Source organism: Aotus nancymaae, unplaced genomic scaffold (genome assembly GCF_030222135.1).
Source record: "Aotus nancymaae isolate 86718 unplaced genomic scaffold, 86718_ANA_hifiasm-v0.15.2.pri h1tg000097l, whole genome shotgun sequence".
Lineage (NCBI taxonomy): Eukaryota > Metazoa > Chordata > Mammalia > Primates > Aotidae > Aotus > Aotus nancymaae.
Window position 1 is genome coordinate 1,089,441 of NW_026988512.1, and position 144,179 is coordinate 1,233,619.

The window sequence follows — 144,179 nt, forward strand, 5'->3', positions numbered from 1 at the left end:
GGATGGGATCATAGAGGCTGGGTTGGTCGATGCAGTGGCCCATTCTCACAAACCCCCATGCAATACTGGGGCTGGCACCTGGGATGCTGGTGTTTCTGGAAGCCTTGTGCACCAATTGTGGGTAGGGACGGAGGAGCAAGAGACGTTAGAAGGGGGCTCCACAGTGTGACACCTGGGGCCGGGTCCTGGCATCAGGGCTCAAGCCTTGGCTGGGACATCACAGAGCACCAGACTCAGGTCTTTAGGAAAACCCTGCCCCTCGGGGAAGCCTAGGGAAGTGAAAGTGAAGTGGCACATGCTTCAGTGACCTGAAACCCATAAATCTGCCTGGCTGGCTGCGGGGAGGGCAGTGGCCCAGCGCCGGGACACATTCCCCAAGGAGCCGTATGCTTATTTACCTAACCCTTCGCAGCAGTCGGGCCAGACGGTGCATTGCCTTCCTCGGGGTTTGAGCCAGGAACAAGTCGGATATAAATGAGGTGCTGGCGAGAGGAATGGGGGAGTGCCCATCATCACACTCCTGTCTCGAAGGAAAGCCTTCCCTGCTCCCAAAGTCTGGTGACCTCAGCTGGGGAAGCCTCGCCTCCAAGTCTCCATGCTGGGAAGCCTCCTCCCACAGTGTCTCTCAGCCTGAATAACGCATCTGCCATCTGCTGTGTAAGGGGCATTACTCACCTGGGCGAAGGGAGAGTCCCCTGTCTCCTAGTAAGATGCCTTGCTGCAGTCTTTTCCGATTTACTCTCCACATGCATCATTCCATTTGGGCCTCACCAAAAGCCTCTGAGCTGGCTGAGTTCATTACTTTCATTTGACAGAAGAAGATACAGAAGCTCAGAGGAGTGGGACCCTGGCTAGCAGTCCAGCCACCAAAGCACTGCAGTGGGGGCCAGTCGCAGGTCAGGAAGCACAGATCCTTGGACTCCAAATCCTTCTGGCTTTGCACTAGACCTGGCTTTGCTGAAAGCCAGTCCCCAGGGAGGGAAACGTGGAGAGCCTTTGCAGCCAGCAACATCTGACTGTCCATTCATGTACCAGGTTCTCTGCCCCGACCTCCATCGGAGGCTGTGCAAGGTGCACAAAAACGTGAACCGCGCATGTCAGACCTGTGACCACTACAAGAAGATGGCCTGAGACTGGCCCAGGAATTGAAGGAAGACACTTTCAGTTTTGAGAGAGAGAGATCCTATTCTAAGAGAAAATGGCCTGGGAAGGCTGGACGGCCACTGAGCCTGCTGAGAGAGGGCTGCAGGAGTTCCGGAAAGAAAATGACAACAGGCAGAAGCCGGCTGACTGCGAGGCCAAGTGCCAGCCTTTCCCGAGTGGCCCTTTGGCACCTAGGGCCCTACCCACAGCCCACAGGGGCCTGGAAGTGCCAGGAGGACTGTGGGCCTTCAGGGTTCCCAGGAGGAAGGCGGGTCACAATGCCAGGGCTTGGGTTCAGAGCACCTGCCGGTTTGATTCTGTTTTCCGATAACCAGGTCCTGAACGCCCAGGATGCAGCACATCAGCCAGTGCTGCTCCCTTTAAAGCACTTCCGATGGGTCTCCTGTGAGGTTAGCTCATCCTGTTCATTAGCTCATGCTGAAATTGCTGTCACTGATGTTTGATAGATAGCATTAGGACTGTAAGGTACTATTTTCCAAATAAAGATTGTTTAATATAATATAATATATATATATATAGAGAGAGAGAGAGAGAGAGAGAGAGAGAGAACCCAAACCCACAATATGGCATGGCACAAACCCATCAGATTGCATGCAGACAGAAAAACCTCCTTTGTAGCCTGACGGGCGCATGCCCACAGGGCCGCAGTGTGGGGGAATTCTCAGCCCCTAGCCTCTGTGCAGAGCTCACGCTGCCCCCAGAAGCTGGGCTGTCTTCCCAGCACACATCCCAGGTTCAGCTAACGGGCTTCATCCGCCTGGTCTCTCCTCAGTCTCCCTGTACATCATGGCTGTCAGAGCACTGCTCTTCAAACATTCTTTGCTTGTTTGCATGTCAGGAGTCCTGGAATCTTCCTGAAGACAGAATCTGTATCTTTTTTGTATTTGTATCTCCAGTGGCTGCCACATGGTAGGTGTGCATTAGACCCGTGATTGTTGCACAAACCACCGTCTCAAGATTCGTCTTTTTCATTTGATTGTCTGAATGCTTTGTACTTAGGGCATCTGAGGAACCTCTCCATGACTCAGTCTCCTCTTCTAAAAAGTAGGAGTTCGGCAGGACATGGTGGCTCACGCCTGAAATCCCAGCACTTTGGGAGGCCAAGGTAGGTGGATCACCTGAGGTCAGGAGTTCGAGACCAGCCTGACCAACATGGTGAAACCCCATCTCTACTAGAAATACAAAAATTAGCCAGGTGTGGTGGTGGGTGCCTGTAATTTCAGCTACTCAGGAGGCTGAGGCAGGAGAATCACTTGAACCTGGAGGCAGAGGTTGCAGTGAGCTGAGATTGTGCCACTGCACTCCAACCTGTATGACAGAGCAAGACTCCCTCTCAAAAGATAGATAAATAAATAAAAAGAAAAGAAAAAGTGGGGGTTCATAGGACCCTTCCAGTGGGAGTCTAAACAGAGGGATACAGAACAATGTGGGTGCCTGGGTGAGACAAATAGGGGACTCCTGGAAAAGGGGTGTTTCACAGCCACAGGAACTAAAACAGGAGGAAGGTATGCCAGCTTCCAGGTGCTTGGAAGAGTTTCTTGTCTCCTCCATCAAGATGGGGTTTCTCAGTCTTAAATAGGTGTAGGATTCACCTAGCAATCTTGTTAAAATGCAAATTATGATTGGGTATGTCTGAGGGGGGCAACTAAAAATTAGAACCTCCATGGCAGACAATTCTAATTTTTACTGTCTCCTATGACTTTGCTACTCCAAGTGTGGTCCGCAGACCAGCAGCACCAGCATCTTCTGGAAACTTGTTAGAAATGCGAATCTCAGGCTAGCTCTGGCCAGTGAGAAGTAGGTGGAAGTTGGTAGGTGGGGCGCCCTGGAGCGCATCATAAGACGGATAGCCTTGGAAATTTTGCCTCTTCCCTCTGCTTCCCGCCTGAAATTCAGCTGTGATGCCTGAGGTACAGCAGCTGTCTGGCAACCATGAGGATGAATGCCAGCAAACCAGGATGATGGAGAAGAAGGAAAGAGCCTGGGTATCAGGGAGTCCCTGCACTCACTCTGCACTGCCCACCCTGGGATTCTCACTGGGAAGACCTACAATCTCTCCCCTCACTCACTTAAATCCAATGTCATTTTGATTTTCTCTTTCATAGCTAAAACCAAACCTCAGGCACAGGTCTGTAATTCTTAGCTCGCAGGAAGCTCAAAGACTGCAGGTTCCAATTTTTACCATCTCTTAAAACTTTGCTACTCAAAGTGTGTTCCCCAGACCAGCAGCAGCAGCATCACGTAGGACCTTGACAGAAATGCAGACACTCAGCCTGCCCCCCATCCCTGTGCCCCAGACGTAACAGTCAGTGACAGAAATGCAGACACTCAGCCTGCCCCCCATCCCTGTGCCCGAGACATAACAATCAGTGTTTGCATTTTAACAACATTCCTCGGTGAATCCTGTGCCTATCTAAGACTGAGAAACCCCGTCTTCAGAAACTCCTCCATGAGCCTGGAAGTTTGCACATCTTCCTCTTGTTCTGATGCCTGTGGCTGCGGAACACGCCTTTTCCGTTGTCCCAATTTGTGATCTGTCTCACTCCTCTGTATCCCTCTATTCAGCCTCCCTCTGGAAGGGTCCTATGAGCCCCCAGTTTTCAGAAGGGGAGACGGAGTCACAGAGGTTTCTCAGATGCCCCAAGGACAGAGCATTGAGACAATCAAATGAAATCAAGTTCTCAGGCAGAAAGAGTGGACAAAGCCACTCTCTTAAGGACCCAGGCGCCAGGAGGGTGAGGGCGGGTCACAAAGTGAAAGTGCAGGCAGTGAGGAAGCGCTACCCCTCGGCCCCTCGGAGGCTGACGGCAGCAGCAAAACGGACGTTGCTTTCTTCCCCACACATGGTGGCACCAGCAGCTGTATATCTGGAGGCTTCTGTAATCTTCCAGCAGTTTCTCACTCAATCATATTTAATATCTGTCACTATAAAAACATTGCCTGTTATCAAATTCTTCTAACACTTGCAGCGTTACAAGACAGCCATGGCTCCCCCACGCAGAAAAGCACAATATGTCCATTGAACTCATTGGTTCTTTATTTTTTAACAGCAGTCTAGCCACTGAATTGCTTAATACACAGTAGAAAGGTCCATAAATAACAACTTCCCAGGGAGAGCCACTCAGCCTGGGAGTGCTTTCCAAGTTCTGCATTAAGTCCTCGGCTGGGAAGGGTTTTCCAGCCATTTAGGTCCATAAATATATATAACCAGCTGCTTCCCAAATTGCTGCATAATCCTTACCACCATCACTTAGGTTTTCTTTTATTGCCGTTATCACTGGCCTCTTGACAAGAGAATAAAATATTCTTTCTGGAAGATGAAATGCTCTACAACCTGCATGAATTTAACTCATCCAGATTCTTTTTGGCCTTATTTCTGTCCCCTCCCTAAGGAAACTGACTCTTCACAATTAATGGGGATTTCGGATCGGAGTTTCACTGCATCCTCTCTCTGCTGGCTGGCAGCGGGTTCTGAGCTGTGTTCTCCCAATTCCAGAAGCCAATGAAGCCACAGGTGTGTCTCAATCAATTGCTGTGTGCAGGTCCTGTGCTGGGTCACATGGGGAAGAGAGGACAGAAGACAGAGATTCCGACCCCAGGAAGCACAAAGGTGGGGAGGAGAGAGAACATTAAGGCATCATCTGGGGAGAGTGGAGAGGCTGTCACAGCCAGTCAGGACGGCGTGCTTCTTCTTAGCAGATTTATCTGCCCACCATTTGTCTGGCAACCCAGAGAAGCCAACAGACATATTAGGGACATGGCCCCAGAACCAGCCAACCAGGACCCCACCTCAATCCCTCTGCGTCATTAGACACACTGAGGTGCCCATTCTCCGCAGGACAGAGTGGGTGACAGTGCTCCCTCTCCCTCCCTCTCCCTTTCTCTCCCTCCCTCTCTCTCTTCTCTCCCTCTCTCTCTCTCTTCCCTCCCTCTCTTCCCTCCCTCTCTCTCTTCCCTCCCTCTCTCTCTTCCCTCCCTCTCTCTCTTCCCTCCTTCTCTCTTCCCTCCCTCTCTCTCTTCCCTCCCTTTCTCTCTTCCCTCTCTCTTCCCTCCCTCTCTTCCCTCCCTCTCTCTTCCCTCCCTTTCTCTCTTCCCTCTCTCTTCCCTCCCTCTCTTCCCTCCCTCTCTCTTCCCTCCCTCTCTCTCTTCCCTCCCTCTCTCTCTTCCCTCTCTCTCTTCCCTCTCTCTCTTCCCTCCCTCTTTTCCCTCCCTCTCTTCCCTCCCTCTCTCTCTTCCCTCCCTCTCTCTTCCCTCCCTCTCTCTCTTCCCTCCCTCTCTCTTTTCCCTCCCTCTCTTCCCTCCCTCTCTTCCCTCCCTCTCTCTTCCCTCCCTCTCTCTCTTCCCTCTCTCTCTTCCCTCCCTCTCTCTCTTCCCTCCCTCTCTCTCTTCCCTCTCTCTCTTCCCTCCCTCTCTTCCCTCCCTCTCTTCCCTCCCTCTCTTCCCTCCCTCTCTCTTCCCTCCCTCTCTCTCTTCCCTCTCTCTCTTCCCTCCCTCTCTCTCTTCCCTCCCTCTCTCTCCCCTCCCTCTCTCTCTTCCCTCTCTCTTTTCCCTCCCTCTCTCTTCCCTCCCTCTCTCTCTCCCCTCCCTCTCTCTCTTCCCTCTCTCTTTTCCCTTCCTCTCTCTTCCCTCCCTCTCTCCCTTCCCTCCCTCTCTCTCTTCCCTCCCTCTCTCTCTTCCCTCCCTCTCTCTCTTCCCTCCCTCTCTCTCCCCTCCCTCTCTCTCTTCCCTCCCTCTCTCTCCCCTCCCTCTCTCTCTTCCCTCCCTCTCTCTCTTCCCTCTCTCTTTTCCCTCCCTCTCTCTCTTCCTCCCTCTCTCTCTTCCCTCCCTCTCTTCCCCCACCTCTCCCTCTTTCTCTTCCTCTTCCTCTTCCTATTTATTCTCTCTCTCCCTTTCTCCCCATCCCTCCTCCTCTCCCCCACCACCCTCTCTTCCTCTCTCCCCCACCTCTTTCTCTTCTTCTTTCTCTCTCCCTGATCTCCTTCTCTCCCCCTCCCTCTTAACCTCCTTCTCTCTTCCTCTCTCCTTCTCTCTCTTCCTTCTCTCTCCCCTCTCCCACCCCTCTCATTTTATTCGTGCCCCCCAGACTATTCTGAACAAGCAGGCTTTGAGCCTTCTGATGTTTCTCCCCAAGTCTGGGTGGGGGTTGTTAATGAGAGGAAGCACACTTGTAATCGATGAATGATGAGCAGTGGAGCCAGGCAGCCCCGACACCCGTAAAAGGAGAGAGCGCTCTGAAGAAGGAGCTCGCACAGCCCTGGGACCAGGGCAGTCACACTTGCAAACCTCTGTCTTGTAAGAAAAGACACCTGGGCCGGGCGCGGTGGCTCACGCCTGTAATCCCAGCATTTTGGGAGGCCGAGGCGGGTGGATCACGAGGTCAAGAGATCGAGACCATCCTGGTCAACATGGTGAAACCCCGTCTCTACTAAAAATACAAAAAATTAGCTGGGCATGGTGGTGTGTGCTGTAATCCCAGCTACTCAGGAGGCTGAGGCAGGAGAATTGCCTGAACCCAGGAGGTGGAGGTTGTGGTGAGCCGAGATCGAGCCATTGCACTCCAGCCTGGGTAACAAGAGCGAAACTCCGTCTCAAAAAAAAAAAAAAGAAAGAAAAGAAAAGACACCTGAGCCAGGACGGCTGTTTCCTGCCTTCCCTCCTTCCTCTCCTTCAGCCTCTCTATGGCGAAGGGCAGTCCTGGATGGAGCCCTAGCTTTGCAAAACACAGGAACCAGAAGTAAGGACCCAGAGACTCACAGAAACCGCTGCTCCCGACTTAAAAGGGCACTGATGATGGATGCCTGCGTGCAGCCTCTCTGTCTGCAAGCCTCTCTCCCACTTGTCTCTCACACATCATATTTCTCAAGGTTCGGGCATCTCTGGCCCCAGAGTGAGAAATCTACAGGCTGCTCAAAACAAGTCCCATGACCCCACGTCCTCTGGAGGAGACGATTCCTGCCGGGAAGGGGTTGCAGAGGAGAAGGAGCTGCAGGCACACAAGGCACAATCACTGTGGGAGGCAGGGGCAGCGGTCCCTGTCACAGAGAAGCCACTGACCACCTCTGGCCTTCCTCTAGCATCCAGGCTGCCCCTCGTCGCCAGGGTCCCCATGCCTCCTTTCCACTACTGGCCCTCTCTCCAGTCTCCCAGTCACCCTCAACTCCTCTCCCACCCACACCAGGTGCCAGATGGGGTGCCTTCCCATGACTGGTTTCAGGGGCTCTTCTCCCACCTGGGGTGGGGGCCTGCGGGGCTGGAGAGCAGAGGGCTTGGTGGGATGGGGGTGGGAGGAGCGGTGGTCTGTGGAATGCAGACCTCTGCCCACACTCAGGGGCCAGCCCAAGGGGCATAATAGAATACATTAGTTCCCTGGCCCATTCAGCCCTGCCTCTTTAAGAACAATGGTGGCAACTGAGCTAATTTTTGCCAAATGACTGGCTTCTGTCCATTGGGAGCAGAGTGGAGCCCGCCAGACAAAGTCCATATTCAGGTTTCAAGAGGGGCTGGCTAGTCAGCATGGGGGCACCGGGCTACTTCCCAGGACCAGCAACCAGAGCATCCCAGTGCCCCGGAAAGGGCCTGAAGCTGACACCAGCCACCAGGGCATCTGTCCCGGGACAGGGGGTGAAGCTGCCACTGAAAACAGGAAGCACAGGCTTCATTTTCAATACAAGCGCGCCCTGGTGCAGTGGTTGACTACAGAACAGTCTTTATTACTTGGAGTTTTACTTAGCAAAAACCAGCGTGGCTGCTGGAAAGATGCTCAGGTCAACCTGCGTGAGGCACCTGCGATCAGGGAAAGAGCACTGGGCCAGGAGTCCGGTTTTCCAGCCTCAGAGGCTTCCACAATCTCTTCCCCGCTCCGAGTCCCAAGTCCTAAACATGTGAAGGGATTGGGCTAGATAGGCTGGGGTCCTTTGAAACTTTGATATTTTATGTAAAAAGAAAACTCGGACCATGCTTCCTCTGCTGTCCCATAGGACATCGCTAAGCACTCAAGAAATAAAGGCTTTAGGAAAGAAGGGAGGGAGGGAGGGATTGAGGGAGGGAGGGAGGGAGGGAGGGAGGGAGGGAATACTTATCGAGAATATGGGATAGAAATATATCATATGAATCCAATTTTCATATATCATATGAATCCAAAGAAAAGAAGGATGAGACAGAGAAAGGAGAAAGGAAGGGAAGGAAGGAAAGAAGAAAAAAAGCTAAAACTCCTGAAAACAGGTACCCTGAAATGTGAGCCACCTCTGGGTGCTGAGATCACAGTTGATTCACACCGTCTTCCCTGAAATGTGAGCTACCTCTGGGTGCTGAGATCACAGTTGATTCACACCGTCTTCCTTCTGCTTTTCTTCATTTTCTAAAATTTCCACAATGACCGTATATCACCTTTGCAAAGAAGTAAAGATTATTAATTTTAAAGAAAAGGAGATGGATACACAGAGCAGCATCAGTCTTCTCTCGGGGGGAAGAAACAATGTGGGTCTCTGGTATCGACCTCTGTGACGTAGGTTCTTAAAAATCCTACTTCGTCGAACACGTCAGGAAATGATTGCAAAAGGCTCGGGGGGGGGGGGATGCACGATGGCTCACGGTTTCTGGATAATTGCCCCCATTGTCCAGCTTGTGATGCATGTGGAGTCATATTCTCTACCTTTCTTCCAGACCACACAGACGCCAACGAGGGAGCAAGAACTTTCAGGCCAACAATCAGTCAACAAATGTTTAATGAGCTCCTACTGTGTGCAAGGTTCTGTGCTCAAAGCATGTCCTCTCGTGCTCGCCCTCACCTGCTGGCTCATGCACACGCCCTCCTCGACGCTCCGTCTTCCCCTCAAACGGCAGGCTGCTTTCTCTGGGCTCCTGCCACCTCCCTGGGCATCTAATCATTGAACCACGCGCCCCACCTAAGAGAAGAGATTCAGAGCCTTTTCCACCTGCCACCTGCCCTAACGCAGGACAGGGTGCATAGGAGGACTGAAACTGGCTTAGAGAGATTCAACAGCCCACCCCAGGTCTCACAGTAAGTCACGGGTGGACTCTAGGACTCCGGACTTCCTCCCAGTTGGCTCTCTGGGCTCCTCCACCCTCCTGGCCCTCCTCAGCATGGAACACGCACTGCCTGAGGCAGCCGGGCTAGGAGGAGAGCTTGGAAGGTCATATACCTGTCATCCCCGGAGAGCGCTTGGCAGCTGTGCCTTCCGGGCTGCAGGAATCCGTTCTGCAATAACTTGCCACACAAAGCACACCTTTCCCGTTTGGACTGGACGCTGTCCCGGGACAGGAGGGAGGTGGAAGGCTGCTGTGGGTGCTGCAGAGAGCACCCGAGCTCCTCCCTGCAGAGGCCTAGAGGTGTTCATTCTCAGGAAATGCTGGTCAAGCTTTCTGTCACCCGATAAGAGAGGAGAGGCAGGGAGCTGGGTGGCTCAGACATCAAGGAGTGTGTGGGGATGCGAGGCAGGATCCAGCAGGGCTGGATTTCCTGCAAAGCCGACAGGGCTCAGGGCAGAAGCACAGAAACTGTGAGCAGGAGTCCTGGCTCCAAGTTGGATCCAGCCTCAGCTCACCAGGAGGGCATCAGCCTGTGAGTGCTGAGCCTAGTTCCACAGAGCCTTCGCCCCATCTCAGGCCCTGTGGGTCTGCTCATAACTGCTCTTCCTTCCTCTTCCCCTGTGTCAAAATCCTTCTGATGTCCTCACCAGCACCACCCCTGGAAACCTCAGCCTAAGCAGAGATGGCCAGAAGAGACCAGTGTCTTTCCTTCTCTGCAGCCCCACCTGTGTGCTTCAGGTCTTTGCACCAGTGAATCCCTGTACAGCGCATCTCTTGGGGTTCTGATGAGGAGCGCTGCAACCATGCGCAGTGCTTCCCATGTCTCTCCCTCCACATCCATGCAGCAGGAGAAGAGTAACCAGAAGCACAGTAGCATGGCCCCGAGCTCCCAGCTGAGCCCAGCAGCAGGGGAACCCACTGTCGGGGGAAGGGTGCAACATTCCCCAAAAGGAAGGACAACGCCCCACCTTCCAGGGATCGCCAGCCCTGGCAGAGCATGCTGCCAGCCTTTTAGCCACTCGTTCAGCTCCTCAGTGTCGGGCCCCAGGGAATCACAGCAGACAGAGACAGATCCCTTCTCAAGACAGCCCCGGCTCCTGCTGGAGACCTCACTGGGCCGTCCTCGAACTGAAGCAAGATCTGATTCGATTCTTCAGATTTGCTGAATGCCTGCTTTGTGTCAGATGCCCCGATCACAGTTTATTCATACACTGGCACAACGTGATCTTCTCAGCAAGTCTGCCAGGGAAGTCAGTTCCAAAGAAACAAGGTGAGACATTAAGCAATTTGCCCGAAGGCTAAGAAGTAGAGGGACCGGGTGCCAGGACTCAGAAGACCTTGGATGGGACGTGGTAGCAGTGGCAGGGTGTGTGGAGGAGGGGAGATGCTGGGTGACAGGGTTGTTTGAGCCCCGTGTAAGGTACCGGGTCCTGCGTCACTAGGCTGGAGCTCTTCGCAGTCCCACGGGGCCACTCCACGCCCAGGAAACAAAAGCTCTTGTTAGGATGGGTGCCGCTCCACCCCTCTTTGCCAGGGAAGTCGCCCCACCCCACCCCATCCCACCCCCTGGCCCAGCAAAGGACCATGGTGCCCTCTGCATTTTTCAAAGAGCTGTGGCCACACAGCAGGCTGACTGCATGAGGGGCACAGAGGCTCACGTTCGGGAATTGCTTTCCGTACTGCAAGTCCGGCGTTTCTAGCTTTTCTCAATCAGCCCCTCTCTGTCTGTCTTTCTTTCCCCCGTGTTGAAAGGAAAGCAAGGTCTCTATTGTAGCCTATTGTGCACGCATCGCCTGGCCACTGGTTTTTTCCGCCCTGTCTCATTAAGATGGATGGGGTTGCTGCCTTATTAATAATTGGAAAGGTTCCCCTTTGTTCCTCTTTCCTCTCCTCGCTAACGATCCTGCCCCAGCAGCACCATAGAGAGCCCTGCAGCCCCGGGCTAAGCAGAGCACCTCCACACTGCTCAGGCACCACTGCAGCCCCGGGCTAAGCAGAGCACCTCCACACTGCTCAGCCACCACCGCAGCCTGGGCTAAGCAGAGCGACTCCACACTGCTCAGCCACCACTGCAGCCTGGGCTAAACAGAGCACCTCCACACTGCTCAGCCACCACCGCAGCCCCGGGCTAAGCAGAGCGCCTCCACACTGCTCAGGCACCACTGCAGCCTGGGCTAAGCAGAGCGCCTACACACTGCTCAGGCACCACTGCAGCCCCGGGCTAAGCAGAGCGCCTACACACTGCTCAGGCACCACTGCAACCCCAGGCTAGGCAGAGCGCCTCCACACTGCGCAGGCACCACTGCAGCGCCAGTCTAAGCAGAGCGACTCCACATTGCTCAGGCACCACTGCAGCCCCGGGCTAAGCAGAGCACCTCCACACTGCTCAGCCACCACTGCAGCCTGGGCTAAACAGAGCACCTCCACACTGCTCAGCCACCACCGCAGCCCCGGGCTAAGCAGAGCGCCTCCACACTGCTCAGGCACCACTGCAGCCTGGGCTAAGCAGAGCGCCTACACACTGCTCAGGCACCACCGCAGCCCCGGGCTAAGCAGAGCGCCTACACACTGCTCAGGCACCACTGCAACCCCAGGCTAGGCAGAGCGCCTCCACACTGCGCAGGCACCACTGCAGCGCCAGTCTAAGCAGAGCGACTCCACATTGCTCAGGCACCACTGCAGCCTGGGCTAAGCAGAGCATCTCCACACTGCTCAGCCACCACTGCAGCCTGGGTTAAGCAAAGCGCCTCCTCACTGCTCAGCCACCACTGCAGCCCCGATCTAAGCAAAGCGCCTCCACACTGCTCAGGCACCACTGCAGCCCCGGGCTAAGCAGAGCAACTCCACACTGCTCAGCCACCACTGCAGCCCCGGGCTAAGCACAGCACCTCCACACTGCTCAGGCACCACTGCAGCCCTGGGCTAAACAGAGCACCTCCACACTGCTCAGCCACCACTGCAGCCCCGGGCTAAGCAGAGCGCCTCCACACTGCTCAGCCACCACTGCCAAGGCAGGCCCGGCCCAGCCAGAGCACCCTGTCCAGGGAGAGGGTCTAGGCGCTCTCACCTGCAGACCTGGAGAGCTGCAGAAGGAGGGGCTAGAGGTGACCAGAGATGGTGTCATCCAACCAGAAGGAGACTGATGCACCTGCCCAAGGTCACCCAGAGAGTGGAGTCAAGAAATCCAAGTCCTGGACCTGGGTCTCCCCCCAGCCCCTCTCTCTGGTGCACCATCCTTCGCCCTTCTCACTATGCTGCCTGTGACTATTTAGCCAACCCATTCGCTCATATGCATTGGTTTTCATGCTAGAGCAAAAGAGGATTCATTCATTCATTTGCTTTATTCAACACATACATTTTTGAGGGTCTGCCACGTGCCAAGTGCCGCTTCAGGCACTGGGGCGGCAACAGAGAGCAAGGCGGGCAGCTGTGCCCTCTCTCTTGCCATTCACTTTCCAACAGAGTCAGACAAGAAGAAACACGCAAACTCAGAAACAAGAATGTCTAAGAAATCGTGAAAGAAGTCAAACAGGATGATTACGTCTAGAGGGCTTACATCAAAATTAGCTGGGCGTGGTGGCACGTGCCTGTAATCCAGCTATGGCCTCCCTGAAGATGTGACATTTAGCTTGAGACCTCAAGGACGAGTGTAAGTCAATTCCAACCCCTCAAGGAGAGTTTAAAGTCCTTGAGAGCTGGGATATCTTGAGTGGAACGATTGGGGAAATAGTAGGCATTAAGTTGTGTGGGTCCGACCCATAGCTGGAGGTGGCTGGAAGTTTCAGAAAGAGGTGGGACCTAGGATGGGTCACATCTGGCTCGAGAAAAAAAAGGCCGCAGAGTGTTTCCTAAGGAGCGATGGCTGGAGCCCGGGCAAGAGTCCCAGCGCAGTATGGGACAACTGCTTGCCTCTTTTCTTCTTTCTTTTTTTTTTAGAGACAGGATCTTCTCTGCCACCCAGGCTGGAGTGCAGTGGAACGATCATAGCTTTCTGCAGCCTCGACCTCCTGGGACTCCTGGGCTCAAGGGGTTCTCCCACCTCAGCCTCCCGAGTAGCGAGGACTATGGGTGCACACCACCACGATCAGCTACTTTTTAAGTTTTTTTATAGGGACGAGGTCTCACTATGTTGCCTAGGCTGGTCTCCAACTCTTAGACTCAAACAATGCTCCTACCTTGGCCTCCCGAAGCACTGAGATTACAGTTTGAACCACCATGCCCGGCAACTGCCTCTTTGTCCTGAGTCCTTAACTGATGCATCTGGGCACTCTAGTAACTCTTCTCACCCAATCCTGCAGTTGTTATTCCAGATAAGTGCGACCTAATCTGGGGGCGTGGCGGAAGTCAGCGAAGACTTCTCAAATGAGGGCACCCTGCAGGTCTATCTGGCCTCTGGATCCTAGCTTTTCTCCATCAGCCCCAGCCTGTAACCACAGAGCACAGGTTAACAGAGAGAAGTAACATAAGTAGTAACATCAGATGAAAGAGGACTTCCTAAGAGACAGGTGGAGGCCCCAACAGCTTGCCAGTAGTTTGTGAAAGCTTTTGGCTGTATAAATCATGTTCTCTTTGCGAGTTTAGACTTCTCCAGGCCTGCCCTCTCTCCAGAATGGGCTCCCACACCCTCGCACTCCGCCACCTCCTTCAGAGAAGATGGGTGCCTGTTCCCAGAATACACTCCCAAGTTCTTCTGTGGGCACAGAGTCCCATCCACCTCTGCCCGTCCCACTTACCCAAAAATGAACATAATGAAAAGAGAGAGGCGATATTTGCTTTCTATAATGCTACTTGGTCTTCTTGAAGCCAACCTGACTTCATGCTCTCGGTTTGTAAACTAAAGCTTATTCATACAGCCAGATGAGACAAGGACCTCTCTGCTCATGGGATGCCCCCGTTTGAGGGATTTCCACCCCAGATACCCCCTCCCCTACTGCTGCCATGTCAAGAAGATTAATGCCTTGCTCCAAACTGTGAAGGGGAGGCTGGGCCGTCACAGACCTTGCAAGGAAAGCCAGCTGTTTGCATGGGAGTGGGAGAGCTTGGCCGAGCCCAAGCGTGCATGTGCACACATGCACACACACGCACAAACATGCAAGCACACACACAAATGCATGCACATATGGACACGTGCACACGCATGAACACATGTGCACACATGAATGCACACACACACGAATGCACACATACATGCAGGCAGGCAGGCACACACACGCACACACGTGCACACATACATGCATGCAATACACATGCACACAAATGCACACAGGCATGCACATGATGCACACATACGCACACACTCGCACACATACATGCACACACATGCACACATGTATGCCTATACACGTGCACACACTCATGCCCACACATGCATGCACACACGTGCACACATGCATGCACATACACACAGACACATGCCCTCCTACGACCCACCAGAGGAGGCTTGTATTCTCAACTCAGTTTTAGGGCCACGGAAACATTTACTGTGGCACTTGAGTGGAGAAATTAGGTGGATCCTCTGTTATACCTGGGAGGGGGCAGATCCCATCTTGAGGGGATCTGGGCACTATCTGACTGAGTGAACCCTACAAAAATAGTTGCCCTCCATAGTGCTCCCTTTGATTCTAGTCCCTAAATCCACGGATGAGAAAGAAGAATGAGTTTGACAGCCCTGTACAGAGTGCCTGACTTGTACCAGCACCACGCTGGGCATGGATACAGTGGTGGATGGGGCACTGTTCCTCCTACAGGCCCCACCCTGGCCTGTGCTCACAGCCTTTCCTGGTGCCATTCCACTTTGCTTTCATGCTTCCGTGTCTGATTGGCTTTTTTGCTCCAATCCCACCACTAGGGTAGCATTTTAAATGGCATTTCCAGCCACCTGTGGTGGCTCACACCTGTAACCCCAGAACTTTGGGAGGCCGAGGCAGGCGGGTCACCTGAGATCAGGAGTTCGAGACCAGCCTGGCCAACATGGTGAAACCCCATCTCTACTAAAAATATAAAAACTAGTCAGGTGTGGTGGTGCACATCTATAGTCCCAGCTACTTGGGAGGCTAAGGCAGGAGAATCGCTTGAACCCAGGAGGCAGAGGTTGGAGTGAGACAAGATCATGCCACTGCACTTGAGTCTGGGCGAAAGAGCAAGATTCAGTCTGAAAAAAAGAAATGAAGTAATTTTTTTAATGGCATATCTACCTTGCAACCTTGTCATAATCACAACAGGGAAGGTGAAGGCTGGCTGAGTCTGCACTCAACCCCTCTCCAATTCCTACCCATCTCCCTAAATCCGCCTTCATTTGGTTTTTTTTTTTTTTTTTTTTGAGATGGAGTTTCGCTCTTGTTACCCAGGCTGGAGTGCGATGGCATGATCTCGGCTCACCGCAACCTCCGCCTCCTGGATTCAGGCAATTCTCCTGCCTCAGCCTCCCGAGTAGCTGGGACTACAGGCGTGCGCCACCATGCCCAGCTAATTTTTGTATTTTTAGTAGAGACGGGGTTTCACCATGTTGACCAGGATGGTCTCGATCTCTTGACCTCGTGATCCACCCATCTCAGCCTCCCAAAGTGCTGGGATTACAGGTGTGAGCCACCGCGCCCGGCCCATTTGGTTCTTAATACTATTTACATATGTTTCAGATCATGCTTCCACAGTCTAAAATGGCGATAATCCTAGTAACATATAAGTAGGTTTTAATACATTTAAATGATGACAATAGCCCTCAGCAAAATGGTAGCTGTGTTTGTTCTTCTTGCTGGATTGCAGTAACTGAGGTGTGTTTACCTTTATTCCTGCAGCCCCAGCCCCAGCTTGGACCTTTGCACACAGATGCTTGATAATTGTTTGTTAAAAGTCTTCCATATCCATTCAGTTCTGGATGCTAATCTCTCAAAATTATAAAAGGTAGGATCAGGTATAAAAGGTAGGATCAGGATTTGCTAACCTAAGGAATGCATTTGCACTGAGTTACTGGAGTCTCCATGGTTCTCAACGTCAATACATTTGCATGCTAGGGCTTTTGTCACCAAAACAAGGTTTAGTAGTGGCCATTTAAGGCATTGGGGTAGTGGGGGTGGGGGAGAATAATTATTGTGGGAAAAATACCTATTTGTACTTATGAAAGTACCCTTAGAAGTAAGCTAGTCCAGGGTCCCACACGACAGCCGTGACTGGGACATTTACATTTGCCACGCTGTGCCGCTCACTGTCACTGGCAAAGTTTAATTACCCCTTGCTTAAAACCCAGTGTCCCTGAGTCACCTGGCCACGCCAGGTGCTGCAAGCATTGGATTTGCACCTTGACGCATGTGGTGATGGGAGGCCATGCTGTCAAAAGGGCATGGTGGGAAGGGGAGGGTGCCACCAGGAAAAAGAGTGACAGGCTGGCCCTAGGTCAGGGGCAAGAGTGGGTGTGTATTCCACATGGGGCATCTGAGAAGACCATAAAGGTCGGCTAGCATAGCCGTCCCAAAGCTCAGCTCTGGGCATGCCGTACACTTACCCAGAAGCCTCGAATGGGTCCTGATGCCTCCTGCACCACGTCCTGACTTCGGAGGCCACTGCAGCTTGGCTCCAACAATCCCTCCAGCTTCCTCTCCCACTCATTCCTGCTCCATGGCCAAATCAAACAACTCACCTTGCCCTAAACAGCCACAGGACTTCCCCACTTCCAACCTTTCCCCCTGCTCTTTCTCTTTCTTGGAAAGTGAACCCTGTCACCTCCATCATTTGAAATCTCCTCACTTATCCCTCCAGGTTCAAGTCAACAGCCCCCTCTGCCTGATCTACGTCGGCAGGACCCCTTCTCTGTACCCATAACCGTGTGTGCTCTGTTGTGTGGCCTGCTGGTTTTCCACTTTGTTTTATTCATGCATTTGTCTTCTTTCCCTTCCTGGATTGGAAACTCTGAAAGAGCGAGGAGCTGTTCTTGTATATTTTCCCCACAGCACTTGCACAATGTCCTGGTTGGAGAGATGGATGGATGGATTGATGCCTGGATGGATGGATGGATGGATGGATGGATGGATGGATGGATGGATGAATGGATGGATGTGTGACATGGTAAAAGCCCCATAAAACTGCAGACCTCAACCATACCTCGGCTTTCTATTGAAACTGCTCTCTGTAACCCAGATGTGACAGGCAAGCAGTCCAAACCCATGCCATCTTGGCCCCTGCGACTTGTAACAAGTAATTAAGGACTGTAATTTCCACCCTACCCAGACAATGTGTAAACAAACGCTCATCTTGACTTTTGTGAACCACTTAAGTAACAATCAGAATGTCCAAAGTCCCCTGGTCCTCAGAATGTCCAGAGCCCCTCACCTTCATCTTCGCCCAGGAATCCACTGGAATGTCCGGAGCCCCTCACCCTCATCTCCTCCCAGGAGGTGATTTACAGAATACACTAGCCCTCAGAATGTCTGAAGCCCCTCATCCCCACCCCTGTCCCTCACCCTCACTCCTGAGATGGTTTTACGGGTATAAAAGGTCTTGACACCCTCCTTTCAGGGCCACAGGGTGGAGAGACGCAAGTCCTCCGTGGCCACCGGCAATAAACACCCTGCAATTTGGCATACTTTTGTCTTGGTGTTGACTTTCTATGCTCGTGCCAATACAACAGATGGATGGTTGGATGGTTGGATGGATGGATGGATGGATGGACGGATGAACGGATGGATGGATGGACAGATGGATGGATGGACAAAAGGGTGAATGAAAGAAGGGAGAAAGGGAAAAGAGGAAGGAGGAATGAAAGAACAAACAAAGAATGAACAAATAAACTAAAGGCCCCTGCGTGTGGGGCTCTGCTAGCTCCTGGTGAGTAGTCAGAGAGGCCTGGCTCCCTGGAGACAGGGTGGTAAAAGCACAGGCCATCTCTGAATGGCTTCCTCCTCCCCTGCTCCCCTCCCTGGGGCCTGCCTTCAGCAGCATTCGTCACACAGGCCTGTGCTCATTGAGGAAAAAACATGCACAGGCAGAGCAGGGGTGGCCCTGCCCCGTGAAATCCTCTTGTTCAAGGGCCACTGCCCCCACAGGAAGTCAGCAAGGGACAAACCAACCTGCTGGGTCCCTTTATCCCCTGGCCCTGACACCCCGGAAGCTAACTGCGACCACACACAGCAGAAGACACACACAATCCCCTCCGCCAGGGAGTCTCTGGTTAGCACCAGCGGCAACAAATCCTCCACGCTGCACAGACACACAAGCGCTCAGCCTCAAGCCCATGCCAGGAACTAGAAGAAAAGCCACATTCAACAAGGAGGCTTCAGTTAACCAGAACACCACCTGATGGAATCTCCACTTCATCCAAATTTTTTTTTTTTTTTGAGACGGAGTTTCGCTCTTGTTACCCAGGCTGGAGTGCAATGGCGCGATCTCGGCTCACCGCAACCTCCGCCTCCTGGGTTCAGGCAATTCTCCTGCCTCAGCCTCCTGAGTAGCTGGGATTACAGGCACGTGCCACCATGCCCAGCTAATTTTTTGTATTTTTAGTAGAGACGGGGTTTCACCATGTTGACCAGGATGGTCTCGATCTCTTGACCTCGTAATCCACCCGCCTCGGCCTCCCAAAGTGCTGGGATTACAGGCGTGACCCACCGCGCCCAGCCCTCATCCACATTTTTGTATGCGTTTTTGTTTGTTCTGTGTTCCATCTCAGTGCCCTCTCTGGAAGAAAAAGAGAAACGATCCAAGAAAACAAGCTGACATTGAAATGCAGTTGAGAAGAGTTCCAGAAAAAAAAAAACTGGGGGAGTCTTTAGTATCTGGAGTTTCAGTGACTATTTTAGCAAAAGCAGCACAATTATCTCCCAAATTAGCAAACACAGCTATTCACACGTCCAAACTGCCCTAAGCCTGTGTCTACAAGTTGGAGGATGCCTGCATTTGCTATTGATTGACCCAGTTCCCAAACCCCACACCAGATGATCCCAGGTAGTCAGTCTTCTGTCACTTACTTTCCTTTCCCTGGTTACTGAAACATGCAGAGAGCATAATCATCTTTCATGACGGTCATCGCCTGGCTGCTGTGGCACGCTGGGCATGAGCTCTGGTGTCCAGCGGACAGGCATTTCCTCTCTTGTGACTGTCGCAAGTCCCTGAACGACACAGCCTCAGGGTCCCCTCCGTGAAGTGGAGATGATAATACTACCCCCCTGTGAGGTTGCTTGAGGACTCACAGAGGGCACTTCACACCAGCCCCGTCAGGGACTCACGGTGGTTATGTTCTTCCTTCTGTTTAATTTTTCAGAGATAGTGTGTCGCCCAGGCTGGAGTGAAGTGGTGGGATCATAGCTCATTGCAGCCACCAACTCCTCGTCTCAAGCGATCCTCCTGCCTCAGTCTCCAAGTAGCTGGGGCCACAGGTGCAAGCCACCATGCCCAGCCCATTATATTCTTTCTAATCTCATATTGAGCCTGCATGATGGGTATAGTTTTCCCATTTTTGCACATCAGAAATACCAGGGTCCCAAGACATTAAGTAAAACTCTTTTATCACCACATTTATAAGAGGCAAATTCAGATTCATCTGATCTTGAAGCCTGAGACTTTTCCATTCTACTGCCCAGTCTGAATGCCTAGCTCCTAGTGGTTGGCATCAGGCACACCTAGGAGAGTGGCACAGCCACCTTCATGATGGTTTTGAGAGGACAGAACCCCCATCTGTCCAAGCACTCCTCCATGACTCCCAAGGCACAAACCAAATTCCAGCCTGATGGTTACCGCTCAAGGACCTTCTTCAAGAGGCCTGCAAAGTATCCGTAGTAATGAGTTATGTTATCTGCCACAGGAACACATGAGCTAACAAACAGATTAGCTGCCTTTATCTGGGCTTAACTGTCTGTTGCAAAGAACAGAGCCCAAATGGATTATGATAGAGGTTGAGGACAGTTTGGGGGGTGAGGAGTGGATGTTCAGGAAGCCATCAGGGTGACAGGGTGAGGGAAGCCTGGAGGATGGAGGTGGGAGAGCCCAGAGAGGGGGCAGCTGAATGTGCATGCTGTGCTTTCCTGTGCAGACCCAGGTTTGCGTTGTCTCGAGCTCTGTCACTTGTGCTGCAGAGCTGTTAGTGCCCTGTTCTAGCTGCAGCACTTAGGGCTGTTGCCCGTGCAGGACACTTATGATTCTCGCCAAGAAGGCAAGCACCGGGAGCAGGGAACACGAGCAGAAACATATGTGGAGTGTTTACCATGCAGTGACTGCAAAGCAGCTGGAGCTCAATAAACCAGAGCTGCCATTAGCATCGTATTAGGATAATTATATGTTATCAATCGATTGATTGATTGATCAACATCACTCATTTATCTTCTCTGCACACTCCATGGTACCCAGCGCAATTTGGTACCTCCCTACCCCTCCAGGTAGGAGGTGGGACTCAACTCTGGAGGCGGGGCTTGGACACTGGACCAAATTGAGGACTAGCTAAAACAGGGATAGGGTGGAAGCACCTTTCCATAAGACACGCCCACCAGTGTGCCATGTCAGCTTATCATTGCCATGGCAACACTCAGATATTATTGCCCCTTTGCATGACAACAACCTGGCATTCTGGAAGTTACCAGCCTTTTCTAGAAATTTTGGCATAATTTGCCCTTTAATTTGCATGTAATGAAAAGTGAGTATAAATCTGACCGCAGCAGTGCCCTGGGCTGCTACTCTCAGCATGCGCCTGTGGGGCACCCTGCTCAGCAGGAGCAGGCACAGAGCTACAACACTGCCGCCTCCATAAAGCCATTTTCTTCTACCACGAGCTCACCCTTGAATTCTTCCCTGGACAAAGCCAAGCACCCTCTCAGGCTAAGCCCCAATTTGGGCTCACACACCTTACCTCACTCTAACTCTCTCCTTCACTAAGGCAGCAACCACTGAGTCACAGTGCACACTGCATACTCCAGCCTGATGGCATACACAGAGCACAGCCTCCTGGGCTGAACATTCCTGCCCTGGAATCTGAGACCCTAACCTTACCAGCAAGATAGATCCCTGGAGGCCAAACAGAGATGTTGCTTGGGGACCTGCAGCAGGAGAGCCACCTCTGGCTCATTAAAGACAGGTAATCCTCCAGGGTTGGGGACGACTAGAGAGCCCTGAGCTGGCCAGCATAGGTGGCTGCATCCTCACTCTTGTGCTCCTTGGGTGCATGTGTTGGGGGGGATGTAGATGCTTCTGGAAGTGCTTACCTCAGATACTCACTTACGCCTCTGCGTAAGTATCTTATGCAGGTGTTTCTGCCTGACCCACTCCTATGCTCCTATCAGACCTGGAAACCTGGTGACTGCCCACACCCTACAGACAGTCTTATCTGCAAATGGGAATCCAATAAGTATTTATTGTTGATTTGACGTCCAGATTATAAGAGAGCATGTGGCTCCCAGGAAAGTGTGTACGTGATATACAGGATCTGCAGCTGGTCCCTGCAGAAGTATTTTTGAGCTTTCACTAAGATGCATCTTGGTACAAGGGAGATTTTTGGTTGGAAAGACATTAGAGTCTCGCTTATCATAGCCTCTCAAGAACAACAAGTGGTATTATGTCAGTCAGCTACTGCTGTAAAACAAACAACTCCAAAATGTAATGGCTTCACTCGCATGTCCATGAGTGGCAGGTTGTTGGCTGGGATGACAGAGGCCACTCATCACCAGAAGCAGCCCAGGCTGCTGCACGTGATGGCAGTCGCAGTGTTCCCAATGCAGTAACAGTGGGCAGGCCCCACAGCACTGGTGCTTCTCAGCCTCTGCCTGCGTCACAGCAGCCTGAGCAAGTCTCCTGACAAAGCCCCATCTCAAAGTATGAGAGCAGTCAGTTACAGCAAGAGGATGTGAAGCTGAGGAGGGACAAATCGTGGCTGTCTTGGAGGTCTGTCCCAAGGTGGAATGAACCAGCAGGTGGGCTGACAATTACTCATGCACTCCTCTTGCCAGAACATCAAGGCCATCTCTTCTCCGCTGTGCCTGACTTATCAAAATAGATCTCAACAGAGATTTCAATGGCTTCATAAATGAATAAACACACAATGCATGAAAGACAGGAATGAGTGAATTAACGAGAGGTAAATAAGAGTAAGTGAGTGCTGTTCTAACACTCAGGGTGTCTTTTTGTAGGTCCTCAGGCCTGGAGGAAGATTCCAGAATTTGGAGAAGAAATGTAAGAAACACACAACTCTTTAAGATATAGAAGCATTAAAGACGATGTCCGGAGAGAACAGGCTGTGGGCACATGAGAGAAAAAATGAACTGAGAATCAAAAGCCCTGGTCGGGTGCAATGGCTCATGCCTGTAATTCCAGCACTTTGGGAGGCCAAGGTAGGCAGATCACTTGACGTCGGGAGTTCAAGACCATCTTGGCCAACATGGCAAAACCCCGTCCCTACTAAAAATACAAAAACTATCCAGGCGTGGTGGTGCATGCTTGTAGTCCCAGCTACTTGGAAGGCTAAGGCAAGAGAATCACTTGAACCCAGGAGGCAGAGGTTGCAATGAGCCCAGATCATGCCACTGCACTCCAACTTGGGTGACAGAGGGAGACTGTCTCAAAATAAATAATCAAAAGCCCTAAGTCCTTAAACTTTGTTCTTTCTCTAATCCTAACATGATTCATTTTTCCATTTCAACAAGTATTTATTATCTACTTTACGCCAGGCACTGGCCCCTAAACCCACGACATCGCCAGTCAGAAGCTGTTCTAAACGAATGGGTCCCAGGCCTCCTTTGAGGCGTGCTTCCCACCTGCATTGGTGAGGAGAAGAAGCCCTCTCACATTGCCACTGCCACATCCCCTCCCTAAACCTCGAGGGCCTCTCAGGCTGGGAGCGATGGGAGACTGGGGCCACAGCTGGTTTTCTGGATTGACAAGTTAGGGCATCCCAGGCCAATAGGACCTCTGAGATCCCTTTGAGCTCTAATGCTTTAGGTAGAAAAGCCCCTGAGTGATGCCTCGTCCCAATCAGTAATCCTGTGCTGTGGGGAAAGCAGACATCCACTGACAGCCACACAGGAAAGCCCCTAAGAACAACAGAACAGCAAGACAGGATCCTCAGAGTATCCCCCAAACCAAGCTCCTTGACCACGCACAAGCTCGGCCTCCCGGATATATTATCCAGCCTGCCTGCCATCACGAAATTCAGCTTCCCGAGTAAAGGCAAACAACTCAGTCACCTAACTCAGAGCTCCATATATATATACTTTAGGGAGCAAATGTCCAGTGCAGCCCCCAGCAGAGCCTTTGGGTCCTCATTGCAGAATAAAAACACATGCAAAACATCAGGCACTCCTGAGATCTCGGCGGGCCCCTTGCAGCCCACTGACTTCATTAGGATGAGGACAGGCGCTGTCTCAACTTCCCTCTCTCCCTCCCAAATCTTTCTGGGCACCCGCTCACCCTTACCTCCTTCCTTCCTCCCACAGGCTTGAATATCGCCTTTTACTACACTTCAGCCAAGTGGGTGGTTGTCTTACCTTATCTTCAGACTCTCTCCCTGCTGGCCTACACACATTCCATGTCCCCATGGTTGGGATGTCCACAGCATCTCAACCATGAGATGCTGTTGATGCTCCTTCCTGATACTCTCTCCCAAGTGGGCACTTCTTCCTAACTTCCCTGCTCTTTACAACTCCCAGCCAGGCAGGCTCAGACTTTGCGGTTCATCTTTAATAGCATCACGTGCCATGATAGGAAATGCTTTTAGCATCATTGCTTGAGGATTCCTTTGTCTCTCTTCCCCATCCCCAAACACCCACACAATCGGGTGCCAGCTTCTTCTTTTTTTTTTTTTTTTTTTAAGAGATTGGGTCTCACTCTGTTGCCCAGGCTGGAGTGCAACGGCCATACCTGCATCATCACTGCAGCCTTGACCTCCTGGGCTCAAGCAATCCTCCTACCTCAGCCTCCCAAGTAGCTAGGTCACAGGCATGTGCTGCCGCCATGCCTGGCTATTTTTATTTTTAGAGACAGGGTCTCAGGTCTCATTATGTTGCCCAGATTGATCTCAAAGTCTTGGATTCAAGCAGTCCTCCTGCCTCAGCCTCCCAAAGTGCTGGGATTACAGGTGTGAGCCACTGTACCAGCCCCACACACCAGCTTCTATCTATCACCTTCCATGGTAGCCTGTTGACTATTCCTTCTCTTCATGCCCATAAGCACCTTTCCTTTCACCTTCTCAGGACTACAGTCAGAGTCTTCGGGCCCTAGTTTCTCCACCATTTCCTCTCCCTTTTTAAATAAATAGCCTATTTGGGGCCAAGTCTCATACATCTCTCCATTTGATCCTCCCACCCTTCCTTCAGCCTGGAAGGATTCACCTCTGCCCTGCCACAGCCATCCCAGCCTCCAAGATTCCACTCAGTGCAGCCCCTCTAGGAATCCTCTCATCTCCTACCTTCCCCACTCCCAGCAGCCCTCCCCTGGGAGCTGGGCGTCATCTCACTGTCCTCTGCATCCCTATAGCTCTGTCCCTGTACTCACCTAAGCTGTGTGTCCCTTTCTATATCGTGTCCTAGGAATCCGCGTGTTTTCCTGTCTCCCTGCCAATGAAGATTCCTTGAGAGATGTACTACACCCTTTATATCATTATACCTTCCACAGAACTAGGACGAAGACTTTTGATGGATTTGTTGAATGAATGAATGAATGAATGAGTGAGTGAGTGAATGAAGCCCCCAGTTTTCACAGAAGGCAGTCACAGAGCATGTGTAGCTCTCTGAGCAGACACCCTGGGACGCTTGCCCAGAAGCAATTTTGCGTAAAGTATCACTCAAATTATTTACAGAGCTATGTCTCTTGACAGCAATCTACAGCCACCTCTTCATAGAATCAATGAAATCAAAATCTGTTGCATTAAGCCTAACTCCTTGAGCAGCCCCATCTTCACCCCATCCCCCATCCCCCTCCACATACGTAAGGATGGAGCCCAGAAGCTTCTCCCTATTCCCAGTCTCTCCCTTATTCCTGCCTGAAACTGAGCAAACTCCCCCAGCCTTGGCCACCCGCCTCTGCCCCAGCTCAGCCACTGAGTTCATGTCTTTTAACCTAATTCATTTTCTAGATAGATGGAGCAAATACCTAGCAAATATTATTTATGGCTTTGTGATAAATAAGCCTTTTACAGAAGTTACTCAAGGAGTTCTGGGGAATTTCAAGGATAACTTTCAGCAAGTTTCAAAGGTCGGGTCAGGCTGGGATACTGAGCCCATAGTATTTGCCGGGCCGTTCATCTGTTTTGAATTATTGGCCTTACCCAGCTTCCGCGGGCTCTCAATGGAGGGGCTGTGCTGTGGCTCTCTGGCTGTATTTTATTTCCATCGTGGCCAAGGGTCTTTAATGATTATTTGTGCTAGACTGACAGTGGAGAGGGAGAAAAAAGAAGTCTTCATGAAATTCAGGCTCCTGCAGATGTGCTGGGAAAGATGGTCCTACCTGCCCAGCCACCCCTGCCCGTGTGCCCCCAACCCTGCACACAGGGCGGTAGCATCCCCCTACGTCCAGCCGAGAGAACCTACCGGCACAGAGTGGAGGTCAGAAAGGGCAGGGCTTTCCCATGGGGCCGGGAAGCATGGGCCCTTTTCTGATGTATGAACAAACACACATCTGATTCTGTGCAGACTTGCAAATGTAGATTCTTAGGAGAAGAGATTGTGATTTGCTCAACTCCACATCCTCAGAGCCTAACACTCTGTCCACACATAGTAGGTGCTCAATAAATATTGCTTGGATTGGATTGGTTTGAATCAAGTTAAATCGGTCTCCTATTCCCTCCACTCTAACTGCGGTTTCCTTCCACAGAGGTTTGCGGGTTTTCAAACATTTTTCTTCTTTTTCCTTTTGCTTTTGTTGTTGTCGGGTTTTTGTTACTGGTTTTTCTTTTTTTCTCTCATTCGTTTGTTTATTTTGGTTGTGTGGATTTGATTTTGACTTACCCTCAGAACGGATTTGCTCGAGGCAGAAGTTTGGCCTAGAATGTAAAGGTCTTTCAAGATCTAGACATTTCTCCCAAGATGATCTGGCAAAATTTTCCATTCCTGAGACCTAAGACTATCTGCCCAGCACTCCAGAAATGATGTGGAACCAAGAATTAAAGATGCTCTCTCATCGTACATTCTTTTATGTTGGTATCACTCCCTCACAGCTATTCTACTCATCTGAAACCCTTTATCGACAGTTCCACTAAGCACACATGGGTTCTCAAAAAAGACTTGGTGAAGTGAACTGAATGCAGAAAGTCTGGATTTGTTCACCTCTTTTGCTGTTTGTTTTCAACTTCAGAAGGTAGAAAAATGTCTCCTCCTGTGAGAAATCAACCAAGGGCTCTCTGTCTTTAGACCAAGGCGTGCTGTGCTAGACCCCCTTCATATAAACATCTCTCCCTCTCACTTTATATGATAAATATGGCCCGAAGAAGTGCTACTTCAGTTATTTTTTAAAAATCAAATTATATTTAAATGCACTCATGGACATTTAAAGAAATATCTTCTCAATATGAATAACTCACTAATTTACCTACCTGTTCAATCTGAGTCTTTCCCATTGGGTTTGCTGAAGGAAACTTTATCTCCTCTCTGTTCTTCTTTCAAAAACGACAATTACCAGTGGGTGGGGTGTACGGAATCTCCCTCTTCCAACACAGAGACCAGCACTGGGGCCCCAGGAGGGCAGGTCTGTTAGCCAGAATTGTATCTGGGCCCAGACAGAAGGCCAGCTCCAAAAAAACAGGTTTAGTAAATGAGAAAAAGCTGAGATCACTACTCCCCAAAGAGGCCGTTAAATCAGGGAGGACCCAGGCCGGAGGATGTGATGGGATGGAGTGGCAGGGAAAAGAAAACAGAAAATAGTAAGCCCACTGGGCCAGAGAAATTGACACCCCACGACAAGGGCCTTTGATGATGTTGGCTTTCACTTGCTCTTTCATCCAGCTCTCTGCCAGGCCAGGTACAAAAGCCAGAGGACAGAGTCAGCCAGGTTCCCAGTTTGTCTTTCTGGTGACGTTGGATTTCTACTAGCCCTTCCAGCTTCTGGACGTGAACCTTCCAGCAGAGCCCACTGTTCAAAAAGACATCCTCAGCCTCCACTGTCCTCACCCTGAGCATTCTACCAGCGACCCTTCCTGCCCTTCAAATCTGGTAATACTCAAATCCACAAATGAAGGAGGGGCGATGGGTGCCTGCCATGGTGAATGCTTCGGATCTATTTCATAAGGAGAAGCATCCTTCAGTAAAAAGGAGAGGAGAGTGAAGCATTTTCCCCAGTACTTCAAAGCACACGGGTCCCAGCGGCACTTCCTGCACCAGGGCTCTCTACACCATCTTCTCCTGGGTCTTCTCCTGCTTCTCCATCTTCTCCTGCTTTGTCTGCTGTGAGTAGATTGCATGCCAATTTCTCCTTCCTTTCCTGGAGGAGCCCTTTTCTCTTCAGCACCATCCCAGGGACAGGGCTCCAGAGATAAAGTCCTACTTAACTACTGCTGCGTAACAAACCTCCAAAACTTAAGTCATTAAAGACAACAATATACTGTGGTTCACGTATCTGTTGACTGGGTCAGCCGGGCAGTTCTGTTTAGGGTGTCTGATGGCTATAATCAGATAAATGGAGCCTGAGCTTGGGTCATTTAGAGGCTGGACTACAGTGAACCTCCAAGATGGATCACACACATGGCTGATGGTTGACGTCGACTGTCAGCAGCTCAGCTGTGCTATCATCCAAAGCGCCTCCGTGTGGCTTCTCCAGATGGCCTGGACTTCCCACATGATGGTGGCCAAGTCCCAAGAGGGGGTGTCTCAAGAAACTGCAAAGGTGCTCCTGACACAGGGGTAGTCTGGCTAGGCACAGTGGCTCATGCCTGTAATCCCAGCATTTTGAGAGGCCAAGGTGGGTGGATCGCTTGAGCCCAGCAGCCTGGGCAACACAGTGAAACCCCATCTCTACAAAACATACAAAAATTAGCTGGGTGTGGTGGTGCACCCTATGGTCCTAACTACTTGGGAGGCTGGGACAGGAGGATCGCTTAAGCCCAAGAGGTTGAGGCTGCAATGAGCCTTGATCATACCAGTGCACTCCAGCCTGGATGACACAGTGAGGCCTTGTCTTTAAAAAGAAGAAGAAAAGAGGAGTCCCTGAAATGACTGCCACCACATCCTGGTGTTCAGGCAAGGCATTAAGGCCAGCCCAGACTCAAAGCTGGGCCGGGAGGCCTGCAGGTGAGGGAGGAAGCCATGACACAGCAGCCGTTTCTGGAGACGCTCTATCATTATCGTACCATATTCTTCTCTCACTGCAGGACACTAAAACCATCCCACCCATTTCTGACCCTACGCTGCCTCTATTCCCCTCCCTTCATAGTCCCCCATGATCAATGCCAAAGATGGCTGTCTTAGCAGGCCCAGTCTTGAAGAGAGCACAGTAGGTTTTGGCCCCAAGAATGATTGCCTTAAAAATCGCCGGAGAGCTATTTTTTTATTGTTATTACTGCATTTTTAAAACACAGAAAGTCAGCCAGGCACAGTGGCTTATGCCTGGAATCCCAGTACTTTGGGAGGCCAAGGCAGGAGGATGACCTGAGGTCAGGAGCCTGAGACTAGCCTGACCAAATTGGTGCAACCCCTTCTCTATTTAAAAAAAAAAAAAATAGCCGGGCGTAGTGGCGGGAGCCTGTAATCCCAGCTACTCGGGAGGCTGAAGGAGAATCACTTGAACCCAGGAGGGGGAGGTTGCAGTGAGCCGAGATCGCCAAGAGCACACCACTGCACTCCAGCCTGAGTGACAAGAGCAAGACTGTCTCCAAAAAAACCATAGAGAACATCCATGGAACTCGGCTGTGTCACACACTCAGAAATGTCCAGAATGTCCAGGTGCTCCCCCAACTTGTGCTTCATTTTATTTTTTGAGATAACAGAATTGGAAACTAAACATCAAACTGCTTCTGGGTTCTTCTCTGGACTTATAATTAAGAATAAAAAGTAACCAAAAGAAAGGAGAAAAAGGCAGGGAGGGAAAAATGAAAACACAACTTAAAAAAGAAAAAATGAACCTTGAGAGTCTGAATAATTCCAAAACCTTTCTGTTTGAAAGCAAAGTAAATCTTCCAGAGCATCAAAGCTCTGCAGAGAGCAAACAGGGTTTGTACTGAAGATCCTGAACCCTCAGTCTGAAGACTGCCCCTCCCTCACCGGTGCTAAGAGCAGAGGCACCAGGCTCTTCCCTGATCCCTGCAGGAGTAAGGAGGCTTTCCTCCAGCCCGTCCAGGGTCCTTCCACTCTGAGGATCTCTCTCCCCTAAAGAATCCCTGTCCACCTCTCTAGGGGCATCTGGGAGAAGCGGGAGGACACAGCAGGGCTGCTACCGGCCCCTTCCTTGCTGTGGCACAGGGAAACCCGCCCCCACCCGCAGCCCAGGCCGCCACACAGGAGGCTCAAGGCCATGCGTGTGAAGCTGCTTCCAGCTTGTTATAGGATTATACAGCTGTAAAGAGGGCCAGGAAGAGAGAGGAGGAGATTGTGATTTGTATTTTACATTCATGTGATCTTAAAAAATTTATACGCCAGCAGGTTTTGGGGAAAAGAGCCCTGGATGGGGAGTTTCACAAGCTGGGGACTGATCTATTTCGCCACTCGAAAACTGTGGGTCTTCCCTGGCCCATCTCAGCTAAGAAATGAGATGGTTCTACTGCTTAATCATCTTTAGGGTCTTTTCTGGCCCCAGATTTTCCCGCCTCACCAGGCCAAGCAGCTCTGCTCCCTTCCCTTTGAGGGATGGGGGGACACCCTCACTCCTCAACCCTTTAAAGCCACTCATCCCCCCGCCCCCGCCCCCGACCCCGCCCTTCAGGCCACTGTGGGCATCAGATAAGAAGATTTTGCAAACTGGCTACCATGGAGAAAATTCACAAGTTGTTTTCCTAAAAAGCGAGGAATTGGAGTGGGGGTGGGCAGGGTGGGGGAAGGGCCCGTTCCTAGGATCTGGAGGTCTCTATATTCTTTAGCTCTTAATCATTAGATCGGAAAAGGGGGGAGGGGCAGGCAGTGGAGGCGGAGGGGAGGGAAAGGGGAAGAAAAAACTCAGCAACAAAAAGCCAGCCTCACACTCGGGTCCTCGGGACCCAGAACTCCATTCAGAGTTGTCAGAAAATAGGGTCAGGCATGTCTTGTGACCTGAGACCCCAGAGCTCCTCTGTTCCCCATAATTATCTAATACAGCACTCTCTCTGCCAAATACAATGAAACAATTTGTCACTTCAATTATCTGTCAGTCAACACTGAGGCCTTTTCAGCAGGCCAGCACATGTGTTTGGAGAGCTTGTCAGAGAGGGCTGTCTAGCCAGACCCATAACCATGGAAAATGGAACCTTTGTTAATTCTGGTTCTTAGAAAAGTAAATCCATTCAATTTCTCTCCTCTCGCTCTCTCTTCTTTTCTAAACGCCTTCAGCTTGGAATTCGCAGAAGGAACTGAATTGGTCCTGCTCTGAACCTCGGAGGACTGGCCGAAGGATTTGCATGAGGAAGCAGAAATTAATTATTCTTTTCGGGGCTTTTCCCCCCTCGTTTTCTGTAATTCTATGTTAGAAGCGAGATTACACCCTGCGTTACCAGCGGATGGGGGTGGAGAGGGATGGGGAAGTGGGGGTCGGGCCGGGAAAGGCTTGCACGAGTCGAGGGGAGCGGTTCCGAGTTCAGCCCTGCCTGCCTTTTCCTTCCCTGCTCTCATGCGGGAAGAAGGGAAGGCGGGACGCGGGGCACCCTCCGGAGGGGCGTTCCCCTTTGGGGGCCTGGAGTTTCTCCACTTGGAGAAATAAAGGAAAGGAAATGGGTCATCCCTTGGGCAGACCCCGACTTCCACTCCTAGATACAAACCCAGGGGTATTTCCTGCCAGGACACAGGGGCCTCCTCCCCGTGAGGGCAAAGCGGGTCCCTGGTGGAATCACTGAGGCCTGGCTGGGAAGTCTGTACATCAGTGATTTCCCGAAATGGTCTAACTTTAAATACTCCAGGCCACCCTCAGACCACGTGCGAAGCTGCATGTCTCCATTTGGTGTTGAGAATTTGAAGCTGCTGTAAGACCGGGTGCCGGCAGCAAAGCCAGAGGACCCCTCCTGGCTCACAAGGGTCCTCCCACGGAGAGGGGCTGGTGCGCTTTGAAGGTGGGAGCTGGGGATAGGCACTGGTTTGGCACTTCGTATCTCAATTGTTTCCATCGTAATTGGGTTTTTTTAGAGACAGAGTCTTGCTCTGTCCCCCAGGCTGGAATGCACTGCAGCCATCACAGCTCACTACAGCCTCAAACTCCTGGGCTGAATCCTCCCACCTCAGCCTCCAAGTAGCTGGGACTACAGGTGTGCACCACCATACCCTGCCCAATTTTTTTAATTTTTAACTTACTTATGTATTCCTTTATTTTGTAGAGACAGAGTCTCTACAAATGTTATGTTTGTAACACGTTGCCCAGACTGGTCTTGAACTCCCAGCCTCAAGCTGGGATTCTCCTACCTCAGCCTCCTAAAGTGCTGGCATTACAGGTGTGAGTCACTACACTCAGACGCCATACTGATTTTTTTTTTAATACATTGGCCTATAACAAATAAAATTATGTTTTAAAATTTACATCCATGACTTCATATATGCTAAATGTTTTATCCCACTTTAGACATTTACAAATCCCTCTATGAGGACCTGTTCCCTCCCCATCCAACACAAAACCAAAGCTGGGATCCAGTAATGCCTGCTTCTGGGAGGGTTTCCTTTCCCTCCTTCCAGCCCCCAGACCCAGCACCACCGAACAACACACACTGGTGTTTTCCAAGGCATTAGATTTGTGTCCCCAGGACATCTGAGAACACAGGTCCCTGAAAATGTTCAAATCAAAATCTCTCTCATCCACAGATGCACTGGAGAGCGCCCAGTCTACCATGGCCTCTGAGTCACTGGGATCGTTCTTGCCTCTGCCCTTTCTGTCTGCCTTCTTCCTGCCTCACTTTCTTCCTCTCTTCTTCTCCTTTCTTTCTTTCTTTCCCTCTGCTTCCATCTGCTTCCTTTCCTGCCCTATCGCTGCCAGACTTTTCTCTATGCTGTTCCTTCTCGTATCCTTCCTTAGGATTTTGGTGTCTTTGTTCCTTTTTGAGTCCAAAGAATTTCACAGCCATCCCTACAGTGTTGGGTTACAAAGAGAGAAACCACCCTCTTTTTTCCTTTTTTTTTTTTGAGACAGAGTTTCGCTCTTGTCACCCAGGCTGGAGTGCAGTGGCGTGATCTCAGCTCACTGCAACCTCTGCCTCCCGGGTCCAAGCAATTCTTCTGCCTCAGCCTCCCAAGTAGCTGGGATTACAGATGCCCGCCACCATGTCCAGCTAATTTCTGTATCTTTATTAGAGACAGAGTTTGGCCATGTTGCCAGGCTGGTCTCAAACTCCTGACCTCAGGTTATCCACCCACCTCAGCCTCCCAAAGTGCTGGGATTATAGGCATAAGCCACCATGCCCAGTTTCCTTTATCCTATTTTATCCATGAGAAAATATAAGCCAGAGTGTGGACTCTTAAATTCAGTCATTGCCCAATAAATAAAGAAATCTGCGACCACCAGGTAGACTCAGCCCCAGCCAGGTCCGTAATGAGTGTTCCTGCCTCCATCTCACCCCCAGAACAGAGTGCACTTTCCCCCACCTGACTTAGGTGGCAGAAGTCCTCTAACACACCATCCTGACAGCCAACATGAACGTGGTCCAAGTGGGAACTGGGTATTTTTCTCCTGAGCTGTGAGTGGAACCTCTTTTTTTTGTTTGTTTGAGATGGAGTCTTGCTCAGTCGCCCAGACTGGAGTGCAATGAGCACTCTTTTCACCTCTCAAGGAAGACTCCATCTTGGGGCTGTGGCAATTGGAAAAGAAAATTGCCTTTCTTTCTAAAGGATCTTGAAGTTAGCCTGGCCCTACACAATGACCACTCACTTCGAGAAGCCACACACTTACCCCAAATGTATTGACAGTCAGCAAAATTCATTTGAAATGTTTTCAAAAACATATGTATATAGAAGAGCAGCACAAAAACATCAGACCTATTACTTTCTCAGAACCCTATGTTTTCAAGAGGGGGTTCACATTTCATGAGCCCAGCATCATTCTCTGCCTTTTTCAGATTATATGCTGATTGACTTGGGGATTTTTCCAAAAACCAAGCCTGCCCTTAACGTAGGAAAATTAGTATAGAAAAAAAAAGTAGCATGTCCTTGGTTTAGGAAACTTAGCAACATGAACAACTACACTGCAATACTGAAAACAATTCCAAAAGCAGAATGTGCCCGGCGGAGCCAGCATCTAGGCAGGACCAGATAACTGAACCATCTTCTGGGAAGGCAGCCGTGGTGTTGACACGGAGGCCAAGCGCCGCAGCTGAAAGACGCCAAAGACCCCATCGAAACCACCGATGCACAAATATCAGGCCTAAAGTTGGGGAGGAGGGTCAGTCTGTTTTCTCTCAACTCTGGGACTGGCACACTATGGCTCTCACCCCACCCACCCTTCCCCAACCTCCATGCTGACCTACTCCCCCTCCCCCAAAATTCCATTCATTGAGTTGACATCAGTGTTTAACCTTTCACCTCCGGCGACCTCTGGTGTTTGCTCCTTGGGAAACACAGTGACAGGGTTGCCCTGTCTCCCGGTCACTCCCCAGAGAAAAGGGGCAGAAAGAAAACTGGGCTGAATGAGCGACACAGGCCGGGAGCTGTTTTTAATCCCATCTCTGGCCCTGCACAGTTTAGAAGCCTTTCCCAAGCAGCCCTTGAGAACATAGCTGATTCTTCCTCTCTCAGGAACGCTGTGTTTCCAGCAGACTTTGATTCTCTCATCCTACCCTTACTTAGATAGTGGACTTTCCTCCACACAGATGATCTCTCTCTAAGTCTAGGAAAGAAGAAAATATAGGCCAGGTGCGGTGGCTCACACCTGTAATCCCAGCACTTCGGGAGGCTGAGGTGGGCAGATCACAAGGTCAGGAGTTCGAGACCAGCCCGTCCAACATTGTGAAACCCTGTCTCTACTAAAAATACAAAAAATTAGCCAGGCATGATGGTGGGCGCCTGTAATCCCAGCTACTTGGGAGGCTGAGGCAGGAAAATTGCTTGAGCCTGGGACGGGAATGCTGCAACAAGCTGAGATCGCGCCACTACACACCAGCATGGGTGACTGCGAGACTCCATCTCAAAAAAAAAAAAAGAAAGAAAATACATTTGGGGAGTGTTGTAACTTCCTACTGTGGTGAATTCAAGGAACACAGCCAGACTGCCAAGAAAATCCTTCCAGGAAAAGAAGAGGGGAACCCAGAGGAACAAAGGTCAAGCTCCAAGCAAGTGTCCCATGACTCCTCTGGTCATCCTGGTGTCTGAGACACCCAGGGACTTGGGGATGAGCCCGAAATGCCTTGGTGCTACATTCATTTGAGGAATTGAGGCTTTAATTCTTTCCTTAGACTCCGCTCCACTTAGCTCTCTCTGGCTTTAATCACAAAATGTCCAAAAATTGGAATGTGTACCGTTTCTCTTGGGTGACTCCACAGAGTAAATATTTTTTATATAACTTATCCAGAAACTCAGAGATGTTGGCTGAAACCAGGCCAAATACAGTTGTGCCACCACCCTCCTGAGAAACAGTGAATAAAGTTCCTTGGGTTGTGAAGCAAAATTGCTTCACAGACAACAGTGCAAAATTTTTAAACACACGTTTCATTGAACAGACAGTATAAACCATTTTAAACTATTTTTACATGTAGGGTAGTAAGCACTGTGAAAAAAAAATCCAGTGACACTTGTTAAAACACAGTGAGACAGACTTTCTTCAGGACCACCACCATAGCAGTTGGGGAGGTAGATGGGGCTCAACTCCCAATATAATCTGGGTGAGTGGGAACTGATAGCCAGGCAGCAGTGTGGGGCTCAGGGGATGAAAAATTACTCACAGGAAACTCAAGTGAGAGGGACCTTGGTACACTGACCTAATAGGATTCTTGCCGAAGACAGGCTGGGGCGTTCAGGCATCACCTGCGGATGGTGGAGGGTGAGAAATCTGATCATATATTGAGGGTGTGGGGTTTTGGCTAACCTAACTCAGCAGGGCTTTTCGGCTAATGCTGGATTTTATAAGGAAGTGCACAGATAGGCCTAGGAGGAGGTTCAGAAGCTGGACTAAAGTTTGGCCAAGCAAAAGAAACTTTGTCAGTCCCCACTCTTGTTCAAAGAAAAAAGAGACATTCTTCTTTCCATTGAATAATATATATATATTTATATATATATATATATAAATATATATATATATATATTTTTTTTTTTTCTTGAGACGGAGTTTCGCTCTTGTTAGCCAGGCTGGAGTGCAATGGCACAATTAGGCTCACAGCAACCTCTGCCTCCTGGGTTCAAGCAATTCTCCTGCCTCAGCCTCCCGAGTAGTTGGGACTACAGGCGCGCGCCACCATGCCCAGCTAATTTTTATATTTTTAGTAGAGATGAGGTTTCACCATGTTGACCAGGATGGTCTCGATTTCTTGACCTCATGATTCACCCGCCTCGGCCTCCCTAAATGCTGGGATTATAGGCGTGAGCCACCTCGCCCAGCCTCATTGAATAATATTAAAGCAGCCTCCTTGTCTGGAATAACACCTGAGATTCGTTGCTCGAGGCCACGGAGAACAAAGAGCAGACACGAAAAGAGAGAGGTCGAGAGTGGAAGTTGAATGGGCGAAAGAAAGAGGGGCGCTCTCTGCTGCAGAGTGGGGCCCTGGAAAAATGGGTTGCTGCATCTGTGGTGAAATGCAGGGGGTCTCATAGATAAGCTGGGAGGGAAGCGGTGTCTGATTTACATTTGGTGTGAAAAACTGGTGGGACCCGGTATGCCATTTGCATAGGGTGTGAATCTCTGGCTCCCCGCATCCCAATCTTTTATTATGCAGGTTCTCTGACTGAGCTGTGCTCTGTTGCCCATTTCTTTATTACTGTACACCTGGTAACAAAAAAAGGGAAGATGGAGCCTGATGGTGGACAGGCCTGGCCCCCATGTATCCCTTTTCTATTGGCGCAGCTGCTGGCATTCCGCCGTGCAAGCTTCCAGCTTATTTATCTATGCCTGCAGCTCGATTTTTCAAGGTGCTCTTTTTTGGAAAAGAAATGACTTTGGGGGATGCTTTTTGCTAGAGGGGAAGAAGTTCTGTCAAGGAGTCTTTTGCCCTCATTATCTGCCTAAATAACCTCTTCCTACCTCCTCTGTCAACATGAGGCTGTCTTCCTGCTTTGTTGCCTTTTGTTCACACAGGACCAGCTGACCCTTTTGTTAGGATCTGGTAGTAAGGAAAATCTCCTGGATAGTGTGAGCCTTTCAGCAGGGGAGCTTAATTTCTATGAAAGTAAAAGAAAAACGAAGATTACTACTTGGAACAAACTCCTCGACAGAACTTCTTCCCCTCTAGCAAAAAGCATCCCCCAAAGTCATTTCTTTTCCAAAAAAAAGCACCTTGAAAAATCGAGCTGCAGGCATAGATAAATAAGCTGGAACTCACTCAGAGAGCAGCCAGTCAAGAGAATTTCTAGGTGCTGGGCTTGAAGTGTCTGCAGTTGGAGTAAGGCAGAGGCAGAAAGTGGCAAATGACAGGTTTTCCTGGTTTACAGTTTTGAATGTCACAAAGGTTGTCCGTACACACACGGTTGTGGTGATCTCTTCGAAGTTTATACGAGACCTCCAGCTTTAGCTTGCAGGGCTAAAAAAAAAGAACGGTTTTACTTTCAGTGACTTCAAGTCAGAAGGGTGAGAGAAAATTAGAAATGGTAATTTGGAGAATTGTAGCTAGATATTGGAGGAAACTAGAATTTAGGATGTGGTCCAGATCACAGGTAGATAATACAATCTCAAAGAAAACAAACACGGCTAGACTCTAATATTGGGTACACGATAGTTTTCTTCTGAAAGATAATTTTTCTTTCAACGGTCACCCCCATTTCTAACAAAGATGATCAAAATAAGATGGATTTGTTTGCAAAATGTTTGGTCTCATTGAATTTGGCTTGATTATTTACAGAAGGGCATCACTATTCTTACGCTTATTTGTGTGAATCAGCGTAAAAATAGTGATTGATTATATCAGCTCCTATAAATTTTGATGGAACTTTTGATGAGGAATCTCAGACTGGACTTGTAAAAGCCTCTCAAGGACAGGAAACCAAACCAAGGACTTGCCATAAGGCTATGTCTGTAACGCCAACAGTTTTGAATGAATTCCTCTCTTCTCAAGGTCCCCAAAATATCCTGTTTCTTACCCCAGCCAGGAAGTGACATTCCTGACTCACCTGTAAGGCCAGGAACCCTCAGGCCAGTTTTCAAAAAAGAGCTTTATTGGCTCCATAAAGTCAGGCTTAATTTCTTAAAGGTCTTTGGTGATAGCTGAAACTTGACATTCCAGTCAAAGCCCTGGTAATATAACCAGTGCTTCCAACTGTGGCCTGTTACAAGAATGATAGACTTACATTGAACTGATGCAAGTTACTACATTGCCATAAAAATAAGAATACTCACAAATAGTTTCCTAATTCTAGAGGGATTAGGTATGGAGAAAAAAATAAATGTTTCAACTTTTGGTCACGAAAGTTTGCCAAATTGCTGTAAGCTATCAATAGCTTTTAAAAGTTTCCTTAAATCTGAAAAACCAAACTTTTGAAGAATCAACAATATTTCAAACAAGAAGTCACTTAAAATTTATCCTCATCAGTTCATTCAATCCCATGTAATTAATTCTTGTTCTGCTTGATCTTGGGACAGCAGTTTCATGAACCCACTGGTTTCATTACAGTTGTGGAAATTCTTACCCAGTTCAATGGTATGATCTTAAAGTTGTCAGAAACCTATATTTATCAGAGTTCTTTTTATAAATCTCCTTGAAGATACTACACTTTAGGATTATAGTTGCTTACAAAGAAAAATAAGTTTTCAGAATAAAGCAATTAACTGTGGACAACAAGCCTTCAAATGGCCATGAATAAGATTCTGATGTGAGTTCATTGTAATAATGGCACAACTCACAATGGAATTTGATTATTTCTGTCACATATAACATTTAATGGAATAACCAGAATTATGACTGATAACACACTAGATTTGTAGGAATCTCATACAATTTTTGGAACAATCATATCAATTACATATCCATAAATATAACTTAAAGAACATTTAGTATCACTTATTATTTGACAATGCTTCCTGTATAATTTAATATATCAAATAAGCCTCATTAGTTTAATAGCTCTACCTTCCTTTCTAGCACTAACAAGCATCAGACAACTCATTTGTACTGTGTATTCTGTGTTTATGTTGGATTTATACTGCTACGATTTTAAACGTCTAAGCAGAGATAACACAAGCCTATCTGACCAGCACAGGCATGCAAGAATGTATGTATTACATTTAATGCTGACGATTCTGAAAACAGTCTTATTTTAATTAATTAATTTATTTAACTAATATTTTAGAGATGGAGGTTTCTCTAGTAGGCCCAGGCTGGAGTGCAGTGGCTGTTCACAGACATGACCATGGTTCACTACAGCCTTAAACTTCTGGGCTCAAGCAGTCCCCCTGCCTTAGCCTCACAAGTAACTGGACCCCTGTACCAGGCTTCCTATTTTGATTTTGCCAATAATTTTAAAGCTAGCATTTCTTTAGCAAAAATTATCTCAGATCACATGAACTGTAAAAATTGGGGTCAGTTTCCATTTTTTCTGAGACTTTTATGAATACTTAATTTATTTGAGCACTGTTTATCCCTAAGCCAACTATTTATCCCTAAGCATTTTAGTTGATAAGACTATTGGTGGTAGAAAAATACTATGTATATATAACATAGAAACATAAATACATACATGTACACAAATATAAACACACAGAGAGATACAACCAGATCCTGTAGCTTTTCATTTAAAAATTCTTATCACGAGGCAGTAAAACAGAGTAAAACAAACTCACTGGTTTATCTCCACTTAATATTTTAACCAAATTGCGTTTGTAATGAAAACAGAACAAGTTGAGGTTACCTAGTCAATAAGCGCTAAAGTTTTAACCAATACTAGTGGAGAAGGCTCTTAAGATTCTTCACTCCTTGCCCAATTTCCAAATAATTCCCTTTTTTTTTTTTAGGTGTTTGCTTTGGGGCCCTCCAAGTCCCTTGAGAGCCCCCAGTGGAGGGTAGAGGGGCCTGAAGTTCAAGTGACTGAGGGGCTGGAGTGGGGAGGGAAAGGATCTGTCGGAGTGTGACAGAGATGGCAGAGCATACAGGCAGCAAGGGTTCAAGCAGAGGGTTTTCAGGTGACAGAGAAGTTTCCACGGGAGAAGCAGGAACCAATATAGAGAACAGAGACAACAGAGATGCCTCACAGAGAGTCAGGGAATAATCCTTCCTCAGAACAAGGAGCCAGGAAGATGACCTTCCAGTCCAGGAGGAACCTATCAAAAGAAGCCTGAGGACCTGGCGCAGTGGCTCATGCTTGGAATCCCAACACCTTAGGAGGCCAAGGCAGGAGAATCATTTGTGATCAAAAGTTCAAATGATTCAAAGTTTTGTAGAGTGAGACCCCATCTCTACAAAAAAATATAAAAATTAGTCAGGCATGGTGGTACATGCCTGTACTCCCAGCTACACGGGAGGCTGAGGCAGGAGGATCTCTTGAGCCCAGGAGTTTGAGATTACAGTGAGCTATGATTGCACCACTGCACTCCAACCTGTGCAACATAGTGAAACCCTGACTCAAAAAGAAAAGCAGCAGTCTGGGACTCTCACTCAGCTTTAGAGAGTACACTCATACCTTCAGAATTGAAAGCTGTCCTTACCTGGTCCAGCAGACATTTGTCTGAAGCAGTGGTTCGGGAGTTGGCCTCTTCGATCAGTGAGTCAGGAGTGAAGATAAAGGTTTCAAAGATACACACTTAGTGTTCTGAGTGAGAGATCCAAGCATCCAATGATGAATCTAATCTTATCTAAACCTAAGGAAGAAATTTTTCAATGATGCCTATTAAAGTACGGTAAGGAACACTTTATTCCAGACCATGGTGATAGGTATAAGGACCACTGACTTAGGATCTTGCAGTGAGTCGGGGACAGAGATGGAGCTCAAGTCCCAATACAGCATGGGCAAGTGGGAATTCATAGACAAGGAGCAGCGTGGGAGTCAGTGGATGGAAAATTACTAAGAGGAAAAACACAGAGAGAAACCAGATTCTGGGTTACCAACCTAGCAGGATTCCTGCTGAAGACAAGCCAGGGTGATCAGATATCACCTGGGGGATGGTGGAGGATCAGGAACATAATCCTATATTGTGGGTGGGGGCTTCTGGCTAACCTGATTTAGCGGGGTTCTTTTGCTAAACCTGAATTTTACAAGGAGGTGCATAGATGGGCCCACAAGAAGGTTCAGAAGCCAGACTAAAGTTTGGCCAACCAAAGAATCTTTGTCAGCATTACCTGAGTTCAATGAATCTTAAAACTCATGTTATAATTAATTATCTGCTTTTTCTTATCAATATTCCAACTCAATAAAAATGATCTGTGATCATATAAAGTGAGTGTTGCTTTAGGGGAGGTTGTTACCCAGCCGGGAGCAGAGAGAAAAAGACAGCTGGGTATAAAAGCCAGAGGTCACAAAGCCTGGTTTCTTGTCCTAGGTCTGCTTCCAAGTAGTTAAGTGTCTTTAGGCAAGTTATTAATGATAACAAGTTATTAAAGATAATAATTTTTTTTGAGACAGAGTCTTGTCCAGTCTGGAGTGCAGTGGCATGATCTCAGCTCACCGCAACCTCTGCCTCCTGGGTTCAAGCAATTCTTCTGCCTTAGCCTCCCAAGCAGCTGGGATTACAGGCCCCACTATCGTGCCTAGCTAATTTTTGTATTTTTAGTAGAAACGGGGATTTCACCATATTGGCCAGGCTGGTCTCAAACTCCTGACCTCAAGTGATCCACCCTCATTGGCCTCCCAAAGTGCTAGGATTATAGGCGTGAGCCACTACACCCAGCCCAAAGATAATTCATAGAACATGGAGATAAAAAATAGTGGATTGCCTTACAGGTCTGATGTGAATGTCTAATGTATGTATGTAACAGCACTTTCTAGATTTACAAGTGAGCTGGCTTACATAATCTTCACCCCAGTATAGGTATTTTGTTTGTTTGGAGACAAGGTCTTGCTGTGTCACAGTGGCATGATCATAGTTCACTGCCATCTTGAAATCCTGGGCTCAGGTGATCCTTCCACCTCAACCTCCCAAGTAGCTGGGACTGCTGGTGCATGACACCATGCCCAGCTAATTTTTAAAAATTTATTTATAGGGACAGGTCTTGCTATGTTGTTCAGGATGAATCAAACTCCTGGGCTCAAGCGATCACCCCATCTCAGCCTCCAAAGTACTGAGATTACAAACATGAGACACTGTGCCCGGCCTCAGTACAGATTTTAAAGAATCAAACAAATGAAAGATATTATTATTATTTAGTAGTCAAAGAATATAAGTAATCTTGAATGTGGATGTAATCAAACATATTTGGGATAAACATATGCGTCATACATAAACTCACACAAACATACCTACTCAGATGTGTCCTGGACCAACTGTTTTGTATATGGTCTCATCAGACCTGCCACAACGTGGAGGAAATATCTGAAGTTGATTTTAATCCTTTTCCCTGGTCATGGTCATTTTTTTAATCGCTGAATCTGAAATGTTGATTTCAAAATATTATCAGTATTATCACTTTTTGTTTATGCAGACTTTAGCTTCAGAGCAATCTTAAATTGAGAGAGAGAGAAAGAAAAAAGCACATATTTTTCATTCTCTCCTCTGTGGCGATCCAGTCTCCATCCTGGATGGAGTGGAAAGCAGCATTAAGGAAGATCAGATGGCGTGGACATAAAACTTGAGGCGGCGTGTAATGACTTCACCAAAAAGCAGTTTTCAAGTATTTCCCCACATTTAGCCATCTCAGCAAGAAGGGAGGGTAAACCTCCTAGAAGTAGAAAGCAAGGGATTTAGTGTGTCTTGAAAACTAACAGGTATTTCAGGGACAGTGAAGCAGCAAGGGAGAAGGAAGCTGGGAGCTCTGATTTGGGGTGGTTCTGTAGAACAATGCCGCTATTGGAGAGCACTTGTGGGGGCCCCTGGGCTGTGAAAGACCACTGATAGACATGCAAATGGAAGGGGCCTGAATAGACGCAGCAAAGCTGGGTTTCCACGGGCTGGGCGGAGAAAGCTTCGGGGAGATAGTGGAAAGCTCTGCCCCGAGCCAAAAATAACGCTTGCGCTTGCGCTGTGAGGACATTTAGGTTGAGCTGAAATGAGCCATTGAAGGCTTTTTTTTAGAAGTGCCTTTGGATCTGAAAGGGCAGTAATAATGCAAATTCGAAGTTTGCCTTAGTTAATTGGGTAGAGGACCCATCAATTAATCAGAGGGGCAGAAAACTATTATTTAGTTACCACTTGTTGAAGAGTGCTACTGATGAAATGCATTTCAAAAAAAATTCTACAGCTCCATCTGAATCTGACAGCATGAAAAAAACTAAGAAGGCCTTTATGTAACTTCTGAAATTCACCTGGGCTGAGATAAACAGCCAGATCGGTAGTTAGAGGTTGCTAAACTCTCAGGAAGGGGTTAGAGAGCCCTCCAGTGCCTAGAAAGTTCTTTTCTTGGCCGGATCTCCCAGGGGACTGCCCCAGGGGATGGCAGAGAGTGGCCGGTGTCCCACGTCCCAGAAACATTGCCAGGAACTAGCTCACTGAATACCCCTGGGACAAGCTAACCTCAAACGCAGGGGAGGAAAACAAGGAAAACCTTCCCTCTCAAGTCAGCTTCCGGATGTCTGGTGTTAGTCTGACTATCCAGAACTTTGGCTTCCTGCCCGGGAAAATGGAAATTTACAAACTGCAAATGTCTTTTATTATTAATAACATTTTTATTGATTCAAAAAGTACACCTGGTATATTTCTTCTTGACTTTTGAGTTAACATTTGTGAAAAATTGTTTTAGTGTTGTGTATCCATTCCTGTCTCAAAAGAAGGTGTAAAAAGAAATTTCACTAGAACGAATAATGTGTAAATGAGGGAAGTGGAATGTGAGTTAGATCTGCGTGAAGTGAGATTTTTCAATGTTTCTTCCATGAGGTTCACATGCAGCAAAGTAATTCTTTCTAGAAAAAATAAAGTATTAGTTGAAATGTTTAAATACATATTTTGATCGAAAATGTATTTCTTACACACATAGCTAATGACCCATATTTCTGAGAACTATGACCACCCTATCCTAGATTTTGCTTATAAAATAAAGACCTCCTGAGAAAAACTTAAGAAACAAAAGCTCCACATCAACCGACATTGTCTTCCTCCTGATTCAGGAACACCAGGAAATGTCATTTCTCTAACTTCCAAGTACAGTTTATTGTAATTAGTATTATTGCTGTTATTATTATTAATATTATTTTTGTTTTTGAAAGAATCCTGTTTTCATCCACCCCAACCCTCCTTCCCAAACTTTCTAGGATCATTCAAAGGGCATCAAGGGAGTGTATATTCAGGGTAACTTGCAGCTATGCAGAAACGGAGCGAGGCGGTGGGGAGGATGTGTTTCAACGCCCAGGAAGTCAACAGCCTGGAAACCTGGAAGTGGGTTGGAGTGCTCTGTTGCATTTGGGAAGTATCATTCCTATAGGTAATTTCTTGTAGGCCTGAGGCAAAATAGGAGATGCCCAGCTAAAAGGGCTTGCAGGACAATGGTTTTTCCCAACCTTCCCATTGGTCCAGTCTACTCAACAACCAGAAAATGAGAGAAGAGACAGACTTCAGTAGACCAAAACCACCCCATGGGAAAACGTGCTAAATTGTGAGGTCGTATTATTTAGGGTCTTTGGTTATTGCTATGGCGGGGTTGACCAGAAATCCCTTTTCTTATCTGTCCTATACTCAAGGAAATCCCTTTCCTTTTAAAAAAAATATGATTTGTAGATAGCACCATAGCTCTAGAAGAGGAACAGAAAGAAGCTTTACAGGTGGCAAGGTGGCTCCGGGCTCAAAAAACTACCACTCCTTGCTTTAACAGAAATATATGTTTACCCACTTTCAGATGGGACCTTAGAAAAGTCTGAATACTTTTTGCAATTAATGAACTATTCTTCACAATAATGAAGTAACTTTCATTCTTAATCTGTGCCACAAACCTTACCACTTGGCTTACTGAGCTCCTGGCCTCCCTCAGAAGAAATCACAACCACACGGCAAAAGCCAGCCTTGCCCAAACACTGCTGCCTTCTCCTCGTCAGGCCTGAGCCTGTGCGTGTGTACTAGGTCCTTGCTGTGGAAGCTGCTATGAACCAGTGAATACACATCAAGATTCCTGGATAAACGTGAAGGACTGGACACACATATTATTCTCTTCTTCTCCCATGAGACCAAGGGATCTGAAGAGCAATGGAATAACGATAAAATGTTGGAAGCTGGAAAGCGGATGCTTGGCGGTCCACAAAAAGCCGAATACTAAGAGAAAAGTGGAGAAATACAAGCAGAAACCCGGTTTACACCACAGAACACTCAACAGTCAGCACCAGTGGGACTAAAGGTGGGGCTAAAAACAGGAGGAAATGCTAAGAGATTCTGAGACCTCACTGAGCAAGTGCTCCTTCCCTGACCTTGCAGAAAATCAGATTTGATCCCTGAAAAGGGTAGAACTTCGGGTCTCAGGACCACAGAACCCCAAGGCACAGTAGCGGTAAGGGAAGAGACACCAGGACGCTAAAGTGAAAACTTAGATTCCCAATGTTGAGACCCCTCCCTTTCTTCTCCCTCTTGGCATCCAGATCACTGTCAAGCAGACAATGAATATGCCACTGCTAAACTGAGCTCTCTCACCATTTTATATCGGTCACAAAAAAAGAACATCCTATTGGAAAAAACGATCAAGTTTTATTCACTGACCAGGAATGGAGAAGGGGAGGTTCTCACTCTCAACATCCCTTGCTTCTAAACAATAGAAAGCATGGGGTTGTGAAGGACTGGGTGTGGAGAGGGAAAGCAGGGTTAGCAGGGGCAGATGAGGACTCCAGATGTGCTGGTGCAATTCATAAGCATATGTCTTCACACATCCCCTATACACAAATGGCAGAGATTTTCTTTTGGGGCAGGGAATTTTAGCATTATAATGATATGTTAATAATCTGAAGGCAACTAGGGGTCACCTGTTCCAGTGTGCCCTGGTGTTGCAAGGCCTTGTCTCCCTCTGGTATCTGGGCAGGCGTCCAGAAGCTCTGGGGCCATCTTGAGCTGTCTTGTTTATTTAAGCAGCTGTACCTAGAGGTAGAGAGACTCAAGAAAAATGGCAAGAAAAGGAATTTTCCCACTTATTTCATCAGAGCTGCTCTGGTAATAGATATCTCTCCAGGAAGAAAGTTAGGAAAGTCGTCTTTGGGGAATCTGCAGTAGTTGGGATAAGGTTTGTATGTCCTACCAAATCTCATGTTGAAATTTGATTCCCAGTGTGGTGGTGTTAGGACATGGGGCCTGGAATCATGCATAGATGAAGGTCCTCAGGGGGAGTGAGTCCTTGCTCTAATGGTTCCCATGAGAGCTGGTTGTTATAAAGATCCAGCACCTCCTCCCTCCCGCCCTCTTGCTTTCTCTCCTGCCCTGGGATCTCTGCATATAGTTTCTCTTCCCTTTCCACCATGAGAGCAAGCAGCCTGAGGCCCTCCCCAGATGCAGATATTGGTGCCATGCTTCTTATAGAGCCAAATAAACTCTTCTCTTTATAAATTACCCAGCCTCACATATTTCATTATAACAATACAAAATGGACTCAGGCAGAATCCAATCACAGGAAGAGACAAGACCTAAAGATACTGACTCTGGGGGCTCCTTAAGATGCAGCAGAGCCAAGACACCTTAGAGAGAGACCCACAGCAGACAAACCCTCTCCCTCCAGCATCCAGCAGCCTTTCCAGGGCTCACTCTCAGGTATGAAGGCACAGCCAAGCGTGAGGAGAGGGTGGAGGAAGATCAGCAACATCAAAGATGGGACCAAAACAAACAGAGGAAAGCAACTCGGCAAGTTGGCAGGGAGAAAACTTCAACAGAAATAAGAGAAAGTGTTTCATCCATGAAACAAGAACAGGTAATTCTAAAAAGCAACATTTAAAGAATAAAAAAAAAGCAGATTTTAGAGATTTAAAATATGACACCAGAAATGAAAAAAAATTCAGTATAAAAATTGAAATATAAATTTGGGAACTTTCCATAGAAAGCAGCCCCCCAAAATGAAGACACCTGTGCATAAGAATTCCAAATGTAGCCTGGCATGGTGGCTCAGACCTGTAATCCTAGCACTTTGGGAGGCTGAGACAGGTGGATTGCCTGACCTTAGGAGATCAAGACCAGCCTGGGTACTCAGTGAAACACCATCTCTATTAAAATACAAAAAACTTAGCTTGGTGAGGCAGCATGCGCCTGTAATCCCAGTTACTTGGGATGCTGAGGCAGGAGAATTGCTTGAACCTGGGAGACATAGATTGCAGTGAGCCAAGATCACACTATTGCACTCCAGCCTGGACAACAGAGCAAGGCACCATCTCAAAAAAAAAAGAATTCCAAATGTAGATGCTCTGCTGTCAAGGAGGTAGGACATAACCTTCACTCCTTAAATGGGGGTTACACATAGTAGCCTCCTTCCAAGAGTACAGAATGGAAAAGGGGAATACGGAGTGAATTTGCAGTGAAGAAACCTCACAAATGCTACCTCACCAGGTGGTCAAGGTTGAAATCAACAGTAATCATGTTGACAGCATGGACTCTTGATGCCACATGATGGGAGGAACACTTTACCTCTGTGGTCATCCCCCCCAGAACACACAACCCAATCTAATTATTAGAAAAACATGAATTTCAATTGAGAGACATTCAAAACTGCCAAGGTCATAAAAACAAAAAAAGCCTGAGAGATGGTCACAGCCAAGACAACCTATGGAGATATAACAACTAACAGTAGTATGGTGTCCTAGGTGGGATCCTGAAACGCAAAAATGACACCGAGTGAAAATCTAGGCAATCTGATAAACATTCCGACCAATAATAATTATTAATACTTGATTAATAAATATCAATGAGCTGCAGATGCAAGACAGCCGAATAGGAACAGCTCTGCAGTGCAGTTCCCAGCAAGAATACAGAGAGTGAGTGATCACCGCATTTCCAAATGAGTTTTTACTGCCGACAGACGAAGAGATTCCCAGGCAGAAAAGCACCACGAGTCTCCAGCATGGCTGTTTCAGCCAGCGCAGTGGGTCTCCGCACAAAAACTCACACAAATCTGGGCACCATTTCAACTGGTGCCTGGAACACCTGGGAGACAGAGTCACCCATTCAACTGAAAAAAAGGGGGCTGAAACAAGGAGCCAGGTGATCTGGCTTGGCAGGTCCCACCCCAACAAAGACTAGCAATCTGAAATGCTCTGGATTGAGAGTTTCACAGCAAGCACAGCTGGACCCAGGACAGTCCAGCTCTGTAGGGGGAAGGGCGTCTGCCATTACTGAGGCAGTCCACCTCTACTGAGGCAATCTGCCATTATCAAAGCAGTTCACCATTACCCAGGCAGTCTGCCATTACCAAGGCAGTCAGCCATTTCCGAGGCAACCTGCCATTACCGAGGCAGTCCGCCATTACAGAGACAGTCTGCCATTACTGAGGCAGATTGCCATTACTGAGGCAATTCTAACTATACTTCTATAAACAAAACTGCAAGGAAGTTCACATAGCAGCTGACCAGAGCCCATGGCAGCTCAGCAACACCTCTGCTGGCAGACTGTGACTGAGCTACCTACTCCCTGGGCAGGGCACCTCTGCAAAAAGGCAGCAGCATGTCAGGAACTGATAAATAAAGCCCCACCTTCCCAGGACAGAGCACCTGGGAAAAACAGGTGGTTATGAGTTCCACTGCAGCAGACTTAAACCTACCTGCCCAGCAGCTCTCAATGGAAAAACAGAGCTCACAGCTCAGCACTTGAGCTCCTATAAGGGACAGACTGTCTCCTCAAGCATCTCCCTGATCCCCGTATATCCAAAGAGACACCTCATAAAGGAGAGCTCAGGCTGACATCTGGCAGGTATCCTTCTGGGACAAAGATAACAGAAGAAGAAACTGACAGTAAGCCTTACTGTTCTGCAGCCACTGCAGATGATCTCCAGGTAAGTGGGGTCTGGAGTGGGCCTCTAGCAGTCCTACAGCAGATGGGCCTGACTGTTAGAAGGAAAACTAAAAAACAGAAAGAAATAACTTCATCATCAACACAAAGGACGTCCACTCAGAGACCCCATCTGAAAGTCACCAACTACAAAGACTACAGGTAGATAAATCCACAAAGAACTGGAAGAAAATAGCACAAAAAGGATGCAAACACCCAAAACCAGAATGCCTCTCCTCCTCCAAGGGATCACAACTCCTCACCAGCAAGGGAACAAGGTTGGATGGAGAATGAGTCTGATGAATTGACAGAAACAGGCTTCAGAAGGTGGATAATAACAAACTTCACTGAACTAAAAGAACATGTTCTAACCCAATGCAAAGAAACTAGGAACCTTGAAAAAAGGTTTGACAAAATGCTAACGAGAATAAACAGCTTAGAGAAGAATATAATTGAATTGATGGAGCTGAAAAACAGAACACGATAACTTCGCGAAGCATACACAAGATTCAATAGCCAAATTGACCAAGCAGAAGAAAGGATATCAGAGATTGAAGATCAACTCAATGAAATAAAATGAGAAGGCAAAATTAGAGAAAAAAGAGTAAAAAGAAATGAACAAAGCCTCCAAGAAATATAGGGATTATGTGAAAAGACTTAATCTATGTTTGATAGGTGTAACTGAATGTGATGGAGAGAATGACCCCAAGCTGGAAAACACTCTTCAGGATATTATCCAGGAGAACTTCCCGAACCTAGCAAGCCAGGCCAATATTCAAGTCCAGAAATACAGAGAACACCACAAAGATATTCCTCAAGAAGAGCAACCCCAAGGCACATAATCAGCAGACTCACCAGGGTTGAAATGAAGGAAAAAATGCTAAGGGAAGCCAGAGACAAAGGGCAGGTTACCCACAAAGGGAAACCCATCAGACTCACAGTGGATCTCTTGGCAGAAACCCTACAAGCCAGAAGGGAGTGGGGGCCAATATTCAACATCCTTAAAGAAAAGAACTTTCAACCCAGAATTTCATATCCAGCCAAACTAAGTTTCATAAGTGAAGGAGAAATAAAACTCTTTGCAAATAAGCAATTGCTCAGAGATTTCATTACCACCAGACCTGCCTTACAAGAGCGCATGAAAGAAGCACTAAATATAGAAAGGAACAACCAGTACCAGCCACTCCAAAAACGTACTAAATGGTGAAGAGCATCGACACAATGAAGAAACCGTGTCAACTAATGGGCAAAACAATGAGCTAGCATCAAAATGGCAGTATCAAATTCACACATAACAATATTAACCCTAAATATAAATGGGCTAAATGCCCCAACCAAAAGACACAGACTGACAAATTGAATAAAAAGTCAAAACCCATCGGTGTGCTGTATCCAGGGAACACATCTCACATGCAAGGATACAAAAAGGCTCAAAATAAAGGGATGGAAGAAGATTTACCAAGCAAATGGAGAGCAAAAAAAAAGCAGGAGTTGCAATCCTAGTCTCTGATAAAATTGACTTTAAACCAACAAAGATCAGAAGAGACAAAGAAGGGCATTACATAATGGTAAAAGGATCAATGGAACAAGAAGAGCTAACGATCCTAAATATATATGCACCCAATACAGGAGCACCCAGATATATAAAGCAAGTTCTTAGCAACCTACAAAGAGACTTAGACTCCCACACAATAATAGTGGGAGATGTTAACACTTCACTGTCAATATTAGACTGATCGACGAGACAGAAAATTGACAAGGATATCCAGGACTTGAACTCAGACCTGGACCAAGCAAACCTAATAGACATCTACAGAACTCTCCACCCCAAATCCACAGAACATACATTCTTTTAAGCACCACATCACACCTACTCTAAAATTGACCACATAATTGGAAGTAAATCACTCCTCAGCAAATGCAAAAGAACGGAAATCATAACAAACAGTCTCTCAGACCACAGTGCAATCAAGTTAGAACTCAATTCAGAAACTAACTCAAAACTGCATAACTTCATGGAAACTAGACAACTGGATCTTGAATGTTGACTGGATAAACAATGGAATGAAGGCAGAAATAAAGATGTTCTTCGAAACCAATAAGAATGAAGACACAACATACCAGAATCTCTGGGACACATTTAAAGCAGTGTCTAGAGGAAAATTTATAGCAATAACTGCCCACATGAAAAGCAAGGAAATATCTAAAATCGATGCCCTATCATCAAAATTGAAAGAGCTAGAGGAGCAAGATCAAAAAAACTCAAAAGCTAGCAGAAGACAAGAAATAACTAAGATCAGAGCAGAACTGAAGGAGATAGAGACAAAAAAAAACCTTCAAAAAAATTAATAAATCCATGAGCTGGTTTTTTGAAAAGACCAACAAAATAGATCACTATCCAGATTAATAAAAAAGAAAAGAGAATAATCAAGTAGATGCAATAAAAAATGATAAAGAGGATATCACCACAGATTCCACAGAAATACAAACTACCATCAGAGATTACTACAAACAACTCTATGCACATAAACCAGTAAACCTGGAAGAAATGGATAAATTCCTGGATACTTGCACCCTCCCAAGCCTAAACCAGAAAGAAGCCAAAACCCTGAATAGACCAATAACAAGGACTGAAGTTAAGGCAGCAATTAATAGGCTACCAACCAAAAAAAGCCCAGGTCCAGATGGGTTCACAGCCGAATTCTACTAGACGTACAAAGAGGAGCTGGTACCACTTCTTCTGAAACTATTCCAAACAATACAAAATACAAAAAGAGGGACTCCTTCCCAAATCATTTTATGAGACTAACATGATCCTGACACCAAAACCCAGGACAGACTCAACAAGAAAAGAAAACTTCAGGCCAATAACCATGATGAACACAGATGCAAAAATCTTCAATAAAATATTGGCAAAATGATTACAACAGTACATCAAAAAGCTTATCCATCACAATCAAGTAGGCTTCATCCCGGGGATGTAAGGCTGGTTCAACATACACAAGTCTATAGACATAATTCACCACATAAACTGAACCAAAGACAAAAACCACATGATTATCTCAATAGATGCAGAGAAGGCCTTCGACAAAATTCAACAGCACTTTATGCTAAAAACTCTCAATAAACTAGGTATTGATGGAACGTATCTCAAGATAATAAAAGCTATTTATGATAAACCCACAGCCAATATCATACAGAATGGGCAAAAACTGGAAGCATTCCCTTCAAAATCTGGCACTAGACAAGGATGCCCTCTCTCACCTCTCCTATTCAATATAGTATTGGAAGTTCTAGCCAAGCAATCAGGCAAGGAAAAGAAATAAAGGGTATTCAATTAGGAAAAGAGGAAGTCAAATTGTCTCTATTTGCAGACAACATGATTGTATATTTAGAAGACCCCATCGTCTCAGCCCAAAATCTCCTGAAATTGATAAGCAACTTCAGCAAAGTCTCAGGATACAAAATCAATGTGCAGAAATCACAAGCATTCCTGTATACCAATAACAGACTTAAAGAGAGCCAAATCAAGAATGAACTGCCATTCACAATAGCTACAAAGAGAATAAAATACCTAGGAATACAACTAACAAAGGATCTAAAGGACCTCTTCAAGGAGAACTACAAACCACTGCTCAACAAAATAAGAGAGAACACAAACAGTTGGAAAAACATTCCATGCTCATGGTTAGGAAGAATCAACATTGTGAAAATGGCCATACTGCCCAAAGTAATTTATAGATTCAACACTATCCCCATCAAGCTACCTATGGCCCTCTTCCCAGAACTGGAAAAAACCACCTTAAACTTCATATGGAACCAAAAGAGAGCCTGAATAGCCAAGTCAATTCTAAGCAAAAAGAACAAAGCTGGAAGCATCACGCTACCTGGTTTCAAACTATACTACAAGGCTACAGTAATCAAAACAGCATGGTACTCATACCAAACCAGAGATATAGACCAATGGAACAGAACAGAGGCCTCGGAGGCAACACCACACATCTACAATCATCTGATCTTTGACAAACCTGACAAAAACAAGCAATGGGGAAAGGAGTCCCTGTTTAATAAATGGTGTTGGGAAAACTGGCTAGCCATGTGCAGAAAGCAGAAACTGGACCCCTTCCTGACACCTTACACTAAGATGGATTAAAGACTTAAACATAAGACCTAACACCATAAAAACCCTAGAAGAAAACCTAGGCGAAACCATTCAGGACATAGGCATAGGCAAGGACCTCATGACCAAAACACCAAAAGCATTGGCAACAAAAGCCAAAATAGACAAATGGGACCTAATTAAACTCCAGAGCTTCTGCACAGCAAAAGGAACAATCATTAGAGTGAACCAGCAACCAACAGAATGGGAAAAAATTTTGCAATCTACCCGTCTGACAAATGGCTGATATCCAGAATCTACAACGAACTAAAACAGATTTACAAGAAAAAACAAACAAACCCATTCAAAAGGGGGTAAAGGATATGAACAGACACTTTTCAAAAGAGGACATATATGAGGCCAACAAACATATGAAAAAATGTTCATCATCACTAGTCATCAGAGAAATGCAAATCAAAACCACATTTAGATACCATCTCACGCCAGTTAGAATGGTGATCATTAAAACATCTGGAGACAACAGATGCTGGAGAGGATGTGCAGAAATAGGAACACTTTTACACTGTTGGTGGGAGTGTAAATTAGTTCAACCATTGTGGAAGACAGTGTGGTGGTTCCTCAAGGACCTAGAAATAGAAATTCCATTTGACCCAGCAATCCCATTACGGGGTATATATCCAAAGGATTATAAATTGTTCTATTATAAAGACACACACATACGTATGTTCATTGCAGCACAGTTTACAATAGGAAAGACCTGGAACCAACCCAAATGCCCATAGGTGATAGACTGGACAAGGAAATTGTGGCACATATACACCATGGAATACTATGCAGCTATAAAAAGCGATGAGTTCATGTCCTTTGTAGGGACATGGATGAGTCTGGAAACCATAATTCTCAGCAAACTGAGAGAAGAACAGAAAATCAAACACCATATGTTCTCACTCAAGGTAGGTGTTGAACAATGAGAACACATGGACACAGGGAGGGTAGCATCACACACTGGGGGCTGTTTGGGGGAGGGAGGGACAGCAGGGGGTAGGGAATTGGGGAGGAATAACATGGGCAGAAATGCCAGATACAGGTGATGGGGATGGAGGCAGTAAACCACACTGCCATGTATGTACCTATGCAATAATCCTGCATGTTCTGCACTGTGCCCCAGAACCTAAAGTACAATAAAATATATATAAAAAGATTAAAATAAATAAAAAAGTTAACAATATTTATTATTAATATTGATTGGAAATACTATTGCTATTAATAAGAAATATTACTATAAATATTTGTCAAATCAATTGTCAAAGTAAAATAAAATACAGAGAAGAATCTTTAAATTTAAAACATTTTGTTTGGGAATCAAGAATTGCAATTTGGAGGCTGAGGTTGGTGGCTCAAGCCTGTAATCCCAGCACTCTGGGAGGCCAAGGTGGGTGGATCACTCATGGTCAGGAGTTCAAGACCAGCCTGGCCAACATGGTGAAACCCCATCTCTACTAAAAATACAAGAATTAGCTGGTTGTGGTCGCAGGTGCCTGTAGTCCCAGCTACTCTCAAGGCTGAGGCAGAAGAATTGCTTAAACTTGGGAGGTGGAGGTTGCTGTGAGCCAAGATCACGCCACTGCACTCCAGCATGGGCAATGGAGTGAGAGTCCATCTCAGAAAAAAAAAAAAAAAGAGAGAGAGAGAGAAATTGCAATTTTGGACAGACACACAAACTAGGTGGTCTTCAGTATGTTCAAGGAATTAACAGAAACTTAGAAATAAAATAAAATAAAAATTTTATTTTAAGAAGATAATTGTTATATATTGTTCTTCAAGAAAGTTTATTGGCACTAGTTTGGGGAGCTGGCAAGCTCTGACTGGTGAGTGACTACAGTGGGTACAACTATTTTCAGGGTGGCAGCAGATTGTCTTGGCAACTATTAGAGAAAGCTGGTTTCTGATTCAGCAGGCAGTTTCAGCACCCAGCCTTGCCGAGAATGTTAGGTGCCTTAACTCCTTTCTCCCCCTGACCTCTCAACTGTTTTAGTTGGGTATGACAAGCATGACCCAGTTCTTTGTATGATCAACTTTCACCAACATTGGTTCATTAACTGTACTATACAGATGTAGTAAGAGGGGGAAACTGAGGGTTAAGTATATGGGAATTCTCTGCGCTATTGTCACAACTTTTCCTAAATCTAAATATAAAATAATATAAAAATTTTCTTTTAAAAAGGAAAAAATGTAGATGAAAAATTAAGAGGCTGGACACGATGGTTCACAACCATAATCCCAGTGCTTTGCGAGGCCATTGTGGGAGAATTGCTGAAGGCCAGGAGTTGAAGACAGCCTGGTCAGCATGGTGAGACCCTCTCTCTACAAAAGTTTTAAAATTATCTGGGTGTGGCGTCATGCAACTGTAGTCCCAGCTACTCTGGAGGCTGAGGTGAGAGGATCAATTGAACCCAGGAATTGAAGCTGCAGTGAGCTATGATAGTGCCGATGTACTCCAGCCTGGGCAACAGAGCAAGACCCCATCTCAAAAAAGAATAGAATGGAATGGGATGGGATGGGATGGGATAGAATGAAGGAAAGGAAAGGGAGAAAAGGGAGGAAGGGAAGAAAAGAAAGAAAAAGAGAAGAAAGAAGGAAAGGAGAGAAGAGTGAGAGAGAGAGAGAGAGATAAAGAATAGAAAATTGAGGAATTAGTCTAGGAGATCCAAAATCTGATAGAACAGAAAAAAAAAATGAGGAAAAGCAAACCTCAAATAAATAATTCAAGAAAATTGTTTCTATGTTGAAAGGTCCTACAAATTCCTCAGAAAGTTGGTTGAAAGTAGACTCACATTAAGACACATTATAATGACATTTCAGAACCACGAGGCTAAAAGATGCTAAAATCTTCATAGAGAAAAAGGTTTTGTATAAAAGGCCAAGATAACATTGGCATCAGACTTCTCAACAGAAATCCTAGAAGATAATGGAGTAATTCCCTCAAAATTCTGAGACATTATCACAGAAATAATGCTGTTCCCTTCTGGGTACATCGCATAAGTACAACTATGGTGACGTGTCCCAGAGCTGGTCATGTTAACCTTGATGACCTGGTCAAATTGGTATCTGCCAGGTTTCTCCACCGTAAAAATAACCATTTCCCCTTTGTATTTGATTCGTGTTTTATTGGAAGATCTTCTGATGTTACACCAAGATTCTGTCCCTCTTCATCAGACTCCTACCCACCAGCCTTGGAATCCACTGACAAGTCCTGCCTCATAACTGTCGTTATGACATTTGCCAAATGATGTCACTATTAGCTGACATTCTGCTGGTTGGCAGAGCTTTCTTTCTCCTCCATTTGTGTATGGATTTACTTATTTATTATTTTCTTATACCAGTATTGATTTGGGGCTTATATTTTATTCAATAAGTTGTAACCCAATACTCTCAATGTTTATTTTAATGCCAAACTGTCCTAAATCTGGCTAGTGGGAGCCCTTTCAAGCTGGCCCCTGTGTCCTTTTTGTCAAAAGGCCCCTTAATTCTTTCAGTGCTGCCTTCCTTTCTAGCACAGTAAGATATTCCAGACTCATTCTGTACTTCTCTTGCCCCAGCCTGAATTCAGCCATTTCTCCAAGAAGATCCATACATATACAACTATAATCATCTATATATTTGGCTGGAGATTCTCTACACACCCATGAGTTCATGATGTTACTTCCAATTCCAATCCAACACCCCAGAGTTATTTTAGCTTCCCCCTTTCCATACTTGTAAATCCCTGCTCATCTCTTTTTTCTTGTGTTTCTGCTTTATTCATCTCTTTTCCCTCTCTGGGTCAGCTTTCTCTAATCTACATGATAGAAAACACAGCTGCCAACACTTCCTACATTTTATGCTACAGCTTCAGCTAACAAGAAAGAAACAGAGCTCTCTTTCTCTTTCTAACTCAAAAATTTCTAGGCAAGAGGAAATGGCCTGGTCTCTGTCAGGTGCCCTAAAAATGGCCTGGAGTTTGGGTCATGTTGTCATGGCCCTATAGATGGAAAAGGAGAGAGTCAGCCCCCAGAAAAGGGGTTGGCAACTCCTAAAAGATGTGAGGTAGGGATTGGTGCTGAGAAGGGAAAAGCATAGGTGTCTACCATAGTTGGAGAACTGTGTGTGTCAACAGGAGGCCTGAAGAGCGGACTCAGTGAATGCCAGGAGCAGTTCTCAAGCTACTGGAAAGCTCTGTGTCAACACAGTTCTTACTCAGAGATTCTTGAGTAAAGAAAACAAATCCAGATGAGGTCCTGGAAAAAATATAGCAGAATGAGAAGAAAGGAAGCAATTCCAAAATCCAGAAACAGGACAGACTTATTAAAATGATCTAATGCAAGATTCAAATAACCAGTTTCATAAAACTTCCTGGTATTTTCAAAAGAATGCAAAAACAGAGGCAAGCATTCTTAAAAAAAAAAAAAAAAGGAAAGGTGAAAAGAAATATGGATGAGATAAGAAAATTAGACAGAAGCTTAAAGTAGGCCAGACACAGTAGCTCATGTCTGTAATCTCAACACCTTGGGAGGCTGAGGTGGGAGGATCACATGAAGCCAGGAACTTGAGACCAGCATGGGCAACATAGCAAGACCTCATCTCTACAAAAAAATATAAAAATTAGCTGGCCCTGTGGTGGCACATGCCTGTAGTTCCAGCTACTTGGGAGGCTGAGGTGAGAGGATCATTTGAGCCTAGGAGGTTGAGGCTGCAGTGAGCCAGACTCATGCCACTGCACCCCCGATGAAAGTATATGTGCAAATCAAATTAGTATATAGAGGGGAAAAAAATCTAAGAGGAGAAGAAATTTATGAGAGAAACTGCAAGTTATGTACATGTACCTAGACAAGAACCTGTTGAAAAATAAGCCCTCAAACATCTGTAATAAATAATCAAGACTAAAGATTAGAATTAATTTTCATAAAAAATGAAAATGAGAAACAGGTGTGTGTATGTGCGTGTGTGTGTGTGTGTGTGTTGTGTAAAAAGCCAAAACAACGTGGGAATACACATTGAAAGAGTAGACCCCATCCTAATGAAAATCAGTGAGCAGAAACCCAAGTTGAAGCATATCTTAGAGTTAAAATATCAGATCCAGTTAAAAATTGTCTAAAGTTCTAGGAATAAAATATTTTTTAAAAGCAGATTATCTTCAAAGGAATAAACATTAGACTGCTTTAGAATTCTATGCTGCAGTGCTAAATGCCAGAAGAAAAGTTTACATAATTTTGAGAAGACAAGTTTGTAGCCCAGGATTCAGTCCCGGGAAAATTATTTTTCATGTATAAAGGCAAGATGTGATCATATCAGCAAGGGGTCTGATAGTTTCTTAAAGAGCCATGACTATTTAAATAGAGTTCCAGGATAGAGGACTGATGGTTCAAAGTGATGACTAATTACACCAGACACACAAAGAGTTAAGTATGAATAACTGCTGTTTCTGGCTAAATAACTAATTGCAAATGTTAAAAATACTTCTGAAACAGACGATACATAATAAAAAATAACAATTTAGAAACAATAATCTGATGGTTTCATAGATGAATTATTTCAAACTTTCAAGGAGCAGATAATTCCCATGCTATATCAACTTTCTCAGAGCATATGAAAAGATGGAAAACCTCCCAGTTAATTTTACAAAATCTGCATAACTCTCAAACCAAAACCTAAGAAAACACAAAAAGAAAAACTACAAGTTAATATCATCTGTTACTTTAATCTAAATTCTAACTAAAATATTAGCAATGGAATCCAGCAGTGTAGTGAAAGAATAATACTCCATAACCAAATAAGGCTTATTCCAGGAATGGAGGATGACTCAATATTATTAAATCAATAAATCAATATACATTAACACAATAATAAGTTGAAACATACAACTATCTTTAGGGAAACTAAAAATTATTTAAAAGAGTTTAACGGTCATTCTGATTTGTTTTAAAGACAGTAAAATGAAAATAAAAGAAAACTCCCCAAGGACAGGCATGGTTGCTCATGCCTATAATCCTAGCACTGTGGGAGGCTGAGGCAGGAGGATTATTTGAGGCCAGGAGTTCAAGATCACCCTCACCAACACAATGAGTCCCTGTCTCTAAAAAAAAGAAAAGAAAAGAAAAGAAGGGAAAAGAAAAGAAAAAGAATAATCCTCTAACCTAATCAAGAATACTTCTTTTGAATTAAGGTTCGCTATTATACTTGGTGATTAGACATTATATAAATCATCTTTAAAGTCGGGTACAAGGCACAGCTATCAGCTATCGCCACTGTTAACTAGCCTAAGAGTTCTAACTCACGCAATAAAATTAGAAAAGGAAACTCTACAAATCATGTACAAACAAAGGAAGATAAAATTAATTATCTGTAAATTATTTTACCTGTTACCTATAAAATCAACTTTTAAAATGAACAGAATTAATTAGAAAGGAAAGCATGTAATTACAAATATATGTACAAATACCAGTATCTTTCCTGTATACCAGGAATGCAAGGATAGAAATTATCAAAGAAAAGATACTACAGATGCAACCAAACAATAAATAAAATATTTAAGTTTCAGTTTAACGAAGTTGATTTCTGGACAAGATGGTTCCAACAGTTCATTCTTTGACACATCCTTGTGTGTCATTTTACAGGTAAAATGTAAAATAAGATACTAGAACGCTATAGCTGGTTCAAAAATAATGTAAGCACCACCATAGATCAGAAAGTCCAGAGAATGCAAAGCAATGAGTAAGGCTGAAGCTATGGCCCCTCTAGGCTTCCGTCCAGAAATAGGCCTATGACTCCAGAATTCAATCATTTAAAGATAAAATGCAGTAAACATGCTCTATACCAGACAGAGGACGGGAGCTGGACTCACTGCTCAAGGACAAGAGATAATGGAGTAATAAGCCCTAAGGGAAAATGATTGTCAATACAGGATTATAACCAGCTAAACTGTATTCAAGAATGAGGCCAAATTAGAACATTTCAGACCTATAAAGGTTTGACAATTTTTATCTAACAGTCCCTCACTGAAATAATTACAAGTATGTGCTTCAGCAGAAGAGTAAGATGCAAAGGAAAGGCATGGGATTTAAAAAACACGGTGAGCACAAAAATGAATAGATTTGCTAGTAAATTTACTCATGTAGATGATAGTACTTATTTGGAATTTTTGTGTTTATAATGAGTAAAAATGAAAATTTTAGACCAGATATGACCCATATGGCAGCCACTAACTATATGTAGCTACTGAGAATTGGAATGTGGCTCATCTGAATTGGGATATGATGAAATGTAAAATACACACAGCATTTCAAAAACTGTGTGTAAAAAAATGTAGAACATCTCATGCCGGGCGCGGTGGCTCACGCCTGTAATCCCAGCACTTTGGGAGGCTGAGGCGGGTGGATCACGAGGTCAAGAGATCAAGACCATCCTGGCCAATGTGGTGAAACCCCGTCTGTACTAACTACAAAAATTAGCTGGGCCTGGTGGCATGCACCTGTAGTCCCAGCTACTCAGGAGGCTGAGGCAGAAGAATTGTTTGAACCCAGGAGGCGGAGGTTGCAGTGAGCCGAGATTGTGCCAATGCACTCCAGCCTGGTGCCTGGCAACAGAATGAAACTCTGTCTCAAAAAAAAAAAAATATATATATATATATATATATAATTAATGATTTTTTTAGGGCCAGGTGCAGTGGCTTACACCAATCATCCCAACTTGTTGGGAGACCAGGCAAGAGGATCATCTGAGCTCAGGAATTTGAGACCAGCCTGAGCAACATAGCAAGAACTCGTCTCTACAAAAAATAAAAATATTAGCTGGGTGTGGTGTCCTGTGCCTGTAGACCCTGCTAAGAAGGCTGAGGCAGGAAGATTGTTTGAGGCCCGGAGTTTGAGGCTGCAGTGAGTTATGATGATACCACTGCACTCCAGCCTGGGTGACAGAGCAAGACCATGTGTCAAAAAAAAAAAAAGTTATATTGAAATAACAATATTTGGATATTAATTTTTAAATATATTATTTAAATTTTTTTCACTATTTTCCTTAACTTTTAAAAATTTGCTACTATGCAATTTAAAATTAGGTGTGCAGCTCTCAATAATGGTGCTCCAGATAACAATTTTAAGATGATAAAAGAAAGGCAGGGGAGAGAGGGTTGTTCAATGGGTTGTCAATATTTATCTGCCATGTTTGGAAGAGGCTAGGCACACTGAATAACTATAGTTCATGGTGCAAAAAACCTTATACTTAAGTATGAATGTTTCCAAAAAGTTAGAAATGCACCCAGAGCTTCCCAACTATCTGAGGAATAATATGCACGTATGGAAAACTTATTCAATAAATACATGAAAGGAAGAAAATATGGTATGCAAAAAACTCAAAGAAAATGACAATTAAATGAAAAAAATAACATGGAAGAAATAAGTTCTAATTTTCAGTAATCACAAAAATTGTAATCTCAAATATTAAATTCAACTTTCTTTGAAATGCATTATACTATAAGAGAATTTTTACCCCAAAATGGCAAACAATATTTTGAATAGCATGCATAATTTTTTCAAAAATTAAATGTATCTTAGGTTTTAAGGAAAGTTTCAAATAATTTCAAAGAATCAATAACACACAAACTATGTTCTCTAATATTGGTGTAATCAAACTAGGAAACAAAAATAAGATAGTTTTTAAAAATCATATGTTTGGAAATTTTAAGATGAACTCCAAAATAACTTATGGAATAAAGATGAAATCAAAATGGAAATGTTAAATATTAGAGTTGAGTAACAGTACAAGTGGTATATATGAAAACCAGAGGGATATAGTTACATTAATATTAGAGATTAAATTCGAGGCTTAAAGTCACTCAGCTACAAATTTTTACAAAATAAAAAAAATTAAATACTCGACTCACAAAGCCAGACAGGATTCATCATAAATCCACAAAAATGGAAGCAGGAAAATAATAAAATTAAGAGCCAAAATTAATTAAATAGAATACAAAAAAATTATAATGAGTATTAATAATCCCAAAATATGTGCTTTATAAACATAATAGGATAAACCTGCAGAACTGATTAAGAAAAATGAGGCACAAACTAACAATATTTAAAACAAAAAGAGAGACAGGATCTCCAAACAGTAGAGTTTTAAAAAACGCTTAGACAAGAATATGAATTAAATGCTAGATTTGAAAATGTAGATAAATTGGATAAATTATGAGTTACCAAAATTGGCTTAAGAAGAAATAGAAAGCCTCAATAAACAAACAAACAAAAAGGCTATAGAAATTCAATTCCTAATCAAAGCCTTGTTCTCCAAGAGGCACAAGACCAGAGTGTTTTAAGAGTGAGTTTTCCAAAACATTCAGAGGATTCTTGATAATTTCAATAGATGCTGAAAAGACACTTGATAAAAGTAAATATCTATTCACATTAAAAAAAAAATTCTATGGCCAGGCTCAGGGGCTCACACCTATAAGCCCAGTGCATTGGGAGGTTGGGTTGGAAGCCTCACTTGAGGCCAGAAGTTTGAGACCAGACTGGACAACATAGAGCAACCCATCTCAACAAAAAAAAATTTGTTTAATTAGCCGGGCATGGTGGCCTGGAGTCCTTGCTACTTCAAAGGCTGAAGCAGGAGGATTCCTTGAACCCAGGAGTTGAGGCTGCAATGAACACCACTGCACTCCAGCCTGGGTGACAGGGCAAGACTCTGTCTCTAAAAAATGAATGAATGAATGAATAAATAAATTAAATAAAATTTTTTTTAAGTTTAGGAAATTGGGACTAGGGGATGATACTCTTAATCTTTTTTAAAAATTTTTTTATTGCATTTTAGGTTTTGGGGTACATGTGAAGAACATGCAAGATTGTTGCATAGGTGCATACGTGGCAGTGTGATTTGCTGCTTTCCTCCCCTTCACCTATATCTGGCATTTCTCCCCATGCTATCTCTCCCCAACTCCCCAGCCCCCGCTGTCCTTCCCCTATTTCCCCCCAAGAGACCCCAGTGTGTAGTGCTCCCCTCCCTGTGTCCATGTATTCTCATTGTTCAACACCTGCCTATGAGTGAAAACATGCGGTGTTTGATTTTGTGTTCTTGTGTCAGTTGGCTGAGAATGATGGTTTCCAGGTTCATCCATGTCCCTACAAAGGACATGAACTCATCGTTTTTGATGGCTGCATAATATTCCATGGTGTATATGTGCCACATTTTCCCTGTCCAGTCTATCATCGATGGACATTTGGGTTGGTTCCAGGTCTTTGCTATTGCAAACTGTGCTGCAATGAACATTCGTGTGCATGTGTCCTTATAGTAGAACGATTTATAATCCTTTGGATACATACCCAATAATGGGATTGCTGGGTCAAATGGAATTTCTATTTCTAGGTCCTTGGGGAATCGCCACACTGTCTTCCACAATGGTTGAACTAATTTACACTCCCACCAACAGTGTAAAAGCATTCCTATTTCTCCACATCCTCTCCAGCATCTGTTGTCTCCAGATTTTTTAATGATCATCATTCTAACTGGCATGAGATGGTATCTCAATGTAGTTTTAATTTGCATTTCTCTAATGACCAGTGATGATGAGCATCTTTTCATATGTTTGTTGGCCTCATGTATGTCTTCTTTTGTAAAGTATCTGTTCATATCCTTTGCCCACTTTTGAATGGGCTTGTTTGTTTTTTTCTTGTAAATCTGTTTTAGTTCTTTGTAAATTCTGGATATCAGCCCTTTGTCAGATGGGTAAGCTGCAAAAATTTTTTCCCATTCTGTTGGTTGCCGATTCACTCTAATGACTGTTTCTTTTACCGTGCAGAAGCTGTAGAGTTTGATTTGGTCCCATTTGTCTATTTTGGCTTCTGTTGCCAATGCTTTTGGTGTTTTGGTCATGAAGTCCTTGCCTACGCCTATGTCCTGAATGCTTTTGCCTAGATTTTCTTCTATGGTTTTTATAGTGTTAGGTCTTATGTTTAAGTCTTTAATCTATCTGGAGTTAATTTTAGTGTAAGGTGTCAGGAATGGGTCCAGTTTCTGTTTCCTGCATATGGCTAGACAGTTTTCCCAACACCATTTATTAAACAGGGAATCATTTCCCCATTGCTTGTTTTTGTCAGGTTTGTCAAAGATCAGATGGTTGTAGATATGTTGTGTTGCCTCCGAGGCCTCTGTTCTGTTCCATTGGCCTATATCTCTGTTTTGGTATGAGTACCATGCTGTTTTGATTACTGTAGCCTTGTAGTAGAGTTTGAAATCAGGTAGCGTGATGCTTCCAGCTTTGTTCTTTTTGCTTAGAATTGACTTGGCTATGCGGGCTCTCTTTTGGTTCCATATGAAGTTTAAGGTGGTTTTTTCCAGTTCTGTGAAGAAGGTCTTTGGTAGCTTGATGGGGATAGCATTGAATCTGTAAATTACTTTGGGCAGTATGGCCATTTTCACGATATTGATTCTTCCTAACCATGAACATGGAATGTTTCTCCATCTGTTTGTGTCCTCTCTTATTTCATTGAGCAGTGGTTTGTAGTTCTCAAAGAGGTCCTTTACGTTCCTTGTTAGTTGTATTCCTAGGTATTTTATTCTCTTTGTAGCAATTGTGAATGGCAGTTCGTTCTTGATTTGGCTCTCTTTAAGTCTGTTATTGGTGTATAGGAATGCTTGTGATTTTTGCACATTGATTTTGTATCCTGAGACTTTGCTGAAGTTGCTTATCAGTTTCAGGAGATTTGGGGCTGAGACGATGGGGTCTTCTAGATATACAATCATGTCGTCTGCAAATAGAGACAATTTGACTTCCTCCTTTCCTATTTGAATAACCTTTATTTCTTTTTCTAGCCTGATTTCTCTGGCTAGAACTTCCAGTACTATATTGAATAGGAGTGTTGAGAGAGGGCATCCTTGTCTAGTGCCAGATTTCAAAGGGAATGTTTCCAGTTTTTGCCCATTCAGTATGATATTGGCTGTTGGTTTGTCGTAAATAGCTTTTATTATTTTGAGATATGTTCCATCAATACCTAGTTTATTGAGGGTTTTTAGCATAAAGGGCTGTTGAATTTTGTCAAAGGCCTTCTCTGCATCAATTGAGATAATCATGTGGTTTTTGTCTTTGGTTCTGTTTATGTGGTGAATTACGTTTATAGACTTGTGTATGTTGAACCAGCCTTGCATCCCTGGATAAATCCTACTTGATCATGGTGGATAAGCTTTTTGATGTGCCGTTGCAATCAGCTTGCCAGTATTTTATTGAAGATTTTTGCATCCATGTTCATCATGGATATTGGCCTGTAGTTTTCTTTTCTTGTTGAGTCTCTGCCGGGTTTTGGTATCAGGATGATGTTGTCCTCATAAAATGATTTGGGAAGGATTCCCTCTTTTTGGATTATTTGGAATAGTTTCAGAAGGAATGGTACCAGCTCCTCTTTGTATGTCTGGTAGAATTCGACTGTGAACCCATCTGGACCTGGGGTTTTTTTGTGTGGTAGGCTCTTAATTGCTGCCTCGACTTCAGACCTTGTTATTGGTCTATTCAGGGTTTCAACTTCTTCCTGGCTTAGGCTTGGGAGGAGGCAAGTGTCCAGGAATTTATCCATTTCTTCCAGGTTTCCTAGTTTATGTGCATAGAGTTGTTTGTAATAATCTCTGATGATGGTTTGAATTTCTGCGGAATCTGTGGTGATATCCCCTTTATAATTTTTTATTGCATCTATTTGGTTATTCTCTCTTTTCTTTTTTATTAATCTGGCTAGTGGTCTGTCTATTTTGTTGATCTTTTCAAAAAACCAGCTCCTGGATTTACTGATTTTTTGAAGGGTTTTTTGTGTCTCTATCTCCTTCAGTTCTGCTCTGATCTTAGTTATTTCTTGTCTTCTGCTAGCTTTTGAGTTTTTTTGATCCTGCTCCTCTAGCTCTTTCAATTTTGACAATAGGGAGTCAATTTTAGATCTCTCCTTGCTTCTCATGTGGGCACTTATTGCTATATATTTTCCTCTAGAGACTGCTTTAAATGCATCCCAGAGATTCTGGTATGTTCTGTCTTCATTCTCGTTGGTTTCAAAGAACATCTTTATTTCTGCCTTCATTTCATTGTTTATTCAGTCAACATTCAAGAGAAAGTTGTTCAGTTTCCATGAGGCTGTGCGGTTCTGGGTTGGTTTCTGAATTCTGAGTTCTAACTTGATTGCACTGTGGTCTGAGAGACTGTTTGTTATGATTTCCGTTCTTTTGCATTTGCTGAGGAGTGATTTACTCCCAATTATGTGGTCAATTTCAGAGTAGGTGTGATGTGGTGCTGAGAAGAATGTATATTCTGTGGATTTGGGGTGGAGAGTTCTGTAAATGTCTATTAGGTTTGCTTGGTCCAGGTCTGAGTTCAAGTCCTGGATATCCTTGTTAATTTTCTGTCTCGTTGATCTGTCTAATATTGGCAATGGGGTGTTAACATCTCCCACTATTATTGTGTGGGAGTCTAAGTCTCTTTGTAAGTCATTAAGAACTTGCGATATGTATCTGAGTGTTCCTGTATTAGGTGCATATATATTTAGGATCGTTAGCTCTTCTTGTTGCATTGATCCTTTTACCATTATATAATGTCCTTCTTTGTCTCTTTTGATCTTTGTTGCTTTAAAGTCTATTTTATCAGAGATGAGAATTGCAACTCCTGCTTTTTTTTGCTCTCCATTTGCTTGGTAAATCTTCCTCTATCCCTTTATTTTGAGCCTTTTTGTATCCTTGCATGTGAGATGGGTTTCCTGGATACAGCACACCGATAGGTTTTGGCTTTTTATCCAATTGCCAGTCTGTGTCTTTTGATTGGGGCAGTAAGTCCATTTACATTTAGGGTTAATATTGTTATGTGTGAATTTGATACTGCCATTTTGATGCTAGCTGGCTGTTTTGCCCATTAGTTGATGCAGATTCTTCATTGTGTTGATGCTCTTTACCATTTCGTATGTTTTTGGAGTGGCTGGTACTGGTTGTTCTTTTCTATGTGTAGTGCCTCTTTCAAGGGCTCTTGTAAAGCAGGCCTGGTGGTGATGAAATCTCTGAGTACTTGCTTGTTCATAAAGGATTTTATTTTTCCTTCACTTATGAAGCTTAGTTTGGCTGGATACGAAATTCTGGGTTCAAAGTTCTTTTCTTTAAGGATGTTGAATATTGGCCCCCACTCTCTTCTGGCTTGTATGGTTTCTGCTGAGAGATATACTGTGAGTCTGATGGGCTTCCCTTTGTGGGTAACCCAGCCTTTCTCTCTGGCTGCCCTTAGCATTTTCTCCTTCATTTAAACACTGGTGAATCTGACGATTATGTGCCTTGGCATTGCTCTTCGTGAGGAATATCTTTGTGGTGTTCTCTGTATTTCCGGACTTGAATATTGTCCTGCCTTACTAGGTTGGGGAAGTTTTCCTGGATAATATCCTGAAGAGTATTTTTCAGCTTGGATTCATTCTCTTCGTCACATTCAGTACACCTATCAAACGTAGATTAGGTCTTTTCACATAGTCTCATATTTCTTGTTGACTTTGTTCATTCCTTTTTACCCTGTTTTCTCTAATCTTGCCTTCTCATTTTATTTCATTGAGTTGCTCTTTGACCTCTGATATCCTTTCTTCTTCTTGGTCAATTCAGCTGTTGAAACTTGTGCATGCTTTGCAAAGTTCTCGTGTTGTGTTTTTCAGCTCCATCCATTCACTTATATTCCTCTCTAAGTTGTCCATTCTCATTAGCATTTTGTCAAATCTTTTTTCAACGTTCTTAGTTTCTTTGCATTGGGTTAGAACAGGTTCTTTTAGCTTACGGAAGTTTCTTATTACCTACCTTCTGAAGCCCAATTCTGTCATTTCATCACACTCATTCTCCATCCAGTCTTGTTCCCTTGCTGGTGAGGAGTTTTGATCCCTTGTAGGAGGAGAGGTGTTCTGGTTTTGGGTGTTTTCATCCTTTTTGTGCTGGTTTCTTCCCATCTTTGTGGATTTATCCACCTGTCATCTTCGTAGTTGCTGACTTTCTGATTGGGTCTCTGAGTGGATGTCCTGTTTGTTGATGATGAAGTTATTTCTGTTTCTTAGTTTTTCTTCTAACAGTCTGGCCCCTCTGCTGTAGGACTGCTGAGGTCCACTCCAGGCCCTGCTTGCCTGGGGATCACCTGCAGCAACTGCAGAACAGTAAGAGTTGCTATCAGTTTCTTCTTCTGCTTTGCCCAGAAGGATACCTGCCAAATGTCAGTCTGAGCTCTCCTTTATGAGGTGACTCTTTGGATATATGGGGATCAGGGAGCTGCTTGAGGAGACAGTCTGTCCTTTATAGGAGCTCAAGTGCTGAGCTGTGAGCTCCGTTGTTCATTCAGAGCTGCTGGGCAGGTAAGTTTAAGTCTGCAGCAGCAGAACTCATAAACCCCGTTTTTTTCCCAGGTGTTCTGTCCCAGGGAGTTAGGGCTTTATTTATGAGTTTCTGCTGTGCTGCTGCCTTTTTTTTTTTTTTTTTTTCAGGGCTGCCCTGCCCAGCAAGGAGGCAGCCTAGTCACTGTCTGCCTGCAGAGGCTTCGCTGAGCTGCTGTGGGCTCCACCCAGCTGCCGTGTGAACTTCCCTGCAGTCCTGTTTATATGGATGTAGTTAGAACTGCCTCGGCAATGGTGGCCCGCCTCTGTAATGACAGACTCTCTCTGTAATGGCAGGTTGCCTCGGCAATGGCGGGTTGCCTCAGCAATGGCAGGCTACCTCAGCAATGGCGGACTGCCTCCGTAGTGGTGGAGTGCCTTAGTAATGGCGGACGCCCCTCCCCCACAGAGCTGGACTGTCCCGGGTTCAGCTGTGCTTGCTGTGAAACTCTCAACCCAGAGCATTTCCAATTGCTGTTTCATCTGTTTTTTTGTGGGGGTGGGACCAGCTGGGCCTGATCACCTGGCTCCCTGCCTCAGAGCCTTTCTTTTTTTAGTTGAACGGTCGGCTCTCTCCCAGGTGTTCTGGTCGCCTGTTGAAAAGGTGCCGGGATCTGTGTAATTTCCTGTGCGGCGACCCACTGCGCTGGCTGAAACAGTGGCACTGAGATTCGTGGTGCTTTTTTGCCTGGGAATCTCCTGGCCTGGCTCCCTGTTTCAGTTCCCCCCCTTTTTTTTAAAATCAGATGAATGAGCGACTCTGCCTTCCTGGAGCTTCCCAGAGCTCCCCTTGCTGGCTAACAGGGGACCCAGTCCCGTTTACTCTGCACCAGGAACTGCCGCACCGGGGCGCCGGCAAAACAGCCTCGCCGGCTAAAACAGCCTCACTGGTGACCCGTGGGTCTCCTCCGCCTAGGAATCTCCTGGTCTGTGGGCAATAAAAATCCGTCTGGAATGTGGTGTCCACTCACCCTCTGCGTTTTCACTGGGAGCTGCAATCCTGAGCTGCCCCTAACTAGCCATCTTCGATTTCCACATTTTAAAAATGATCAATGATCTTAATCTTATAACCTATATTGATAAACATGATACAAAAATCTATTAAACATCATAATTAACAGTATAATTTGAGAATTATTAACAATGAAGTCAGGAATGAAGTAGACACCTACCATCACTGCTTGTATTCAACATTAAACAGTGGGTTCTAGCTACTACTATAAGATAGATGAATAAAGCAAATAATAACAGAAAGATGACCTAAAACTGTCCTTATCCCCAGGTGGTATGATTTTCTACATAGAGAGCAAACCTAAGCATTCTACAAACTATTATAACTGATGAGAGATATTAGCAACATTTAAAAATTAATAATTTACATCTCTACTGGCAATGACCAATTAGAAATAATGATAGAATATGACAGAAAAGTAATTCTATTTACAATAACAAGGAAAACTATAAAGAATTTATGTATAAATGTAACAAAAATGTTTAAGGCACATTTATTATAAAAAATACGAAGTATTAATAATAGACATAATAAATAAAAGACATTAATAAAGAAATAAGTACAAAATCCATGGATAAAAAGACTCAATATTATTAAGACACTAATTCAACCCAAATAAAATCTTATAAATTCAATATAATTCCAATCAAAATGTTAACACAATTTTTTATGAATTTGATAAGTAGATCTAGAATTCATATGAAGAGCTAAGAATCACAAATACACCAGACGCGGTGGCTCATGCCTGTAATCCCAGCACTTTGGGAGGCCGAGGCAGGCAGACCATGAGGTCGGGAGTTCGAGACCAGCCTGACCAACATGGTGAAATCTCGTCTGTACTAAAAATACAAAACTTAGCCTGGCATGGTGGCAGGTGCCTATAATCTCAGCTACTTGGGAGGTTGAGGCAGGAGAATGGCTTGAACCCAGTGGACGGAGGTTGCAGTGAGCCGAGACTGTGCCACTGCACCCCAGCCTGGGCGACAAGAGCAAAACTCCATCTCGAAGAAAACAGAAAATAAACAAACAAAAGAAGAATCACAAATAAATCAATTTAAAGCCATAATTTAAATAGAATAATTTTGCCTTAGGAATTACACACAGCCACACACACATTCTGTTGAGTTAGTCTGAAAACAGACCCAAGCATATATGAAAAGTTGATATATGACAGAGGTGGAATTATACATGTGTGGAAAAAATACTAATCATTTAACAAAGGATGATATCAATTTGGAAAAGAGAAGCCACTTTAGTCTCTGCCAAAGAAAAAAAGAAAGAAAGAACGAAAGAAAGAATTTCCAAGTAAATTAAGGCCTAAATGTGAACGGTAACATTTTTAGAAGGCAATGTAGAAAATCTCTATGACTTCATAGAAAAGAAATCATAAGGAAAAGATTAACAAATTTGACCTCAATAGAAGTTAAAGTGTAGTATCTTTGATGCATAAACCTATACAGGGTTAAAATTAGCATTTATACATGGCTTTCAGTCAATTGAAGGGAAAAAATGACATATGAGCAGGCAATATACAGAAGAGAAAAAGGAAATGATCAATAGACAGAAAAGAAATGCTCAGTCTTACCAGTAACCCTGGAATTCTAAACTAGAAGAGGGAGAAACAATTTCTTCATCGTCATATTGCAAAAGTTTGAAAACAAGTGTTGGCAAGAATGAGGGGGCGATCAGAACTCTCATATACCATGAGAAAGCAATCTGGAAATAGTAAGAGTAAAAATGTAGGTATTCAACTCAGAATTTCTACTATTAAATACATATTCTATGAAAACTCTCACACACATATTGTACACAGAAACTTGTACAAATGTGTTAACTGCAACAATGTATCACAGCAAAAAAGTTGGGAAAAAATTCCTTCTACCAAGTGAGTGGGAAAATAAATTGTGACATCTTTATTGAATTAATTTTTATTATACAGCAGTCAAATTAACTGGAGCTACATGTATCAACATTAGTAATTCTCAAAAACATGCTGATTACCAAAAAAGGAAGTGGCAAAATAACTACAAAATGATAGGTACAGAAAATTTGAGAACATACAAAACAATACAGTTTATTGGCACATTTGTATGTTATGATAGAATCAAAAGATGCTTGGAAATTATGAACACAAAATTCAGGAGAGTGTTCATCTGGGAAAGGAGAAAATGAAATCGCAGAAGAATACACTGGAGGCTTCAACTGCAACAGAAGTGGTTTTAATGCTTTTTAAAACCTGAAGTAAACATAACAAAATGTTATGATCTGATGAAGTTCAGTGTTGGATGAATGGATATTTGTATCATCTGTATTTTCATGAGAATCACTTTCAGTCTGGGTGTCATTAAGCTGCTACCAAACTGTGGCGGGACATACAGAAAGATCTGCCAACAATTCAGAGTGGAATCAGGCAGGAAATAGATTTCAACATGCTGTGAAGTAAACTGGGCAGGAGGCTGCAGATTTCATATCAGGCCAGAGGGTTAAGTAATGGTATATTTTAAACTCAGAAAAGATAAATCCCTTTCAAAGGATAAGGACTTGGCGGTCCCTATTTTTAGTGACTATTAAAAACTAAGTCAACGTTTTGCTGAGCGGCTCCAGGAGGAACAGATCTAGGATAGGACCCAAAATCTCTGGCCCACAATTTTTTTCTGAACTCTCTCCCCCAATTTGATTGGGATAATAACTCTTATTGGCTTGGGATGGTAAAATTGTTTTCTTCATGGGTGTCTTTTAACCCTACGACATTTTTGAATTAGATACAAAGATGAAGAAATAAATCAAACTACATATACATTAATACTTTTGTGTTACATTCAGGAATCCGTTTAGATAATCGTTGAAACAATGTGTGTGTATTTGGTATCTGAAGTGACTGTAAGGAGGAGGGCTGGGCACAGTGGCTCAGGCCCACAAGCCCAGCACTTTGGAAGGCTGAGGAGGCTGGATCACTTAAGCCCAGGATTTTGAGATCAGTCTGGACAACATAAGGAGACACCTCCATCTCTACAAAAAATACAAAAATTAGATGGGTGTGGTGGTGCACACCTGTGGTCCCAGGTGCACGGGAGGCTGAGGCAGGGGGATCGTTTGAGCATGGGAGGCGGAGGTTGCAGTGAGCCGAGATCGCATTGCGCGGGCGATAGAGCCTGACCTTGTCAAGAAAGAAAAAGAGAAAGAGAGAGAGAGAGAGAGAAACTGTAGGGATTTTGGGGGGACTTAAAATGATCATAAAGATCAGAGCTGTGATTCCTTTTTTACAACATGCGATTGAGTAATTGATTTTATCATTGTAAGTTGAATGGTATGAGACTTTAGCTGAATTTTTAAGCCTCACTGAAATCTTTTTAAGATTTGTCATATTTATGTTTGTTTCATCACACTTAATAGAATTGTTCAAGGACTTGGGAAAGCTATGCTTCTTCAGGGCATTTGAAGTGCTGAAAAGAAAAGCAATTATGCTAAACTTATAAATACAGTTTTAATGACTGAAGGAATTTAATTAACTGAGTTGTAAATGGGACTGATTGTTTCAGGTGATATGTTCCATCCACCTTGCATTAATTCAACTTTAATCAAAGGAAAATTTAAAATTTTTGCTTGTATTTTACCAATTTTATGAATAGATTTGTACCTTGAACTTAAAAGATTAAGAAAAATCTAGTTTTTTAATTTATAATTTTAATAAATCAAGTACTTATGTTAACATCCTGAAACAAATCTCCTATGCACAAATGACTCCCTTTAGGAACCCTCAAAAGTTCCAGTTATATTCTGTAATTTTGCTCATAATAATAATAATCCCTCTCAATTCTTTTCTTAAATAAAAGGAACATTCAGATTATCTGTAAATGAAACTATAAAATTTATTGGAAGTTTTTTAAAATCTTGAATATCAAGAGAAATATAGCATCCTAGATGAAAAATTCAGTATGAAACCTCAGATTATTTTAACAGCAAAATTATCCTCAGGTACATCTCAAAAATAAAGAATCAAGAATTACTAAAAATGTTTGAAAAAGAAAATTAATAAGAATTGACTTCCTCTGCCAAATATTAGCAGTATCATAAAGCTCTGATACTCTAAAAGGAGGGTTCAGAATAAAAATGAATAAACAAATAAAATAAAAACAAATAAAATAAAAGGATGGTTCTGGAACCATGGTAGATAAGCAAACCAAAGAACCTAAAAGAAAGCTCAGAAATAAATCTGTGTGTATCTGTGCCTCAAAGCACCTCTATTCGTAAATATTGAATAAAACAAAGGTATATTTGGGGGGATGCTTCTTTCCTACTCATAATATTTCCTTCCAGGTAGAGGAGGCTGCCATGCAGCCATAACCTCTCCAGCCTCATTTCATCCCTCACTCACTCTTCTCCAGGGAGAGCAAGTGACATAGATCTAAAGGTTTTGGGGAAGATCCAGGGTGTGCTCATCCTAACTCTGCTCTTCCCCTACTTGGAGCTGCCCATGGGGAGCAGGCACTGTTCCCATTCCAGGCGTCGGCTTCCCCTGCACACTGGGAGGGCTGCCTGGTCTCATTTTCCACTCATGGAGTGTGTTTATCTGCCAGATGCAGGGCCCATCAGCAGAAGCTTTGGGTATTCTCCAATTTAACCTTTAACAGTAAAAAAAAAAAAAAAAACTGGCCTTCATGTGAAGAAGAAAAATGCCTTCCAGAAACCCCCATGATAGGTGCATGAGGCAAAAACATTTAGGGAAAAAATATTGTTCCCTTTTGACACTTTGAGTTCAACCAGAAAAAAAACAACCAAAACTAAGCATGCTTGACTGTTTCTCCACAATTTATTAAATAGAAAAGTCACTCAGCCTCTTCAGGAGTGCAGTGAGGAAGTGGATGGATAGAAATCGGAAGTATCACACCAATGACGTTCCTTCACCTGGGAGAAAATATCTAGAATAGATAATAGCAATTTCTCTATCATGCAATATTTCATCTTAATGGGAAGAGGATTTTTTTTTTTTTTTTTTGAGACAGTCTGGCTCTGTTGCCCAGGCTGGAGTACAGTGGCACAATCTCAACTGACGGCAACCTCCACCTCCCAGGTTCAAGCGATCCTCCTGCCTCAGCCTCCAGTAGCTGGAATCACAGGCACCTGCCACCACACAGCTAAGTTTTATATTTTTAGTAGAGACAAGATTTCACCATGTTGGCCAGGCTGATCTCAAACTCCTGACCTCAGGGGATCTGCCTACCTTGGCCTCCCAAAGTGCTGGGCTAACAGGCGTGAGCCACGGCACCCAGCCTAGAGGATGTTTTAATCAATAAAATAGTGCCAGGGAAATTGGTTAACTAACAGATAAAAACAACAAAGTTTAATTCCTACCTTATGGCATAAAGTAAATTACATATGGATTAAAGTATTAAATGGGAGGGAACTATGCCACAAATTGATAAACATATAAGTAAATATTTACCAAACCCAGGGTTAGAAAAGAAATTTCTAAGCATTAAGGCAAAAGAAAGACAAATTAAACGATTAAGAATTATTATATCAAAATGTAAAACTTTCATATGTAAAGAAATAACATTTATCAAATGAAAAATCAAGTTGCTGGGTTCCCTGAGGACCCAGCAGAGACTGAAGGAGGGAAAGAAAGAGCTGAGAATCAGAAGGAGTCTTAGGGACTAGGATCTGGGGAGGATATAAATACCACTTCTAAAGTCATGGAGAAGATAGGACAATCTATCACAAAAAGCTGTAGTACTACTGTTCAAATCTGTTTCCAGTAGCAGTAGAGTAAAGTCATTGGTGAATTCTTTCCTAGACAATAATGAAATGCAGACAATTTTTTTTTTAATCACCCAGGTTGGAGTGCAGCTGCGCGATCTTGGCTCACTGCAACTTCCGCCTCCCAGGTTCAAGCGATTCTCCTGCCTCAGCCTCCCAAGTATTTGGGATTACAGGCACCCACCACCAAGCCCGGCTAAGTTTTGCATTTTTAGTAGAGACAGGGTTTCTCTATGTTGGCCAGGCTGGTCTCAAACTCCTGACCTCAAGTGATCCACCTGCCTTGGCTTCCCAAAGTGCTGGGATTACAGGTGTGAGCCACTACACCCAGACACCCAGTCAGTCAACAATTTTTTTTTTTTAATAACCAACCACTGGAAGAAAGTAGTAGATAGAAGTCAGAGAACAGCCTACTCTTAAATGACTGTAACTGTTTGCAGTAAGAATTGCAAGACTCTGTCTCAAAAAAAAAAAAAAAAAAAAAAAAAAAAAAAGAATTACAAGTTTATAGTTGTTGGTTTTGTGGGATGGGGAGTTGTTTGCTTGTTTTGTGCCTCAGAACATTCCCCAACCCTCACAGCTATAGCAGAAGAAATAAATCAACCTTATCAACTCAAGATGGCAGAGGAAGGAGTGCAAGAATGGGAGAACAGAGGAAATTTAGGGTTAAAATCCCAGAAGTGAGAAAATTGAAGAGAACGTGTGAGACCAAAAATCTGAGTGCATTTTATACCCCAAAGCCCTGAATGATCAAAAAACTCTGGATGGATGTGGAGGAAGGGCAGAGCACCTAAGAAAAGCAAACAGAAACCAGAAAGGCATCTAGCTTTGAAAGACAGAACTGCATTAGGTGAGCTTGTGACTTTTCTCCTTTTCTAACAGTGGAATCCCCAACCAGCAAACAGGTAAGCAGCAAAAAGCTTAAGCCTTACTGGCTTGAAGTATTGAAGGACTGGGCCCTGGCAAGACAGAACAGTCAAAAATTTAGGAACCTCTAGAAGCAAAGAAGCTGTAGAGAATGTATGTCCCTAAATCTGAGTATAAACTCTGCACAAATCTCGGCTAACCATCAAAGCATGCAGACACCAAGAAGACATACACACACACACACACACACACACACACACACAAAACTAGAAACTGAAAGAACTGAGAAAATATACAAGCTACTGCATACTGCAAAGAAAGCAGAGTTTTCAGTTTGAGTCAAGGCAATTAACTACATACTAGAACAAAAAAATTCTCAGAAGAATATAACAGTCTATAATCACTAGTACATTTATTCTGTACTACTCAGGTTTTGACCAAAAATTACCAGGTATGCAAAGAAATAGGAAAATAAAGTAGTCAATAGAAATTGACTATCAGTGGCCCAAGATGTTGGATTTGGCAAAGGTTTCAAATCATTTTTATAAATATGTTTAAAGTATTTAAAAAGTGTGAATGATTAAATGAAAATATGATCCTAATAAGTGGACAGAAAGTGTCACCAGATAAATGGAAACCATTAGGAATTCTAGATTTGAAAAGTACAATAACTAATATAAAAAAATGCACTAAATGCATTCAACAGTAGAATGAAGATGGAAGAAGAATCAGTGAATTTGCAAATAAATCAACAGAAATTATCCACTTAAATAGTAGATATAAAAAATGTTGAAGAAAAGAGACTAAGAGGTATGTGGAAAAGTATTGTGTAGTCCAACATATGTGTAATTGGAGTCCCAGAAGGAAAAGAAGACTAAAAGTTAAAGAAATAACGCCAAAGTTGGCCGGGCGCGGTGGCTCACGCCTGTAATCCCAGCACTTTGGGAGGCCAAGGCAGGCGGATCATGAGGTCAGGATATCGAGACCATCCTGGCCATGGCAAAACCCCATCTCTATTAAAATACAAAAAAATTAGCCGGGCACAGTGGTGTGTATCTGGAGTCCCAGCTACTTAGGAGGCTGAGGCAGGGGAATCTCTTGAATCTGGGAGGCAGAGGTTGCTGTGAGCCGAGATCGTGCCACTGCACTCCAGCCTGGCGAAAGAGCAAGACTCTGCCTCAAAAAAAGAAAAAAAGAAAGAAATAGTGCCAAAGTTTTCCAAATTGAAAGAAAAGCATTAATCTCTAAGTCCAAGAATCTCAAAGAACCACAAGTAGGATAAATATAAAGAAATTCACACCAAAATTCATCATTTTCAACTGCTGAAAGCCAAAGAGAAAGAGGAATCTTGAAAAGGCACAAACACTATGGAAAACATTTCTGTAGTTTCTTAAAAAGATAAACATAAAAGCCTACCCTTACCATATGACCCAGAATTGCATTCCTAGAAATAAAGATTATGCAAGCATGTTCATAGCAGTTTTATTCATAATACAAAACACTGTAAACAACCCAAATATTTATCAGTAGATTAACGGAAAAACAAATTATAGTATATTCATACAATGGAATATTACTCAGCAATAAACATGAACAAATGCCTAACATATGCAACAAGATGAACAATTTAGAAAAAAATACTAAATTATTTGAAATCCTAGAAAAGAAAAACAAATTTATAATGACAGAGGGATTGGTTAACTAGTAGATACCTGAAGTTGGGGTTGGAAGAGGTTGACTGTCAAGGGTGGGAGGTATATTAGTTATCTATTGCTTTATGACAAATTATCCTGAAACTTAGTGGCTTAGTGTCTTAACACATGTATTATTTGTCAGTTTCTGTGGGTCAAAAATCTGGCATGACTCAACTGGTTCCTCTAGCTCTGAATGTCTCACTAGGCTGCAGTCAATGTGTTGGCTGAGTCTGCAGTTCTGGTAAGGCCCCTCTGGGAGCAGATCTACTTCTCAGCTCACTCAGGAGGTTGTTGCAGGATTCAGTTCTCTGCTGGTTGTTGGACTGAGGGTCCCATTTACTCATAATCTGTTGGCCAGAGGACATCCTCTGTTTCTTGACATATGGGCCTCTCCATAAGGAAGCATACAATACTGAAGCTGGCTTTATCAGAGTAAACAAGCAAGAGGCCAAGAGAGCAAGAGAATGGCAGCAAGATGGAGGTCACTATCTTTTGCAATCTAATCTCAGAAGTAATTCCCTATTACCCTGGCTATATTCTATTCATTAGAATCAAGTCGAAAGGTGTAGCTCACGTTCAACACAGAAAGTGAGTACCAGGAGGTGGGAGTCATTGAGGACCATTTCAGAAGCTGCCTACCACAGAAGGGAAATTTATGGGCTGATGAAAATGTTGTGTATCTTGATTATGGATCAAAACTCATCAAAAATCACACTTACAATCTGTGCATTTTATTGTATGTGTAGAGTTGATTTTTTTTTTCAAGTTACTTGTAAAACAAGAGAGATTAAGAGGAATCTCAGAAAGTGTCTGTTAAACATGAAAGAAGCCTTCCTCCTAAACGCAATTAAATATTCATTAAAAGAATGTACACCTGCAAGTACAAAGAGGTATGCTTGAGAGAGCTCAGAATTTTATTTATTTATTTATTTAGAGACCCAGACCCAGGCTGTGTGTGGTGTGATCTTGGCTCACTGCAACCTCTGCATCCCAGGTTCAAGCGATTCTCCCACCTCAGCCTTTTGAGTAGCTGGGACTACAGCATGCACCACCACACCTGGCTAATTTTTCTATTTTCAATAGAGATGAGGTTTCACCATGTTGGCCAGGCTGGTCTCAAACTCCTTACCTCAGGTGATCCTCCCGCCTCAGCCTCCCAAAGTGCTTGGATTACTCGTGTGCCAGCCTGCAGAATTTTAGAAAACAGAAAGTAGATAGAGAAGTATTACCTCTCCTAACAGAGCAGAGGAAGGTATGGTTCTAGGTGTTATCTTTAAGAAATAAGCCAATTTATTCATTCCTACACGGAAGCACCACAGACCATCAGGGCTGAGAATAAGAGGAATGATAAATGTGTATAACAATTAGACCCCCCAGATTCTTTCCCCCACCAAACAATGTCCCCCCTCACCCCATTCAAGAAACCATAAGTTTATTCTCTGCAGAAGGTCCAAATTGGGCAAGATAATGCCAAAAATGGCAAGGATGAGGACTAACACTGAGAGATTAATTTAAATTATAAAGTCCACACACTGACATTTTTTTTTTTTTTTTTTTTTTTTTGAGACGGAGTTTCGCTCGTTACCCAGGCTGGAGTGCAATGGCGCGATCTCAGCTCACCGCAACCTCTGCCTCCCGGATTCTGGCAATTCTCCTGCCTCAGCCTCCTGAGTAGCTGGGATTACAAGCACGCGCCACCATACCCAGCTAATTTTTTGTATTTTTAGTAGAGACGGGGTTTCACCATGTTGACCAGGATGGTCTCGATCTCTTGACCTCGTGATCCACCCGCCTCAGCCTCCCAAAGTGCTAGGATTACAGGCTTGAGCCACCGCGCCCGGCCGCATTTCTATCTCTTTTTGGCATGATCCCCCTCACCTGACCTATCCAAACTTGCTTCCCAACATCATCTCCCACCGCACCCTCAACTCTACTTCATTCCAGGAAACACCCCCTTCTCCAGCCTGAAATACATTGTGCCTTCCTTTATAAGCACAAACGCTTTCTCCTCCTTCAAGAATCAACTCAAACTTCCATCACCTTCTCTCCGAAGTTGTCCCCAGCTCCCTGGGGCAGACTTAATTCTACTGCTCTATGTTTCATAATACCTTAGGCTTACCTCCATCATCAACCTGTATCTGAATTACAAAACATATATGTGTGTGTGTACATAAATGTATGTGTTTATTGTGTGTGTGTGTGAGTGTGTATTTTCTGAGACAGTCTCACTCTGTCGCCCAGGCTGGAGTACAATGGCACAATCTCAGCTCACTGCGACCTCCGTTTCCCAGGTACAATCAATTCTTCTGCTTCAGCCTCCTGAGTAGCTGGGATTACAGGCACCAGCCACCTTGCCCGGCTAGAGAGAGAGAGAGAGTGTGTGTGTGTGTGTGTGTGTGTGTGTGTGTGTGTGTGTGTGTGTGTTTAGTAGAGACATATCTTCACCATGTTGGCCAGCTTGGTCTTGAACTCCAGACCTCAAGTGATCCAACTGCCTCAGCCTCCCAAAGTGCTGGGGTTACAGGCATGAGCCATTGCGCTTGGCCCACAAATGTATATATTTATAAAGATACAGATAGTTAAGATGAAATGGATGATAAAGACATACAATGCTAACACAAATCAAAAGAAATCCGGGACACCTATATTAATATCAGACAAACTAGATTTTACAAGAAAGATAATCATGGATAAATGGGTGCAATATATACTGATAAATGGGTCAATTCCCCAAGAAGACATGAGACAATAATTTTAATGTGTATGCCCTTAACAACAGAGCATCAAAACATGTGAGGCAAAACCTGATAGAACTGCAAGAGGCAACAGAAAAATCCACTTCTAGTTAGGGGCGTAAACATTCCTCTTTCTGTATAGGACTGCTCAAGCAGGCAAAAAAGTCAGTAGGGATATGGTAAAACTGAGAAGCACTATCAATCGATGAAATCTAATTGATATTTATAGTCTACTTCATCCAGCAATAACAGAATACACATTCTTCTCAAGCTCAGAGAGACCATTTACCAAGATAAACCACACTCTGGCTCATAAAACTCACCTTAACCAATTTAAAAGAATGGAAATAATTCAAAATATATTCTAGACCATAATGCAATTAAACCAGAAAACAATAACTGATAGATAGCTGGAAAATTCCAAAATATTTGGAAATCAGACAACACAATTCTAAATAATACATAAGTCAAGAAGTACCAAGAAAAACTTAAAATTATTTTGAATTAAATGAAAATAAAAATACAACTTACCAAAATTTGTTAGATGTGGCAAAAGCTGTGCTTAATGTTTACAACATTAAACGCATACATTAGAAAAGAAGATCTAAAAATCAATCATCTAAGCTCCTACCTTAGGAAGCTGAAGAAAGAAGCACAATTTAAGCATAAAATAAGCATAAAAAAAGAAATAATACAAATTACAGCAGAAATCATGAAATTAAAAAAATAGAAAAAATGTTTAAACAAAGCTGATTATTTGAAAGGATTAATAAAACTAATTAGCTTCTTGGGCTAAACAAGAAAAAAAAACAAACTACTAAGATCAGAAATGAAAGAGGGGTCAATCGCTACTGAACCCATATACATTAAGAGGAAAATAAAGAAATACAATTAAAAAACTCTATGCCTACGAATTTGATAATGTAGATAGAATAGGCCAATTCCTTGAAAGACTCAAACTACCAAAACACACAGGCACACAATGTAAAATACATTTTAGGCTGGGCACAGTGGCTCACACCTGTAATCTCAACATTTTGGGGGGCCAAGGTAAGAGGATGGCTGTGGCCAGAAGTTCAAGACCAGCCTGGGCAATACAGTAAGACTGTCTCTATAGTAAAATGTTTTTTTAAAAAAATAGCCAGGCATGGTGGCACCTGCCTGTAATCCTAGCTATCCAGGAGGCTGAGGTAGTAGGACCACTTGAGCCAAGAAGTTCAAGCTTACAGTGAGCTACAATTGTACCACTGTACTCCAGCCCAGGTGACAGAGAGACCCTGCCTCTAAAAATAAATAAATAAATAAAATACATTTTTAAATTCTGGAACTTGTGAGCAATTACAAAATTGTCTCAAAATACAAGGTTAATACACAAAGCTCTATTGCTTTTCTCTATATAAGAAATTAAAAAATTGAAATTTGAAATGAAAACACAATACTATTTACAACACCACCAAAAAATAAAATGTTTATGTATAGATCTAATAAAAATATATATAGGATCTGTATGTAGAACTACAAAACTGTGATAAACAAAATCAGTGAAGATCTAAATCAATTTCACAGTCATAGATTGGAAGACGCAATACTAACAAGATGTCAATTCTTCCCAACTTGACCAATAGATTCAGAGCAACCCTAATCAAAATCCTAGCAATCTGTTTTGTGTATATTGACAAACACTCTAAAACGTATATGAAAAGGCAAAAGATCCCAACTAGCCAACACAATACCCAAGAAAGAGAACAAAATTGAAGGACTGATGCTACCCAATTGCAAGACTTAACTGTAAAGCAACAGTAATCGAGACAGTGTGGTATTGGTGAACAAAGGCACACATAAATCAACGGAACAGAATCGGTGACCAGAAAAAAACCCAAGCAGATATAGTCAGCCTATTTTTGACAAAAGAGCAAAGGCAACTATGGACAAAGGATAGACCTTTCAACAAATGTTGGCTAAACAGTTGGGGCTCTGCATGTGAAAAAACTAATCAAGACACAAACCTTACACATTTCATAAAAACTAACTCAAAATGGATTATAGACTGATACAATTTAGCTCTGCGTCCCCACCTAAATCTCATCTCAAATTGTAATCCCCACATGTTAAGGAAAGGAACTGGTGAGTGGTGACTGGACTGTGGGGGACGTTTCCCCCATGCTATTCTCCTGATAACGAGACAGTTCTCACAAGATCTGATGGTTTAAAAGCGGCAGTTTCCCCTGCACTCTCTCTCTCTCCTGCTACCACGTAAGATGTGCCCTGCTTCCCCTTCACCTTCCACCATGACTGTAAGCTTCCTGAGGCCCCTCCAGCTATGTGGAATGGTGAGTCAATTAAACCTCTTTTGTTTATAAATGTCCCAGCCTCAGGTAGTAGCTTTACAGCAGTGTGAAAATGGACTAATGCATAGCCTTAAAATACAACATTGGCCAGGGACAGTAGCTCATACCTGTCATCCCAGCACTTAGGAAGGCCTAGGTAAACGGAGCACTTGACATCAGTGGTTTGAGACCAGCCTGACCAACATGGTGAAATCAGGTCTCTACTAAAAATACAAAAATGAGCCGGGCATGGCGGTACATGCCTGTAATCCCAGCTACTTGGGAGGCTGAGGCAGACAGAATCATTTGAACCCGGGAAGTGGAGGTTACAGTGAGCCAAGATTGTGCCACTGCACTCCAGCCTGGGTGGCACAGCAAGATTCTGTCTCAAAATATATATATATGAAATTATAAAACTTCTAGGACAAAACATGGAGAAATCTAGATGATCATGGGTTTGGTGAAGAATTTTTAGGGAAAACATCAAAAGCATAATCCAAGAGATAAATAATTGATAAGCTGTACTTTATTAAAATTAATAGCTTCTGCTCTGTCAAATAACTTCTGCTCTGATAAGAAAATGAAAAGAAAATCCATAGACTGGAGGTAATTATTTATAAAATGAATATTTGCTAAAGGACTTGTGTCCAAAATATAAAAAGAACTCTTAAAATCAACAATAATTTTAAACAACCTCAGTTAAATGTGGCTAAAAAATCTGAATAGATACCTCACCAAAGATAAACATATGAAAATATTGTCAACACCATTTATCACTAGGGAATTGTACATTAAAACAATGAGGTACTACTGCATATCTATTAGAATGGCAAAAATCCCAAAACTGACAACATTAAATACTGGCAAAAATGCAGAGCAGAGCAAAGAAACTCTCATTTGTTGCTGGTGGGAATGCAAAATGGCACAGCTACTTTGGAAGATATTTTAGCAATTTCTTACAAAAACATAGTCTTAGCATGCAATTCAGCAGTCACACTTCTGGTATTTGTCCACATGATTTGTCAAACATAAGTTGTCAACTTATGTCTGCACAAAAACCTGAACATGAATGTTTTAGCAGTTTTATTGATAATTGTCAAAAACTAGAAGCAGCTAAGATGTTCTTTAATAGGTGAACATATGACTTTTGGTATATCCACGTGAGGCAACATTCAGTGATCTTAAAAACGTGAGCTATCAAATCACAAAAAGACATAGATGAACTATAAATGCCTAAGACTAAGTGAAAGAAGGCAGTCTGAAAAGGTTATCTACTCTATAATTCAATTATTATGACATTCTATAGAAAGCAAAACTACGAAGATGAAACTAAATAAAAAGATAGCATGTGAATTCCTGGGGTTGAGGGAAATTGAGACAGAGTTGAGGAGGTGACACACAGGATTTTTAGGGCAATGAAACTGTTCTGTATGCTACTGTAATGGTGGATACATGACACTATGCATTTGTAAGAACACACAGAATTTTACTACACAAAGAGTAAACTTTAATGTATAAGCCTTTTTTAAGTCAAATAATTTAGCAGGTCAGAGGATCCCTGGAAGGAATGCAGACTGTCACAAGGGACTGTAACTGTATTATAAATTTTTGAAACAATTTCATGAAAGGAGAGGAGAAATGTTGCTTACCTAGCTAGATTTAGAAGTGACTGGAGTCTGTAATTTTAAAGGCAAAATAAATTGCATATAAACACAGTACTCTAGCGATAAAGTTGTTTTCCATGGTAGTATAGGTTAACAATTCTGATTCTGCTATATATGTAACCTGGAATTGAACAATGAAGAAAATGTATGATGAATGATGAGAGCCATGTTTCTCATTTTTAAAGCAGAAATTTACAAATAATAAGAGGAGCAAAAAAGAATGATCCATGTGGTAAAGGAATTAGAGTTGGACACACCAGTATGAACTCTTGTTTAGCTTAATATAGGTCATACAGTTACACATACAAATACTTATAGATACAGGTATATAAAAGGGTTAGTATGCACACATACATTTCTTGCTCTGTCAGCTAAGAGAGCCAAGAAGCAACACCACACTAGCAATGAGCACACCTATCACCCAGATCTTGGTTCCTAATGCCATTCTCCAGTAGAGGGAACCAGGGTTCCTAGGGGAAATGGTGGCTTCTAGGACTAAGGCAGGAAATCTACAGGTTGATCCTGGAACATCTTTGTAGCGGTAGAAAGTAAAGAAATGCTCGAGAAAACACACACACACACACACACACACACAAATTGATAAGACTATGTCAAAGAGCCATGGAAGTCAACTAAAAGAGCTCTCAGTGGCCAAAGATGGAACAATCTGAACAGTAAAATAAAGAAAGTAGAACTGGATTATAACAAAGTACAAAATAAAAATCCATGAGCCCATACTGACATAAACAAATGACTGAATAAATAAATAGATTAGATAAATCTCCCATATATAAAAATTTCAAATATTTACATAAATACTCCACCCTCTAGGAGGGGAAATTTCAATCCCCACTCCTTAAGTGTGGTTTGTGCATACGTGCTTCCTTCCAAATAGTATAGTATAGAGAGCGGGGGAAAAGGGTTAATTTTATAGTTGAGAAATCTGACAAACACAGCCTCAAGCAGAGTAATCAAGGTCAACATCAATAGTAAGAAATCACTTAATAATGATATACCCTCGATAAGATGTGATGAGACTGGCACTTTACTTCTGTGATCTTCCTCCCCCAAATCATAACCTCAGCCTAATCACAAGAAAAACACCGGCCAGGCACGGTGGCTCACACCTGTAATCCCTGCACTTTGGGAGGCCGAGGCAGGTGGCTCACTTGAGGTCAGGAGTTCAAGACCAGCCTGACCAACATGGAGAAACCCTGTCTCGACTAAAAGTACAAAAATTAGCCAGGTGTGGTGGCACACACCTGTAATCCCAGCTACTCGGGATGCTGAGACAGGAGAATCACTTCAGCCCGGGAGGCAGAGGTTGCGGTGAGCCGAGATTGCGACATTGCACTCAAGCCTGGGCAACAAGAGTGAAATTCAGTCTTGAAAAAAAACAAAAACAAAACAAAAAACAGACAAATTCCAAAAGAAAGGCAACCTATGACACGTCTGACCTGTACTCCTGAAAACAATGAAAAACAAGGAAGGTCTGAGAAACTGTCATAGCCCAAAGGTGTCTGAGGAGAGATGACAACTAAATGCAATGTATTACACGAGAAGAGATCATGGAACAGAAAGGATAAAAGACAAAAACTAAGAAATTCTGAATAAAATATAGACCTCAGCTCATAATAATGCATTGACATTGATTCAATAACAAAGGTACCATACTAATGAAAGGTGTTACGAACAGGAAAACTGAGTACAAGACAGATGGGAACTCTCTTTACTGGCAGCAATTTTTCCAAAATCTAAAACTGTTCTTAAAGTCCACTTTAAAATATACCTATGCTACCACTTCACTGTCACCTTCTAAATCTCACACAAAATGTTGCTTGTGGCCAAAACCAATCTGAAACTACAGGAAGGAGAATTCTGAGAAGTAAAGATTCAGCTGAGCTAGGATGATGTGGTATAAAAGCTGCCCCAGGTCCTTTGCTGTTCTATGTGGATATGTGGTTTATCCCACAAGTAGATTGTTTAGCTATTTAAAGACTGGGAGGTTGTCCTAGGCTTTCAAGTCACCTCAGACACCCATTACACTACTGTGTATTTCAAAAAAACAAGGGTACAAATGAAGCATCAGGACTCCAGTGAAATTTACTCTGCTAAGGCTAGACCACTTACATCATTGAGGGGACTGGTGATCATTCCGGCCTGGCTCTGCATGGTTTCTGATGCAAAGCAGTTCATACGCACATAGGTTTCATCCGTTTACCAGTCCTCCCCTGGGCACTGGGGAGCAAACAAGTATGCAACAGGATCAGCGGGAAGATTGACATGACTATGGATAAGACACGGACAAGGACGATCCAGAGTAAAAAACTAAGTCATGTTCGAAACCAAAACTTAGCAGCAACATTATTTTCCCAAAGTTTGTTCATAAATTGTTTGAAACTTTTACCATGCATTAAATTATCAAATATTAGTATAACAAACAAATATTTGTTGATTGCATCGCTGTGCAAAGCAATCAACAAATTGTTTGTAGAGCTGAAACAATGAATGTCGGAGATGAATGAGAGAAATTCAGGCTGCCGCTTGGTCTTTGGCTTCGTCCCAGTAAAGCCACGTAGTGAGTTGAAAAAGACTCAGGGAAAACATGAGATGGGAAGGGGACAGGAAACTAATAATTTCGTCTTATACAAGGTCCATTTGAGATGTGTATCAGACATTCTAGTGGAGTAATCAGGCAGGCAGTAGACTGCACACCTGATACTTTAAAAAGTCATCGGAGATATAAATTAATCAGCAGCAAATGGCTCATAACTGAAGTCATGGAACTGAATAAGGTCACCCAGGAGAGACACATAGTGAAGAAAATGGGCCCCAGACTGGAATCTTATCTCCCTTCAAGATTTAGAGGGTATTTTCGTCTATTCACATCTCCATAAAGGAATACCTGAGGCTGGGCAATTTATTTACAAAAGAGGTTTATTTAGCTCATGATTCTGCAAGCTATACAAGCAGCATGGTGTCAACACTTGCTTCTGGTGAGTTTCAGGAAGCTTTCACTAAGAGAGGGAGGCAAAGAGCATCACATGTGAAAGGAGAAGGGGAGGGGAAAGAGAGAGAGACAGAGAGAGAGGAGAGAGAGAGGAGGTGCCAGTATCTTGTTAGCAATCAGATCTCCCATGAGCTAATAGAGCAATCACTCACTCATTTCCACAAGGATGGCACCAAGCCATTCATGAGAGATCGATCCACCTTCATGACCCGAATGCCTCCCACCAGGCTCCACCTCCAACATTGGGAATCAAATTTCAACATAAGATTTGCAGGGGACAAATATCCAAACTATATCAGAGGCCAACCAACATTTAGAGGCCAAAGCAAAGAAGAGAATCCAGCAAAGACTCAAAAAGAGTATCACTGATAGATAGAAAACTATGAGAATCCAATGCTATGAAAGCCAAAAGGAAGGGTAAATCATGTTGAGTGATGACAAGACCACACATAAGATGAGATTAGAGAAGTGCCCATAGAATTTGGCTATGTAGAGGGTGTGGATGACTTTGATAGCAATAGTTTCAGTAGAATAGCAGAGGTGGAGGCCAAATAAATAGTATGTGTGTTCATTACCTAACTATGTTTGAGTTTTTGAAAAATCACAGGAGTTTTTACTGATGGATGAGAATTTGTTTATTTATTCATTCATTCATCTGTTGACTCTTTGTCAAGCACTGAGGTCAGAACTACGGATTCACTGATGAATGAGGCTTCTTTCTCTGAGTACTCCCAGGCTAACAGTGGTGATCATAGTTACACACAGAATTGCAGCAAGATGTGGTGGTGGCCCCAAGGAGAGACTCATCATTGTTGGTTGGGCCCTCAGGACAGATTTGGGGGCTTGAATATGATATACTTTGGATACCTCCAGAGGAGATCCCAAGCAGATACTTGGATTTGTGAGTCTGAAGCTACAATGAGATACCTAGATTGGATATATTAATCTACCCATAGACAGCACTGTGTGGTGGAGGTCGTCCAGTGAAAAAGCATATCAAGACGAGGGGCAAGCTTAATGAAAAAGTTTTGAGGACATTTAAGAACAATATAGAGGGATTTGAGCCTGCAAAGAGACAGATGTTAATTCTGATTGCTGCTAAGAGGTTGAGTCAAATGAAGATTTGAAAATGAGGAGTGGATTTGGCAAATGGAAATGGCTAGGAAAACTGAAGTCATCCCTAACCTACCCACACTAAATTTTCCAACCTACCTACACCTTTCCCCATCTTCTTGCACTATTCTCATTGAGAACCACATTTTAAGGCCCCACCGAAACCTAAAAATTATATCAATAGAACTTCCTGATTGTCAGGCTATATGTTTTTAAAAGAATTTCTTCGAGACTAAAAACAGCCATTTTAACTGAGCTATAAAGTAGAAAGGAATCAATTTGCTACGTTTGGAAAATTGGAGAAAATTGCATCAATTTAACTCACTGTTAGAACACCCCTGAGCCTATGGCCTCTGACACATAGCAGGTGATGAATTAATTAAGTGGATTATAGTCCACTCTTCTCTGTATCACTTGGTAAAGAAAGAAAACCACCTACAATCTTTGCTCAAATTTTTGAGAGTCTATAATTATTAGGGTGTTATGCAAGGTCCCCATTGACTATAAGGGTGAGTCGGAAATGGTCTGAGTCCTCAACAGCCTCAGACTTGTCTCATTGGCTATCCCCTCTTGTAGCGTGTCAGCCTTTCTCCTGCCTTCCCCTGTGTGAAGGAGAAATGTGGAAACGCCTTCACCTCACCTCCCTTGTTTCCTATTCTTCCCATGGAGAAAATTGCAGCAATGAGGAAGGCCCGCTGCTTTCTGCATTGTAATAGTCCCACATCTCCCAACCTATGTTTTCTAAATGACTGGTTTTGGCCAGGCACAGTGGTTCTCCCCTGTATTCCCAGTACTTTGGGAGGCTGAGGCCCATCTCTTTGAGGTCAGGAGTTTGAGACCAGCCTGGCCAACATAGTGAAACTCTGTCTCTACTAAAAATACAAAAATTAGCCAGCTGTGGTGGCAGGTTCCTATAGTGCTAGCTACTTGGGAGGCTAAGGCAGGAGAATCTCTTCCATTGTATCCAAATGGCAAAATGCTACTTAATGGTACACTATCGCATTAGTCCATTTTGTGCTGCTAAAAAAGAATACTACAGCCTGGGGAATTCATAATAAACAGAAGTTTATTGACTCACTATTCTAGAGGATGGGAAGTCCAAGATCAAGGGGCTGGCACCTTGCAAGGGCCTTCTTGGTGCGTCACAACATGGTGAAGGGCAAAGAGAGGGCAAAAGAGAGAGAAAAGGGGGTCAAACTCATCCTTTTATATGGAAACCACTCCTGTGATAACAATTGCATTCCTGAGATAATGTCATTAGCCCCAAACACCTCTCATTAGGCCTCACATCTCAACACAGTGGGGATCAAGTTTCCAACACATGAACTTTGGGGGACACATTAAAACAACAGCAACACCTTTTTTTAACTCCTTGTTCAGTAACGTTGGTACCTTGAAATTCACCATAAAATTAGCCATGATGAGTATATTTACACCATAGAAATCGGCCACCATTATAAACACAAGTGGCCAACACATGTGACATTGAGTCTTTTTGGTGGGGGGAGGAAGGAATTAATTGTTAAACTTTTATCAACACCTTCCCCCATGTTTTTCATATCCCTGTATTGTCAACATTGGGCCTCTCCTCAGGCCTTGGCTCAACTCCTGCCTCCACCAAGATCACTGCTCACTGGGACTCCCTGCTGCAACTTCCACGCACTGTCTGGCCCTTGGCTAATAGTATGAGGAACGTGGCACATCTTTTTACTTAGCTATGTGTGTTTCTTCTACCCTCTTCTAAGGAGATTGTGTGCTCTTTGAAGGCATAAACTGAGTATAAAATAGGTGTTCAACAAAAACTTGCTGAATGGAAATTTGCAAATGAAACTTCCTAGGTAAGATGATCCTGCCCCAGCTCCCAAAGAAGAAAAAGATAGATACTGACCAACCTAAATGCAAAAGTTTCTTTTTATATGACTAATTATTACCAATTTGAAATGCAGTTGTCCTTGGGTATGTAGAGTCACTCTGATGCTTCTTCCAATGAGTGGTAAATTGTGCCAAGTGTTTCTTCTTTTTTTTTCTTGCCAAAGTGATTACTGATTTAGAACTTCATGAAGATGGATTTCTAGTTGATTTCTAAAAGAAGGAGGGGAAAGGCACCCCAGCCAAGCGGCTAGAGCCAGCTACGGTGGTGCCCAGGCTGACCCGGCAAACTGATACCTTGCAGAGGAGCAGCTGGTGGCGGGAGAGGCAAGGAAGAAAAGCTGGCTGTGTCAGGGGAAAACAACTCTCTGGGAAGAAAAGTAGCTCCAACCACAAGTGACATTTGGCATTTGCAAAGAAAGCAGCCATCGACAGGAGATCACAACTGGTTTGACTTACAAATAACAAATCCAATCCTGTTTCTTGCAGGTTGTCTTCTATCTGTAAACACAGACGAAGCGGTCCACAGATGCAGGTTCAAATTACCCTCGTGTTCCAAAGCTTGGTGTGGGGGCCTTAGAGCCGGGGAATGGGAAGCTGTGGGGGTAGGGTTCAGAAGAGTTACTGGATGAAGTGAGAGTGAGGAGGGAAAAATTACTCTGCCATCCTTCTCACTGGATTTTCTCCATGGACTCCAAGGCGACACACTGAGAGGAGAGAATAGCAGCAAAGAAGGAACATCCAGGTGGAAGTGATGGTTGGGGGAATGAGGGACTGATGCTGATCCAGAGAGTAAGGAAGAGGGCCAGGTGCAGTGGCTCACACCTGTAATCCCAGCACTTCGGGAGGCCAAGGCAGACAGATCACCTGAGGTCAGGAGTTCGAGACCAGCCTAGCCAACATAACTAACCCCCATCTCTACTAAAAAAAAGTACAAAAAATTAGCCAGGTGTGGTAGCAGGCACCTGTAATCCCAGCTACTCCGGAGGCTGAGTCAGGAGAATCACTCAAACCCATGAGGCAGAGGGTACAGTGAGCCAAGATCACACCACTGCACTCCAGCCTGGGTGACAGAGCAAGACTCCATCTCAAAAAATAAAAATAAAAAGAGAGAAGCAGCAAGACTAAGGAGCTTCCATCTCCCAGAAGCTGTTGGGGAAAGTAATTCTGATGAGTGTCTCTGGCCCGGACAGGGCCTGTGCTGCTCCACAGAGATGCTTGTTTTCACAACTCCCCGGGATGCTGGCCCTGCCAAATGCATCCTGTGAAACCACTTACTGCATTTGTTTGGCTTTTCCTCTTCATTTCCGGTGGGGTTCAGAAAGGGATGGAACTGGCCTTCAGTCAAAATGACCCATATAGGTAGGAAAAGTGCATCAGAAGAGCAGGCGCCACCAGCAACCAGGTCTCGCTTCCTCAACTTACAGAGCAAGCAAACACGGACTGCCCACCCCTGTTTCTAGAGAGCAGATCCACACTTCCACCAAATTCTGCTCAAATGACAGCTGATTTGGGAGCTGCACATATCCAGCTTCAGAGAGAGAAATTCTTCCCATTTTTCTTTTCTCCCACTGGCCCCATAACTCTCAAGACCAAGTGGAGTAATTCTACTCACTTTTAGTCAGTGGTATAACTGCATCAGAAATTTACTTTGGGAAATCCTGGATTCCTGATGTGACTCCTGAGAATTTGTCAGTCTCCTGCAAGGAATAAACAAATCTCCCGTACAAGGTCAGTCCTGTTCACCTCTGTGCTTCCCCAGGAACAGGCTGCAGCGAACTTTCCTCATTGCATGTGTCCAGTTCCAGTTCGATGACCACCTCCCGCTGGCTCCAAAGGCAACAGACTGGCCTTGCTAGTGCCTCCCGGGCCCTGTGACTCTAGGGGAGGCTGGCTGGAGCCCTGGGATCCCCTGCATTGTCCAGAGCACCATCTGGCTAAGAGGTTTATTGCCTGCTATTATCTCAGCGGTCCTGGATGCAGCTTACATCTATTAATTCCTTATCTTGTCATCACAGGCTAAATGAAAGCATCCTCCACAAGCTTCCTCCCTTTGGAACAAAAACCTCTTACCTCTTGTTCACCCCCACGTAGTTGGCTCCTGTGTGTTTCCAAGGATTTCTCTTCTTGCTTCCTGTGAAGTACTTTGGTCTAAAGAGCCTCCAGAGAGTCTTCACCGGGGGATACAAAGACCTTAAGAAAATGAGGGCTCAATGGCTGATTCCATGTGCTGCGTTTGAGGCCACTGGGTGAACGCCTCAATTCCAGAGTGAGTCTCCTGGGACCACCTTCGGGTCTAAATAGCTTCCATTCCAGCGTCGATATTTTGGGCCTGGAAGATTTCTCCCACTTTAGGAGGCCCCTTTTTAAACTGCAAAGAGGTTAGGAGGGGCAACCCTGAAGCAGCAGGACGCGAGGGCCCGTGGAACCGGGACATGAGCAGAGTGAGCGTCGTAGATTAAAGGGCCCGTGGAACCGGGACATGAGCAGAATGAGCGTCCTAGATTAAAGGGCCCGTGGAACCGGGACATGAGCAGAGTGAGTGTCGTAGATTAAAGGAGACCAGAAGGCCAGAGACCAGAAGGAGGCTGGAGGTCTGCTGGAAAGGTTTCCACGCTGTGATGCCCAAAACCTAGAAAGCGAATAGTTGAGCCTCGACCACCCAGTCACCTTGCCTCCTTCCTCAGGGCAGGCAGGGAGGTGACAGTGGGGAGCATGGTGGTCCTCCCTGTGCTCAGAAGGAAAGGGGAACCCTCTGCAAGGCTGCATTCAGCTCATCAGGGTGTCATCTCCAGAGACCAAGAGAAAGAGAAGATCGCTTCCAGATTTTTCTTTCTAGGCACCAGGACACATTTCCTCCTAATCCCCTCAACCAACTTCCCCTCAGGTCTCATTGCCTGACATTAGGTCATGTATCCCCTAGAGCGGCCACTAGTGAGTGGAGGGAGATGGCAGATGGGTTAGACCACCTGGAGTGGCTGGGGCTGATCCCCTCACAGCTCTTTCCCCAGACCTAGAATTCCTCCAGGCAGTCATTCAGTTACACTTTTATCCTCATCACACCACTGAAACTTACCCGGTAAGGTCACCAGGGACCTCCACTGTCCTAAGGCCGCATCCCTTTTGACATATCAGTCAATTCTGGCACAGGTGATCACTCCCTCTGTTTTGAAACCTTCCTCCACCTGGCTTCCAGGACGCCGCACTCTCTCGTTCTCTTTCTCTTTGGCCACTTCCTCGCCATTTCCTTTGCCGGGTCCTCCTCATCTTTCCCACCTATAAATGGCACAGGGTCCGGGACTCTATTGTCAGACCTCTTTTCTTTATCTCCATTCTACTCCCATGGTGCTCCAATCAGGTCTTTAAATATGATCTAACTGCCATGACCTCCAAATTCTTATCTCCAATGCGACTGCTCCCTTAATTCCAGACTTAGAAATCTGACCACTTAGTATCTCATGTGGGTGTTACAGGCATCTCAAGCTGGAATGGCCAACACTCATCTTTACCTTCAGAATCTATTCAGACTCCAGTTAGATCCTGCCTTTCCACCACTGTCAGCGCCCAGCATCTTCCCCCTGAAGTATTGCAGGAGCCGCATCACTCCCTCTCCCTTCACCCCTACCTTCTACCGCCAATTTCCTGCACAGCAACCAGCATGAACCTTCTAAAATGTAACTCAGGCCAGGCACAGTTGCTCACGCCTATAATCCCAGCACTTTGGGAGGCCAAGGCGGACGGATCACCTGAGGTCCGGAGTTTGAGACCAGTCTGGCCAACATGGTGAAACCCAGTCTCTACTAAAAATACAAAAATTAGCGGGCATGGTGACAGACGCCTGTAATCCCAGCAACTCCGGAGGGTGAGGCAGGAAAATAGTTTGAACCCAAGAGGCAGAGGTTGCAGTGAGTCAAGATCGTGCCACTGCGCTCCAGCCTGGACCACAGAGCGAGACTCTGTCTCAAAACAAAATAATAAAAAAATAAAATAAAACATAACTCAGATCATGTGACCCTTTTGCTCAAAATCCTCTAGAGGCTTCTCACCTCACATAGAATGAAAGCCAAAATGGTTACAAATGGCCCATGAGAATGCGGGAAGGACGTGAGGGGCAGGTCCCAGACATCAGGGAGGAAGAGCACAGAGCGTGCAGCCATGGGGAGGGGACGCGCTTGCGTGTCTCCAGAGCAGCCAGGACCCTACTCTTCTCTCCTGCCTCCTTTCCTACCACTCACCTGTCCTGGGTTAGTGTTCCCCCAAAATTCATGTCCACCCAGAACCTCTGAATGTGACCTTAATTGAAAATGGATGGATGTAGTTAGTTAAGTGTCAAGATGGGATCACACTGGATTGGGGTGATTGCTAAATCCAATGACTAGTGTCCTTCTAGAAGAGACGAGGACCCACAGGGAGACACAGAAGATGCCAAGGGGAACACAGGTGGGTAGAGACTGGGGTTATGCTGCTGCAAGCCCAGGAGTGCTTGAGGACACGCATGTCGGAAGAGGCAAGGAAGCACTCTTCCCTAGACCCTTCAGAGGGAGTGCGGCCCTGCAGGCACCTTGATTTCAGTCTTCCAGACCTTAGAACTGTAGAAGAATACATTTCCATTGTTTAAACCACCGAGTTTATGGTAATTTGTTACAGGAGCCGTAAGAAACCCATATACTCTCTCTTCCTTATTTGGCTCCAGCCACACAGATCCCCTCAAATTCCCCACGTGAATATGGAAGATGCTGGGCCTGTGAGCCTGTGTAATTTTTTCAGAATATGTGAGCCTGTGTAACTTTTTCCAAATCCCCTGACCTCTGTGAGCATCGCACATTTTCTTTGTAGAGAAGACAAGATAATCTTGACATTTCTCCAGTTCTGAGGACAGATAATTCTCCTAATCAATGATATTGCCTGCCTCAAATCAGCGGGGTGAAAACAATTCTCATTAGACAAACTTCGGTGTCTCCACAACCAGGGGACCTGCCCCAGACGCATGCAATGAAAACATTCTCACCTCATCAGGCACCTGAATGCCACAGGGAAGCTGCTGGAGCTAGACCAGTCTCTGGAAAGAAATGCAGTCCACATGTACTTAACAAAACTATTCCTTACAGACCTGTGTATGCTCCTACCGTGGTATCAAGAGCCGTTCCTAATCAGTATCTCTTAATGGGAATGGGCTGTTAATGTGATGCAAACCACTTACACATGGAACCAGAAAATACCGCAAGAGAATCTACTCAGTTACAGGCTTGTTATGCAACTGTGTTTTCCAAGAGCCAAATCTTCTGACTGGGGACTCAGTTCCGGACATCCTCTAGTTTAATGAGTCCCTCCCTCCAAACATGGTACTGATGGTTGTTCTGTGTTGTCCAGCAGCTTGTAATTAGTTCTCAGGGTGGGGAATGTGGGGAGTAATCGCAGCATTTCAGAGCCAGAAGAATGATCTCAAACCTAACCCTCTTGTTTTACAAGGAAAGTGTTGAGACCCAAATTGCTAAGTTATCTGCCCAGGTACAATGAAAGGAGACTGGAAAGAGACTCATCTCCATTCTCACAAGCACTCCCTTACACGTGATCCTCAGTGTAAGTTTCCTGTATGTTCTGCATTGAAAAGGGATTTTCTAATCTGGAACTGTTTCTTCTGCCCCACCGATGGGGAAGCTGCTGATTTTGCATGGAGCCACCTCTGTCTTCTAAACCACAGAAGTTTGCAAGATTCTTTTTCTTTTTTTTCTTAAATGACTCTTCAAAGGCAGAAAGCAACAACCATTTCCAATCTGATCCAAGACCACAAGATTGTTTCTAATTCCATTCATCAGTATCTCATTCACCTCAAGAGACTACGGGATGTTTCCATATTCACATAATAGGCTCATCATTTTAAGCTCCGTAGGGCCCTCTTTGACATGGTGACAATTATGTTTCCCTGTGAGCTTCCAAGTTTACTGTAATGGCCAACAGGGTCTCAGACACCCAGAAAACATACTTTTTATGTTTTTATAAAGTCTATAAAATTGTAATTGGATAAAACTTTGCATTCAAAAGCACATTCTTCAGGAATATTTTATATGCACATAAAACATAGAGAAAATGTTAACATTATGATCTTAACTGTTTGCACATTGGAACCAGCTAAAAGTTAGGAAAATGCAATCCATCTGTTCTCTCCTTTGAAACTAGATGATTCCGAGAGCACAAAAGAATGCCTCAGGGGAGTTTGATGCTGCCTTCTCCCAACTCTTGTTATCAGGTGAAGTGGGGAAGGAAGGGGGGTCTCACTGGAAGTAACTTCTTTCCTATGTCTCTCTGCAAACAAGGTGTGGCCAGTCCAGGAGCCTTGGCTGTGATGGCGAATCCTCCACCAGATTGGGCAGAGAAAGGGATGGTCCTGTGATTTCCATGGCCGAGGCTCTGGCCTCGAGGGCCTGGGGAACTGCTGGGAGTCATTTCACCTGTCCTGACGCCCAGCTCAAGCCTGGTTCTTGAGGGGTGTGGGGATGGGGAAATCAGGTTTTGCTATGGCGCTTAAGGCGTGTTTGTTCAAGACTATCCATTAGGCGTTTATTAGCCTTCATTATGGAGTGCTAGCGGCCTAATTAGTTCAAGCTGAGTGGGGGGCAGCAGAGGGAAAGGGGAAATGAGGGAACAACATGATCAACAGCTGACAGTCGCTTTCCCAGGGAACCCTCTGTTAGCACAGCAAATTAGACCCCTCATTATCACATTTGCAAAGCGCTTGGCACTCAAGGGAGGAAAAACCGGAAAGGGAAATAACTAAAGAGCCAAGGATGCTGGGAAGAGAGATCGCCCTCCTCCTCCGAGACCTCTCTCCCCAGAGAGCAAAGCCCGTTCCCCACCTGCACTCCCATACCCCAGGACCAAACCAAACGCAAAGAGGAGATTCCCTTGGTCTTGGGTGGGAAGGATTAGACAGCACCAAGAAACGTCCTGGGAAGACCAGATCCCAATCATCCCCAGCTTCCCCTGGAGGAAATTTCACACTCAGAGAAATTCTTAGGAGTTTTGACTAAAGTCAGTGGCAACACAAGAACACAGAAGATGTTCTCCATCATAGATAAAACTAGAGCAGTTCTCAATTTTCATTATGCGTAAGAGTCACCTTGGAGACCTGTTAAAATGCAGACTCCTGAGCCCCAACCCAGATCCAAACATCTCTGAAAGTTGTGCTCAGAGATTTGCATTTTAACAACGCCCATAGGTATCTTATGAATGACACGTTAAGAAAGGGTGCTGCGGAATAATTTGTTCAATAAATATTTCATTCACCATATAGTGTCTACAGAGTTCCCACCGTAAAGAAGATACAGAGCAAGCAGTACAGGGTGTAAGGGGTTGAAACGGGGTGGAGCCCTGGAGGAGCGGAGATCAGGGAACTTAGAAACCCACGGGTCAGATCACGGAGCTCACAGTTTACCAGAAGGGTCAGTCAAGGAAGCACATGGCCACTACACCAGCCACAGTGTCACCAGCCCCGGTGCCACACCAGTGCAAGGCAGGGTGTGTGGAAGCATGTGGGATGGGTCTGTGATCCCATCTTAGGGGATAGGGAAGGTGCCCCAAAAAAGATAACATCAAAAGTGGGAAATGAGAGAAGTTTGTCAAGAAAGGGAGTCCGTGGATAAAGAATCTAGGCAGAATGTGTAACTCGTGCATAGCTCAGGAAGAGCGAGACAGGCCAGTGAATTTCGGTCTTGAAAATGGCTCAGAGCCCAGGAGTTCAAGGGTGCAGGGATCTGTGATTGCACCACTGCACTCCAGCCTGGGCAAAAGAGCCAGACCCTGCCTCAAAAAAAAAAAAAAAAAAGCCCTCAATGGAACCTAAAATGGCAAAGTACGTATGTTATTAAATTAAAATAAATGAATTCAACGACACCAAAAAGAAAATGGCTCAGAATTGTTGAGCCGTAGCGTGTAAAGACGGCGTTGTGGGAAATGGAGCTGATACTTACCACAGCTATTCCTAGTGGGGGTCTTCCTGAGGGAGGGCAGGAAGGCACTGCGGTGCAGAAAGATCATGATGGCTATGATCTGAAGAACGAGTTTACGAAGAGCAAGACTGGAGACACAGAGAACAATCCGGAGGTTGCTGTGTTCACGCCTCTCCCCAAGCTCCAGTGAGGTGTGTGCCTGAGGCCCCACCACGTTGCGCATCTTCATGCAGCCGTGGGAGTTTCCAGGAGACCACTCTGCTGGCTCCGGGTGGATCTGCCCCGGACGGTTTGCCGACTGCCTGGAGCGCCCTCTGCCGGTCCGCAGCTTCCCACACCACACGGAGGAGGTGGGGAAACTGAGGACACTTTCTTTCCTCCTCCAGGTAACTGGATTCTCAATGAAGGGTGAGTAATGATAATCCTACTCAAACTGAGAATGAATACACCATTTCCCTGCTGCAGGTTGCCTCAGACATGCCCAGAGATGACTGAGCCCCAGGACGATTCTCACACCTGCTGCCTGTTTGGGGTTTCTGTGATTATCTGTGAGTGACTGGATCCCAAGACCCGGCCCCCTTCCATGAATGGTCCGGCTCCCCTAGTCTCACCTCACTGCTGATGTGATGTGCTAAGTTCCTCTCTTAGGACTTCCACACAAGAGCCATTATTAACATCAAAGAAAGCATTGTATGCCATTGTGCGAGTGCGGAATTCTATAAGTCATTAACTTTTTGTAAGCCTCGGTTTCCTCATTCAAAACATGGAGAAATAGGGCCAGATGGTGGTTCATATATGTAACCCCAACACTTTGGGAGGTCGAGGTGGTAGGATCACTTCAGGCCAGGAGTTCAAGACCAGCCTGAGCAACACAGTGAGACCCCCATCTCTATAAAAACAAATAATAAATTAATAATTAACCAGGCATTGTGATGTACACCTGTAGTCCTGGGTACTTGGGAGGCTGAGGTGGGAGGATCACTTAAGCCCAGGAGTTGAGGTTACAGTGAGCTATGATCATACCTCTACACTCCAGCCTGGGTGACAGAGCAAGACCATGTCTCAAAAATAAAAAAATAAGAAGAAAGAAATGGAGAAATATATTCATCTATTCTGTTTCACTGGAGAGCAAATAGATAATGTATGTGAACACTATATATGTAATTGCTGTTAATCAAATGCCTATCTATAGATAATGCTATGTCAAATAAAGAAAATAAGAATATCTACATTTTAGGAGCATTGAAGCTAAACTAAAACACATTGAGAGGATATTCAAGATTTTAAATGGTGACATTAAACAGCACTTTCTAGATCTTAATGGAATTTTTCTGTGCATCCCATCATTTAAAAGATAGAGTGGTAAAATGGTATAAAGCCACACACACCCTGATTGAACTATTATTTTACCCCAATTGGTTTTATTACCTTGGGGAAATTAGATAATATTCTCAAACTGAATTTTTTTTTCTGAAACAGGATTAGGGCAATACCTGCCTCCTGCAGTTAGAAGCAGAGCTAAGACTAGATGGAGGTGAGTTGCCTCAGGCACAAAATTTAAGGGGGCACCAAAAAGCTCAGTAATCAAGGGAAATAATAGTTTAATGCAATATTTTAAAAAATCAAAATGAATATAAAAAGACTCACAATGAACAAAATATGAAATGAAGACAGAACCGTAAAACAGATTTTTTCCTTTTGCCTTAGTTCCAGGGTGGCTCAGCATAGCACTGCGTGTAAGTTAATAACAAATTAAACGAGATAATGTAAGTAAACACCTATAATAGGGCATGCCACATAGTATGGCTCCAGGAATTTTTAAGAAAGGCAAGGAAGAAGGAAAGAAGGAAGGTAAGAAGAAAAGAAGGAAGGTAGGAAGGAAGGATCATTTCATCTCTGACCCTCAAAATTGTTGCAAGAAAAAGATTTGGTGAATATAAAGCTAGTGGTGCACAATGAATGATACTAAATTGTAGCAATTTTTGTTTTATCTGTAAAACACTCCCACATGCCTCCTCTGCTTTCATCTTCATCATGAGGTAGCTGGATGGGTATCATGTACATTTCACAGATGAGGAAACGAGTGTATTAAGTAAAACGCCAATATTAAGCTGGAACCCATAACCTTTTATTTCTAATTGCATGCTCTTCCAACACACCCCACTTTGCCTGTTTGAAATCTAAGGAGCCCCATAACACTCACTCTTGTCAATCACTCTGATTGACAAGACTGAGAATTCCAACTCTGACCTATTGGCTAGCACCTTCCCTTTGCCCACTGCTCAAATTTTAAAGGGATTTGGGAACAGCTGGACAGACAATCTCACAGCAGTGGGTAGAGGGTGGCTGTACCCATAGGGAAGCCCTTCTTTCCCGAATTCCCACTTGACCACAGGGCATCCTGTGAGAGCTGGGAAAACAATATGGAGAACATGAGGTTAGGGACAAGGGTTCAACTACTCTTTTGGGATGGAGTGAGAGCTGGCAGCCTAAAACACAAAGGGGACAGCTGGGTAGTGGGGACTGTCAGTGTGTGAGAAGAAGCTATGACTCCTTGTACCCAGTGGGAAGCTGACCATGTGTATTAGTTTTCACGCTGCTGATAAAACCATACCAGAGACTGGGAATTTACAAAAGAAAGAGGTTTAATTGGACTTATAGTTCCACGTGACTGGGGAGGCCTCACAATCATGACAGAAGCCAAGGAGGAGCAAGTCACATCTTACATGGATGGCAGCAGGCAAAGAGAGAGCTTGTGCAGGGAAACTCCTCTTTTTAAAATCATCAGATCTTATGAAACTTATTCATTGTCATGAGAACAGCACAGGAAAGACTTGCCCCATGATTCTATTACCTCCCACCAGGTCCCTCCCACAACACATGGGAATTCAAGATGAGATCTGCATGGGGACACAGCCAAGCCATATCATCCTGTGATAGGATACAGACAGACATGCTCGCCAGTTCACTGTGGAACTGTCGAGCTTTGACATTACTGTGAATCACCTATTCCACAACAGAATGGGTTTTTAATAAAAAATATTCACATTATATTTTCAGTAAAATGTATTTAAAAATTACACTGTCTCCTTCCATTCCATGCCACCCATGGTGCCATTTCATGAAGGCAAGCTCTTTGAAAGTTTCTGGAATTTTCTTCTAGTGGTTAGCTTACATGGCTAGAGAATATGTGTCTACCACCACGTCCAAATGTATCAATCACAACTGATATCTGTTGATGACTATGCAAGCCATATATATGAGGAGGCTTCAGCTCACCTGCTCTCACCTTCTCCTTTGGGGTCTCCTCCAAACACTTGATATTTGTTATTATTTTTATTCTTTATTTGATTTCCTTGGTATCTCTAAATAATGGGAACATCTATTTTTTTCCATCAACTCTCCGCAGTCTCTGCTGCCTTGACGCCCACGTAAAGAGGGTGTTGACACCCACCATGCTCCACTTACCCCACTGCATCTTGGTTGGTTGGCTCAGGCTTGGCTTTGATGGCAGGTCTGCCAGGCTTGCGTGCACCTTCCACACTTAGGTACCTCTACTACCTGAAAACCACCATGCATCATGTACGTCAAGAATACCAGGCACATCGTGTTAAACTCTGGGCCAAGTAATATGGAACCTGCAGAGAAATGTAAAGATGAAGAAGACAAAGCCCTTGTTTTCAAGGTGATCACAATCTGGTCATGAGGACAGAACTTTTCTGTTACATCCTTAGGTCCTAGGCTAGAAGAAAATACACATTGCAGTGTCTATGTAAAACACTCAGAAAGCTATCTTGACTTTTAGCTACACTTGTTACCCCTCCCTTGATGCACTTCAGAATTTAGAGTCATATTCATTCATGTAACAAATATTTATTGAGTAGCTATGATAGGCCAGGCACTGTGCACAGTCAACAGGAGGAGAACAAAACAAGCATGGTCCTGCTCTTATTTAGCACAAGAGACATACAAACAAATAATCGCATATACACACCTCCTAATAATTAATACACAATGCATAATATAGTATGTACACATTTTAAATAAAGTTATAAATTGTGATAAAGACCATGAGGGAAAAGAACAGGTGTTAGGAGAAAGGAAGGGCTCCTGAATGGGAGCGTCATAAACTGAGTGGCTAAATTCCTCTTTTGTTTTTTCTTTTCTTTTTTTTCCTTTTTTTTTTTTCAGACAGAGTCTCACTCTGTCACCCAGGCTGGAGTGCAGTGGCACAATCATAGCTCATTGAAGCCTCAACCTCCTCAGCTCAAGCCATCCCCCCACCTCAGCCTCTGGAGTAGCTGGGATTACAGGCATATGCCACCACACCCACCTAATTTTTGAATATTTGTAGAGATAGGGTTTCACCATGTTGCCCAAGCTGGTCTTGAACTCCCGGGTTCAAGCCATTCACCTGCCTCAGCTTCCCAAAATGCTGAGATTATAGGGTGAGCCACCATGCCCTGCTTTTTCTGATCATTTTCTATGCTCTGGGACTCACATATCATGGGGGTTATCTGTTTCCTAAAAGTTTTGAAAGAACTCACCCTTCAGAAGCATTGAACTGATTTATGGTTTCATCTGCCCCTTTCCATATCTCATAACTCTGAATATTATAATTTTTTGATCATTACTAACTGGAGAGGGAAAAATAATAGTAATCACAATTTTATTTTTCACTCTGTTCAACAATATGCCTTTAACAAATACTGAGTGTCAACATGCTATATGTTAGGGATAAAATTACGACCAAAACCAACATGGTTCCTGCCTTCATGGTCGTAGAAGTTGGTGGCCATTTCTTTTATTTATTTATTTTACAGTTAAAACATTTTCTTGGCCAGACACGGTGGCTCACGCCTGTGATCTCAGCAGTTTGGGAGACCAAGGCAGGCAGATTAACTGAAGTCAGGAGTTCGAGACCAGCCTGGCCAACATGGCGAAACCCCATCTCTACCAAAAATACAAAAATTAGCTCGGTGTGGTGGCACATGCCTGTAGTCCCAGCTACTTGGGAGCCGGAGGCAGGAGAATCGCTTGAACCCAGGAGGCGGAGGTTGCAGTGAGCCAAGATCATGCCATTGCACTCCAGCCTGGGCAACAAGAGTGAAACTCCATCTCAAAAACAAAAGATTTTATAATCTGGGTACTCCAATGTTGGGTACATATGTATTTAGGATAGTTAAATCTCATTGAAGCGAATTCTTTATAATTATGTAATGTCCTTCCTTGTCCTTTTGTTGCTGTGGTTGGTTTGAAGTGTGTTTCATCAGATACAAGAATAATGACCTCTTCTCTTCTTTGTTTTCCTTTTGCTTGGTACATCTTTCTCCATCTCTTTACTTTGCGTGCCTATGGGTGTCACTACATGTGAGATGGATCTCTTAAAAACAGCAGAGGGTTGGGTCTTGTTTTTTTAATACAATTTGCCACTCTATGTCTTTTTTTTTTTTTTTTTTTTTTTGAATGGAGCACTTAGACCATTTACACTCAAGACCAATATTGATACGTGTGGTTTTGTTCCGTCCTAGGGTGGTTAGCTGGATGCTTTGTAGTCTCAATTGTTTAGTTGCTTCATAGGGTCTGTGGGCTTTGTATTTACTTGCACTTCTGTTGTAGCAAATATTGTTCTTTCATTTCCATGTTTAGAACTCCCTTGAGCGTATTGGCCATTCATTGCTTTTTGTTTCTTGTAGGAGAATTTCCATTTTTCTTACATTCATACACATGTGAAACTCATGAGTATCAGACTGCGCCCACACTTTGATCTGTTGCCATGGAGTTATGCAAAGCGAGGACAGCCTATATCATCTTGGCATATGTAGGAAAATAACATACATGCCATTTTCTTTGACTCCTTTTCCTGCCCCTGATCCCACTCTCAGCATCTCATGCCTAATTCTCCTTTCCCAGATAAGCCAGATTTTAAAATTGATGAGTGTCCTTCAGTTTTTTCATAATCAGATATCCTAGACACACATACATGAGGCAGGCTCACATGCACACGTGCACACAGGACTTGCTTTTCTGGTATCATTTGTTTTTTATATACGCTTTTCTGCATCTTATGTTAGTTACTCAAACATTTCCTCAGGAAATGGAGTGATCTGCTCCAAGTAATCTGGTGTGACTCAATTTTTTTATGGTTGCTTAATATTGTATGGTACGGCTATATCATTATTTATTCTGCCATTTCCCTATACACAAGGAATTCTCTTTTTACCCCTTCTTGGCCACTACAAACAATGCTGCAACAAACATAATGCCTTCATGAACTGGATACATTTGTTTTTATGCAATAAACTCCTGGAAGTGCAATGCTGGTTCTCAAATGGTGTGTGATATTTTGAATTTTAATAGATGTTCCCAGTTGTGTTCCGAGAAGGATATAATATGTCATATTCCTTTAAGCAGTTATTAAAGTGTCTTTCACTCAGACCCCTGAGAACAATGAGTTGGAGAGTTCTTTTTAATTTTGCCAGTCTGACAAGTATATGCTGATATTTTATTGTTGCTGTACTTTGCATTTTCCTAATTATGAATGAATTTGAGCATCTTTTTATATAGTCCCTAGCTATTCATTCTGTAAATTGTCTATTCAAATATGCTGCCTAGTTTTCTATTGCTTTTTCTGTCTTTTGTCAATTCTTTAGAGCTCTGTGTATTATAGAAATTAACTTTTTGACATCTGTATTACAAATATTTTCCAAGGTCTATTATTTATCTATAGACTTAATTTTATGGAAATATTTTTTGCAGAAAAACTAAATTTTTGTGATGCTAACTACATATTTTTGCGTTTGCTATGAGAATAAAATCTATTTTTTCTTCCAGATCATAATACAGTTATGCCAACGCCATTAATTTCCCTCTGAAATGAACCACTACACTTGCCTTCTGTTAAATTCTCATTTATTCTAACATCTCATTCTAGATTGTCAATTCTATTCCACTGACCCACTTATATCAGTATAAATAAACAAAGGGAACTAATAAATCTTAACTATTTGTAAATAAGAATTGCAGTCCCAGATAACACCAGGATCAATGAGGAAATTTAAAAAGAAATTACTATCTAGAAACAAAGAAAAGGAGAATTACTGAAATAGGAAAATCATAGGACATATGATAATGAAGTATATGATTAGAATAATCTCCATTTGTAAATAAATACCATGTTGGCTTTATTACAAGGGCTTTACTGTGTATATTGCAGAGGAAACAGATTCTCCCTCATTCTTCTCTTTTCTCATAATTTTCTTAGTTATTCCTGAACATTCTACCACACAAAATTTAAGATATTTTTATCAAGTTCTAAATAAAAACCCCATCAACATTTGCAATTAAAATTGAAATATGTTATATATCAATTTGGGGGGTTGTCTTTATTACATAATCCTCCCATCTAAGCATGCATTAGGCCTCTCTATTTAGTCAGATCTTACCTTATGTCTTTTTAGTAAGATATTTTAGATCTTTTCATAGAGATTCTGAGTTTCTACTGTTAAATACATTTGTCACTATTTTTAATGATATATTTTTTTTCCATTCCCAGTACTAGGTGCTTATTGCTAGAGTGATGAAAAATATTGATTTTTATACAATTATCTTATATCCAAATTCATTCATTAAATCCAGTAGAGTTTTATCCCAAGATTCCTTGATATAGAGGAATTCTACTGTAGTATCTTATTAGTAGAAAAGAGAGATGGTTTTATCTATTTGTGTTCCAGTGCTTATGCCAGTTATTTAACTTTCTTGCCTTACTACGTTGCTAAGACTGCCCAAGTAATGTTAAGTAGTGGTGATTACAGGCTTCCCTCTTTCTAGGGTTTTCTGTAATTGAAGTTACCTAAATGTTTTTCACTTTAGGGTAATATTTACTGTTGGTTTTGACAGTCTTTATATTCCAGAGTTTCCTTCTTTTTATTCCTATTTTTATTAGGACTGATTGACAAATTGAAGCTCTTTGTCCGATGTTTTTGACATTTACTATTGTGTTCATGTGGCTTTTCTCTTTTAATGTATTGATGTGTTTATTTTCTTTTCTACTTTTTTGTTGGTTTCCTATTTCAGTGATTCTCCTTTTCTTTGTTTCTAGATAGATAGTAATTTCTTTTCAAATTTCCTCCTTGATCCTGGTGTTATCTAGGACTGTGGTTCTTATTTATAAATAGCTCCTCATTGTGGAGTTCTCTCTCAATTACTTTATTTTGAATAACAAAGTACTGCTTAGGGAAGGCTCAGGAGTCAGAGGGAACCCAGTTAGTGCTGGCAGGATTCTATCAGGAGGTCACTTGATAGAATCAGTTTAAAACAAAGCAAAACAAATGTAGCACCCAGTTAGTAATTAAAATTACATTGTGATATATAATACAATAATTAGATATATATATATATATTTGATCTGTCATTCTTCACTAGAATTTAAGTTCTAAATAGGCAGAAACTTTGTTCACTTGTATATTTCTGTGCCTAGAATAGTGCCTTGCACATGGAAATTAATAAATATTCTTGAATGAATAAGTACTTTTGTATTCCTGGGGATGTGAACTCACAATTGCAAGTGCTGGAAGTCGATGACCTTCTAAAGATCACTTTAAAAAAAGAAAACAATAGAATAAGTCATTTATCCTGGAGAAATCACAATTTATTTTCAGGCAAAATAAATAACAATTTATTTTCATGTTCATAGCAGCTTTGTTTATAATAGCTAAAAACTGGAAACAGCTCAGAAGTCTTTCAATGGGTGAATAGCTAAAGAAACTGTAATACATCCATGCCATAGAAAGCTACTCAACAGTCAAAAAGAATGAACTGTTTTGACACACATGATTCAGATGAATCTCTAGGCAATTACATAGGATTTTTGTAAAAAAAACTAATCCCAAAAGTTTACGTAGCATCTGATTCCATTATATTACATTTTTGAAATGACAAAATTATGGAAGGAAAGAACAGAGCGGTGGTTCCCAGGGAGTTAGGGACAGCTGCAGGGAGGATGGGAGGTGAGGTGAGTATGGTTATAAAAAGCAGTAGCAGGGATCCTTGTGATTCAACATCTTGACTGTGACGGTGGACACACGAACCTACATATGTGGTGAAACTACACAGAGTCAAACACACATACACACCACACACATGCACATACAAATGAGGACATGAAAATCTGGGGAACTCTAAGATCAGTAGATCGTATCCATGTCAATTTTCTGGTTGTAATATTGTGCTATAGTTCTGCAAAATGTTACCATTGTTGAAAGCTGGGTAAAGGGATGATAGTATTAATTTAAAAAAAAAAAAAAAAAAAAAAGAGGGTCTCACTCTGTCGCCCAAGCTGAGTTCCCTGCAGCCTCAAATTCCTGAGCTAAAGTGATCCTCCCACCTCAACCTTAGCCTCTTGAGCAGCTAGGACTACAGATCACTTCTTTTATTTATTTATTTATTTTTGAAACAGAGTCTCACTCTGTCGCCCAGGCTGGAGTGCGGTGGTGTGAGCTCAGCTCACTGCAACCTCCACCTCCTGAGTTCAAGAGATTCTCCTGCCTCAGCCCCCTGAGTAGCTGGGATTACAAGCATGCGCCACCATGCTCAGCTAATTTTTATATTTTAGTAGAGACAGGTTTGTTGCACCATGTTAACCAGGCTGATCATGAATTCTTGACCTCAAGTGATCCGACCACATCGGCCTACCAAAGTGCTGGAATTACAGGCGTGAGTGTATCACTTCTTAAAACAGCATATGGCTGTAAAACTGTTTTAAAATAAAAAGGTTTTACATAAAAATAATATAACAAGTAGTTAGGTATACATGTACACAGGACATCTTGCCCTGCCATTATGGGAAGGGGAAGCGTACCCTGGATAGAATTTCCAGCAACAGTATGAACTCATATTTAAAAGGTGTTGCACCTCACACCACCTAGTAGCAATGAGGTTGATGTGCCCCTACGATTACGTTAGGTAACTTAGAAAATGGCTCTAGTTGATTACAGTGTCATTAAAGTAAAGAGACTCAAAGAAACTTTGAATAAAATTTCTTCTTAAAATGTGAGGATTGAATAAAGTACTATTTCCAAATTAACGTATTATCTAGTATATGAAATTTTAAATGTGGAAAACTAAACGAATAAACTATTATAGGCAGACATTTAACCATTGCACTTACTTTTCTAAAACTTTACTTTTTCAAGTTTTTAGAAACCTTTTTGTTGGGAAAATGAAAAAAATCACCTTGTGCTCAGGATGGCTTATATTTAATATAGAATATTACTGGTGAGAAAACAGGCTCACAGAGGTGGTGTGAGTGTTTAATGCTGCAAGGTGTTGAAGGGGCAGAGCCAGGATGAGAGCCCAAGTCAGTTTAAGGCAAGACACAGAAGGATTCTCATGGGCCTTTAATGTCTTTACCGACAAAATCTGATCAAGACTTTCTATAAATCCCCTGTCAATGACAACTCAAAGCAATTCCCTCCTCTTCGTTTGCTGAGCCACAATGCAGCCTGATTTTAATTTTCATATTGGATCACATGGGGTTTTTGGTTTTTGTTTGTGAGACGGAGTCTCACTCTGTCGCCCAGGCTGGAGTGCAGTGGTGCGATCTCGGCTCATGGCAACTCCGCCTCCCAGATTCAACCGATTCCCCTGCCTCCGCCTCCCGAGTGGCTGGGACTACAAGCACGCACCACCACTCCCGGCTAATTATTGTATTTTTAGCAGAGACTGGGTTTTCCCGTGTTGGCCAGGCTGGTCTCGAAATCCTGACCTCAAGTGATCTGCCTGCCCCGGCCGCCCAAAGTGCTGGGATTACAGGCATGAGCCACTGCGCCCAGCCACGTGGGTTTTCAGCTGCGTTTCCATTGTGCTGCACGTAGGTCTTTCATGTTTCCCATGCACATTTCACGTGGAGTTACAGGACCTTTGAATACAGGTACATGCTTTGAAATATACTGTGCAAATACCAGAATCTTCCTAGAACCATGGGACCTGGTAAAACTCAAAGCCAAACCAAACCCCAACTGAAGACGCTCCTCACAGTCTCCCCCTGGAGGCCCAGGGAAGAATCTGACGTTTGACATCAACAGGAGTAAAAACAATGTGTGATATAGAGTAGGTATCAGGCGACTTTCCTGTAAAGGGCCAGGTAGGAAATATTTTAGGATTTTGGGGCCACACAATTCTGTCACAACTGTGTAACCCTACCATCATAGCACAAAATCAATAGATAACACATAAATGAATGAGGGTGGCTGTGTTCCAATAAGACTTTATAGAAATTTGGATTTCATATAATTTTTACATATCATAAAATATTATTTTGATATTTTTCCAACTGCTTAAAAATGAAAAAAAAATTGGCCCACAGGTCATGTAAAGACAGGTGGCAGACCAATTTAGCTTTCTGGCCATAGCTTGCTGACCCTCGTATGGAAAAATGAACAGTGGATTTAGAGACGCCCCAGGCTGGACAACTGCTACTTCTGTTTGTACAATGTGAGACACTGGGCGGGTCAAATGAGTTCAAATAAATTCTTAGGGCCTTGATTTGCTAATCAATAAGATTAAAGCACTGGATTGGATTAATCTTAAAAGCCCCTTCAGCCCTAAAAACTCTCTAGTGGCTTCTGTTTCCAGTGGCCTCTGTTTCCAGTGGCCTCTGCGTATGGCAGACTGGGTGAACTTTTAAAAACTTCCTTTCAATACAAAATACATTAAAATTCTGGGTAAAATAAAATGTCATTCGAAACACTCTCGGTGAGGCTGGGTGTGGTGGCTCACGCCTGTAATCCCAGCACTTTAGGAGTCCAAAGCGGGTGGATCATAAGGTCAGGAGTTCAAGACCAGCCTGGCCAACCTGGTGAAACCCCATCTCTACTGAAAATACAATCAGTAGGAAAACAAAAAATTGAAAATTCCATTTACAGTCATACCAGGAAACATAAAATGCACAGAAATACATTTAACAGAAGATGTACACGACCTCTTTGCTGAAAACTATGTAACATTGCTGAGAGAAATTCAAGGAGACTTAATATATCACATTTCTAGATGGGAAAACTCAATACTTTGTTTTGTTTACAAGATCTTGCTCTGTTGTCCAGGCAGGAGTACAGTGGCACAATCATAGCTCACTGTTACCTCAAACTCCTGGGTTCAAGCAATCCTCCCACCTCAGCCTCCAGAGTAGCTAGGACGGCAGGTATATGCCACCATGCCCAGCTAATTTTTTGGGTGGGGGGGTAGAGATGGGATCTTGCTTTGTTTGCCAGGCTGATCTTGAACTCCTGACCTCAAGTAATCCCTCTGCCTCAGCCTCCCAAAATGCTGAGATTACAGTCATGAGCCGCCAAGCCTAGCCAAAAACTCAGTACTTTTAGATGCCAATTCTCTCCAAATTTATCTGTGGATTTAATGCAATTCTAATCATAATTTCAGAAAGCTTTTTTTTAAACAAATCAAATAGCTAATTTTAAAATTTATATGAAAATGCAGAGGCCTAGAATAGCCAAAGCAATCTTAAAAAAAAAAAAAAAAAGACCAAAATTTTACATGACCTGAGTTTAAGATTTATTATAAAATTGTACTAATCAAGACAGGGTAGTACTGGCACAAGAATTGACAAATAGATCAAATAGATCAATAGAAAAAGAAAAAACGAGCCCAGAATAGAACCATACCTGTACCATCATTTGATTTTCCCATTTGATTTTCTGATGGTCCCAAAGCACTTCAGTGATGAAAGGAAAGCCTGTCCAATAAATTGTCTAGAATACTTGATAACATACGGAAAAAATAATAATCAACTTTATAGTATACCCAGGAATGATCTTATAGTATACCCAGAAACAAGTTCAAGATGGATGAGACCTAATTATAAAAGCTAAAACCGTAAAGCTTTTAGAAAAAAAAAAATGAGAGAACATCTTCATGACTAGAGAAGAGGCAAAAGTTTCTCAGGACACTAGAAGCAGTCATCATCACAGAACATACTGATAAATTGACTTTACCAGAATTGAAAACTTCTATTCACCAAAAATCACACTTACGAAAACAAATTGGCAGGCTAAAGAATGGGAGAAAATATTTACAAAACAAATACCTGACAAAGGAACTGGTAGTCAAAATATATAAAAAGCTCCTAAAACTCAGCCAGACGTGGTGGCTCACACCTGTAATCCCAGCACTTTCGGAGGTCGAAGCAGGTGGATCACCTCCAGTCGGGAGTTTGAGACCAGCCTAGCCAATATGGTGAAACCCCGTCTCTACTAACAACACAAATAAATTAGCCAGGTGTGGTGGCGGGCACCTATCATCCCAGCTACTGGGGAGGCTGAGGCACCATAATCGCTTAACCCTGGAAGGCGGAGGTTGTAGTAAGCTGAGATCACGCCATTGCACTCCAGCCTGGGCAACAAGAGTGAAACTCGTCTCAAAAAAAAAAAAAACCTCCTAAAACTCAACTAAAGACAAATAACCCAACTTAAAATATGGGTAAAAGATTCGAACAGATTTCCTAGCCGTGTATGAATGTCAATAAGCACATGAGAAAGTTTTCAGTATCATTAGTCACCAGGGAAAAGCAAGTTTAAACCAAATGAGACAGCACTCCATGCTAAAATTCAATAGCCAAAATTTAAAATGCTGACCACACTAAATGTTGGGGACGATGTGGGAAAATTGGAACTCTCATGTCGTTGGTGGGAACGTAAAATAGTGAAAATGGAGGCACAGGTTGCAGTGAGCCGAGATCATGCCACTGCACTCCAGCCTGGGCAACAGAGCAAGCCTCCATCTCAAAAAAATATATATATATATGTTTGTGTGCATAGATACATGTATCAAGCAAATATCTTTTTTCACTCTGATTCTGTTATAATGTAACATGAGTTGAGTTTACATCACTATTTAAGTATTGTTAATTTTACATCATAGGTTATGAGATGTCAGTAGAAGAATAAACATTACTCAAAAACTTTACCGCCTCTGCTGGGGTTAGTGTGTTTTCACTTGCACGCAGGCTAGTTGTATCATGTTAGGTAGGACTACGACCTTGTTATTATCTTTATTTGGAGATTAAGTATGGCTTAAGAAGATGCATCTAAGTGCCAAGTTGATAAGGAATGGACTGGTGGTTGTTACTTTCATGTATTGACTGGACGAAGGCACCAGACAGCTGGTAAAATATTATTTCTGTGTGTGTTTGAGGGAAGTGTGGAAGAGATTCGCTCCTGAATTGGTAAACTGAGGAAAGCAGATGCCCCCTTCCACGACGAACGTGGGTAGGCACCATCCAATCTACTTCGGGCCTGAATAGAACCAAAAGGCAGAAAAAGGAGGGATTCGTTCTCTCTCCCTCTCTCTGTCTCTCTCTCTCTCTCTCTCTCTTTATGCTGAAACAGCAATCTTGTCTTGCCCTTGGACATTGGTGCTTCTGGTTCTTGGTCCTTTGAACTCAGACTGGGACTCACACCGTCAGCTGCCGTGGCTCTCAGGCCTTCAGATTCAGATTGAATCATACCATCGGCTTTCTGGGTTCTCCAGTTTGCAGATGGCAGATTGTGGGACTTCTCGGCCTCCATAATCCTGTGAGCCAATTCCTCTGATTGATAGGTAGGTAGATAGATAGATAGATAGATAGATAGATAGATAGATAATAGATAGATAGATAGATAGATAGATAATAGATTAGATAGATAGATAGATAGATAGATAGATAATAGATAGATAGATAGATAGACAGATAGACTATTGGTTCTGTTTCTTTGCAGAACCTGCCTAACCCAAGCCTGTGATAGTTAAGTTTATGTGTCCTCTGGACTGGATTAGGAATACCTAGCGAGCTGGACGTGTCCACATGGGTATTTCCGGAGGACATAGGCAAGTGAGTCAGTGAACTGAGTGGGGAAGATCTGCCCTCAGTGTGGGTGAATGCAGATCACCAATTTACCCGCTATCAGCTGGGGGCCCAGATAGAACAAACAGGCAACTTCCTCTCTCTCTCGTGCAGCCAGGATACACTCTTCTTTTCCTGTCCGTGGACATTAGAACTCCAGGCTCTCTGGCTTGTGGACGCCAGAACTTACACCAGTGGCCCTGTGGATCCTCAGGCCTCTGGGCCCAGACCAGGAGTTACACTATGGGATTCTCTGGCTCTGAGGCCTCCAGACTTGGCCTGAAATACGCTACTGACCTCCAGGATTCTCCAGGTTGCCAATGGCCTTCATGGGACTTCTCAGCCTCCATAATGGCATGAGCCAATTCTTCTAATAATTCCTCTCTCATCTATCTACCTATCTATATCTATTTATCCATCTCTCTCTATATTCATCCTATTGCGTCTGTCTCTCCAGAGGGTCCTAACTACTACAAAGCCCCACGATTTTTGGTTGCAGGTTGTCAAAACATGAGCAGTCCCTGCTTGCTACTTAGTGTGACTCCGGTGAGCTGTCTTCCTTCTTTCTAAGTTGTAGCCTGTTGCAGAGGGTGGCAAGCTGCCTGGCCCTCCTTAAGGGAAGGCTTGGCTTTTTCTGCTCATCACATCACCAGCCTCAAGGCTCAGCTTTGGTTTTTTCCCTGGTAGCTATCTCTGCCTCACACCAACTGTTGTCTAAGTCTAAAAACAACTGTATTTGAGGCAACATCAGTTTAATTTCACAAACATTACTGAATTCTCAGCAGCATGCTACGGACCATTAGGAATAATAACAAGAAGATCGATGGAGCCTACACGGAGATGACAGTTGGGACAGCAGCCTCAGAGCTCCAAGGAGGGCAGGAAAGAACCCAGATGGGCACGGGGTGGAAATGGAGGAGAGAATTGGCCAGAATAGGAAGTCCAACCCTTGCCAAGGTGGGGTCAGGGTCAGAATCACGAAGTCCACTAAGCATGGTCAACTGGGGTTAGAGCTGAGTCAAGCTGAGCCCCAAGAGCAGGGCAGAGCCATGCAGCAGCATCTTGGAAGCCTCAGTGCTTCTCAGCATCAGACAAGCGGCAGAAATGTGGAGGTCAAGACAAAGAAGACCAGCATGAGGATCCAGGACATCAAGGAGCTGGCAGGAGCAGGTGGTACAGTGACCAGGCCGGGCTCTGGGAAGGCTCCATCCCAGCGGACGAAGCCCAGAGCCAAGACACCACCTGGCAGCCAGCCTAGCCATGGCCGTGGAGTTGACATGGGATCCTGGGGCACCCAGGGATCCCCAAACACCAGCAGGACCACCACAGACTAGGGCTGTCCTTGGATTGGGGCATAACAGGGCCAGTCTGCAGAAAGAGACTGATACAACGTTAGTGAGGAAGACAAGACATCTGGGCATGAAACAACTAGAGAATAATTTGGAGCACAGTGGAATTAAATGCGAAAACGTGGGGAGCAGACGGAGAGGAAAGAGGAGAGACCGGCGGGTGTCAGTTTGTCCAAAAAGCCTGCAAATCACTCCCTTCATGACAAGGTTTCTATGTTCTGCCTTGGGGAGAAGACATGATTATGCCATTTCTGGGGTCACTGGAAGGTAACATTGCTAAAATTATATTTCTTGGAGGCTTTGGGGTTTTTTTCCAAGTTGCGCATCCCATGGCTGGGCCCTTCCTGGCCAGCCCCCCGTGGCCACAATTCTTTTGTGCAATGCCCATGGCTTCCTCCCAAGAGATACTCCGTGTCTCTTTCTTAGAAAGCAGAATTGGCTGGTTTGGCAGGATCACGGCCAGCTGCCTGGAGGAGGAGGAGGAGGAGGAGGAGGAAGACTTCTCCTGAGGTCCTGGCCCCCACCCCATAGCTGCCTGCTCCGTCCCTGGGTGGGCAGGCACTGAAGATTAGCACACAAGATGAGCCCCTGACTCTGCCAGGGCCAGGCCGCCTGGGGGGCCCAAAGCCTTTTCTCTTCCAACAGCACAAATGAGAAGCCACATTGCAGTATCAACCTTGGGAATTTCAAATGCCTTTGAAACAGGTAAGTTCTGTGAGGGAACATTCCTTTTTCTCTCTTTTCACACCATCTTCTTTTACCTTAAAACAATTTAAGAATGTGTTTGACCACAAATCAGTAAAACTCTGGGCTGCATAAAAGAAAAAAAAAAAGAATGTGTTGCACATTTAAGAATGCTTTTTCTCAGAAGGAAGAAAATTAGTTAAAGAATGAAGGGCAGAAATTGGGAAAATCTAAAGAGCACCCCCAAAGTCAGGGGAAAGCGCTGTATTTTCCAATCTACACCTCATCACCTTGGCACTTTCTGGAATGTGATAAAATTATTTCTTAGATTTGCAAATAGGCATAACCATTTTGAATTTTGAGTATATTCATTTATTTTTATATAATATATATGTGTGTGTACAGATAAATGGATAGGTAGATAAATACATGGATGGGTGGAAGATAGACAAGTTAGATTAGATTACATACATAGATAGATGATAGATAGATAGACAGATAGACAGATAGATAAATGTTAAACACGTGTTTCCCCCACTCCTAAAAGCCCCAGGCATAATCTGAGACTTAGGACCCAGCCTCCAGCAGATAGGCCACGGGCACTCAGGGCACTCAGCCGGCTGTCTGGGCAGCAAGTCAGCTTTCTGCCCCCACAGTGGCCGTCCTTCCCACCCCCTCCCCTGCTGCCTGCCTCTGTCCACCAGACCAAGTCTTTCCAAGCGACCACAGCCCTTGCAGCCCACTGAGACTGTCAGGCTTTACTCTTTGCATCTCCATTCCTTTGCAGACTTAAGACAATCCCCCAGGGATTGGTCTGACACCACCCATCCTGACTCCAGCCAGCAGGCACACACCATGCCCTCCTTCAGTCGCCAAGATTCATATCCATTCCATAATTTTTCAGTAACTTTTTCCTACCTGTCTACTTTCTCCGCACAAATGCCCAGGAATGCCACAGTTGCTGCTGTTTGTTTATAGGGTTAAGCCTGGTGCCCCTGAGACGAGACTAGCAGCTCTTGACTGTCTCCCAGCAGGGGGTTTGGGGGTTGACAATGAACCCTTATGAACGATGAAGTCCTGGGAGCCCCAGCTGACACTCAGGGTTCCCGAGGAAGATGTACAGTCCTCCTTCTCAACCAAAGCTGCACGTTTCACATGCAAATACATTCATGGTGTACACGTGCACGTGTTTATTCATTCATTAGACATTCATGAAGGGCTTAATATGTGCTGGGTATGGAGAAAGTAAAAGTGCCCACATGCCCACATAATAGAGATTGAGAAAGAGAGCGATCTTAGCCGAGGCATCAGGAAGAAAACACTCAAAAGATAACACTCCTGAGCCCCATAATGCAGCTGCTCCTTCAGCTCTGAATTTAGAGAGGCCCGCTCCCGTCTCCCCTCCAACCCATCCCACCTCCACCACCTGCCCAAGAGCTGCCTCTCCATCCCTAGCCCCAGGGCCTGGCCCGTTAGCTCCTGTCTACCCAGCCCAACAAATTCAGGAGGCTGCTGTCTTCCTGAGGCTCAGGAGGACCACACAACTCTCAGGACCTCTCTCTTCCCCAGCCAGGCTGGCCTCCGTGTTCAATTCTCTTCCCTGCTAGGGACACTGGTTCTCTGCCCACGTCCTCTCCTCCTAGGCTCTTCCACCCACACCGGCACTTGAAGCTGCCTTCCTCGCCACCAGCTTTTCTCCATTCTTTTCTCTCTGCCCTTCCTCTCCACTTTTCCTTGCTGTCCATGCATATGAACACTCCAAGGACTGCATGCTAACCACCCCAGGGAAACAGAGATTAGCAAAATCCAAAGATGCCAGAACTGCGCACAGTTCTCAGCCTGCAATCCCTGATCTTCATGTTTCTATCACAACGGTGAAGACCCAAAGGGCTGTTCCTGACCTGAAACTGTGATTTGTTTGCTGTTCTATGCCAATGTTTAAAAACCAGTTGCCAGCATTTAGAAAGTGAGAGTTCACACTGAAAGTGTGAATTTTGAGCTTCTCTTGAAAAATTGCCAACTCTAGGCACACTGGGCCCAATTCTCACACTGCAATGATTGGCAAAGGTGACTCTCCTATTGGAAATGAGACATGTCACTCCCATGTCTTGCTGGCACTAAGGCTGTCACTGGCCACAGCACCATCCACAAGCTTGCTCCTCCGGTGGAGGTCTCCTCCTGGGCCCTTGAGAGCATTAGAGCTCATTGCTCCCATCCTGGGGTCTCAGACTGTGTTCCTACCCTTCCCCATGTGATACGGTTTGGCTGTGTCCGGATCTCACCTTGAACTGTAGCTCCCATAATTCCTATGTGTTGCAGGAGGAACCCAGTGGGAGACAATTGAATCATGGGGGTGGTTTCCCCCATACTGTTCTCATGGTAGTAAGTCTCAGAAGATCTGACGGTTTTATAAGGAGAAAACCCTTTTGCTCGATTCCCATTCTCTTGTCTGCAGCCATGGAAGGCATGCCTTTGGCCTTCTGCCACGATGGTGAAGCCTCCCCAGCCACGCAGAACCGTGAGTCCATTAGACCTCTTTTCCTTTATTAATTACCAGTCTCGGGTATGTCTTTATCAGCAACGTGAAAACAGACTAATACACCATGGGAGGCTGATTTGAATTAAATTCAGTTTCTCCAGCTGCCAGGGCAGAGACTAATGCATAGGAGCGGGACAGACCAACTGAGCATGATTAAAGACGTCTTAACAATTAGAGGGGTCTAATCTCCACCTAGAAATCTCCGTCGAGAAGACAATGAGTTCTCTTCTCGGTGGAGATTCCTAGGACCTTGAAGTGTGCGTTTCGGTAAGACAAATGCCCGAGGAATCAGGTGGGACAGACAGCACTGCGGGCTGGAGAGCTCAAGGCAGGCCCCGCAGAGTGGGGAGAATCCCTTCTGGGTCTAAACCAGCAGATCATAATGTCTATTTGATGGTGGAGTAGATTAAGAAAGAGTTTGATTTAGCTTAACTTGCACAGCCAACATGCTTCCCTAACTCAGTTGACTGATGCTGAGTCAAAATTGTGTAGTGAGGGGAGGCCGGGCTGGGTCTGGTGATGAGGGAAGGCCAGCTGCTCCCCTCAGCCCCAATGGCTGGCAAAAGAAGAGTTAACTCCCTTCCTAAGGAGCGACTCCCTATTGCAACTGCGGGACTGGAGGTGCCCTTTGCAAGCAGCAGAATCAAAGTGGAAAAATTACAAGGCAACTTTTCTGGTTTCAACTTGTCCCCTACAGAAAGGAAATAGATTTTAATATAAGATCTAAGAGGCAACATGTTTAATAAACGGCAAAAAAGAAAAAAAAAATGTTCTTTTGGCTAGATGTTAGCATGTTGAGCTTTGGGATAAAAGGAGATTTTTTTTCTTTAACAAAAAAAAGTTTGTTAGACATGGATCCAAAACAAGGCTGGAATCCACCTCCCACCATCCCACTGAAATGTTCTCTAATCAGTTGGGAGTAGTCGCCCTAACCCCATCACAGATACCACACAAAAGGCAAGATGAAAGGCTTTTCCTGCTCCCTTCTTTACCCAAATTGAAAAGTTTATTGCAAAGAAATAAACTCTTTGTGCAAGCCAAGCAATATACAGTCTCTCCCGGATGGGACAGCGCTGAGACGCTGACAAAGCCCATGCCCCAAGTTGTGGGGCCTCGAGCTGATTGTGCAGGAAGTCAGCCCTACAGGTCAGCAGTGGAAATATTTCATCGTGTCCAGCCCCACCCCCAAGTGGAGAAGTATTTCATTGTCCCTCTCCTTTGCCCAGCTTGAATCTGAAGTCTAGACAGTTTTCAGATAACAACCATCAGAGACAGCAAAGGGGAATGTATCTGCCTCTCAAAGATAAGCAAATGCTTGACTCTCTCATAAGTTTTCTGGAAGGCTCTCAGAGGGCCCCTCTGATAAGCAACTGAAGGGAGAGTGTCTGGAAATATATGTCAAGATGCTGGGACACCTTTTACTTATCCCTGGAGCCCTCACCTAGTTCCTAGAGGCACAGCAGAAAGAGGCCATCCCCTTTCAAAAACTCATTCCGAAATAAATGCAAAGGCAGTCTATGGGAAGGGGGGGCTTTGTACCGTGTCCACCTCAGTCTCTCATTAACAATTTTTTTTTTTGAGACAGAGTCATTCTCAGTCACCGAGGCTAGAGTGTACTGGTGCAATCACGGCTCACTGCAGCCTTGAACTTCTGGACTCAAGCTATCCTCATGCCTTAGCCCCCAAGTTGCTGGGACTACAGGTGCACACCACCATGCCTGGCTAATTTTGTAAAACTTTTTGTAGAAAGAGAGTCTTACTGTGTTGTCCAGGCTGGTCTTGAACTCCTGGGCTCAAGCAATCCCCCCACCTTAGCCTTCCAAAGGACTGGCATTAGAGGATGAGCCACTGCATCCAGCCTCCGATTAACTCATGTGGTGAATATTTATCAAATGTCTACTTCTGTGTCCATGCATTTCACTGGACACAGAAGACACAACTGTGAACAAGTCTAAGAAAGACCCTGTCCTCAGGAAACTGGAATTCCTGCTAGAAGTTCTGGGAAACCTTCATTGAGAGATATGACAAAATCGAGGGTATGCCGGTGTTCATCAGTTTTTTTGTTTGTTTTTGTTTTTGAAACGGAATCTCACTCTGTCACCCAGGCTGGAGTGTAGTGGTGCAATCTCAGCTCATTGCAACCTCTGCCTCCCGGGTTCATGCGATACTCCTGCCTTAGTCTCCAGAGTAGCAGAGACTACAGGTGCACACCACCACACCCAGCTAATTTTTATATTTTTAGTAGAGACAGGGTTTCACCATGTTGGCCAGGCTGGTCTCAAACTCCTGACCTCAGGTGATCCGCCCGCCTTGGCCTCCCAAGTGCTGGGATTACAGGTGTGAGCCACCACACCTGGGCTGTATTAGCCAGTTTTGTATTGCTATGAAAGAATACCAGAGGCTGGGTAATTAATAAAGAAAAGAGGTTTATTTTGGCTTCTGGTTCTGCAGTTTGTGCAAGAAGCATGGTGCTGGCATCTGCTCCTGGAGGCCTCGGGAAGCTTCCACTCATGGCAGAAGGCAAAGAGCATGTGCAGAGATCACAAGGAAAGAGGAAGGAAAAAAGAGAGGAGGAGATATGAACTAATAGAGCGAGTACTCGCTCATCACTAAGGGGATGGTGCGAAGCCATATGTGCGGGATCTGCCCCCATGAACTAACCACCTCCCACTAGGCCCACCTCCAACATCAGGGATCATATTTCAACATGAGATTTGGAGGGGACACACCTCCAAACCACATCATGCCCAACCTTGAAATACAGTAAATCTCACTTTATTGCTTGTGCTCTCAAGCAATCAAATCATTTACCCTCTTTCCCATGTCCACTATAATCTAGGGTCATGAGAATGCCGTATCTTCACTCCAGATGATAAAAGTGTCCCATTCCACTAAACCATAGGCCCCTCCCATGGCAGAAACATCACATTCTTGAGACTTCCTTAGTATGAAGCCACAAAACAGGTACATAGAAAATACTTGTGTGGTTATTGATTCAGCAAAGAATTTAAAAACAATAAAAGGTGTACTGTATGCCTGACAGCTCAAAAGTTGTTGCAAATGCAAACTTCGTCTTTCTGCCTTTGGGGAAAGGAGTATTCATGCTGGTTTAACTCTGTTCCTTTTAAGATTGACTCGTTGAAGCTGAGACTCTCACCATCAACTCTTGATAAAGGAAGAGCCATTTTACTGGGTTAGGCTCGACTCCAAAGCAGCTTTTAAGATGGTTATGTTGCTGCCACTTTTCTCACACAAGGAGCTGGAAACTCTACCAAGCCTCTGATCTGACACCAGAGTCTAGTTCTAAACATCCCCTTGGTCTGCAGCAATGGTATACACAAGCCTGGGAAGAGGAAGAAACGGCTTATGATTGTTGTGTCTTCCCTGACACTGGAAAGAATGGTATTCCTTGATCTCAGTGCTTCCATGACCCTGATGAAAGCCTCAGCCCCGGATCCCAGAGTGATCCCCTAGAGCAAATGCTCGAGTGAGATTTCAGCTCTTCTCTTGCCAAGATGCGGCTTTTCAAGGTTGGGCTGCCAATGAAAATGTCAACAATGCTCAAATCAAGAGGAAAGTGCTCATTTCACCCTCAGGGGGCATCCAATATTCCAGCAGATCAATGGTGGTCCAAGGGGCCCTTCGTTGATCGGGGCAGAGAACACACTTCCCTTCCCGAGACAGAGAGGTCCACTGTGGTTAGTAAATGGGCTGCATGCAGAGCGGAAGCTGAGGCAGGCGATGCCCCTTTTCCTCCACAGAGAGGCTTAGATCCCTTAGAGGAGGCAGCTGGTCTTGGTGCCATATTCCGAGTCTCTCCTGAAGCAATGGAAATGGGATCCAGCTTTGGAATCTGACCCCCTCACTTGCAAATGAAACTCGGTTCCAAGAACAACCAACTGAACAAATCCCAAAAGCCAGACATTGAAACAATGGCCAAATTAACCAGAGGAGAGCTAATGTCCCTACGAATCTAGCCAACCCTAAGCCCAAGCCTCACAAGTCAATTATAAATGAATTATCTAAAGCTAAGAAACCTGATTACTGAATCTTTATTAAGAATGAGCAGTCGAGACTAGGATGCTGAATGTGTTGAAATAGCCAAGGGAGGGCTGGGCTTGTTTCAGCTTGTCTTATTAACATTACTAACAAAGGAGAAAAGAAAAAGATGTTAAAAAGTAGCAGTGATGTGGTAACTGGCTTCCCCATGATTCTAGAAAAGGCATTTGCTTTGAAATGAACACTCAGAATTAGCTGTGTTCTTCCACACGATCATAGACTCATCTAGTTTCGTGGTTTCCAGGCTGTGCTGTGAGAAGAACAAGCAATTCTTGAGAGTTCTCAGGCTCCATCCTCCTACCCTGCCTGAGCCGAAGCAGCTCTGTGTAGCCCTACTGAATAGGATTGGGTTTCTGAGTACAAAGTTGTTTGGAGAAGTTGTGTTGCTGCTTTGTATCAGAGAGGACTCAGTTGCGAAAGACAGAGAGCCTGATTTACACAACATTCATTTAGGCAAAAGTAGTGTCACACATAAGCTGAAAAGTTAAACGCTGCAAGCTTTAAGCACAGCCAGATACAGTGGCTTCATTGATTTCTGCAGGGCTGAGGGAGTCTCTGTTTCCTACCTTGCGTCCTTCTATGTTGGCTTTATTCAGGCAACCTTCCTTCCCATGCAGTGGCAAGATGACCAACCGGCGGTTTCAGGCTTCCAGCCAGTCAGTGGTTGTCCTCCCCAATAGCTCTCTATCAATCAGGATTAGGCTAAGCTGCCAAGTAAAAGAAAGCTCAAAGTGACAACTGTTTAAACAAGCTAGAAGTGCATTCCGTCTTACATAAACAAAACCCCAAAGTAAGCAGTCCAGGGCTGTGTAGTTGCTCCACAATCGTCAGTAATCCAGGCTTCCTTTTTTTTTGAGATGGGTTCTTACTCTGTCACCCAGGCCAGAGTGCCGTGGTGTGATCATGGCTCACCGCAGCCCCAGCACCTCCCAGGCTTGTGTGATGTCCACCTCAGCCTCCCAAGTAGGTGGGATCACAGGTGTGTGTCACCATGCCGTGCTAATTTCTTGATTATTTGTAGAGACAAGGTCTCACTATGTTGGCCAGGCTGGTATTGAACTCCTGGCCTCAAGCTATCTTCCTGCCTCAGTCTCCCAAAGTGCTGGGATTACAGTTGTGAGCCACTGTGCCTGGCCCAGGCTATGGATGACTTCCAATTCATAGTGTAACAAAGCTGCTTTAGCTCCAGCCATCTTGTCTGTATTCCAACCAGCATGAAAGAAAAAGGTAAGAAAAAAGACTTGCCCGCCTTTCTTTAAAGACACTTTCAAGATGTAATATATAACACTTCTTCTTAAATCCTCAGTCACGGCTGGGCATGGTGGCTCACACCTATAATCCTAGTGCTTCGGGAGGTTAATGCAGGAGGACTGCTTGAGGTCAGGGGTGGGCAACATAGCAAGACCCCATCTCTACTAAAAGAATAAAAATTAAAAATGTAGCTAGGCATGGTAGTGTGTATCTGCAGTCACAGCTACTCAGGAAGCAGGGGCAGGAGGATGACTTGAGCCCAGAAGATTAAGGCTGCAGTGACTATGATCCCACCACCGCACTCCAGCCTAGGTGACAAAACAAGACCCTGTCTCTTTTTTTGAGTTTTAATTTTTATTTTAAGTTCTGGGGTACACGTGCAGGACATGCAGGTTTGTCACATAGGTAAGCATGTGCCATGGTGATTTGCTGCACCTATCAACCCATCACCTAGGTATTAAGCACTACTGTTAATACATTAGCTATTTTCCTAATGCTCTCCCTCCCCCCACCCACTCCCTCACAGGCCCCAGTGTGTGATGTTCCCCTCCCCGTGTCCATGTGCTCTCATTGTTCAGCTCCCACTTATAAGTAAGAACATGCAGTGTTTGGTTTTCTGTTCTTGTGTTAGTTTGCTGAGGATAATGGGTTCCAGCTCCATCCATGTCCCTGCAAAGGACATGTCTCATTCCTTTTTATGGCTGCGTAGTATTCCATGGTGTATACGTACCACATTTTCTTTATCCAGTCTATCATTGATGGGCATTTGGTTCATTCCATGTCTTTGCTATTGTGAATAGTGCTGCAATGAACATATGTATGCATGTATCTTTGTGATAGAATGATTTATATTCCTCTGGGTATATACCCAGTAATGGGATTACTGGGTGAAATGGTATTTCTGGTTCTAGATCTTTGAGGAACTGCCACACCATTTTTCACAGTGGTTGAATTAATTTACATTACCACCATCAGTGTAAAAGTGTTCCTATTTCTCGGCAACCTTGCCAGCATCTGCTGTTTCTTGACTTTTTAATAATCGCCATTCTGAGTGGTGTGAGATGGTATCTCATTGTGGTTTTGATTTGCATTTCTCTAATGATCAGTGAGGTTGAGCTTCTTTTCATATGTTTGTTGGCTGCACAAATGCCTTTTTTTGAGAAGTGTCTGTTCATGTCTTTTTTCCACTTTTTAATGGAAAACCCCCATCTCTTTTCAAAAAAAAAATCCTTGGTTAGATGTAACCATATACTCATACATAGTTCTAAGGGAGGCTAGAAGCGTAATCTTTGTTCCTGGCAGCTATGAGCCCAGCTAAAAATCAAGAGTTCCGTTACTAAGGAAGATGGAGAAAATGGATTTTGGAGGAAGACCAATAGCATCTGTCATGTTGAAACTAATAGTTCCAACAAAAGTTCCAGAATTTCAGACCTTAATCACGTGTCCATTCCTGAACCAATTCTTCTGACCAGAGAGAGGAAATTCACAGATTTATGAGGTCTGATTCTTCTGGTCATGCCTCATCCTAGACAGAAAGGATGCTGGGCAGATGGAAACAGCAGAACACTCACACTCCAGGGTAATATCTTCATGTTTCTATCTTTCAGCTGCAGAAACTGAGGTCCCAAAAGGTGAAATGACTTGCAACGGGTTCATAGTGATTACTTCTTGGGTACAAGAGCAAAACTCCATTTTATTGCTCTCCGCTATCACTTAGACATGTTTCATAGAAATGTGAAATGAAAGGTCTATAATCTACCCCATATTTGGCTGAACATAAGGATTTCCAATAAATTACTTCTAATTTTTTTAACCTATGTGAAAATTACTCCTAATTATTTAAGCCCCTGAACATAGTTACATAAATAAAGAGAAAAATAAGATGCCTTGCTTTCTCCCTTTGATGAGTCCTAATCAGATTACACCTGTGTTTTCAAACACCGTGAGCAAAACTGTCAACATCTCAGAACACTCTCTTCCTCTTTCACTCCTCTATCCTTCTCTTCATGAAGCTGCTTGCCAAGCACTGGTAGACAAAGATGAAAGAGGGTCCTTTCCCTCAGAGGGCTTACATTCTCATGGGAAAAACAAACAGGTACACAGACAACACCCTGGTAGGGGGCCAGGCATGATGGCTCACGTCTGTAATGCTAGCACTTTGGGAGGTCAAGGCAAGTGGATCACTGAGTCCAGGAGTTCAAGACCAGCCTGGGCAACATGGGAAACCCCATCACTACCAAAAAAAAAAAAACATTAGCTGACTGTGATGGCACACCTGTAATCCCAGCTACTAGAGAGGCTGAGGTGGGAGGATCGCTTGAGCCTGGGGAGATCAAAGCTGCAATGAGCCAAGATCACACTACTGTACTCCAGCATGGGTGATAGAATAAGACCCTGTCTCAAAAAAAAAAAAATTAATTAAATTAAATAAAACAAAGTAAATAGGTTTGCATGCTTAGGACCTCAAGAACAGAGTGAAGGACCTCACTGGCAAAGCTTCACAGGAAGGCAACACTTGAAAAGCCAGTGCAGGCAGGAAAGAGCTTGGGCATAAAGAGCAGAACGCAGGGTGGGTGGAGCAGGAAGGACAGGTGTGTCCAAAGGCCAAGGCTTTCTGCGCTGCGTCCACTGGACCACCCTGGAGTGCATTACTGCTCAGAGACTGGGCTTGGATTCTCAGTGGTGATTCTCACCTATGGCTGCCTGTTAGAATCATCTGGGGAGGCCGGTCACGGTGGCTCATGCCTGTAATCCCAACACTTTGGGAGGTCCAGGTGGGCGGATCACCTGAGGTCAGGAGTTCAAGACCAGCCTGACCAATATGGAGAAACCCCGACTTTACTAAAAATACAAAATTAGCTGGGCATGGTCGCGCATGCCTGTAATCACAGCTACTCAGGAGGCTGAGGCTGGAGAATTGCTTGAATCTGGGAGGCAGAGGTTGCAGTGAGCTGAGATCACACCACTGCACATATGCACAGGAGGAAACTACGTGGAATTCAGTATGGCTGGAGCTAGACTGGGAAGAGCGTGGAGGAAGATAAGGCAATGAAAGGGACAACATGTCAGATCTGAAAGGTCTTTGTGTACCTTGAAAGGAGTGAGCTGGACAGTACCATTGCTGACCTAGACCCGAGGAGAGAGAACGGCTTCAATTAGCTTTCAACTTAAAATTAAAGTTAAAATAAATGCTAAGTGTCAGGCACGGTGGTTCATGCCTGTAATCCTCTCACTTTGGGAGGCTGAGGCAGGAGGATCACTTGAGGTCAGGAGTTCCAGACCAGCCTGGCCAATATGGTGAAAACCCATCTCTACTAAAAATACAAAAATTAGCCCGGTATGATGGTGCATGCCTGTAATCCCAGCTACTCGGGAGGCAGGAGAATTGCTGGAACCCAGGAGGCAGAGGCTGCAGTGAGCCAAGATTGTGCCACTCACTGCACTCCAGCCTGGGCGACAGAATGAGACTCCATCTCAAAAAAAAAGTAAATAAATAAATAAATGCTAAGTCCCCAGACAAGTTCCAAAGTGAAGGAATCCTGTCGATTTAGTCTGTGACTGTCTTCCCTAAAGTCTGTTTTTGCCAAAAGCACTTGGTGGCGTGGGGGAGAGGGAAGATGGAGGAAGACAAGTCAAGTTGATCCTCATTATTCACAGATTACATGTTTGCAAATTCTCCTACTCACTAAAATTTCCTTGTACCCTGCAAGTCAACGCTCACATGTTGGCACTCATAGTCATTCAAGGAAACCTGCAGAGTGGTGAGAAATTCAAGCTGCCCAATGCCCACATTGCCAGGCGTTGATTAAGATGGCATTCTGCCTTCTTGTTTCAGCTCTCACTCTGTAAACAAATGCCCTTCTTGAGAACCTTTGGATTCCACATTTTCACATTTGTACTTTTTTTTTTTTTTGGTAATTTCACTGTGGCCCCCAAGTGTAGGGCTGAAGTACTTTCTAGTGTTTCTAAATGCAAGAAAGCTGTGATTTGCCTTATGGAGAAAATATGCATATTAGATAAGCTTCAATCAGGCATGAGTTCCATGTTAATGCTCAATGATAATGAATCAATTACATATTAAATAAGGCAATTTTAAACAGAAACACACACATAAAACAAAAGTTACATACAGACTGGTTGATGAAAATGCTATGACCAGAGACTCTCAGGAACCTAACCCTTTATTTCTCCTAGGAGCAGTGGTTTCGTGTTCGCTAATTCAGCATCCACTGTGACTTTATAGAACATAACTACTTCAAATAATGAGAACTGTATATCAAGTGCCATTTTATTCTTTGATGTGTTTGATTTTGGAAGAAAAGTTATTCAATGCAATTAATATAACAAAAGATTGCATGGGTTTTTTAAGTTGTCTTTAAACATGCAGCCTGAATCTGAGATGAGAGGCTCATGGATGGTGCTACATTTTGGGGAAAGTGGAGAAAGGCCTAAAAGGTCCTGTTTCTCTAAAAATATACGTCACTGAGTTCATGACCTGCCTGGACAACATAATGAGCCCCTGTATCTACAAAAAAAGTGTTTTTAAAGAAAATTATCCAGGCATGGTGGTGCACACCTGTAGTCCTGGCTACTCCCGAGTCTGAGGTGAGAGAATCACTTGAGCACAGGAGTTTGAGGTTACATTGAGCTATGATTGTACCACTGCACTCTAGCCTGGGTGACAGAGTGAGACCTTATCTCTAAAGGTAAAAAAACAAATAAACAAATATACAAATCTCTTAGTTCCTATCCCACTTATCCTGACTTCTTTTTGTCTACCTTGAGGAAAGGAAAATAAACAAGTTCCCAGAAAAAGCATCAGCAAACTTCTAAATGAATATAACCAGCTCCTCCCAGGAGATGGAACAGTCTCAGTGATTACATGTCTGTGGTTTCCTGGTGTGCTCCTGGTTTCATATATTCTGCACCATTTCCACCATGAGCTTATTTGTATCAGACCATGCGTCCTGACTTGGAATCCAAAATACAGAGATGCAGTCTTTAACCCCTTCTATGTACAGCAGCCTCCAAGCCCCTGGAATGACACGGTGCTTGTCTTACCTCCCAACCTGATGCAGACCATATCCTAGGTCCCTCCACACCCATACCATGCAAGTCCCAGGCCCCCCCATCCTACGCCATGCAGGTCAAGTCCTGGCCTCCCCCAATTCCATGCAGGTCAAGTCCCAGCCTCCCCCCACTCCATGCAGGTCAAGTCCCAGCCTCACCCCACTCCATGCAGGTCAAGTCCCAGCCTCCCCCTATCCCATGCAGGTCAAGTCCCAGCCTCCCCCTATCCCATGTAGGTCAAATCCCATCCTCCCCTCATCACGTGCAGGTCAAGTCCCAGGCCCCCCATCTCATGTAAATCAAGTCCCAGGCCCCCCCAACCCCATCCATGTCAAGCCCCAGCCTCCCCGCTACCCCATGCAGGTCAAGCCCCAGCCTCCCCCCTACCCCATGCAGGTCAAGTCCCAGCACCCCCCTACCCCATGAGGGTCAAGCCTCAGTCCTCCCCCAACCCAGACACAAAGAAACACACTGAGTAACTGTCACCTCCCCATTCATAGCTGATGGTGCTCCTAGCTTGACCCATAACCCACCCACATGTGCCCACACCACAAGACGCCACAGGCCTCCTTCCATTGTGCTGGAGACAGACACAGAGCAGCAAAGACTGACGCTGCACTCGAGCTCACCTGGGCCCCCCAACAGCCTCTGCACCAACCTTACCCAGCCTTCCACATCCAGCCCTGTGACGGGCACATTCAGAAACTCTGCCTTGATAACCTTAGCAGTGGGTCATCCCAGTTCAGGTAGAGCTGCCGGGTGGTGCCAGACTGAAAGGGCAGACAGCAGGACTGAAGTGGACAGAGGCAGAAAGGAAGGGGGCTGGCACCTGTTGAGCACTTGGCATTGGGCCAGGTGCTGTGTGGCACTTGACATATCAGATGTCACTTAATCCCTGCCTGAGGATAATCCTCACTGTGCACAGACGGAAACTGAAACTCAGAAGACTGAATAACTCACCCAGGTCACGGCTTTTAAATCCAGAGGAAGAGTCGATCCCCACGTTCACTCTATGCCAATCCCAAACGATTTCCACCTCATCAGATTGCTTCTGTTTGCGTCCACAGAAAAGTCAGGACCAGGAACTTTCAGCAATAGGGATTATGAAAGTGTTCTAAGAATGAAGTTTGCACAAACACAAAAGGTTATTATTAAAAGAAACCCCAAGGGATCGCCCACATTTTCTCGGTGTCCCAGAATCTGGTTGTATCAAATGCTGCTGCCTACAGGGGAAGACTGGGCTTGACAGCACTTTCGGTGTTCCAGGGATTCAAATTCCGGGTATAACTTTATTTGGAGGCAGAATGTGTGGGAAGCCCCTGACATCCACAACTCCTCTCGCCATCCTTGCTTAGTACAGGGTCGCGGGACCTTCAAACAGGAGCCTTCACCTTACTCGGTCCCCAATTTCATTTTGACCAAGACTGCCTGAGTGCCCAGCCAGCACCCACCAGGCTAGGTGGTCTTGGTGCCCAGCACCTGGTCCTGCTGCAAGCACTGGAATCTGTGCTCCTCTAAGTTAGCGAGGTTTTCCTAACCCTCCCAGAGTGCACACACAGACTTCGGACTGGGTTTCTGCTTTGGGTTCCAGTTCTCCTCACTGGAATGAAAAGTCCTGCCTCGAATCTTTTCAGTTAAAAATCTCAGAATTTCACCAGGTATGTGAAACCAATTAGTGGAGCCAAGGACCCTCCGGGAGCAGCCTGCCCCCTTGTGAATTGCCCTAAAGATAAATGGAGGAGTCTCTTTTGGAATGAAGAGTAATCGTCCGTGTGAACAGCACCATGCCTATAAACTGAGACCCCAGGCCTCAAGCTTTAGAATGCAATCATTTGGATTAGGGTTCCACGCTCCGCCAACCACTAGCTGTGCAACCAGCTGGTAATCATGCAGAATATCATTTTTCTCCTCCAAGAAACTGGAATCATCATCTCTGCCTGACAATACTATTGGACGGATTATGTGAAATCATGAATATAAAACATCCAGTTAAATGCCTGCCACATAGAAGGTCCTCAATAAATAGATTAGATAGATAGATAGATAGCCAGATAGATAGATAGATAGATAGATAGATAGATAGATAGATAGATAGATAAGATGAGAGATAGGGTCTCACTCTGTCATCCAGGCTGGAGTGCCATGGCACCATCCATAGCTCACTGCAGCCTTGAACTCCTGAGCTCAAGTAATCCTCCCGCCCCTGCCTCTCCAGTAGCTGAAACCACAGGTGTGTGCCATGACACCTGACTAATTTTAAATTTTTCTGTGGACATGGTCTCACTGTGCTGCCCAGGTTTGTCCCAAACTCATGAGTTCAAGTGATCCCCCCGTCTCAGCCTCTCTAATTATTGGAATTGCAGGCTTGAGCCATTGTGCCCAACCAAACAGCAGACATTGATTTAAAGGACAGAATGAAAAGGAGCCATAGTCTCTTGACCATGAAGATGCCTCCATGAAGACGTCTCTGACTCCCCCGATGGAAAAAACCATGGCCCCTCCCTCTGCTTTCTTCATCCCATTGCCAGGTCCTCATCTGTGTCATCTGTCATGTCCTGGCTTGTATTTGAGCTATCTAAAAAGTCACATGATAACAATACTTTCACTTGTTAAACTCCTATCTATATGTGAATACATTATTTCTCATTCTCTCCCATTCAACTGAGGAAACATCTGAGAAGTCAACTAACTTGCCTCACACACAAAGCTCCTAAGCAGTAGAGCTCGATGTAGAAGGCGAGTATTCAGATCCCAAAGTCCATAGTTTTCCCATGAGCTGTGCTGTTTCTTTTCTTTCCTCTTAGAATGTGAGTTCCTGGCCTGGCGCAGTGGCTCACACCTCTAATCCCAGCACTCTGGGAGGCCGAGGCAGGTGCATCACCTGAGGTCAGGCATTCAAGACCAGCCTGGCCAACATGGTGAAACCACATCTCTAGTAAAAATACCAAAATTAGCTGGGTATGGAGGGTGCTTGTAATTTCAACTATTCGAGGGGCTGGGGCAGGAGAATTACTTGAACTCAGGAGGCAGAAGCTGCAGTGAGCCGAAATCATATCACTGTACTCTAGCCTACGCAACAGAGCAAGACTGTTTCAAAAAAAATAATAAGAATGTGAGTTCCTTACGGACAAGATCTGTGTTCCTTGTTTTGTATCCCAAAACCAGTGTAAGCTGTGGGGTTTCTTAATATCTTACTTTCACTTCACTTTTCTGATGCTCTTCCAAGCATCATAAATACAACTATTTATGTAGATTCCAGTTTCTGACCTATATCATTTTCTTGCTCTCTAAAAAACTTCTTTTATTTCTTCTTTTCTTGTTTTTTGAGATGGAGTCTCACTCTGTCACCCAGGCTAAAAAGCAGTGGCGCGATCTTGGCTCACTGCAACCTCCGTCTCCCAGGTTCAAACAATTCTCCTGCCTCAGCCTCCCTAGTAGCTGGGATTACAGGCATATGCCACCATGCCTGGCTAATTTTTGCATTTTTAGTAATGCATGGTGTTTCACCATGTTGGCCAGGTTGGTCTCAAACTCCTGATCTCAAATTCGTCTGCCTCAGCCTCCCAAAGTGCTGGGATTACAGGCATGAGCCACCATGCCCAGCTGTCTTTTAATATTTCTTGCAAGGTAGATCCACAGCCAAAAAAAATTCTCTTTATTTTTTTTTTTTGTCTGAAAAACTTATACCTTTTTTACTTTTGAAGGATAATTTTGCAGGGTGCAGAATTCTAGGTTGGTGGGGTTTTTTCTCTCAACACTTTAAATATTTGATTACACTCTCTTCTTGCATGGAGGAAAAGGCAGATGTAATTGTTATCTTTGTTTCTCTCTAGGTAAATTATTTTCTCTCTGGCTTTTTCAGGGTTTTTTTCTTTATCTTTGATTTTCCATAGTTTGAATATAATGTGCCTAGCTATAGGGTTTTTGTGTCATTTTTCCTGTTGGTGTTCTCTGAAATTCCTGGATCTGATGTTAATTTGGAGAAATTCTCGGTTATTATTGCTTCAAATACAGTTATGCATTGCTTAACAATAGGAATGCATTCTGAGATATGCGTTGTTTGATGATGGCATCACTGTGTGAATACCACAGAGTGTACCTATACAGATCTAGATGGAATGTCCTACTACACACCTAGGCTACGGGGCATGGCATGTTGCTCCTAGGCTACAAACCTGTATAGTGTGTTACATCACTGAATTCTGTAGGCATTGGAACACCATAGTATTTGTGAATCTAAACATATCTAAACATAGAGGCCGGGTGCGGTGGCTTACAACTGTAATCCCAGCACTTTGGGAGGCCAAGGCGGGCAGATTACCTGAGACTTCCAAAGTTCAAGACCAGCCTGGTCAAACATGGTAAAACCTCATCTCTACTAAAAATACAAAACTTAGCCAGGCTCGGTGGCAGACACCTGTAATCCCAGCTACTTGGGAGGCTGAGGCAGGAGAATCACTTGAACCCGAGAGGTGGAGGTTGCAGTGAGCCGAGATAACACCATTGCACTCCAGCCTGGGCAATAGAGTGAGACTCCGTCTCAAAAAATAAATAAATAAACAAACATATCTAAACATAGAAAAGGTGATCTATTGTACTACAACACTATGACAGCTACCACATCACAAGCAATAGAAGCTTTTCGGCTCCATTAAAATCTTACGGGACCACCGTCTTACCTGAGGTCTCTCATTGACCAAAATATCATTATGTGACATGAGACTGCATTTCTTCTCTTTCCTTTTGGTATGCCCATTACGCCTATGTCATACTTTTTGTAGTTGTTCCACAGTTCTTGAATATTTTGTTCTATTTCCTTCTGTTTGCTTTTCACCTTGAAGAAGTTTGTATCATGATACCCTCAAGTTCATGATACCCCAGTCTACTAATGGACCTACCAAAGGCATTCTTCATTTCTTTTAGAGCCTTTTTTTCTGTATGTTTTTTAGAGACAAGGGTCTTGCTCTGTTGCTGAGGCTGGAGAGCATTGGCATAATCACAGCTCATTACAGCCTCAAACTCCTGGGCTCAAGCAATCCTCCCACCTCAGCCTCTCAAGTAGCTAGGACTACAGAAACACACCACCACATCTGACTTTTTTTTTTTTAACTTTGTGTAGAGACAGGGTCCCACTATATACTCAGGCTCATCTTGAACTCCTGGCCTCAGGCAATCCTCCTGCCTTGGCCTCCCAAAATGATGCGATTACAGTGCCTTTGACTTCTAGAATTTCTTTTTGGTTCCTTCCTAGAATTTTCATCTCTCTGCTTCCATTTCCCGTCTCTTGTTGAATGCCATCTACTTTATCCATTAGAGCGCTTAGCATATGAATCATAGCTGTTTTAAATTCCCAGGCTGATAATTCCAACATCCCTGCCGTGTCTGAATCTGGTTCTGATGCTTGCTCCATCTCTTCAAATGTGTTTTCCACTTTTAATATGCCTTATAATGTTTTTTTTAGTGATGTGGCAGTGAGGTGTCAGCGTGTCTTAGGCAACCCTCCGCAGGTTTCCATGAATATTAGACCCCTCACATCCTGTCTACTCTCCATTCCTGCCTACCCGGCCCAGATCTTCCTACAGCAATTGGCTCCCAGCTGGCTCTTACCAGGCAGAGTAGATGTAACACTCCCTCTAGCCCGTGTCCCTGGAGTAGGATAAGATGGATCTTCTCGCTCAGATGTTTGGGTTAGCAAAGGCACACCTAAAGGAGACAGATGGCCCCACCATGGAATGTGTCCAAAGACCTGGATGTTGTCCAGGTGCCTGGGGAGCTAAGCCATTAGTTCCACTGTCTGACTTCAGTCTCTCTGCCGAGCCCTGGTGCCGGGAGAGATTGATTAAGCGCATGCCCTCGGGATGGGGGTGGCAGAGTGGGAGTGGAGAGGGAGGAGGAGCTGCAGTAAGTCAGATGGATGGGGTGTCACAGGATCGGCCACTTGCCGTTGCCAAGAGGGAATGTGGTGGGATCAGGGAGGAAGCCCAAGGAGGAGGAAGCTTCGGCCCTGTTGACCCCATCCCCAGCAATCCCTCTGATACCTGCACAGGGAACAGATGCAGTTGTGGCCAGCGTGCTGGGTCACTTTCTTCTGCCAGTGCACTATGAGCCTTGAATGGATCCCAGATGCTCTGCTGCAAAAGGGGGTTTCTGCCAGCATCCCAGGCTGTCTTGAGATGAAGAGAATGAAGAATGGGGATGGGGATATGTTGAGGGGGTTGCCATTTCTCTGACGCAGTCTAGAAGGAAAAGCCAAAGCTCGTAATCAAAACGTTATCCAATGGCAACAACACACACTGGGGACTACTAGAGGGGCGGGGAGAGAGGGGACAAGGGCTGGGAAGTTTCCTGTTGGGCACCACGCTCCCTGCCTGGGCGATGGGGTCAGTGGCACCGCAACCTCAACCATGCATACATCCATGTAACAAATCTGCACCTGTATCCCTGAGTATAAAATAGAAGTTGAATTTTTTTTAAGTTGTCAAAGAAAGGCCGGGAGGCACATGCAGTGCAAAATAATGTGAGTACACAGGGTCAGAGCACTGGCACCCAGTGTGTCAGTGGCTACCTTACTTAGCATTTCCTGCAAAGAGCTAGATTAGCGATTCTCAACCAGGAGAGGGACTTTTCTTTTAATCCTGGAAAGTAGGAGGTATCTTGAAAACACTCTCCTCTCTCCCTCCCATACCCAGTGGCAGAGGGTAACACTGTTCAGTGTTACAGAAGGGGAAACCCTTTAAAAATCATTCAGCAGCTCTAGGCTTAAGGAGCTCAGACTCATTAGAGAGATCAGACTTTCCCATACTAAATCACACATGGAAGGTAGAAAACCCCCAGAGATTCAGTCTCCTTTTTTTAGATAAGAAATCTGAAGTCCAGAGAAGGAACCAGAGTTGCTGGAAAGTCCAGCTTTACTTATGGGAAGGATTACAGGTTTAATATAAAGCAGATGAAAACATAAATCTGAATCTGAACTGGTGCCCTCAACAGAGTATGTGTGTGTGTAAGTGTGCAACTGTGTGCGTGTGTGTGTCTCGCGTAGCACAATGGTTCTGCATCAGTGTACTTCGACACAGCGGCGTGTGGCTCACCTGCAAACCATAGCAAGCAATTGGTGATCAACATGTAAAATGCATTTCTGCAACATGCCTTTACACAAATTCTGTTGGCTAGAACATGGAGCTGAGAGGGTCCTGTAGCATGGCATGGATGTAACCTGCAGTTATATGCATGAGGGTCTAACCCAATGTTTGAGTTAGCAAAGGCACCCCTGAAGGAGACGGATGGCCCTGTCCAAAGACAACCAAAAGAATAAGGCAGTAAGAGTAAATCTGAAAGTGGGTCACAGGCATGAAAAACCTAAGCCCACTTCCTAATTGATAGAGAACATTCAAGACATGGCTGGGCGTGGTGGCTCACACCTGTAATCCCAGCACTTTCGGAAGCCAAGGCAGGAGAATGACCTGAGATCAGGAGTTTGAGACCAGCCTGGCCAACACGGTGAAACCTTGTCTCTACTAAAAATACAAAAAAAAAAAAAATCAGCTGGGTGTGGTGGCGGGTGCCTGTAATCCCAGCTATTTGGGAGGCTGAGGTGGGAGAATCACATGAACCTGGAAGGCAGAGGTTGCAGTGAGCCAAGATCGTGCCACTGCACTCCAGCCTGAGCAACAAAGTGAGACTTCAACTCAAAAAAAAAAAAAAAAAGACAGATTGAACCACAAGGTGGAATCCCAAAGCGATGAGCTATGGCCAGGGCAGAGGCTGGAACGGACGCGACCCTTAGGACAGCCGTGACCTGTGGGGCCTATCCAGACCTCTCGCTTTGGCCACCCTCGTCGCCAGTTCTCTGGAGCACAGCAAGCTGCCATCTGTCCCTGCACATTCCCTCTGAGACTGGTCTCCTCCTCAATCCAACCCTGCTTGCCCTTACTGTCAATTGGAAAGAGCTCATGCATGGATTTACACTGTTTATTGGATTACTTGTATTTCAAGTTTGTAATCTAAAGAAATAAATTTATGGCCTGGCAAGGTGGCTTACACCTGTCATTCCAGTGCTATGGGAGGCTGATGTGGGAGGATCCTGGAGGCCAGGAGTTGGAGACCAGGCTGGGAAACATAGAAAGACTCCATCTCTACAAAAATTATTTTAAAAATTAGCCAGGCATGGTGGCATGCACGGTGGTATGGACCTGCAGTCCCAGCTACTTGGGAGGCTGAGACAGAAGAATCACTTGAGCCCAGGAATTTGAGGCTACAGTGAGCTATGATCATGCCACTGCACTCCAGCCTGGGTGACCGAGTGAGATCACATCAAGAAAAAGAAGACAGAAAGAGATAAAGATATAGGGCTGGGCGCGGTGGCTCACGCCTGTAATCCCAGCACTTTGGGAGGCCGAGGTGGGCAGATCATGAGGTCAGGAGATCAAGACCATCTGGCCAACATGGTGAAACCCTGTCTCTACTAAAAATACAAAACTTAGCTGGGCTTGGTGGCTCACGCCTGTAGTCCCACCTACTGGGGAAGCTGAGGCAGGAGAATCACTTGAACCTGGGAGGCGGAGGTTGCAGTGAACCGAGATCATGCCACTGCACTTGAGCCTGGCGACAGAGGGAGACTCAGTCTCAAAAAGAAAAAAAAAAAAGAAAGATATAAAGAGAGAAAGAAAGGGGAGTAGAGAAAAAAAGACAAAAAGAAGGAAAGAAAGAATAAAGAAAGAGGGAATTTCTAATACTGACACAATACTGGGACTTCAGCCCTCAAGGCATCACACAGGCAGTCACTGTCTCTCTCTGTGAGTGCCAGCATAGCCTTAGCTGTAGAGCAACTGTGACGTCCTGTGTTTTTGAAACTGCTTCCCGCACTCCCTGTATTGTTCACTTGGGGCCTGAGTTTCTGCCCTTAGTGTCTGTTTAAACTGGAACCATATTCCAAAGTCTGCCTTTCTCTCTTTTTCTAAAAAATAAGAACTTTATTGAGACATAATTCACATGCCATACAATTCACTCATCTGAAGTTTACCATTCCATTGTTTTTAGTAAACTCAGAGTTGTGCAACCATCACCACAATCAAATTTAGAACAACTTCCTCACCCCCAGAAGAAACCCCTCATGCATTAGCAGTCCTTCCCCGTTCTCCAACCTCCTTCGTACTAGGCAACCACCAACCTACTTTCTGTCTGTGATGTGCCTATTCCAGACATTTCATACAATGGAATCATACAGAATGTGGTCATCTGTGACTTACTTTTTTCATGCAGCATGATGTTTTGTTTTCTTTTCTTTTCTTTTCTTTTCTTTTGAGACAGAGTGTTGCTCTGTCACCCAGGCTGGAGTGCAATGGTGTAATCTCAGCTCACTGCAACCTCTACCACCTGGATTCAAGTGATTCTCCTGCCTCAGCCTCCTGAGCAGCTGGGATTACAGGCATGTGCCACCACACCTGGCTAACTTTTGTATTTTTAGTAGAGACAGGGTTTCACCATGTTATCCAGGTGGGTCTCGAACTCCTGACCTCAGGTGATCCACTCGCCTCAGCCTCCCAAAGTGCGGGGATTACAGGCGTGAGCCACTGCACCTGGCCTGAGCCATCACGTCCAGCCCAGCATGATGTTTTTGAGGTTCATCCACACTGTAGCATGCATCAGTACTTGATTTATTTTTATCGTCCAATAATGTTCTACTGTGTGGCTATGACATATTTGATTTATCTTTTCATCAATTGATATACACCTGGATTGTTTCTAGTTTTGACCTTTTATGAATAATGCCGCTATGAACATTCTTATGCAAGTTTTTGTGTGGACGTACATTTCCATTTATCTCGGGTGTATACCTAGCAGCGGAATTGCTGGGTCACGTGGTAACTCTATGTTTAACTCTGAGAAACTGCCAGACTATTTTCCAAAGCAGCTGTACCATTTTGCATTCCTGCCAGTTCCAGTTTCTCCACATCCTCACCAACGCTTACTATCTTTTTGACTTTAGCTGTCCTAATGGATGGGAAGTGGTGTCTCGCTGTGGTTTTGATTTACATTTCCCTAACGGCTAATGATCCTGAGCGTCTTTTCATGTGCTTATTAGCCATGTGTATCTTCTTTGGAGAAATGTCTATTCAAATCCTTTGAATCTGGCTTTCTTTTTAGAGAAGATTTAAAAGGAGCCTGAAATATACTTCTGGCTTGAATACACTTTAAATGGCATGAAAATTCGAGATTCTTCCGGAGATGGATAACAAACCCAGTTGTTTGTTCAGTTCCATTCTGCCAACCCTTGCTGCACTCCCAAAAAATACAGTCTTTTAGAACCTATGGATACAAAAAGGAGTAAGTCAAAGCTTCTGCACTGGAGGCATAGACTTTTTGCTAATTCAGATGAGATTCCTCTGAATTAATTCAAGTAGTAAAATTTCTATTATGGTTTTAATTTTTTCAAAGCCCTTCTCTCTCCCTATATTCATTTTTTTCACTTTTTACCCAAATTATAATTTAGATAGCTGATGGCTCACATAAAAATACATTTCTTTAGGTACTTCTCTAACATGGTCAAAAATATCTAAAAACAAACCAAGAATCGACATCATAATAGCAAAATACCAGAAAGATTCTCACTTAATTAGAATCAATCCTCTCCCCCAACCCCTTCATCCTTCAGTGGCGGACTTAGTGACTTTCTTCCCAAGAACTGGGCGTCAGTGGAGGAGAAAGTAACCTTACAGGGCAGAAACCTGGCAAACACTACCTTGGCCAGATGATCAAGGTTCACATTGCCAGTAGTAAGCCATGACAATATGTATCCCATAATGGGATGCGATGATGTGAAAACTCTCATCTGTAGTCTTCCCCAAAACCACAGGCTAGTCACGAGAAAATCCGAATTGAGGGGCATTCTACAAAATACTTGATTAATATCTGATGAAAAAAAAAGACTGAGAAACCATCAGATTGGAGTACATCAATGATGTCAGAGGCGTTTGAACCAGAGCAACTCCATATTGAATGGGGGCTGGGTAAAATAAGTCTGAGACCTATTTTATGAATAGTTTTTTATGAAAAAAAAACATATTTTATGAATAGGTCTCAGACTTATTTTACCCAGCCCCTATTCAACATGGGGCTGCCTTTTGATGGGCTGCTTTCTCAGGTGGGTAGACATTCTTAGTCACAGGATGAGACGGGAGGTTGGCACAAGATGGAGGTCACAATGACCCTGCTGATAAAACAGGATGGAGTAAATAAGCTGGCCAAAACCCAACAAATCAAAGACGGTGAGGAAAGTGACCTCTGGTTGTTCTCACTATTCATTATATGCTAATTATATCATTAGCATGCTAAGACACTCCCACCATCTCCATGACAGTTTACAAATGCCATCTGTCCCTGATGGCATCAGGAAGTTACTCTACAGGATCTAAGGATCTAAAAAGGGGAGGAGTCCTCCATTCCAGGAATTTCCCTCCCCTTTCCTAGGAAACTCATAATCCATCCCTTCTTTTTTTTGGAGATGGAGTCCCACTTTGTCATCCAGGCTGGAGGGCAGTAATGTGATCTTAGCTCACTGCAACCTCCGCCTCCCAAGTTCAAGTGATTTTTCTGCCTCAGCTTCCCAAAGTGCTAGGATTACAGGGGTGAGCCACCCCAGCCTCCACCCCTCCTTTAACATATAATCAAGAAATAACTGTAAGTATAATCAGTCAAGCAGCCCACACCACTGCTCCACCTATGAAGTAGCCATTTTTTATTCCTTTAATTTCCCAAAAACTTGCTTTCACTTTATGGACTTGCTCCAAATTCTTTCTTACTTGAGGTCCAAAAACTCTCTCTTGGGATCTGAATTGGGACGGCTTTCTGGTAACAATGAGACATGGCAACTAAATAAAACATAGTATCCTGGATTGGTTGCTGAAATAGAAAAGGAATATTAGTGGAAAAAAAATAGTAAAATTCAGATAAAGTCTGGAGTTCAGTTAATAGTTAAATATCAATGTTGGCTTCTTAGTTTTGATGGTTAAGTAAGACCACAATGGGGGAAATGGATGTGGGATATACAGGAATGCTCTGGATAAACCTAATTCCAAATTACAAAGTGTTATTTTTAAAGAAAATACAGCTTTATAGAATAATCCAGTGTCATTGCATGTCCACAGCTGGAAAAAAAAATAGAATCAAAACAAATAAATTGGCTGGGTGCAGTGGCTCACACCTGTAATCCCAGTACTCTGGGAGGCTGAGACGAGAGGGTCACTTGAGGTCAGGAGTTGACACCAGTCTGGCCAATGTGGTGAAATCCTGTCTCTACTAAAAATACAAAAATTAGTCGGGCGAGGTGGCAGGCACCTGTAATCCCAGCTACCAAGGAGGTTAAGGCAGGAGAATTACTTGAACACAGGAGGTGGAGGTTGCAGTGAGCCAAGACTGAGCCACTGCACTCCAGCCTGGGCGACAGAGCAAGACTCCATCTTAAAAAAAAAAAAGTTCACTTAAGCACCATTAATGTATATTGTTCTAGAACTTTTTACCTTTGCAACAAGATAATTAAAAGAAATAGGTAATCAAACCATGACTATTACTTCTGTTTAATAAGGTACATTAGTAATTGCTGTTATGACTTGTGCTTTCTTGTATAAAAATAACATCAATATAGCTATCAAAAAAGAGAAAAAAATCATAAATAGGTAGTGTGATTGTATAAAACAATCAAAATAGCTAAAATTCTCATAAATACTAATAATTAGTAACATGACTAGTCATAAAATAATATACAACAAAGCAGTGGTTTACCTACTTAACAGCAATAACTAGTGGGAAAACCATTCTAAAATCTAATAAAAGTCCAGGCGCAGTGGCTCATGTCTGTGTTCCCAGCACTTGGGGAAAGCCAAGGCTAGAGGATCACTTGAGGCCAGGAGTTTGAGACCAGCCCGGGCAATAATATAGAGAGACACTATCTCTAAAAATAATAAGAAGAAATAAAATCAGCCAGGTGCAGTGCCTTACGCCTATGGTCTCAACACTTTTGGAGGCCAAGGTGGATGGATGACCTGAGGTCAGGAGTTCGAGACCAGCCTGGCCAACATTGTGAAACTCTGTCTCTATTAAAAATATAAAAATTAGCTGGGCATGGTGGCAGGCACCTGTAATCCCAGCTACTCAGTAGGCTAAGGCAAGAAAATCACTTGAACCCACGAGGCAGAGGTTGCAGTGAGCCAAGATCACACCATTGCACTCCAGCCTGGGCAACAAGAACGAAACTCCATCTCAAACAAACAAATAAATAAATAAATTCTAATAAAAGATGACATCCCAAGGAATAAACTTTTTTAGTATGAAGGCTCTATATGAAAATAACTATAAAACTTTACTGAAGTACGTAAAAGATATTCAAATAAATCAAGGGATATGCTTTTAGATGCACACACTCAAAAATAATAAAGACAGCAATCCTTTCTCAAATTATCTCATAAATTTAAGGCAATTCCAATTTTTAAAATAAGAAAAAGCAATCTAAAGTTCATCAGGAAAGATGAGCAATTATTTGCGCTAACAAAAAACTGAAAGTGTTAACATTAGCAGTGTTAACTGGAGAGAAGAAAGAGAGAGAGTCTACACTTTCATTTTACGCCCCCTTCACTGCATGTACTATTGGCCCTGACATGCATTGCTTTTGTTTTTCTATTACGAAATATTCTTGTACTGCGTTTTAGAATAAAAAACTTAAAATATACAATAATAATTAAGAAAAATTAAAATAGTAACGGCATCTCGTCAATTCTTAAAATATATAACGAAGTTAAAATAATCAAAAGTTATAACAATTAGCTTATTAAAGTCATATGCTGTAAATGGACTAGAGAGTACCAGAAAACTATCTAGAACGTATGTAGGTATTTGGGACAAGCTACAAGTGGTATCCGAGATCCCTGGAGACATCATACGTGACTGGTAATATTGGGGTAGCTGAATAAGCCTGAGAGGGGGAAAAAAAAAACTTACTGCTCATAATGTATTCCACATTTTTAAGTAGATTAAAAATGACTGGGAGAAAATATAAGAAAATTAAAAATGACTGTTCTTTGTCTCATAAGCGTCGCTTATCTTAAGAGCATATAAATCTATTCTTTCTGAGCTTAACACCAAAAGCAAAAAGCAGAAAAACACCAATAGAGCCGGGCGCAGTGTCTCACACCTATAATCCCAGCACTTTGGGAGGCCAAGGTGGGAGGATCACTTGAGCCCAGGAGTTTGAGACTAGCCTGGGAAACACAATGAGACCCCATCTCTATAAAAATAAAAATAAAACATTAGCAGGGCGTGGCGGTGGGTGCCTGTAGTTCTAGCTACTGTGAAGGCTGATGTGGGAGGATCACTTGAGCCCAGGAGGTGAAGGCTACAGTGAGCTGTGATTGCATCACTCCACGCCAGCCTGGGTGACAGAGCAAGACTCGTTTCAGAGGGAAAAAAAAAAAGACCAATATTTGACTAAGTAAAATGTTTACGCTTCTGTTTTTTTGAAAAACAAGAAGAAATAAAATAGAAAGATAAATAAATGCAGATAATAATGCAACATGTAAAACAGAGAGTATTTAGAAATCGACAGCAAAATAACATTCCAACTAAAAAATAAGCAAAGGAAATAAGCCGGTGAATCACAAAATCATGTTTATTAAACCGTCAATAAACATGATTACATTTTTAACTGCCTTAGCAATCAATAAAATGAAAATTATAACTCCAATAGAATAGCATTTTGTGTCTATCCTATTGTAAAAAGACATACAAAGATAATACCCAGTGTTAACAAGAATGCAAAGAACAGGGCATTCTACATGTCAGGATGGGCAGTTTAACAATTTGTCTGAAGAGCCTTTGAAACTGTGTTTAATCTTTAACTAGCAGTCCAATTCCTAGGAATTTATACTAAGAAAGAAGTTAAGAATATACATAAATATGTATGTATAAAATGTTTGTTGTAGCTTGATTCATAATAGTAAAATATTAAGTAAAATGTCCAGAAATGGCTATTAGCTTTTAAAATTAAAGGACAATTTTACTCTACAATTTATACGGAAATACAAAGAGCCTAGAATAGTCAGCCTTGAAGAAGAGCAGCTGTATCACCTGCGTTTAGAACACTTTCTGTCTTTAAAGAGAATGTAAAAGTAAATATAACAGAATACTAACATTTAGTAAATCCAAGTGGTGGAAACACAGATACTATTTACTGCATTTTTGTGTTTAAAAGAGCTTATAATTTTTTAATATCTAAAAAAATAGACTTGCTCTCAATGTAACAGCTTAAAAGATCCAGCAATGGGGCCAAGTGCAGTGGCTCAGGCTTGTAATCCCAGCACTTTGGGAGGCCAAGGAAGGAGGATCACTTTGAGGGCAGGAGTTCAAGACCAGCCTGGGCAACATAGCAAGATTATGTCTCTAAATTTTAAAAAAAAATTTTAAATAAATTTTAAAAAAGAATGACCTAATACTGGAACCAGACACATCCCAGAGAGATGAACATCCAGCTTTTTTTTTTTCCTGAGATGGATTTCTGCACTGTCACCCAGGCTGGAGTGCAATGGTTCGATCTCAACTCACTGCAACCTCCGCCTCCTGGGTTCAAGCGATTCTTCTGCCTCAGCCTCCCGAGTAGCTGGGATTTCAGGTGCCCACCACCACGCCTGGATAAGTTTTTTGTATTTTTAGTAGAGACAGGATTTCGTCATGTTGGCCAAGCTAGTTTCAAACTCCTGACCTCAGGTGATCTGCCCGCCTCAGCCTTCCAAAGTGCTGGGATTACAGCCGGCCACATCCAGCTATCTGATGATCCTTGGTCAGAAATCAGGCTGCCATCGATGGACTGATGGACCTGGTGACCTCCAAAGTCCCTTGCAACACTAAAAGTCCTGATATCTGTGACTGTGAAACTGGAATTTCTGGAATTGGACAAAGATTTGAGGTAACTTAGTAACTGCTGAAGGAAAATGGTGAACCTGTGTTCTTTGTCTCATAAATACGTAGAGAGACCCAAGCTCATCTAGAAGGATAAGTAAAGTTTACGCAGGGAGAGTTAAGGGAGAAAGTAGCTCCAGAGAAACATGAGCAACGCCACCTTGGACCCTGAAAACCCAAAGCAGACATGGGAATAAAGCAAGCAAAACCATAACAAAGAGTCAGTGGGTGCGCCCAGGTCACGAAGCACTCCATTGTGAAATATTTGACTTAAATATTTGCAGCAACCAAAGTGCTGCAGACCAACTGGCCTTGCTTCATTGAAAAGTTTTCCATGGGCAATCTCATACACTGCTGGTGAGAGTTTAAACTATACAACTAGTTTGGAAGGCAATTTAGCAACACATTTAAAAAAAAAAAAACTTTTAAATTGTACATAGCCTTTGACCCAGTAATTTCACTTATAGGATTTTTTTCTAAA

The 144,179-nt window shown here is 44.0% G+C and overlaps 1 long non-coding RNA gene across 1 annotated transcript; it reads right to left on the reverse strand.

Annotated features, from left to right (window-relative positions):
• Positions 1–41,892: 41,892 nt before the first annotated feature.
• LOC135271898 (uncharacterized) lies at positions 41,893–91,049 on the reverse strand. Its single transcript, XR_010340023.1, has 3 exons — positions 90,028–91,049; positions 89,175–89,229; positions 41,893–41,918 (listed from the first exon to the last, which is right to left on the reverse strand). It is a non-coding gene; the product is annotated as an uncharacterized LOC135271898 (long non-coding RNA).
• Between the last annotated feature and the right edge of the window lie 53,130 nt (positions 91,050–144,179).